The 144,179-nt window shown below is 40.1% G+C and overlaps 6 protein-coding genes across 7 annotated transcripts; 5 read left to right on the top strand and 1 right to left on the bottom strand.

The window, feature by feature from the left end:
- Window positions 1-346: 346 nt before the first annotated feature.
- On the bottom strand, window positions 347-16,767 carry LOC139444833 (pre-mRNA-splicing factor 18-like). Its single transcript, XM_071225811.1, has 10 exons — window positions 16,680-16,767; window positions 15,363-15,461; window positions 12,395-12,475; window positions 11,175-11,288; window positions 9,944-10,090; window positions 8,291-8,359; window positions 7,536-7,676; window positions 5,212-5,283; window positions 3,171-3,326; window positions 347-1,551 (listed from the first exon to the last, which is right to left on the bottom strand). Exons 1-10 carry the CDS (start codon window positions 16,740-16,742, stop codon window positions 1,468-1,470), a joined length of 1,026 nt encoding a protein of 341 aa, XP_071081912.1. The 5' UTR covers window positions 16,743-16,767; the 3' UTR covers window positions 347-1,467.
- Window positions 16,768-16,891: 124 nt separating this feature from the next.
- On the top strand, window positions 16,892-24,322 carry LOC139444832 (uncharacterized). The gene is made up of 5 exons (XM_071225810.1): window positions 16,892-17,100; window positions 18,302-18,482; window positions 20,126-20,335; window positions 21,394-21,614; window positions 23,409-24,322. Exons 1-5 carry the CDS (start codon window positions 16,948-16,950, stop codon window positions 24,099-24,101), a joined length of 1,458 nt encoding a protein of 485 aa, XP_071081911.1. The 5' UTR covers window positions 16,892-16,947; the 3' UTR covers window positions 24,102-24,322.
- Window positions 24,323-31,250: 6,928 nt separating this feature from the next.
- Window positions 31,251-59,837, top strand: LOC139444835 (phospholipid-transporting ATPase ABCA3-like). Its single transcript, XM_071225814.1, has 19 exons — window positions 31,251-31,650; window positions 36,338-36,553; window positions 37,629-37,885; window positions 39,149-39,386; window positions 40,883-41,056; window positions 42,104-42,285; window positions 42,668-42,796; window positions 43,195-43,324; window positions 44,111-44,265; window positions 44,941-45,096; window positions 45,473-45,683; window positions 45,924-46,173; window positions 47,126-47,316; window positions 47,682-48,689; window positions 49,839-50,054; window positions 54,720-55,219; window positions 55,686-55,873; window positions 57,470-57,640; window positions 57,878-59,837. The coding sequence occupies exons 1-19, from the start codon at window positions 31,332-31,334 to the stop codon at window positions 58,338-58,340; spliced, it is 5,154 nt and encodes a 1,717-aa protein (XP_071081915.1). The 5' UTR covers window positions 31,251-31,331; the 3' UTR covers window positions 58,341-59,837.
- Window positions 59,838-68,252: 8,415 nt separating this feature from the next.
- On the top strand, window positions 68,253-95,171 carry LOC139444827 (phospholipid-transporting ATPase ABCA3-like). 2 transcript variants are annotated; one of them, XM_071225805.1, is made up of 19 exons: window positions 68,253-68,810; window positions 72,593-72,832; window positions 73,345-73,595; window positions 81,341-81,578; window positions 82,445-82,618; window positions 82,866-83,047; window positions 83,864-83,992; window positions 84,293-84,422; window positions 86,785-86,939; window positions 87,983-88,138; window positions 88,269-88,479; window positions 88,622-88,871; window positions 89,151-89,296; window positions 89,604-90,614; window positions 90,729-90,947; window positions 91,144-91,652; window positions 92,877-93,064; window positions 93,200-93,370; window positions 93,514-95,171. In XM_071225805.1, exons 1-19 carry the CDS (start codon window positions 68,495-68,497, stop codon window positions 93,965-93,967), a joined length of 5,130 nt encoding a protein of 1,709 aa, XP_071081906.1. In that variant the 5' UTR covers window positions 68,253-68,494; the 3' UTR covers window positions 93,968-95,171. The 2 variants fall into 2 exon arrangements, with proteins under 2 accessions (XP_071081906.1, XP_071081905.1); XM_071225804.1 differs by having other exon boundaries at window positions 89,604-90,947.
- A 3,504-nt stretch (window positions 95,172-98,675) lies between these two features.
- On the top strand, window positions 98,676-116,139 carry LOC139444836 (phospholipid-transporting ATPase ABCA3-like). The gene is made up of 19 exons (XM_071225815.1): window positions 98,676-99,163; window positions 100,768-101,004; window positions 102,535-102,785; window positions 103,537-103,774; window positions 104,331-104,504; window positions 104,745-104,926; window positions 106,143-106,271; window positions 106,699-106,828; window positions 108,250-108,404; window positions 108,786-108,941; window positions 109,032-109,242; window positions 109,504-109,753; window positions 110,165-110,286; window positions 111,060-112,073; window positions 112,273-112,494; window positions 112,845-113,356; window positions 113,911-114,098; window positions 114,263-114,433; window positions 114,520-116,139. Exons 1-19 carry the CDS (start codon window positions 98,860-98,862, stop codon window positions 114,965-114,967), a joined length of 5,094 nt encoding a protein of 1,697 aa, XP_071081916.1. The 5' UTR covers window positions 98,676-98,859; the 3' UTR covers window positions 114,968-116,139.
- Window positions 116,140-122,628: 6,489 nt separating this feature from the next.
- LOC139444837 (phospholipid-transporting ATPase ABCA3-like) lies at window positions 122,629-144,096 on the top strand. The gene is made up of 19 exons (XM_071225816.1): window positions 122,629-122,962; window positions 127,722-127,955; window positions 130,299-130,549; window positions 131,577-131,814; window positions 132,514-132,687; window positions 133,129-133,310; window positions 133,853-133,981; window positions 135,162-135,291; window positions 136,867-137,021; window positions 138,118-138,273; window positions 138,408-138,618; window positions 138,874-139,123; window positions 139,371-139,501; window positions 139,797-140,792; window positions 140,966-141,181; window positions 141,378-141,889; window positions 142,880-143,067; window positions 143,293-143,463; window positions 143,571-144,096. The coding sequence occupies exons 1-19, from the start codon at window positions 122,635-122,637 to the stop codon at window positions 144,019-144,021; spliced, it is 5,103 nt and encodes a 1,700-aa protein (XP_071081917.1). The 5' UTR covers window positions 122,629-122,634; the 3' UTR covers window positions 144,022-144,096.
- Window positions 144,097-144,179: the final 83 nt, after the last annotated feature.

Below are 144,179 nucleotides of genomic sequence, written 5' to 3' on the forward strand. Positions count from 1 at the left end.
ATTCATTCAAGCGGTTGCTCCTTGTCACAGGAGTGGAAGGTAATTATGTTTGGGAAAAGAGGGGGCGCTGATATAAAATATAATAAATGCTTGATGAATGCACATAATTCATTCATTAAAGAATCTAGTTCGCATTTGTAAACAAAACAGCAGTCAAATAATGATGTTGTTTTTTTAAAAACAACAACATGTCATCAAATGACTTATTCATATGTTTTATGTGTCAGCATGATGAGTATGTTTCTGAAGGGGGGTGCACACACCTGCTTCCCCTGTCTGGACCCCGATGAAAATGAAAATTAAAAGATCAACAAGGGTTACAATACAAATACACACGTATGGCAGGGCTGTAAGAACAAAATGGATTTTACATACTAAAACAAGATACAAAATATTTCTAAAAGAATCAAGAGTACCAGATAATGGTCATGTCTAGAGAGGGACCTGCAAAAAGTGGAATCCTTCTAAACTGAACTCACTTGTAACTAATGGTTTACTCTGGAATACACGCTGTTACTGTTGGCAAGCTTCAAGCAGGGACTGCATTCATGGGTCAATAGTCACCACTCTCAAAAACGAGGAGTACCATTATATGATATGAGTACATTACTCCGTTCACAAATTCATTGTGAGACGTGTGTTCAAGTTCTGTTTTCAGGATCATCAATATCGGCACATAAATTGATGTACAAAACAATCTACCAAATTGTGCACATCAGATGTGCTTAAGTGGTAAACCAAAATAAGTTGCTAAAGGGATTTCAATGACTGAACAGATTGGTATTTCTTGTTACATAAAGCATTAAAGTTAATTTGTTTGCTGCTCAGCACAACTCTCAGTAATAAAACAGCTCATGGTATTTGACGGCAACCTGTAAATAACTTTAGCCAGATAACCCTGAGGTTGACATTATGAGCAAAGAAGCATGTCGTCAGGGTACGATGACACACAAGTTAACCAAGTCACTGAGTCTGACCACCCGATCCATTAACTCGCCTCATACCACCGGCATAGACAGGACCTATTCTAACCCAGAATTCCCATTTCAGAAATCATTAAGTAAATGGTGACTTTAAACTGTAAAATTCAGCCAGTTTAGACAAGACTCTATATTGCACGAATTCCAAGTGATGGACTAATAATTTCAGTGTTTTTATTGATAATGAGACTACAACCTTGCACCTCCTAAGAAATAAAAGGATGTTTGAATGGAAATATTTCCTTAATGATACAAAAGATGATGTATATGTATATCATGTTGCCATGGCAACATTTCCATCTCTTCTTTTCCACCCTGGTGAGTTCCATAAATATGTTCATCACACAAATGTCTAAGTTGGCAGACTATCTCACATATTTCATTAGCTTCAAATACAACCCACACCTGCCACTGATCCGTGATACATATCCTCACTGTAATCTGGCCTTTGTAACATGTGCATCTTATTCTCTTATTTGGAATGAGCTCAGACAGGGCACTTGTAGTTGAAACTTCGTGATGGATCTGTGGGAAATATTTTCTGACACTGTGTCATCAGCCTCTTCAAACCCTGAAAACAAAGAAATAGTTTATAAATTTAAAAAAACAAAAAAAAAAACAAAAAAAAAACAATAACAATATATTGACATAGCTCTTCAAGAACCATGCATTCCATACCACGTGACGAAACAATACATTTCATTGAAGACCCCAAATCATGTGACTGACACTGGCCTCGAATAATAACTCGTCACATGATCAGTATTGACCTGTCATGTGATGAATATTGACTCGTCTGCTAGAAAACAAGATGGCGGCTGGTACTAAAATTTTACAGAAAACAAATAGGTTACTGAAAATGAAACAGGGGACAGTTTAAAGGCTTCTTAATCTTAAAAGAGAATTTTGGCATAACAACCAAATGATTACTCCTCACGAGGTCAATATGTGAAAACAGTTACCCTAGGACCCGACCTTTTTGTTGGTCTGACTAGACCTTGGCCTGGTAAGGCTACCTCAGGGGTCAGGTCCTTGTGTACTTGTCTCATATATTGACCTCACCAAGAGTAATTACTTGTATAAAGTTCAACATGTTTAAAGCGCCAGGAAGTTGACCATTCTGATCATTGTTTACAAACAATAGCTGATAACCCTCCAGCTCCCTAAGCTCTGCTCACTGTATTCCGTGAGAGAGGTTTCGGCTCCAATGACCACAATGTGGTAGTAGGCTCATTAGCCATGAGCTCATTAAGCCAATAAACCCTTATTTCCGGGGAATACCCCTGCCTTGTTTCTTGCTTTATACAACAGAGGCAAGTATATTGTAATCTAATGAGAACTGAATCGTGCATGAACTAGAAGTGTAAAGCCACACTCGGACATTGTTTCATACATTGCTTCATACACCCAGGACCATTGACGTCCTGGCCCTATAAGGCCTTGTATTTACAGATTCATTTTCAAAACACAAGATCAGTAGTCAAAATAGATAAAACTGCAAAACAATATTTAAATAAGTGATATAGTTTGTGGTATAAAAACAAATAGAATACATGACAACTATTGAAGCAAATTATTCCAGAACCAGTAAAGCAAGGACCACAATTATTTTTACATAATACTCCCCGCTATACCATTAATGTTACGGGCCTTGAATTGGGACCCAAGCTTGTTACACCATTATTTGTTTTTAGTTAAATCTGTAAAAATTACTGTCCTCATAATTTTACATATATTTATGAAATTTAGGGTCCGTAAACCAAGTCATAAAAATGCAAATGCCAAAGATTTATTATTTCCGTTCTATCCAGATTCAATCTTCAATCTGTCACATTGTCGTCATCAGTTAAGCAGATGAATTTTGTATAAACAAGTATCTGTGGAACATTATTTTTCTTGAGACTGGCTGTAACCGTTCCTGTCCACATGGTCGGGGTCACATGAGTTACTTCCCTTGAAACAGTGCAAAATAACTATGTCCAGTCACAATGCTATTATTAGCTATTATAACCATGTCCTACCCAGTTATTGATCAGCTTGATTAGGTGTAAGCATCTGTACCAAAAAATTGCGTAAAAAGTATAAAGAAGATGAAATACAAAAGTTACCCATCGTCACAGTTGCAATATCCCACTTACAGACAAATCAATAATTACAGTTGCTTAAGTTTGCTTAAAAGAAATATCCTACCTGTATATATTTCCTCTGTGTTTCATCATTCAGCACATGGGCCACGTATCTTGACGAGATTTTCTCTCGACCAGTACGGGCGTGGATACCGACCATAGTGACTCCGATAGGCCAAGGTGCATTTCCTATTGCCATCTCTAGGTATGAGTCATTGGCCTGCAGGGGAAGAAGAGAGTGAGTTGGATTCAACAGTACTTCATATATATCACACGGCTGCTCCAATGTTGGCTAGTTATTTCAGGCGTGACAATTAAGAGAGTAAATGTGATGAAAATATTTGACTCTTTCTTGAAGAAAAAAAGAGAGATCCACTGATTTCAACAGCTGATGGTAAATAAGCTGCACCTGGTTACCTCCCTTGAATGCACGCAAACAGCTTCCCTACCATTTCCAACACATTTTTTCTACTTTTGATCTTTTTTGGCCACCGTATTCCACATGGAAATTGGAGAAAATAGTCTATAGAAACATTTTATAACTGTTCCTTAAGCATTCTAATGATATATGTTTTATAACAAAATTCAACATATGAAGTTTGTATTTACCAGATGAAATTACCCTACTTTTTTGCATGATTTTTTATACATTTTTCCCTTTTCTAAGTCAAGATTACTGTTAATTATTTTCCAAAAGTACAATAATACAAACACAATGAATGTATGTTATTATTTACATCTTTCTTCATGTAAGTTAACACTTCTTTGATAAAAAAATGGGATGAAATATGCAAAAACGGGATAAAATATGCAAAAACAGGCTGAATTTAATTTCTACACAGAGTTATGGGAATTGAATTGCCGCATACACAAGATGCCACCCTGGCTGTTCAACCCTTCACACGCCAGAAGTGTAGTGTACATAAGTGTTTATGTTGTTTTACGCCTCCGTCAACAATACTTAGGCAATATCACAGTGGCCTGCATGGCCAGGCAGAGTGAGTGAGTGAGTTTGGTTTTACGCCGCTTTTAGCAATATTCCAGCAAAATCACGGCGGGGGACACCAGAAGTAGGCTTCTCACATTGTACCCATGTCGGGAATCAAACCTGGGTCTTCGGCGTGGCGAGCAAATGCTTTAACCACTAGGCTACCCCACCACCCCGAGCAGTGACCAGTGATCCACAAGTACAGGACATGAAGACACATAAACAGTTCTGGCTCTTGAGCACCATGAACACAGAGTGCCCATTGTAATCGTCTCCTATGACAAGCGGGGCGGTGAGGTAGCCTAGTGGTTGAAGCGTACACTTGTCACGCTGTAGACCCGGGTTTGATCACAACATGGGTACATTGTGTGAAGCTCATTTCTGGTGTCCACTGCAGTGACATCAAACCAAACTAACTCCTATGACAAGCCAAAGATCGTGTGGACCTATTCAGAATCTCAACAGGGTTTAAGAGGTGGGAGAAAGATTTGATGCCACTATAGTTAGAAACAATAATAATAGAGGCTTTCGAAAGTAACTCTAGTCCACAAGCCCGAGACTAATAACTTATTCTGAGGACAAGTAAACATCTAATGATGTATGTATGTATGTATGTATGTATGTATGTATGTATGTATGTATGTATGTATGTAATGGATGATTGTAGCACTTGGGGGCTATAATTCTGAAACTGTTCTCAATGCTTAAATTTGGCTAAGAAACAAGGACTACCGCCATTTTCAGTCTAAGTCAAAGTCGTTGCCATGGAAACTCGTTTTGGTTTTTTTAATATTCCAAACTATCACCACTAGTTCACCACTAGACCTATCTATGTGCCAAATTTGGTGAAGAAATATGATACGGTTTTCAAGATCTGCTCCGGAAACGAAATGGGACGGACAGATAGAAGGACGGACGGACAGCACCCATTCCTATGTCCCCCTTCCACATCGTGGTGGGGGATAATAAAACTGACAGAAAATGTAAACATTGTAACCATTTTCCTCTCATTCAAGCAGGACAAGCTGTAAACTCTAAGGACTAGTGAAAGTCTTCAAAAAAAAGTTTCAAGCAGCAACCTGAGGTTCTCTCACCACATAAAAAACATTACTCTTACCCCGAGATAATCTTTGTCCATCAGCCTCTGTACAATCAGCACCATGCTGTCCATGATATCCTCATCCACATTCTGGCAAAAACAAAAATACACATATCAACATTATGCTGAACAGCACATTACCATTGCATGAACATTAGATCCATCGACATGTTATAGTCATCGAGTGAGTACATGTTGTTTCATGCATTCAAATTCCTTGTATTAGAATGCCAATGTCATGGCTAAAATAAGTTCCTGGGTACTGACAGACACACCTAGAAATTCTTTTGATTAGGTATATTATACGAAGCCAAAGTACATTATACAAAGCAACATATAATTATACAAAGCCAAAGTATATTATATGAAGCAAAAATATATTATACAAAGCCAACGTACAATTACGCAAACCAAAGCATATTATACGAAGCCAACATATAATTATATGAAGCCAATGTATATTATACATAGCCAAAGTACATTATACAAAGCCGACATGATCATACGAAGCCAATGTATATTATACGAAGCCAAAGTATATTATACAAAGCTAGTCATAAATGTTCTTGGCAAAAGTAATCTGAATAAATACAAAAACACGCTCAATGCACAGTATGCACAGTTTGACGATGGATCAAAAGTGTTCTTGTTGGCACTTCTAAATTCCAAAGAGAACAAGAGTTTGCCACTAACGTGGCTATATCCCCCGCCCCTGTTGCAGAATGTATGACATATGTATTAAATCTATACAAACCCTAACCTTTTTCATCTGAGGTGGAACTTCTCATGGAAATTGTGAAAAAAAGAAGAGTTGTTGCCATGGAAACGTAAAAAATAAAAATTTCTAAAATTTCTTAATAGCAAAGGGCACCAGTTCAGCATGCACCTGTCAGACATGCAAAGTTCCTTGAAAAAATATTGAACGGTTTATGAGTTCTGCTCCTGAAACGAACCCTACCCTCTCAAAACCTAAGTCCATCTTGTTGAACATGGAAACATCAGAAATACAAATTTTCGAAAATATCTAAATAACAAAAGGCACCAGTTCAGCATGTACTTGACTGACCTGCAAAGTTTCATGAAAAAATATTGAACGGTTTCTGAGTTATGCTCCGGAAACGAAATGTGATAGACGGACCGACAGAAGTATGGACGGCGGAAGTACAGACGGACGGACGGACGGAGCCCGTTTCTATATCCCCCGCTAACTTTGTTGGGCGGGGGATAATAAACTATATTTCTATCACAGCTATTTCAATGTGCCCTGTAAAACAATACAAATCAGCGGCTAGTTACATGTGAAGTTATCACACACTGGAACTTTGGTTACCACAAGGCCACATCACACAAGATGTTCTAAGTTTATTGTCATAAGTCATCTTTAAGTATTGGGATTATGATGGCCTTAGCGCTAAGATCATGATGACTTTGTGGGCCAAGACCCTGGATCAGCAATATCGCACACTGGTACCTTGGTCCTCACAAGCCCCCTTAGATGCTCTAGTGGACTAAAACTGTTAGTTTCTACCGCTAAGATAGCTTTGTGGAACAGGATGCTGGATCAACAAAGTAGCACATTGGTACCTTGGTCATCAACAGCCCCCTTAGTTGTTCTTAGTTAACTGTCATAAGTCAGTTTTTAAGTACTGAAGATACTACTACCTTAGCACTTACCATTGGCGCTAATGAACATGGGAATGTTCCTCACAGACCAAAGGGCAGAGTGTCACCCTAGGAAATAGCTTTGCCCCCTTAAGACTGGGCTTAATGGAGTATTTACAGCTCATTCATACACAAGAGCATGGGTATGGCGGGACAAATACAGATTTATTGTCATGACAAATCTGGAATTCAAACCCCACGATTACAGGATTCTGGCTTGACTAAGGGAAGCAACTCTGTGGTTTGTTTGGTGGGTTTTTTTGGTTAACGCCACGCTCAGCAATATTCCAGCTATATGACGGCAGTCTGTAATTAATCGAGTCTGGACCAGACAATCCAGTGATTGATATCATGAGCATCTATCCTCACAATGTGGGATCGATGAGATGCATCAAACAAGTCAGCGAGCCTGATCACCCGATCCCGTTAGTCGCCTTTTACAACAAACATAGTTGCGTTTTACGGCAAGTATGGGTTGCTGAAGATCTATTCTACCCCGTATCTTCACGGGTCAGCAATTCTGTGGAGCTTAATGGGGTGGTGAATGGGCCATGGGTGCACTCTTTTCGGACAGTGTCTGTGTGTGTTTGGCAAAAGTTTACATGAATCATTTTTCAGACTTCAAAAGAGAGGTTTCAGACAACCGTGGGTGTGTGTGTAATAAACCTAAGATTACTTACTTTATTTTTCAGTTTCCTAAAGAGAGGTTTGAGATATCCGACAGTCTGGGTGTGCTGGGCACTGTCCAGCTTCCCTCGGGTCATCCGTTTATCGTCCTCCGGTCGGTTGTTCAACATGCAACCCCACATCTTCATGATGTACTGGAACAGTTGTAACCATGGCAACACATGACTCACTTCCATTAGAAAAGACACGAAGTGCTTCAATCTCCTGTTGTGCATAAATCTTTCATCTGAAACTTCTTCGTCTTTAAGATATTTTTGTAAATGACATTAAAAATAGCAGTAAATACTTTATTTGCACTCATTCAAAGTGATCAAGAACTCTGTCAGTATGATTTGGTTGGTTGGTTTGTTGTTTAACGCCGCACTCAGCAATATTCCAGCTATATGACGGCGGTCTGTAAATAATCGAGTCTGGACCAGACAATCCAGTGATTAATTTCATGAGCAATTGGGATCGATGACATGCATCAACCAAGTCAGCGAGTCTGACCACCTGGTCCTGTTAGTCGCCTCATACCACAAGCATAGCTGCCTTTTATGGCAAACATGGGTTGCTTAAGCCCTATTCTATCCCAGATCTTCATGCAGTGGTCTGCTTAAGTACATTCCTATATTTATTTTCAGCAAGTGCACAGCTTTGCATACAGCAATAGTGAAGGTACTTTGGTCACGTTTCTGTGGAAACACACATATCAATGACCACTTGGGGCCATACTCCAACGTGTTGTGTCAACACTGTTGCATCATACCTTGAAAAACCTCAACATAATCAGCTGGTCGTTGTCCTTATCGCCCTTTCCAAGCTCCTCGCGCATTTTCTGGAGAAACAGTTCAAGAAGAACATCAGTATTGTTCAGTAGCCTATGCCTCAAAGTTGTGACTAATGGAGTCGACAATGTGACTTAAAATTCAGTTTGTCTACTCTAAAACATTCAGAGGTCGCCAAATGACTACCTTGAAAAATCAAGTTGTGGCAACTGAATTTAACTACTACACATCAGTAGACAAAATTTATCAACTACATTGAGATTTGCTACGCCGTTTTCTCAATAGATAGTTTTCTGATTGCAATGGAACTCCTATAAGCGCACTTATTGTCTGTGTTAATGAACATTTCGAAAGATCAATGCAGTGGTGCACGGATTAGGTAACATAAAAATAATTTACTGTGTGCAGTGTCTCAAGTTTACGAACTTCTGACATTAGAAGACAGCCCCGTCTTACTTTAACAAATCATGCAGAATTACTTTTTCCATTTTCAACTAAAAATAGACAATTTCAAAAGTTTTTGATATCTCATTGAACTAACCCTACCACAGGATCCTTTCACTGATCTATAACAGATATCTCATTGGACCAACCCTACCACAGGATCCTCTCACTGATCTATAACAGATATCTCATTGGACCAACCCTACCACAGGATCCTCTCACTGATCTATAACAGATATCTCATTGAATTAACCCAACCACAGGATCCTTTCACTGATCTATAACAGATATCTCATTGGACCAACCCTACCACAGGATCCTTTCACTGATCTATAACAGATATCCCATTGGACTATCCCTACCACAGGATCCTTTCACTGATCTATAACAGACATCTCATTGGATTAACCCAAACACAGGATCCTTTCACTGATCTATAACAGATATCTCATTGGACTATCCCTACCACAGGATCCTTTCACTGATCTATAACAGACATCCCATTGGACTATCCCTACCACAGGATCCTTTCACTGATCTATAACAGATATCTCATTGGACTATCCCTACCACATGATCCTTTCACTGATCTATAACAGATATCTCATTGGATTAACCCTACCACATGATCCTTTCACTGATCTATAACAGATATCTCATTGGACCAACCCTACCACAGGATCCTCTCACTGATCTATAACAGATATCTCATTGGACCAACCCTACCACAGGATCCTCTCACTGATCTATAACAGATATCTCATTGGACCAACCCTACCACAGGATCCTCTCACTGATCTATAACAGATATCTCATTGGACCAACCCTACCACATGATCCTTTCACTGATCTATAACAGATATCTCATTGGATTAACCCTACCACAGGATCCTTTCACTGATCTATAACAGATATCTCATTGGATTAACCCAACCACAGGATCCTTTCACTGATCTATAACAGATATCTCATTGGATTAACCCAACCACAGGATCCTTTCACTGATCTATAACAGATATCTCAGTGGACTAACCCTACCACATGATCCTTTCACTGATCTATAACAGATATCTCAGTGGACTAACCCTACCACATGATCCTTTCACTGATCTATAACAGATATCTCATTGCACTAACCCAACCACAGGACCCCTTTTATGGATCTTTAACCATGATAACAGATATCTCACTGGTATATCTTCATCGGTAGTTCCGTCGTCTTTGATAAACACATCATTAGAACACGGGGATCCATCTGATGACTTGATGATCTCATTTAGGTATGCTTGGTCCACTTGATCCATAGCTGCCTTAAAGTCATTGTCAAATCCTTGACCCTACAACACAAGACGATGGTTAGTAACATGATTAACTCCTTGAGAAATAAACACCAATATTCACAGATTCTGAGGGAATCCAATGCTACAATAAGCATGGGTGATCAAATGGTGATCATGATTTCATGAATACCACAATCTTAATTTAAATTATACCCTTTTTAAACCCTGATTAACTTGAGTACCGTCAAGTCTTGTTAATCCGACACTTGTTAATCCGACAATCGGCTTTATCCGACACTAATGATAGGAACCGATTAAATCAGTGCTATTTAGACCCGTTAATCCGACAGTTTCAAACTCCGACTCCGACTCCGACACACCTTATTTGCATAAAATTACCGAAATCACTCATTAATCTGTCTCGTTAATCCGACACAGTGATCAGCGTATTCCGTGGTCATCTGCCCGCGAGTACACCGCCCGTGTTTTGATGCGAGACATGTTGGCTGCTAGCTGCATATTACAACGGCTGTAGAGATAAACTTGCTTAACAATAAACAATTAATGCTTTAAATAAAGAAAACAGGATTAATCACATGCTTATATTACCTCAATCTCATTATGATCCGATACAATTTCTCACTACTGCTGAGGACATCCCATTACAGGTCACGTCAGAACAACCTTTCGCAAACTTTGACCGACCAATGAAATGACTTACAGGAAGTCAACAATAGCCACTAAGAAAGCAGCTTTCTTAAGCTGTGCTGTAACGACTTCTATATTAGACTATGCTTTTTAAAGTATTTTGAATAAGTCATATAGTCTGTAACCGTTGTTTTGTGTTAAGTTTTAGAGAGTGCATGATTAGAAACATATTCCCCTAACAATGTAACATAACAATATGAATATTTCATTTTTCATTTTTTTATTACGTGTTAGTATCGTTATCTATCATGTAGTTGTCCGACTTTTTCGATCACGAAAGTTGATACTACTTAATTTTGTTTATCCGACAAACTTGTTAATCCGACATAATCATATGCAACCAACATTGTCATATTAACGGGACTTGACTGTATGTGTATTAAAATTACACATTATAATGTTCACAAAAAGAATTTTCAATTTTCAATTGCACCTTTCTGATGTCTGGTTCCTGTGTTTCCAACTTCTTGAGACGGATGTAAGCTTCGAGGTCGGACTCTCCAAACAGTCGAATAGGTTCACTCCTCTCCCGCAGTCGGCGGATCACCTGGAAGAGACATGGTCATACAGGTGACGTGGTGTCATCAGCTTGTCACACAATTACTACAGGGTCATGTGGTGTCATCAGCTTGTCACACAATTACTACAGGGTCATGTGGTGTCATCAGCTTGTCACACAATTACTACATGGTCATGTTGTGTCATCAGCTTGTCACACAATTACTACAGGGTCATGTGGTGTCATCAGCTTGTCACACAATTACTACAGGGTCACACAGTGTCATCAGCTTGTCACACACTTACTACAGGGTCACACAGTGTCATCAGCTTGTCACACAATTACTACAGGGTCACACAGTGTCATCAGCTTGTCACACAATTACTACAGGGTCACACAGTGTCATCAGCTTGTCACACACTTACTACAGGGTCACACAGTGTCATCAGCTTGTCACACAATTACTTCAGGGTCACACAGTGTCATCAGCTTGTCACACAATTACTACACTGTCACACAGTGTCATCAGCTTGTCACACAATTACTTCAGGGTCACACAGTGTCATCAGCTTGTCACACAATTACTACAGGGTCACATACTGACATAGTGTCATCAGCCAGTCATACAGCAATTACAGTCTCTTGCCATCACAAATGATCAAAGGATGATAACAGCAGTATTTGGTACCCTTGGTATATCATGGAGACATCTCAGTTGCTACATCATCAGAAGCGGATCCAGGATGGGTTCACTTTTCATTATACGTAACATTATGAGTAGTCTAGATTTGGTTTGTTTTTTTGGGGTCCATAATAATATTATGGTTTTTCAAACATCCTGAACCCTCCCACCCTGGATCTGCCCTGTTCATGTCCAAATCTCTTGATAATTACACTTATTTATAGAGGATAGTGTGCTTGGTCGTAAAGCAGAAGGGATGTTGTTTGCACCCTTGGTAGCATCATGCCAAAAGATATCAGAAGACAGTACTTGTTAACCTGTCTGATGCTCATCATTACGGGCATTGAGTCCCATTTGTATGCTCCATATCTGACAGCTGGTTGACAAGCTGAAAGATACATATAAAAGCTGTGGGTAGTAGAAGACATTCAGTTAAACCATGTAAACACTGCAGCATGTAAACCATTCTCACTTCTTTCCTAGGCAGTTGATCATACTTCTTGTCTTCCTTCTTTTCCAGCTTCTGATCCGCTGATTCTTGACTCTTCTGTGCCTGAAAAACAACATTATCAATATTATTATTATCAATCTGATATACTTTATATCTAATACTTAACCTGCATCACATATTGCATTCCCTTCTGTTTGTTTGAAAACATGACTGGAAACGTCATCCCTTGAGAAAAGAACTTGTTCTTGAACGCAGTTGAAACTGCTTGCCCAAATACATCCTGCACTCACAGCACCAGACAACATACATGTCAATCTTCTTGTTTTCACCGAAGAGTAAACATCGTCTGTGAACGTTATCCTTTGCTTTTTGTTGTGCAGATTAAACCTTTGTTTCCTTTCAGTACAGATTGGTTTTGTTTATTCACTTGGGTATTCTGACATACATACATCTGTTCCATTTATCGTGTTTATGTGCTTTGTTGTCTAATAAACTGTGTTTGCAGTACATGCTGTGTTTCCCACCATTTTTCAACTTGCTTCGTTCTAAATGCTGTCTTAACATACACTTTGTTGTGTATTGTGTACAGTTTAACATTTTTTCATGTTATTGTGATTCTTACTTTCTACATGTTTTGATTGCTATCTGCAGATTACATTCCTCGCTGTCATGGGTGCCTGAAGCCTAAGTCGGCTAAGGACCCACACGGGTTCTGCCCTGGGTGTATGCTGTTATCCAGGTGTGACGCTTGTTGACCCCTACTTATATCTACCTTTGTTGATTAGGTGTTTCAGAAGACATCCGTAATGCCGTTCCAAGATGGCAGATTCTTCTCCATTTTGGACCTCCCCTCCTGCATCATTGAGCGCTGTTGCTATGGTTGCCAGAGTGCTGCAAGCTCCGCTGACCTCGGGACTCCTCCCATCAGAGATGCTACAGACTATCCACTCCCAGGTGCTGGCTCAGGGGATGTCTGCCCATGCCTCTTCCCACCAAGCCACTTCTGACAGAGTGTGTTCACAGAAAAGCCATTCTGCAGTTCATCAGAAGCATCTGGCACCTGCCTCACTATAAAGTCAACAAGCGCCTGAAACTGCAAATAGGCGCTCTGTGACTGAGTTGCCCGAAACAGAACTTCCCACCTGTTTCTCCAGATATACCGCATTTGACACCCGGTCATCATGACAGGTGGTTGATGCGTGACAGATGCTTCAAACACGACTAGCGCTTGAAGCGCAACAGGCAGTCGGAGCAAAATAGGCGTTCAGCGTTGGACAAGCCTTACCCAACTGAGTGGCGCTCTGTGTCTGAGAGGCGCCCAGTGCATCTCCATCCTCCTTTGCCTGACAGGTCGTATGAGGCTGTATGTGATGCTCGACCACTGGCTTCATCCATCAGGTCTTCCGACCCTCATTGTTCTGCTTCACTACTTCTGCCCAGATTAGGAGGATCTAAAATCTTCACGCCTACTGCCTACAGTCAAACCAAAAACGTGGCACATCAACAACCTGGAAACAGAGGCTGTTTACTGGTAATTCCACACTGGAGACATTTCCTTCGTCACGACGAACTGCTGATTGCCACCGACAGCTCGACAGTTGTGCGGTACATCCGGAAGCAGGGTTCTGCTCATTTGGGCACACTGCTGGCCCAGATCTTTCCCCTGTTTCACCTCATCGACTCATCACCATAGAGGTCAGGGTCAGGCACATTCCAGGGCGCAGGCGTGATTGAGTGAGATGGGTTTAACGCCACTTTTAACAGTATTCCAGTTATATGTGGGAGGAAAGCCCGAAGTGATGCAGGTCTCAGACATTTACCACTTCAGTGAAACCCACGAGCACCTAGAAACATAATTGGGGCGAACCGGGATTCGAACCCACAATCTTAGGTTTCTGGCATGCCCAAGGGACACAACTCTGAACAGCGAATCGCGGCACCATAGACGACAGGGCTACCCGTGCCCTCCCTCCCCAGGGTGCAGGAACGTTCCAGCAAATGCCTCATCAAGGCCAGACAAGCCTTCCCCGATGGAGTGGATGCTACACTGGGACCCCTTCCACTTTCTCTGTCACCTGTTTGCAAGGAATCTCAACCTTTCATCTTCCGAGGGGACACATTCATGATGCATATAACCAACGCATTCCAGCTGGGAAGTATGGTCATTTTAACCTCTCTTTAGCCCTCAGCTGTACTTATGTTATTTGATCATAATACGACTCATGTGATTTACTTAAGGTAAGATCCTTGAAGAGTACACCCAGCACTTGTGGGTCCTGCACCAGTCTCCACCTGCGGGTTGCTGTAGCTGTTGGTGTGCAAGGTATCTCGCCTGATACTTTTACTGTTACTACACTTACCCACACTCGAGGTTTAGAGGACATTCCCTGAAGGTATGCTCTCCCTGTCTTGTCAGATAAAATGCAATGTGTAATGAAGGATTAAGTAAAAGTTATCAATGTCTTATATATTTAATACTTTTCCTGCATTTCATCGCGAATGGGACCACCAAGTCTGGCGCATCCTCCCCACTCATTTCTTCAGTAGACATTGCTGTTTTCTCAACAAGAAGCGTGACATGTATGATGACTGGTATGGTGAGGGCAGGATGTATTTGGGTGAACAGTTTCAACGGTGTTCAGGAACAAGTTCTTTTTTAAAGGGATCACGTTTTCAAACAAACAGAAGGGAATGCAATTTGTTAGCAGGATAAAGTAAAAATAATGTATTTGGATAAACATGTGAACTAGTACTCACTCTTACTTTTTTTGTTTCATTCTTATAGATTTTTACTATTGTAACTTTTGTCTTGCAGGGTCACCTATTATACAGTGATGCACACAATTACAATCAGCTTTTCGTACAAGGGCAATCAAAAACATGAAAATATTAACATTATAGCCTCTATGGCACCTGCATTATTGGAGATGGAAACATACGCTCCCACCCCCCAGCGTCCCAGCTGTGTTCTGCAGCTTGCCCTCCCTACCTGTTCTGCATCTTCAACCTGAGCCTTGTTTCTCTTCCAGTACTCAGCTGTCTGCTGGGCAGCTAGGTCCCCTCGCTTGAAATACTTCTTGTTGGGGGCCTGAAAAATAGGAGTACCTATTATCACTAGGATCACTGGTGATGTCATTGATTGGAAAATTCAGTGCTGACAATATCAAACACGTGAAATGAAACATATTACAATTTATCATGTTTATTGATCATGTTCATCATTGTTGATATATCAAACAATCGATGAAGGATAACATAAAGACTCAGTTATTAAAGGGACAGTATGTTGACTGCTCTGTGTCTGTTAAAATCATGCATGAAATAATTTCCGAGTGTGATGTCAGTAGTATAGACAATACACCTATTTCAACAGCACTGGCTGATTGTAAGATATCTGAGGAGGAGTTTCGTTTAGTGTTGTCAGAACTCACCAAATACAACGCAATGAAGCAGGAGATTCGCTCCAATTCTCATAAGACCAGTGGTATTAGCGAAGACGAGAAAAAAAAAGTTCATAGAACAGGGGAGACAACAAGCGCATCAATTATTCCGTGCAAAAACCAAAGAACTGGTTGGAGATTAAAAACAGATTGTTTCCTGTCGTTGGATCACATTTAAACGAATGCTTACATTAGTAAAAATGTTGAATATCACTTTGTTCAAAATAATGGTATGTGTATGAGAAATAATAGAGAATATTTTCATTACAATTTAGTTTAGATTCATGACGATCCTTGAATCACATCATCATTTTCACATAAAAAAATTCCCTCTGTAGTAGCAGTATAGGTGTATAAATCTGGCTCCAGAGGGGTTGCAGTAAAACCATCATTGTCTATACTACTGATGTCACATGTTCGATTCAATTCTCAACCAAAACAATAGAGAAGCACAGATAAGCCAAGCCTCAGAGTTTGGACTTTTATCGACTCGTGTAGATATATTTGATATCAAAAGACACTGGGGTGAGATTCTCAAAAAGAACAGATCTTAAATTAGTTAAAAACCAGTGGTTGAAAGAAAAGGCAACCTTGCAGGCAACTACATTGACCGACAGGGTTTAGAGGGTGCCAACAATGTCTACGGCTAGTAAATGTGGCTCAATCAGCTCTTATCTCCTGCACTGATTGCTGTGAGGTTATAGTCACGATACACTCTGGCTTGTTTTCCGTATTTCTTACAATATTCTGTGGCATAATAATTCGTATCAAAATAGTCCTATAAATTGTGACATAAAAATAAGAATATTGAGGTGGGGAAATTATCTTCTTATCACAGTTTTAAAGACGGTTTCATTTTCACTTACAAAGACATTACTGTTCTCGATTTGTCGCTTTTTTCTCTCAATTTCAGCTTTCAAGAATTCCATTGCTGACCATACCGTAAACAAATCTATCCATATGACATTTATGAAACCATCCCTGATTGGTTCAAGGGGTCAAATATCAACCAATCACCGGTAGTTTAACACAATGTTTAAGGAAGTATAGCAAAGAGAGTGCCCGGATTATCAATCAGCTTATGTTCCAGAACCGAGAATTGTGAATGCTGTGTTTATTAGTGTGCTGTCGCTGATGTTGGTCAAGGAAACAGTGTATATACTTTGTATTTTCGTACTTGTATCACTCCTCAAGCAATGTCTATCACTCGACGTAACTGTCAGTACCTGCAACTTGTGGAACTTTATGTTCAACTGGGATATAAGAAAACATCGTATCGCAGAACTGGTAATGCAATTCAACCTTATTACCCACCCATCATCGTATAAATATGTGAATTCATTCCTAGTTCATTAATACTGGTCATGGCCCCCTGGTCATATCTATTTTTAAGCCAATACATCACACATGAGATGCAGCCAGTGCCAGTGAAGGGTCTCGGCTAATACACAGGACCTGATACAAGCCTGAGCCGCGATGACGTGCGACAGTAAAGAAATTACCCTACGTCACATAATCAAAACTAGTTTAATGCACCTACATAGCCATGTTTGGATTATTTACGAGTTGGGCCAGAGCAGAAGCGTGTTAATATTAAGTATTTAAATATTAAGCAACCCCAAACAAGTTACGGCTACTCAAGTTTGCCAGCTAAAATTGCGCGTTGAACACACAAATGTATAAACAACAAAGATTTAATAACTTTACAATATTTTAATAGACCAAAGCAAACATCAATCCCTCTCCCCTTGTGCAGTGATGTCATATGCATGGTTCAGAGCAGTAATGCAACACAAGCCCCGCCCATTCTATTATCAGCCAAATAGTTTCAAAGTGGGCATGGCCTAACCTATTTTCGGTTTATAGAAACATAAACGCAAAAAAATACTGCTTGCAGTTTAATTATTACGATTGTGCTGGAATTGGCGGTGTTTTTTATCACTTTTTGAAGTGTTTATCAAAGTCGATCAAATATAACGGTAACACTGTATCATTCGCAGAAGCGCGAGGTCTTACTTTAACTACCCGACGAAGGAGGGCAGTTGAAAAGACCAAGGGCTTCTGCAAATGATAATGCCTTAAAAAATAGCGTTACCGTTATTATAGCTAAAATGGTTAGAATGTGTTATCAAATAAAAATAAACCATATCGGTTTTGAAACATTTAGTGCAATCAACACGAATTTCACTGACCCACTTTTACAAATATGGAAAGGTCATAGAACAAACCAGATGACGTCACTATTGAACGTGAAGTCACCTTTCCCTATCCCTATGACGTCACCTAACAACAGGCGTGATAATAGCCCGTCGTCAAGCAATATGAGGACATTATCAAGTTACAGTGTCCCGCTCATTTAAGATAACATGCGGGCGGTTTAATGATAATTCTATCCATTTTACCTATAATACAAGATATTTACCATCCCAAAATGTGTGATAAGCTCTGATTATTGTCATGTCTTAAAGGATTTGTTTCCTCTTTTCAGATTCGTGAATCCAACTCTGATATTGTTGCGTTTCAAGAAGTACGAAGTGATTTCTATGAAGAACATTCCCAGGTGTTAGAGTTAAAGAAATTGTTACCCGAATACAGATGGGCTGTATGGCGCACAGCCAACACAGTTGCTCAAAGTGATAACTTCATCCAAAACCTTTGGGCAAAGGAAGGTAGGACCCTGCTTTCAAAATAACCCAAACAAATTCTGATTTCGTTGCCCATTTCATTGTCATTTGGACTAAACCATCTTCCTGGGGCAGGGGAGTTAACTGACTGTAAAAGTCCAGTTTCCACCCTTGCCGAGCTAGGCTGAAATTTCTGAGCTAGATTGTTGCACTATCAGTGGCTATGAAGAGTTATGTCCCTTCTATGTCCTTCCTACACACAATCAGATTCCACCTCTCGTATAGCTTACATTTGCTTCAAACAAAATAGAGGCGCCCAGTCTAGACAATAAGAACGATAATCAAATCTGTATTGTTATAGAACGGTGCAAATCATGTGAGCACCTTGATTAAAAACATGAAACATTTTGGAAAATATCTGTTGATGCAAAGTTGGTGGTACACATGATTTGCAAATCCTGCAAGTGACCGAAATCTGCACGGCAGTTTACGAACCAGATGTCGATTTGGTTACACGATTTTGATTGGACTATGTATAGACTCGTTAGTCCGGCTAAAATGTAACTCCATAATTCCCATCTAGTTCGGCAAGGGTGGAAACTGAACTTTTATAGTCAGTTAACTCCCTTGCCTTGGGAAGATCGGACTAAACATGCTAAACCATCTGTTTTATTTTTTTCTTCTGCTGAGTTGTACAGATCATCGAGATAAGATTGTAGTTAGTTCTATACAGTGGCAAGGATGAGTAATTATTAGAATATACAAACTGTGGTATTAATGGTTAATAGAAAGTTGGTACTATGGTATTCACCGTATTAACATGATAAGCGCTTGGATATTAACAGACTGGTCTGCCTATTTAAATCAGTCACAATTAAATTTGATGTCAAAGCAAGAGAGGAAGAGTAAAATATGTATTAAATGTCTGTGAAAGTAAACTTTTCTGCCATGCTATTTCCGGTGCCAACATGCTACTGGTGATGTTTTTGATATTTACAAAATGTCAGAGCTCAATCTCTGCATGAACAATATGCACCCCAGCTGTACTTCTGTAAAAAATGTTTATTATAATAAACAAGAAAATATGGACAGTCATGTACACTTGATTGCTTAATAGAAGATCGATTGTGTATAAAGATTACTTGTAGATTGGCCGAGAAGTTGGCTAAGGGTGCTTTATGTAGGAAGTCGTGATACAGTAGTGCTTTTGCTGCATTAGTTTGTTTTTTACCAATAAGTAAAAATAACATATATACTGGAATACATTATAGAATTACTACCATTCAGAAGTAAAAGGTTTTAGCTGATCTCTTTATATGGACGAAAATGATTACTGATTCGACGTTATAAGCGCCCAGGGTGCTCACAAAATTAGAAATAGGGGGCTCTTATTAGAATATTATTTTGGTGGAAAAAAACAGAGTTGAAGGATAAATTTTGTAGTTTATGCTGACAGCCTGAAATGTTTATATACGACAGATATATTTTTCCAAAATTTAAATGCCCATAATTAAGGGTGCATATAACAAACATGCATATTATACGCGAATAAATAAGTCTTGTGTACATTGATCAATCGGAAGGGGTGCTAATTGGGATTGTTCACTAGCCAATATATTTGCAAAAATCGCTGTGGACGCTTATTAGAGCGGGGTGCTTAAAACTGACATAATGTTTTGTATTTCCAGGGATAGGTGTACTGAGCAAGCGGCCCATCTTGACTATGAACATGCAGAGTCTGCCGAACCACGGAGGTCCCGACACCAACAAGAGAATTGCCCTCCATGTCAGCATCAGCCTGGACAGAAACACGGTCCTCAACCTCGTGGCAGTTCATTTCTCCTACCACCGGCAACAGCAGTGTCAAAACTCGGCAGCTATCCTGGAATACATAAGATGTATGTAGTTTAGTAATTGTTCTTCTCTGTCATCATGGTAGACGCTGGGGTGGCCTAGAGGTTAAAGGGTTTGCTTGTCATGACAAAGGCCTGGCTTCAGTTCCTTACATGGGTACAATGTGTGACGCCCATATCTGGTCTCCCCCACTGTGATATTGCTGGAATATTGCTAAAAGCTGCGTAAAACCCACGCTGGGGTAGCCTAGAGGTTAAAGGGTTTACACATCACGCTGAAGGCCTGGGTTCAATTCTCCACATGGGTACATTGTGTGAAGCCTATTTCTGGTCTCCCCGTGGGATATTGCTGCAATATTGCTAAAAGCTGCATAAACTCTCTGACTCTATCATTATGTCCCGAACTTCCAAGATCCACTTATTATTTGGTCATTTCCAAGGGCAGTATTCGACAGTGATTTTAGCACTACGACTGCCTAGAATTATGACTATAGTAAGATCTCTTTGCCAACTGTGCCCTGATTCACGCTGACAATCTTTATTGGCATTGGATGATCAGGCTCGCTGACTTGGTTGATGCATGTCATTGATCCCGATTGCGTGGATCGATGCTCATGTTGTCAATCACTAGATTGTCTGGTCCAGACTCGACTGTTTACAGACCGCCGTCATATAGCTGAAATATTGCTGAGCACGGCATTAAACAACAAACAAACATTATTGGTCTATCAGCACTGCAGCTGTGAGAAGTTGGCCAAAGACTATAACCTGCATCACTTTAGATTTCCCTTTTATACAAATTTTGAGATTTGATTCAGAGGAGACACCAGACCCGCTAGATAGGCTAACTTTCAAGAGAAATGTGAAAATTAGATGAGGAAAGATTGAAGTTTACATTTTCACATGCTTTCATTGTTTCTGATACATTTTATATTTTTCAAGAGACTAAACAATCCATTCCTAATGATCATATTCATAAATTTCGATGTCTTGCATGTTGACCTCAAAAGTCCTCATTACAAAGAATGTGTGGCTCAGTATATAGGTTGTCATTAGTTCCTACAGATTATGATCATGTGTACAATATAGGAACTATTCTTCAGTGAAACAGATGAAGAATGTCATCATTGTTGGTGACTTCAACACATACATGGACTATGACGCCCCAGTCCGGGTGTTTACCGACAGAGTTGTCTCCCCGTCCAACCCCTGCTACCTTGAGATGAAGACCCCGTCCGACAAGGCTCAGACCGCCAGGGTCCTGATGATGGACACCTGGGTACACAGCTCATCCAAAGGGGAAGGACTCACCTTCAGCAACATGGTGAGGAATGATGCATACCCCAGCTTTCTGTTCATCTTCCTGAGGCAAGGGAGTTAAAGAGGTTGCATACAAAAAACAAAAAATTCAAGAAATGGGTATATTTGGTATCATTTTGTAGGAAAATATGTCCTGAATCAAATTACTCAATAAAAAAACCCAAGTCACCACGGCATTTTTTTAATAAATGGCGCCATCTAGAGGCACCGGATGATAAACTCATTGTGCCAATAAAATGGTCATTTTAAAGTTTGATTATTTAATGAGTGTTTTTAGACATATTACAGTACTGTTATGACACAAAACAGAAAAATGAAAATTCAAGTCAAAACATTTTAAATTTCACCCATCATTTGACTTTAAAAAAAGCACATTTTCCTACAATTTCCTAAAATTGATTCATCAGTCAAAAAAGCATTTTACAAAATCAAGATATTTTTCAAACTGGCTTATTTCTAATGTTTATTCATTGTAAAATAAAATTATAAAATAAAAACAACATGTTACCAGAGGATATTCAAATTATTTTCAATCAACACAGCATACCCCTAAAATAATGAATCGGGGGAGGTAACTCTTGCCCAAATTTACCTTTCTATGAGTTCAAGTACAATTAGCCGTGAGTCATAGGGACGGAACCGCATTACAAATACTCGCCGTTACATGCGCGTCCAGTATGCGCATGAACAATGGTATCCAACGTCTTTAACTGACTGTAAAAATCCAGTTTCGACCCTTGCTGAACTAAGATGGATTATCTAGGCTTGATCCTAAAGGCCACCAGTGGCTGTTACGAGTTACGTCCCTTCTATGTCCCTCCTACTGACCAATCAGATTCCACCTCTCATATCATTTGCATTTGCTTCAAATAAAATGGTGTCATCAAGTGAAGACGAACTGATCAATAATCAAGATCTATTTTGAAATAAAACGGATCTTACTTCACCAGGTTCATCAAATCATGTGAGCGAGCACCTTGATTGAAAACATGAAAAGATTTGGAAAATATCTTTGATGCTAAGTTGTCTGAGCACATGCATTGCAAACCCTGCAATCGGCCGACATCTGCATGGCAGTTTGCGAACCCGATGTAGATTTCATTACATGATTTTGATTGGACTGTGCATAGACTTGGTAGTCAAGGCAAAATGTCACTCCATGATTCCAGCATAGTTGGGCAAGGGTGGAAACTGGACTTTTATAGTCAGTGAACTCCCTTGTCTCGGGAAGATGCTTTCTGCCACACCCTAAAGGGACTTAAGTCGATTATCAAGGAGATTGTTGTTTGGTGTGGTGGTTGTTTTGTGTTATATCATTGAGATTTTTATGTTATATGTTGTGTTATTTCTAAACATTGTTGTGCAAAATAGGGAGAATAGGTGTGATATGTCAGGGGCTTTGTTGTTCAAAACAATTCACAAAAGTTATCAGCACTAATCTCATTAATTAATCCCTATTGCAATACATGAAAGGGTAACAACTTACTAACAAGGTAAATGTTTGTTTAACAATTGAAGTTAGATTGATGAAGTTGGAAGTCGGATCGTAATTAGGCCTAGATATGAAAACTGAAAGAGCATAATTAAAACGGTTTTATGACAAATTTCAGTATTGAGAAACCATATACTTTTAACACACGTCAAAAGAAGTTATAAACTCGTACTACTTAAAAAGTAGAGCAATGATGAATCACTGGATTGTCTGGTCCAGACTCGATTATTTACAGACCGCCGTCATATACCTGGAATATTGCGTAAAACAACAAACAAAATAAGTCTAACTTTACTTCATTTCCAGCCCACGCCAGGATATGAAAGTCGACCAGACCGGATCCTCGTGACCAGGCAGTCATTCAAGGTCAAACTGACACGCCTGTCTGGAAATGGCACAACATACAAAAGCAAATACCAAGGATCCATCAAACTGAAGCGCGTCCGATCTCTGATCCGAAACGCCTTCTATTCATTTCAAGGATACGCTGGTTTCTCCTGTGATCACGACTGTGGGCCCCGAGGAGTGTGTCGATGTGGGATGTGTGTTAAGGGAGACAACTCTGAACGATGTGACCTGCCCAATTGTAAAGAATGCAATAGCTATCTTTTTGGCATTTTTATATCTTATTCATTTGTACTTGCACTTTCAGTTTTATCCTTTTTATACGCCTTACTGAGGGTTTTAGTTGTGTCCTCAAAGTTCAGTCCAGAAACGTTTTTTTCTATCATGGGTTGCACTTGTTGTTTGTTCAACCCTCAACTGTACAGTTTTCAACGTTTGTCAAGTAGGCATCGTTCTCTCCGAATATTTGCACCGATAGTGCGACTACCGCCAATGGTCTTGTTGATTTGTGCCTTGATCTTAATCATATTCCTCTTGTTTATTGGAGACAACTTTTTCAAGACGGGTTTAGAAACTGCAAGTCTTATAATGGATGAAGAATTTTTTCCTTCCGATCATTTGATGTATACAGCCCGGCTTGAATTGAAGCCATGATTTTCACTCATAGTGAGTGAGTTAGTGAGTTGGGTTTAACTCCGCTTTGAACAGTATTTCAGTAATATTGCGCATGTCAGCTTAAGGCTAAAAAAATTAATAGTCTTGGTTCTCAGGCACCGTCCACATCATCATAAAGTGTGTTGCACATTTCGTTTTTATTTCCATTTTCAAAAACAATCTAAAAAATCCTAATACTTTAATGAAAACAATATGATCCAATATAGTATGCAGTAGATTCCCTTTACTTGCACATTTTACATGGTATTTGGTTACATACTAGTTTGAACAAGCAAAAAAAAAAAAACACCTCCCGCTTGCACTATATTTTCAAAAGTCATTGCCTGAGAACCAATTCTTTTATTTTGTTAAGCCTAATGTTCGAGGAAAGCTGAAGTGATGCGGTTCTCACATGTTTACCCGTTTGGTGAAACCCACGGGTATGGTGCTGACAAAACAAGAAACATAATTTGATCGAACTGGGAATCAAACCCAAGATCATAGGTTTCTGGCATGTCCAAGGGATGCAACTTTGTGCAGCAAATTGTGGCACCCTTGATGACCAGGCCACCTGTGCCCTTTGGCACTCTTAATCAATACCGTTTGTGCCTATAGAAGCAAACACCTTACAGACTTATGCATCGTCATGCAATCAGGTTTTCTTTACACATATTCTTATGGAATCTGTGTTTTTACGGTTACAGAAAAATTAAGCCTACAAGAAATTATTTGGTCTTGTTAACAATATGTTTACTTATGTATGGATGGAGACATATGTGTTTATAGAACGGAAAATACTGACCGAGATGCAATTATAGAATATACGGTCAGTGATTGTGCCATGACAAATAGAAGTTTTTCTCACCAATTTTTGAATTGTAAAGCAAGATTAAGGGGATTGTGTTGCGAGAAACGTTGTGCAAAAGACGAGGGGCCTGCTAAAATTTATCAGAACTATGGAGAGTAGTGGTATGTAAATTATGATTAACATTATATAGGTACTGGTATAATTGGGAGGATGGTCATAAAGATATATATTCGAGTGTCTGTGTGTGTGTGTGTGTGTGGGGGGGGGGGGGGGTCGTTACATAAAATGGGGGCACACAATGATACACCCACCCACCCCAAAAGGATAAATGACCAGTCCCTATTTGAGCTGTAACTGATGGGATGCTTTTTATTGTTAAAAGGAGGGGAGACTTGTTCCTGGTGATAGTGCCACCATTAACAAGTATATTTTGGTAAAAGAAGACATTGGCCCTTTTAAGTGTGACAAACAAGACAATTTCAGCCTCCAGCTCAAAATATTCTGTGCAGTTTAGTTATGGGGCACAGTTTACATTAAAAGTTTCTTGTTTCAACAAATTATTTTGATGTTAATATGAGGCATTGTTACATGTTACATCAATGTTATTGTTCTTTATGAAATCAGTAAGTGTTTGAAAAGTGTGCAGCGCTTTAACAAACTTAGGGATGTAGTTGTCCTTGGTTTGAGTATTGATGCAAACATTTGAAGCAAGTAATATATTTGATGTGGCCTAATGGCTATTGTTGTAATAGATTGTTGCAGGTAGTTTTGTTGTTATCAAGAATCAAACTTTGATGTACATGTCCATATTAAAACATGGCTAGGAGCAGATTGTTTATATCAGGGTGCACATGCTGTTGATATGAGTTATACATTGTAGAAAATTATGTTGAACAATCTGTCCATTATATCTATGCGCAAATTCAAAAGGAATAAATACTGTTATCAGTTACTTGTGGTATTCATTTCACCAAAGATTATATATTTATTTCACCAAAGGTTATATATTTACTTCACCAGAAGTGGTGCTCATTTCATTAAACCAAAGATTATATATTTATTTCGCCAGAGTTGGTATTTATTTCACCAGAGGCGGTATTCATTTCGTCAGAGTTGGTAAATTCATTTTACCAGAGTTGGTATTTATTTTACCAGAATGGGTATTCATTTCACCAGAGTTGGTAAATTCATTTCTCCAGAATTTGTTTTTATTTTACCAGAAGTGGTACTCATTTCACCAGAGTTGGTATTTATTTCACCAGAATGGGTATTCATTTCACCAGAGGCGAAATTCATTTCACCAGAGTTGGTTTTTATTTTACCAGATTTGGTATTCATTTCACCAGTATTTTATTTAAGATAGGTATAAGTTTGTCTCCAGTTTCAGAAATGATAATTGTTTGTTGTCCATTAAAATAATGGCTTAGCTCCTCTTATTTCTTGAAGCAGTGACCGAAAAGATAATCATGCATAGTCTCCAACAATAAACCCGTGACGCTTCCCGAAAATGGTAATTAGTCGTCCTTTGACAGTTTGTTTGAAACAATCTGCAAGTGAATGGTGCACGAGACCATGCATCAGTATCATTTTCAACCTGGTTCGAAACTACAGCCATTCATCTTGGCTGGTGCAGCAAAGGGACACAACTCTGCACTGCCAGTCACAGCCTGGTTTCCAGGCTATGCATACCCAGGAAACTATGCTGGGCCTCCGAGAGTAAACGGGCAAAGTCAGATGTGCTACTTGTTGTCTCTGTAATTAGTGTTTGGTACGATGGCCCATAAGGGACATGGAGTCTGTTTTTCAATATTTTGATGTTTCACCTACTTTTATCGTTACCTTTTGCAAATTAACACAATTTGTCATACAAATATGTGATAAATCATGTATAAAAACAACCGAAAACATTGGAAAATTTACTTTCATGTAGCTATTGAGTCGCTGTAATGTGAAGCGAAAATGTCAAAAACTAAAATGGAAATGTCAAAACCCAAAACGAAAATGTCAAAAACAAAAGCGAAAATGTCAAAAACTAAAATAAAAATACTGAAAACTATTTCCACCGCAGTGATAATATTTCCACCGAAATATTATCACCGCGGTGAAAATAGTTTCTGTATTTTTATTTTAGTTTTTGACATTTTCGCTTTTGTTTTTGACATTTTCTTTTTAGTTTTTGACATTTTCGTTTTGGTTTTTTGACATTTTCGTTTCACTTTTCAGCGATTCAATATCTTCTTTACACATGATTTATCACATATTTGTAAGACAAATCGTGTTAATTTGCAAAAGGTAACGATAAAAGTTTAGTGAAATATCAAAATATTGAAAAACAGACTCCATGTCCCTTATGGGCCACCGTAGTTTGGAACACGGGATATTGAAACAGTCACAATCCGGTCGGGATATAAAATAGGTCCGTGAAAAAGTGGGCCGGCCGCTATGACCGATATCCGCGGTCACACGCACATGCCAATCTGTTAGCATGAACGATACATACAATTACTCATCTATAATGAATCATCGGTGATATAGATCAGTTTAAGGTATCATTGTATGTTCTCAAATTTTAATGCGACATCACTTATTACACGTTTTTGAAGAAACAAAAATTCCGAAGTCGAAGGTGAGTGTTGAAATGCGTATACTTTAATTTAATTTAATCCACATGCTCAAGGATGAAGGTCAAAGATCAAGTCAATATTACAGGGCAAACTGTATTGATAAACAACTCGGATGGCAATTGTCAAGATAAAATGAAAATTTCTGCTTCCAAGACACAAACCACAGTTATAAAACAACGGATATTTATAAGGGGTAAACGATCCGACACCCACTGATTAGACTGCATCGGTCGAAAACTGTAACAGGGGTCGTCTCAAATACAGGTGCTGGTAAAGCAAGCAATAGTACTATGACCACGTTAGTGACCATATGGCAATAATTAAATAAGTGGAGTAAGATTGAACACAGTTTTAATTGGCTAGCGCTTTCAACTCGTACCCCGTACGAGTCTAGCTCATCAGGCCATAACTGAATAACAGACATGAAGTAGTAACATATAGTTATGTGACGTCATAACATTTAGAGAACTATGACGTCACAATACCAAGGTTACAATGGACAAATAATTTACGCCTTTACATTTAACTTAGGCGCGTATTAATGATTGTAACTTAAAAGTAGGTATGTTCCCTGATCTGACTGGTTAAAAAGTGTTGTCGAATGAGCATAACATCGCTGAATTTTTGGGGTCTCATCACCGTGTATGTATACATTAATTAATGGAACTATTTTTGAAATCATCAACATGGAGGAACAGATGGAAATTTACCCTGACTTCCACATCGGAGATTTCGATGAAATATTGAGTGAATGGGACGACGAGACGAGATAATTCAAGAATTTGAAGGTAAATATCTATGAAATTACCAATCTCATTAAAATCAGATTTTAGTTCTCGCTATCGCTAAACAAAGATCTGAGGCCATCCCATTACGGGTCACGCCAGAACGACCTTTCATCCAACCAATCAGAGCGTCGCTTACCAGATCATGAAAGTGACGGACGGAAAGTGTTTTCTAATCATGCAACCTCGAAAAAAATTAACAGAGGGTATTCCGAACGACAGTTACGTTTTTTTATTATATCCATACAATCTAGGCCATCTATAAGCCATTCCAGAATGTTCTTGCATAAGTTTAAAAAAAATAATCGAGAATACGTCAAAATATGTTTCGAAGCGTAGTGGCCAATTTGAAACTTGTGTCGTAAAGCTCGAGAAAGCTGCCTTCTGATTGGCTAATGTCGATTTCTTGTCAGTCATTTCATTGGTCGGGAAGATTCCAGTGTAGAATAGGTCTTCATCAACCCATGCTTGTCGTAAAAGGTTACTATGCTTGTCGTAAAAGGAGACTAACGGGATAAGGTGGTCAGGCTCGCTGACTTGGTTGATGCATGTCATCGATCCCAATTGCGTGGATCGATGCTCATGATATCAATCACAGGATTGTCTGTCTGTCGATTATTTACAGACCGCCGTCATATAGCTAGAATATTGCTGAGTGCGGCGTTAGACAACAAATCAATCAATCAATCAATCATTGGTCGGTTAAAGTTCAAGAAAGCTTTGTTTAGCGGTAGCAAAAACTAAGATCTGATTTTAATGAGAACGGAAATTACGAATGAGCTATCCGCAATCTGGTGGTTTTGAACGTAAAAAGTCGGGGGAGAAAGACGTTTCAATTGGCCATAAAATATATGCCACATTATTTATACATAAAAATATTCCTGTTTCGCATAAATTATTTTGAAAATGGAGAGATCAACTTTTGCTTTATTTGTATTTTCGACTTCCTAACAACTACAAACAAAATTCAAATTTGTGCGATATGAAACGTTTAACAATAATGTAACTGAGTGAGTGAGTTGGGTTTAACGCCGCTTTTGACATTATTCCAGTTATATCGCGGCGTGTCAGCTTAATGTTGGAGGAAAGCCCGAAGTGATGCAGGTCTCAGACGTTTACCACTTCGGTGAAAACCACGAGCACGGGTATGGTGCTGACAAACCTAGAAACACAATCGGGGCGAACCAGGATTCGAACCGGGATTCGAACCAACAATTATAGGTTTCTGGCGTGCCAAAGGAACGAAACTCTGCCCAGCGAATCGCGGCGCCTTAGACGACTCGGCCACCCGTGCCCCAACAATAATATAAAGCTTATACTTAATAGAAAGAAAAATATTAATGTCGGGTCATATAAAAGAAAATGGAAAATAACTTTTAAAGTGCGGAACTGAACAGAATTACGTATTTTAGCATAATATAAGTTCGATCGAATAGGGATTCAAGAAACTTTGTATGTGGCCAACTTGTAAAACCCATTCATTATTATGTGCACTGATATTCATTATTGTGTGCACTGATCATGTACACAGTTATAGACTCATCAGTGTTTATCTCAATGTAACCCCATCAACCATATCTCGCTTAACTGCGCCAGGCATGAGTAACAGGTAGACAATCCAACGCATTTGGATACCGTTTAATACGGGTCGACACCTTTTCAAACCCTTTTTCTTGTAATATAGGTACGCCAGTAAGTAAATAATAATATTTATCTGCTCATGCTAAAATCACAAACAAAACTGTAATTTAACAATGGAGAAAACAAGAAGATACGACAAAAATACTTTGCTGTGGTCTTTGTAAAAAATGAAATACTTTTTATAATTAATCTTTAGACTGAATGTTGGGAAATACACCTGTTGGGCCAGGCAACAGATAGCCAGGCAATATATAGTGCCTGACAAAAGAAAGTATACATCCATATTTGATGGTAGCGAAAAGTGAACACACAAGAACTGTTATTCGATGGTGATGTACTTGATACGGGTATCATAGTTATGTTTTGGAACTTGGGTTTGTCGTGTTTCGTGAAGATCCGGGGTCGAATAGTTCTTCAGCAACCCATGCTTGTCGTAAAAGGCGACTATGCGACAATTGTGTGGATCGATGCTAATGATGTCAATCACTGGATTGTCTGTCCCATACTCGATTATTTACAGACCGACGTCATATAGCTGGAATATTGCTGAGTACGGCGTTAAACAACAAACAAACAAACAGTGTTTCGGCGACTGGTTTCATCCTAGTGACGGTTTGATAAGGTTTGTAAGTGTGTGGTCAAATCCTATTTTCAAGTGTATACTCTGTTTTATCCGGCTGTCTATGTGTGGTTACCTGCGATCGTGTAACCAGTTATCGATGCAGGTTGTGTTTGAACAGCGCCGCAGGTGAGGTGTTCTACTTTCAGGTGTATTGAGCAATACTGTGGCGTCTACTTGTCCTGTATATCAACCCTTATCGCAGCTCATACTCCTGACCATGAGTAACAACTGACGGGTGATTTTTTCCTCTACAGTCACGTGTCGACAAAGAAGGAAATATTATCCATAGCGACCTGTCGTCACAGAGTGCGCTTTGGTTGTAATTTTTGTTTTTGTTTACTTTTTATTCAGTTTGAAATTCAAACTAAGAAGACAAATATTTTTTGCTTCTCTGAAATAACTAAAAGCAATTTGACTTCGTAACCTGGCGAAACAATATGTCACATGACTGGTCAAAAGCTTGACTTTGTACATGCAAACCAACCTATTTTCAGTATGAACCAATACACAGCCTTAAAACTGCCAAGTGAAGTGTTGATACCACCCCTAAGTAAACAAGGTGACGATGAGCTAACTTTATCGTTTGTACGAAGGTGAAGGTTATTCACCTCATGTGACTACTGCATTCTGTAATTCGTCATAGGGCACGATTGGTACCTGTATATAATAAGAAAAACAGCTGTTGGTTTAGCTTCACAGAATGTGAACCACATTGGGGGATCAAGACGCCACTTCATCCAAGACGACACCATGGGATTCTGGAGCCAGCTTGTGCTGCTGATGTGGAAAAACTCCCTCCTGCAAAGAAGGAAAAAATGTGTGACGTTGTTTGAGATCTCTATGCCTTTGTTTTTTGCCGTGTTGTTTCTTCTACTGAGATTCAACATTAAGATAACACCAAAGAATGAGGCCACACTCTATGACGACTTCCCTGTGACGACAAACGGGACTGTCTTTGACTTGAAAGGAACGGATTTAGGAAATATTATACTGTACACGCCAAACACAACATTACTCAACAATCTGATGGCTCAAGTGGAGACCGACATGGGTGTAAAACTGGCAAATGGTAAGTCTCAGTTAGGATTCAAAGAATTGCTGCACTTTGAAAATGTCGTTACTCTGAGTTTCTTTACTTCAGACGTTTTTACTAATCTAGTTTCCATGGCAACCACTATTTTGGTGACCACACCCAAACAGGTATTTGGACGGATTGGACGTTTTCATCTGCACATGTAGTTCGCTAACCTTTTGTGTCCAGTAAAGTACGGTTATAATGAACTCAAAGGGACTACTAATTGTAGTTCGTTATAACCGTAGTTCGTTATAAGCATTTATACAGCATAACTGCAGCAGATAGTCGGTACCAAAAAAGTAAGTTCGTTACATCCGTCAGTTCGTTATAAGCATGTTCGCTATAACCGTAGTTTACTATACTTGGTTTAGATGTGTAATAATTCACGATCATTTTATTCATGCTGGTTATTTTTTCTTTAAAACCCACCGTCCACCCCACCCGGAATATCACAAAATACAGAAAATACGCATATGTGTTTCTTAATATCTTATGAAAACAGAATGTAGTGTTGTAAGGGCTGGTTGTATTGGTTAGTTTATGTCGTATTGAGATGTAACATTATAACATAACGATAAATAATCGGCGGGTATTTACCCATTTTCTTAATGAGTAGTCAATAAGGTATTGATCGAAACGCTCTGTCTTGATTCCAACCCTGCCTAGTATATTCTAAAAAACATGTTGTTATTGGTGTTTAATTTTTTGGTTTGGAAGATTATAAATTTTGTTCCCACAATATGATTTAATTACTTTAAGGCTTTATCTTAATTTAAATTCTCCAGGCATACCTAAATTGTAAAAATGGGTCGACAGTATAATATTAATAGAACTTTTAGATTTTGTCCATTTTGTATGGTATTAATAGTAGAATCAGAATACCACTTTTGCTTCAAGTGTCCATTTAAGAGATACATTGTAGTATATTACCAAAGTATTATTGTGTCCATCCAAACCAGCAAAAACTTAAAATGCTATTCTCAAGTCCACCGATAATTTTTGTTTCTATTTTGTATGACATTGTTTACGGATTTAACAAAATATTAGAGGCGGTGGTCGAATAAAATTATGAAAAACAAAACTAACAAACAACATACATTTAAAAAGGTCATCAAATAGTATAGTCGGCAGTTACAAAAACAATAAATTACATGACCAGTTCTACAGCTGTCTACAACATCGACACCGGAACCAGTAAGCAACGTTGACGGTAGCAGTCTTTATCCCGCGAAAAATACTATTTTTGCGAAATAATCTAACTAGTATCTAACTAGGTCGGATTAAAATGTATTTGTCATTTTATTCCACATTTTCTTTTAACTTGAGGGTCTGTGGATCCTTAAAGTTGTAAAAAAACAAATAACAGTGGTCAATGTAATGAGACACTGATCTGATCTGAGATGGCCTAATAGAATCAAGGATGTATAATGCGCACAACATAATGACGTACCTCGTAACAACGCGACATTTTGACGACATGTAAAAATCTGTCAACAATCCACTGTTAACATTTTCCCCCTTTAGATAAATACAATAATATCGGTGACATAACATCCCCTTGCTTAATAATACCTGTAAGGAAATAATCTTATATACATTAATTAATCTTCAGGCAAGATTTCACAACTTCTTTCATACACTTTACCTAGCACATCAATTTCTACCAATACTACCAAATGCTTTTGATAAACAGACATATTTGATGTCAGTATTAGCGTCTAACGGCTCATATTACAATAAGTTCTGTATGTGTCAAGATGGCGTAAAGAACCAAGTGATGCTAACATCAATATCTCAGGGGTTTACACAACAACTGGTATGTTCCTATGTTTTCCGACATTTTGTTAGAAAACGACCACATCAGACTCGCGCTGTCGGTACACCGCAGTAATCGTAGGAAATATTCCCCCGATGGATTATACAAACTATTTGGAGGGAAAATACTTACCTTATGTTTTCGCACCGTTTACATACCACCTTATAACCATCTTGTACATGTCCACAGTATAAACATAGTCCATAACAAAATGTGCAGTTAATATGCTCCCCCCCCCCCCCCCTCCACACACACACACACACACACACACACACACACACACACACACACACACACACACACACACCTGTTTCAAAAGGCATTCTAAAGTTATAACATCTAAATTAAGCAAATACATAATTATCAGATAGTGGAATATCCGATGAAAAGTACCTTTCAACATCAAGTAATTATTCGTTAAACAACAAACAAACAAACAATAAATTCTATTGGGCACAATAATGACGTTTTTATGTTACAAAGCCAATACTGCCTGAAGCAGTCATATACTCGCTGTTTAATAAGAGAAATTAACATATTCACATCACCAAGATCTGTGTTATCTGCAACACTCCCATACCATGTTGGGACAAATATTTCTACTACAACATGCCCATGTTGCTGTTTGACCAGGGTCATCGAGTGGCGTGAGTTTAACATAGGACCGATTGGGTAATCTATGTATTACATCTCATGTTTTATTCTACACCAATATTTGATTGGTTTTAACATAGACATAATACTTGTAGGGGAACTCTTCCACACTCACCATGCGTCATTAAATTGATAGAATATTTCTGCAAAAAAATATTCTGTACACTTTCGATGATATATGCACAATGTTTGGTTCCCCATATTCCTGAGGCATAGCACGGCATTGAGGTGAGATGTGGTGAGGTGAAATGGGGTTTAACGTCGCGGCCAAGATTATTGCACTTATGTATAGCAACGTGCATGCACGTTTGTGTCTTTGTGTGTGTGGCCGCTTGTACTAGTCCGGACTGATGCCGATTTATAGTGCTAGCCCACGGAGATACCATGCCGCAGTTTAACGTGAATACCCCACTCAGACTCCGAGCCAACCAGTCCTTGTTTTAGCCCCTTAATACCGAGCGCAGGACTGGGTAACAACAAGTACCATCTTTTAACGTCTTTTGATATGGCGCGACCGGGGATCGAACCCTGAACCTTCCGCTCTCCGGGCGGACGCTCTACCACTAGACCACGGAGGCGGTCCTTTGAGGTGATCATTATGTCAAATAACCTAAATGCACCTGTGCAAGAATTGAAACCATATGTTTGTTGATAACGGTGCAATGACAATAAATCCTTATTTGCCTTTGCAGTGAGACAATGTGCGTTTCACCATTACAGGCCTGGGGTAGAAACAACACCCGTATATCTACATGCATAGGAGTTTACAACACCCTCCTCTGTCCCCTATAGTACCACTTTTAAAAATGACGAAGTCGACCCATTCTACAAACAAAATGTTTTCGTTTTTAAAATTTACTTTTCCTCGTGTTATCACAAAACATGTCTGTATATTATCTTCCTCTGTGATTGTATAACGGTATCAGCTATATCTGTAACATCATCCGCAAAGAATATTGCCAGACCTAAGGCCCGCCTGCAATTCTGATATAAACTTATGTTGATCACAAATTATATATGTAGTCTCTCATTTAATGGAATGTTAGCAGTCAGTAATTTACCCAACGTATTGATGAGCAATATACCTCTATAGTAGTCACCGCCTCCGTGGTCTAGTGGTAGGGCGTTCGCCCGGAGAGCGGAAGGTCCGGGGTCCAACGTATTGATGAGCAATATACCTCTATAGTAGTCACCGCCTCCGTGGTCTAGTGGTAGGGCGTTCGCCCGGAGAGCGGAAGGTCCGGGGTTCGATTCCCGGCCGCGTCATACCAAAAGACGTTAACGGATGGTAATTGTTGTTACCCTGCCTGTCGCTCGGCTTCAAGAGGCTAAAACAAGGACTGGTCGGCTCGGAGTCAGCATACTGTGCCTGAGTGGGGTATTCATGTTACACTGCAGCATGGTATCTATCTCAGTGTGCTAGCACTATAAATCGACATCAGTCTGGACTAGTACAAGCAGCCACACATGTGGGAGGAAAGCCTGAAGTGATGCAGAACTCTGACAGTTACCACTTCGGTGAAACCCACGAGCACGGGTATGGTGCTGACAAATCTAGAAACATAATAAGGGCGAACCGGGATTCGAATCCACAATCATAGGTTTCTGGCGTTATAAAAATATGTTATTAGTATTTTAATTTTTCTGGTTATACCATTTTCTAAATATATTTATAAGTTCTTTATTAATCTCAAAATCAATATGTAACCTTTTACAGATTTGTATTTCTTGTGTTTCAAGTATTTTAGTTCTGTATCACACAGAGGGGCTGTCTCAATACATTTGATATATTTGATTTCCCACAAGGATGACTCGTCATTTACTTGCAACCGACTGGTATATATTTGAAATATTATTAACATCTACATTTTGAAAATAGATTAAAAGGTCGTACAATATAGGCAAAAAAGGAAAGCAATTAACACATTGTTCACACTGTTTATCAAGTAGCTTCAGATATGTTTATATGAGTATCTTCAAAATATATTTAAAAAAGTTCCAATACAAATTTTTAGGAGATTCGACATTTTGGGTGTCATACATTCTCACAACCCGCTAAAGCGGTCGGCTCTTACCTATTCAACCCCGATGCCCGATGCCCGATACTACAGATAACTGACAGGACCTTTCACTACTAACTACAACTAGTTAAATTTACCCTAAAACAACACAACAACTAACAGTTACTAATAAGAACGTTGCGTTATTCAGTGACGGTGGTGGGGTTTGCCAGTCCGGAAGAGATGCTTCGTCACTACAAGTACCACCCTGACAACATCTCCTACGCTGTAGAGTTCAACGTCGTCTCGACAGCGACGTCGTTGCCGATGTCTCTCCATTATAGCTTGCGGCCCAAAATGGAAGACTGGGAAACAGATTCCGTCACCTCGTTTTCCGGGAGCAACTCCCCCCGCGATGGCGAACCAGGTGAGTCTGAGTGAGTAGAGTGAGCGAGGTTTGACGCCGCTTTAAGCAATATTCCAGCAATATCACGGCGGGAACACCGGCAAATGGGTTTCATGTACCCATGTGGGGAATAGAACCCGGGTTATCGGCGTGACAAGGCAACGCTTTAACCACTAGGCTACCCCACCGCCCCAGGTGAGTCTTGAAGGATTGATTGTGAGGCGGGGGTGGGTAGTCTGGATGGTATTTTTGTTTGTTTTATTGTTGTTTAACGCCGCACTCAACAATATTTCAGCTATATGACGGCGGTCTGTAAATAATCGAGTCTGGAACAGACAATCCATTGATTGATATCATGAGCATCGATCCACGCAATTGAGATCGATGACATGCATCAACCAAGTCAGCGAGCCTGACCACCTGATCCCGTTAGTCTCCTTTTACGACAAGCATAGTCACCTTTTACGGCAAGCATGGGTTGCTGAAGACCTATTCTACCCCGGAATCTTCACGGGTGCAGTTTCTTTGAGAGTTCTGGATCGTGAACAGTAAGCATTCCGATGAAACCAATGAGCACGTTGGGCGATGCTGACAGTCAAGCATCCAAATGGGTGCCAGTGAGTCCATCGAACCCGCGAACAGAGGGTCAAGGTGAGTTGCGGGGTCTTAGACCACTGTGCCACCTCTGTGTCTGCGTCCTACAACACATTACAATATAAAACAGTAGGAATAGAACAGGTTCAGTGTAAATACTGACCAGTTCAAATGTGTAACATTTAACCAGTCAACTTCATCATTGTTTGATGGGTTTGTTCAGACTTTATAAATAAAAACGATGTTCGTTGGAATGAGTGAGTGAGTATGGTTTTACGCCGCTTTTAGCACTATTCCAGCAATATCACGGCGGGGGTCACCAGAAATGGGCTTCACACATTGTACCCATGTCGGGAATCGAACCCGGGTCTTCGGCGTGACGAGCGAACGCCTTGACAACTAGGCTACCCGTCCGCCCCGATGTTCGTTGGATACGCTGGGTGCAAATATTATAACAAACAGATGGACGGACCAATGGTAACGTGTCTGTCTTGTTTCCCAGATTATCGATCAAGAGGGTTCCTCTTTCTGCAAAGAACAATCGACGAAGCCGTCATCAAAGAGTGGAACGCCAGCGCCTCAGATCTGCTCGATAACCTTGACCTTCGCCTCCAGCGCATGCCCTTCCCGCCGTATAGAGAGGACGGGATGGCGACATTGCTGCAGATCTTGTTTCCCGTCCTTCTTATGATGAGTTTCATCCTCATGGCCATCCAGACCACTAAAGGAGTTGTGTATGAAAAGGAAAGAAAACTGAAGGTAACTGAGTAAATGAGTCTTATAAAAAAGAAGCAACTCTCAATTTTAAGATCTCAGTATATGCGTATGGTTTTACGCCGGTTTCAACAATAGTTTAACAATATACCAGGGTCAAAGGTGTAGCGATCTCCTTTTGTGGGTGCTTTCGCGAAAGGCTTGAAGATTTTATTGCTTTGACACTTAAATGTTTGGATTCGAAACCTAGATCATAGATTTCTCAGACGAGGCCAACGGTAGTCCTGTCATTATGTAGACGCCGTACAGCTATAGAAGTGTCAGGAGCAGTTGGTTAAAAGGAAATGGTAAACTGGACGTCTGGGTGGTCACCATTTCAACGTTACTCATGGCGTCAGTGCCAGGCTATGGGCTAGATATAGTCCGGCAGAATGTTGTCATGACCTTGCAAGTTAGGTCCCACAGTTGTTTTTGCATGATTTCATTTGTTCAGACACTACATATGAATAAACTATTGGATGCCACTTTGGCACCCTTGAGGGTTTTGAAAAAAAAAGATTTTTAAAAATTGGCCCAATTTTCATATTTGACTTCATTTTTGTAGACAGAAAGAAACACATTATAATGAACTTTTCAGAGTATATAAATGTTAAATGCACTTGATATACAACATATATGTTTAAAACTTTTGGTCAGACATGTGGTAGAAGTTCTTTTAAGTATTAAAACATAGGGAATTATGATTTTCTAAACCTCTTTTATCCAGACGAAATGTAATCCATACCATGTTACTGTTGACTAGACTAATACAGGCGGACTGGGTTTCTTGTGTACAACTGTTCGACAAGACCGTTTAATCTCCTTACTGGGGAACCAGTTTGTAGCGTCTTTATTCAAATCTCCTTTGAAAATTAGCTTGGGCAAAAGACATGTTCAAATATTAGAAAAACGCAACATGGAAACTTCTAAAATAAACGTTTTTGACAATTTTATCTTAAGTCCCAATTTTTGAACTGTCCGTTCTCATTCATATGAACGCATCTAATAATGTTCTAAAGTTTTGATCTATTCCTATAATGTATAGAGCCTGTTCCGAAAGGGGCCCTTTGTGTGATTGGCGGGAGCTACAGGTATAACAGGCCATACTTGCCTTTTTTGCAAAAAGTTGGTGTCATCACAGATTTTGGCAAATTCATTCATCTAATGTTCATCACGTTTTTGCCCCTTACTGTTTCGCCAGATATTACTTATTGAAGCTGATTATCATGTTTTATTTTTTTATTTTTCTATCTCGTCCTTTAACACCAGGAATCCATGAAGTTGATGGGATTGAGTGCTGCTGCTCACTGGGCGTCTTGGTTTCTGACCATCTTCATTTACATCCTGATCTTCTCGGCCATTTTCACCGTGGCCTGCGGTGTCAACATCAGTGGCAATGGCGCCGTACTGGCAAACTCCGACCCGTCTGTCCTGATTGTGTTTCTTATCTGCTACGGAGTGGCCATTATATCGTTCTGCTTCATGATCAGCGCCTTCACACAGAGAGGTGAGTCTCGAGTCACCAGTATTCTTGCCAAGTACTCCTGTAAATAACCGAGAGCTAATTAAGGCCAACCAGTGGTTAACGACATGACCAGCAATACACACTGGATAGGCATAACCATAGTCACACAATCACGTATTGTTTCCATTTGATATGTGGGAGAGTGAGTGAGTTGGGTTTAACGCCGCTTTTAACAGTATTCCAGTTATATCGTGGCGTGTCAGCTTAATGTGGGAGGAAAGCCCGAAGTGATGCAGGTCTCAGACGTTTAACACTTTGGTGAAACCCACGAGCACGGGTATGGTGCTGACAAACCTAGAAACATAATCGGGGTGAACCGGGATTCCAACCCACAATCATAGGTTTCTGGCGTGCCTAAGGGACGCAACTCTGCACAGCGAATCACGGCGCCTTAAACGTGATGCAGAGTTGTTTACAAGCAAGGTCGAACCAACAAGCATGTGGGTTGACAAACATAACATCAAACATGAAGGGAATCCTTACCCGATACTGCGATCTTAGGATTCTGGCGCCTCCATTGCGGATCCGAAGTGCCTCTTGTGCCCCAGGACAATATTAGTTGTCCACCGATCTCGAGGGGGACAAGAGATGATGTACCCCTAATGTTAGGTTATGTTCCCCAATAGTACATCAACCCATGTCCGAATCGGTAAGAATATGAAAAGAAATGATTATGACTGTTGAAAAAAAAGGGAATTGAGTGCTACAAAATATACATTGCTGCAAGGTGTTTTTCTTGAAAAAGACAAATTCAGGCTCGTGAGTTTAATAAACTAAATCTGTTTTTGTAAATGTAGCTGTTGCTGCAGCGGGGAAAAAACAACTAATCTCTATAAAAAAATCAAGGCCCCACTCCCAGAATATCAAATGGCCGGTGTCTTAGCAGACGACAGAAAAAAACTTAGATTTTCTTCCCTGAGATCAATTTTATTCGGAAAATATCGTAAATATCCGGAGAATAGCCTTTTACATCATTAATTTTAGATACAAAATTGCGGTTGGTATGCTGCAAATGTAAGCCAACAGTTCGGCAATTCGAGAAGGGTACATACAAAATGTTCCTTACCATGTTAGCGGGGTACATTGAAAATGACAGAAGGTCAGCCAATTAGAAACCGGCATTTATGTGTAAGGTAAGATAAAATAAATTTATAAGTGTCATCTCAATACAAAATGTCAATCACATGTGTGTTTTTATATAAAAGGGTATAACAGTCCGGCATTTAATCACTTTGTTTATTAGGGATAAATTGATATTCTGGGAAAGGAGGTGGGGGTTGGGGGGTGGGAGATGCCTGGGATGTTATCAAAAAGGTAGGATAAAATAAGTTTAGAATTGTCATCTAAATACAAAATGTCAATCACATGTGGTTATTTAATGTACAAATAACAAGTCAACGTAATTTGTTTTAAATGTATAAACGTATTTCATGATCATTTCAGTCAGTTATCATAAATCAATTTCCTATTTCTTCCAGCCAATATTGCTTCAGCAGTGTCTGCGATCATCTACTTCATCACGTACTGCCCCTACTTCTACCTTCAAACCATCTACACCGACATGACTCGCCCACAGAAACTGTCGTCATGTCTACTGTTTAACATTGCGATGGGCATGGGCGCTAACGTATTTGGGTTATATGAAGGCACTGGTAAGAAGCGTTTCTATGTATTGTAAGAGAATGAGCGAGTGAGGCATGTTGGTTTACGCTGCAATCCGAAATATTCCTGCAGTATCACGAAAATCTGTAAATAATGGAGTCTTTGTTAAAGTAACGATATGTTTGCCGCATGAGTGAGTGAGTGAGTGAGTGAGTGAGTGAATATGGTTTTACACCGCTTTTTGCAATATTCCAGCAATATCACGGCGGGGGACACCAGAAATGGGCTTCACGCATTGTACCCACGTCGGGAATCGAACCCAGGTCTTCTGCGTGACGAGCAAATGCTTTAACCACTAGGCTACCCGACCGCCCTTGCCGCATGAGGAGCGGTCCACCTAGTCCTGATCCTTATTTCATGAGGTCTTCATTAAAAATGTAATCATTTCTATGTAGATTTTATCACTATTAGGAGCTGATACCGTAAGCATTTGTACACAGAATTGTTGCCACAATTGCAATTTAGAGGATGATATGTCCACCGTGCCGTCGTGAAGTGAAACAGCATGTTTGTTTTGAAAAACCTCGTGATTGTTACAACATTTCGAGAGTAATTCATTTCAGTGAGTTGGGTATTACGCCGCCTTTAGTATTTAAGGGTACCATATTCCTCGATTAACCTCCGGACCTCGAATAAAAGCCAGGGTATCAATTAAACGCCGGACCTCGATTTAACGCCGGGTAGTAGTTATGAACGGAATTCTCCCCATTATCTTTGCGACTACACACCAGGGGTGAGAGTGTCTGAAAGAAATATACGCCCTGGCGTTTAATCGAGGAAATACGGTTTATAAGAGCACTTCGATGTTTAATGAAACCCATGGGTAAAGTGATGACAAACCGAGGATCATAATCGGCTACTGTCGCATGCGACGCAGCTCAACCACAGTCAATCACGGCGACTTAGGTCAGTGTACCACCCATATCCCATCTTTAGAATGAAAAAGACCCTGAAGATTAATGGTTGAATGGAAAAGTATGCTTCCTCATAAAACCGACACATGGGTTCGCCTGTTGATGTTTGTTTCTGTGAACCAGGTGTAGGTGTACACTGGTCGAATTTCAACCAGCCCGTCTCGGAAAGTGATAACTTCTCCCTGCTGGACGCCATTTTGATGTTGCTAGGCGACACGGCAATCCACCTCCTCATCACCTGGTATGTGGACAATGTGTGGCCGGGGGAGTTTGGTGTGCCCAAACCCTTCTATTTCCCCTTCACCGTAAGTACTGTGAATTTCATACAGAAAAGGTATTCAAAATGATCAAAACATGCACAAGAACTATCTGGATGTCTTTCTAAAATATATTAACCGGTTGCAGAAACATGGTTTCGAGTGTCCCTTAAGAAGTGTAAAATGAAATATTAAAAGAGTGACATCCAATTGATAGGCTTGAACTTATTTTCGTTACTGAAATTAGTTAACAGATACCATTGGAAGAAGACTTATTGTAAGAAATATGTGTTTGGCCTGTCCGCAATCGTCTCATGGTCGTCATTGGTGTTCAAACAACTTGCAGGACGTTTGCTTTCCTTATTGTGACGACTGGATGCCCAATTTCCATTTACATCATGTTTCTAAACGTTATTGTCTTGTTTCCTAGGGAACGTACTGGTGTGGCACCAACCAGGTTAAACCAAAAGATGTCGAAGTGACGAACCAAGACACTACATACTTTGAAAAGGAACCAACGGGAATGCAAGCTGGAATCTCCATAAGAAACCTCAGAAAGGTAATGAGTGAGTGAGTGAGTGAGTTGGGTTTAACGCCGTTCTTAACAGTATTTCAGTTATATCGCGGCATGTTACCTAGATGTGGGAGGAAAGCAAAAGTGATGCAGGTCTCAGACGTTTACCACGTCGGTGAAACCCACGAGCACGGGTATGGTGCTGACAAACCTAGAAACATGATAAGGGCGAACCGGGATTTGAACCCACAATTATAGGTTTCTGGCGTGCCCAAGGGACGCAGCTCTACCCGAAAGGTAATGCCAGGCATAGGTGTGTTTCATTCTAATTCATTCGTGACCACTCGTTTCTTTAAAAGAAACGCCATCCAGTTAATACGAGTTAGTCAAGAAGGGTTCGAATCCAATGGGTGGAAATATCACAAATGTCATTACTATTGCAGGTGTTTGGTCGTGGCTCAAGAAAGAAGGTAGCTGTCGACGGGATGAGTCTTAATATGTTCGAGGGTCAGATCTCTGTTCTCCTGGGTCACAACGGTGCTGGAAAAACTACAGCTATGTCTGTTCTTACAGGTACAGTAAAGATTCATGTTCATGAGGTTACGTTGCTTTAGTGTTCTTAAGTTACACAGTATTAATTACGGGTATGTTCAGGATTCATTACGCTTTGTACAGTATATTAGAATTCGCCTGTACTGCTACTCAATGCCAATGATTGGTGTGTTGGTTGATGTTGGTGTCGTGGTGACATCTCTACTCTTTCTCTGTCAGCAACATTGCACGTGTTTCTTAAACTGACCTCTTCCCGAAAAGCAGAGTAGGTTCAGACTAATCGACATACTGAATACATCAGGTTCTACTTGAGATGCTCTGTATCTGATAAATTTTGTTTGTTTGTTTGTTGATTAACGCCGCACTGAGCAATATTCCACCTATATGAGGGCGGTATGTAAATAATCGAGTCTTGACCAGACAATACAGTGACTGATATTATTAGTATCGATCGATCGAGTATTAGTATCGATCTACGCAACTGCGTTACGATGAGATTCATCAACCAAGTCATCGAACCTGACCACCTGATCCCGTTAGTCGCCTCTTACGACAAGCATAGTCGCCTTTTGCGGCAAGCATGGGTTGCTAAAGATCTTCATGGATGTATCTAATACAAATTCAAGATAATTTAGGTTTGCTGTGCCTGGAAAGTCCAGTTTAATGTCTTTATCATTCAGGATTCATCAGACCAAACCATTACCATGTCGTATTTACATTACACGGTAAACACAATCACACGGTGCTTCACGACCTGCATCGTCACGAGAAGAAGAAACAGTGAGATCCTTTGTTTGATTTTTGAAGGTTTCATCCCTGCATCTGGAGGCACGGCCATTGTGAACGGTTACGACATCAACAACGACACCCAGAGTGTCCGGCAGAGTCTCGGTCTCTGTCCTCAACACAACATCCTCTTTGACACTCTCACAGTACAGGAACACATGGAATTCTTTGCCAGCGTAAATATCATCAGACGAAAAGCCTTTCAAATATTCTATCCGCAGCAGTATAGTTTGTCTGAATATATGCGATTCCCTTATTAAGCTTACATGTGAACACAGAGCAGTGCGTGATGAACGTCAACATCGTTTCTTCTCTCTGTGTGATACACTTATAATATTATGAAATTTCACAACTTTTGAGGTACATTGGGGCATGCTCTTTCTACGATGATTTCACACAGCGTCTTGATGTGACGTTGTTTGATCAAGGTTACAGCATCCAAGCCTTCGGAAAGCTTTCAAAAACGTGTAGAGGACATTACCAACTTGGTCAATGGTAAAGATGATGTTGGATGCAATTCCCTATTTTGACTTTTACCATATGTTCCCATGTTTGTTAATAAGAACACTTGACACTTGCCGGTATAACCTAAAGGTTAGTACTACTAAATTCCACAGTTTAAGGTACGAGGAACTCCCAAATTGATGGTCAGAGTGGATTGTCAATTTGGTGAAAATCACGAGCACGGGCTCGTAAAAATATTTACATATAACAGTACATATAAGTGACATCCGTTAAGGGTTACGAGAGACTTAAAATATATCAAAGTATATACAGCATACATATATGTAAAAGGGGTATATAAAACATACTACCGGACACTAGCCATATAGAATATCTTTTCTTTACAGCTTAAGGGATGCCCGAGAAGTGACAGGGAAGCTGAGATCAAGGCAATGATCAGCCAAGTCGGCTTGGATTCCAAAAGAAACACACAGTCGCAACACCTGTCTGGAGGACAGAAGAGAAAGCTGTCCGTAGGCATTGCTCTGATTGGAGGGTCCAAGGTAAGTTGGGTCAGACAATGTCAGTTGAGTTTAACAATATCAGCTCTGACTTCGTGGTATTTACAGCAACAAAAACGTATGTATCTGTCTCGAACGCATACGTTTTGTACTATGTGGCATAACTGTTTGTTTTACTTCACTGTAATCCGTGAAGATCCGGGGTAGGATAGGTCTTCAGCAACCCATGCTTGTCGCAATAGGCGACTATTCTTGTCGTCAGAGTCGACTAACGGGATCGGGTGGTCAGGCTCGCTGACTTGGTTGATGCATGTCATCGTATCCCAATTGCGTGGATCGTGGTGAACAAAAAACTTCACATTTTTACACATCCACTTGGATGTGTTATGTTATATTATTCTCTTTATTTCGTATTCAGATCGTCATCCTGGATGAGCCGACTTCCGGCATGGATCCTGCAGCCAGAAGACAGACATGGGACATCCTCCAGAGGAACAGACAGGGTCGGACCATGCTGCTGACCACTCACTTCATGGACGAAGCTGACCTTCTGGGTGACCGCATCGCCATCATGGCAGAAGGGGTGGTCAAGTGCTGTGGGACATCATACTTCCTGAAGAAGCTGTACGGTAATATATCTTGTTATAGTAGGATTGTATTTAGTAATGAAAACTATAAAATATACCTTGATGCTGGAATTACTTTCAGTCTGCTTCAATGACATTAGGGTTCAAGGCCTCAGTAAGCTTTCAAAACGTTTTATAGCAGACATGTGGACATGTGCTACATATTTATGCTGAAAAGGACTCTGGAATTGTTTCAATTATAATGCATTGTTTAAATGATCTAGGCACCATTTGTATCTCCAGGAGCTGGCTACCACCTAGTGCTGGTGAAGGAACCCACCTGTCAGGTGGCATCAGTGACGGCAGTTGTCCAGCAACACGTCCCTACAGCAGTCATGGAGAGTGAGATCAATGCTGAACTCTCCTACTTGTTGCCTGATGACGAGTCAGCCAACTTTGCTGCTCTCTTCACGGAGATTGAAAGACGAAGTCTGGACCTGGGCATTTCCTCCTTCGGGACGACAGCAACCACGATGGAGGAGGTGTTCTTGAAGTAAGTATATATAAGAGTTTCACCACATGCAAGCATATTTGGTAATAACTGATTGTCATGATGTGTGCGCTTAGTATTTCCATGTTAAATGGCTTTTAGAAGATACTCCTACTGTGTTTTGAAATTCAAATAGTTTAGTTTTCTAGTATTTTTGTGTGAAACTCATGTTAATTATCGAATGGAATTAGTTAAGGTACCGACCATTTCATATTCTGGATTGTGTATGTGTGTGTGTGTGTCGGGGGAGGGGGTGGGGGATGTCAGGGACTTTGTTTGGAGACTTGATATGTTTACAGTGGCAAAACCAAGTATTTATTTTAATAACACCTATGACCCTAAATATTTTTGTTTACAACAAAACACCTTGCCAAAGTGGAATTTTTGTGCCAGACAAATTACTTTTTTTTCAAAAGTCTTGAGCATTGTTACCTGTTGGAACAATTTTCTGGGACAATTTGGGAGCACGGGTGGCCCAGTCGTCTAAGGCGCCGCGATTCGCTGTGCAGAGTTGCGTCCTCTGGGCACGCCAGAAACCTAGGATTGTGGGTTCAAATCCCCGTTCGCCCCGATTATGTTTCTAGGTTTGTCAGCACCATACCCCCTGCTCGTGGGTTTCACCGAAACGGTAAACGTCTGAGACCTGCATCACTTCGGGCTTTCCTCCCACATTAAGCTGACACGCCGCGATATAACTGGAATACTGTTAAAAGCGGCGTTAAACCCAACTCACTCACTGGCACAATTTATTTTTACCCCATAAAATCCAAGCCAGAAAGTTCTCCTTTCATGTAGTAGGGTAGATTAATCTCCCTAAACATTGAACTGATTGAATGTCAATGTTTGATACGACCTCAGAGTTTTACTTCTGTTAATTTGTGAAAGGAACAGAGTCATGAACTCACAATACTAATTATTTGGTAGTCTAAAATAATGAATTGAATTTGGTCAACAGAGTTGACGCGGAGCCGTCCAATTCAGAGACGGAACTGAGGGTAACAGCAAAGGTTAGCAACGTGAAAAGTGAAGGCTTCACTAACGCCGCGATGGTAGATGCTGAAGAAGAATCCAACGAGAATGGATTTGGCCTCTCGGACATGGGTTCCTATGGAGCTGTAGGTCATCGGGATCATCAGAAGCTGCTAGGTACATGATGTTGTGACCTTGATGAATGATAACTGTCAACTACAAGACAGGAAAGGAGTTATATCTATTTTGTGACCACATGTAGTCATTCTGGTCATTCGATCATCTATTATAACATAGGGCCAGAATCGTATTACCGTGGGTTCGAATCCCAGACTTACCACGATTTTGTTTCATGGTTCGTCATCACCATACCCGTGCTCATTGGTTTCACTAGGGTGTATTGCTCCTCCAACATATAGCTGACACGCCGTGAGATAACTGAAATACTGAGAGTGTTCGAAGCGATGTTAAGCCAACTCACCTACTCACATTAACAAACTAAATTGCTGCAGCCATCTACAACATCCTCTCTTCTATTTCAGCTTTTAATCGAGGGTTCAAGAAAGTGAAAGGTGTCCATCTGGAGCTATCCCGATTCAGAGGAATGTTTATGAAGAAAATGATCCTGACTCTAAGGAACAAGGTGATGACTATTATACAACTCTTCATCCCAGTTATCTTTGGAATCGCAGTCTTCGCAGCTCTTACTGCCTCAGGTTCAGGCCGGAAGGACGAGGGACCCATCACTCTAGACATGATGCAGTTTAATAAAACCATTGTTCCATACCAAAACGGTAGCCCACCAATACAGCTAACAACGGGTCTTACCAACAACTTTGTCAGCCTTTTCGAAGGAACCTCCAACAAACCCCAATGGGTTGACTTGGACACATACAAGAATATGTCTCATTACTTTTTATCCGAGGTCGGCGATGTGGGAGTGACTGTTTTTGATGTGAAATATATAATTGCTGCAGAATTTGAATCAAACACTACTGCTCGAGGTCACTACAACGGCCAACCATTCCATGCACCACCGATAATATTGTCATCTATTCTGAATGGGATCCTCAGATATTTCACATCCCCCGGTCATTCTATAACAACAACCAACTTCCCTTTACCCCAGAACCAGTCTGACAGTTCTCGAACAACTCTTGTCGCAGGGGCCGGTACTGGATTTGGGATTGCCTTCTGCTTGATGTTTGGAATGGCTTTCCTGACATCATCCTTCGTCCATTTCCTCATCAAGGAGAGGCAGGTTGGCGCGAAGCATCTTCAGGTCGTCAGTGGAGTGGGACCTTTTGTATTCTGGATGTCCAATTTGGCCTGGGACTTCATCAACTACATCATTCCGTGTCTAGGTCTCCTAATCGTGTTTGCTGCTTTCCAGTCAGAAGCCTATGCCGGGGACGGGAGACTGGGGATCATGTTCCTCATCTTTGTGGTGTACGGCTGGGCCGTACTACCTTTCATGTACGCACTGCAGTATTTATTCAAAGTTCCTGCATCTGGAATGGCCATGATCACCATTCTCAACATCGTTACAGGTATGGCGGAATTTACTTTCGGTCTATAGTTGGTTGGTTTGGTGTCTAAAGCCGCACTCAGCAACATTTCAGCTATGTGACGGCGGTCTGTAAATAATCGAGTCTGGACCAGACAATCCAGTGAATAATATCATGAGCGTCGATCCACGCAATTTTGGATCGATGACATGCATCAACCAAGTCAGCGAGCCTGACCACCCGATCCCGTTAGTCGCCTCTTACTACAAGCATAGTCGCATCTACGGCAAGCATTGGTTGCTGAAGACCTATTCTACCCCGGATCCTCACGGGTCTTCGGACTATAGAATACTACCGAACAGTTAAGGTTGTGAAAGCATATTTTGTACAACAATTTAACCAATTTCAAGAGACACCTTATGTAAAAGTATTCTGGTACTGAGTGAGTGAATGAGTGAAAAAGTTTGGCTTCACGCCGGTTTTAGCAATATTCCAGTAATATAACGGCAGGGGACACCAGAAATGGGCTTCATACATTGTACCCATGTCGGGAATCGAACCCGGGTCTTCGGCGTGACGGGCGAACGCTTTCACCACTAGGCTACCCGACCGCCCCTTCCAATGTCACAGGAAGGAATTGTGTCCCTCACCCGAGCCCGCGCGTGGTGATTAATCTGTTCATATCTTTTTACCAAAGATAGAACCCACTGGATTCACACTCTCTCTCAGGTGGCACCATTATCTGTATCTCCAGGGTTTGTATTTCGGTAAACCTACACTTAGCCCTGGATCCATTCACGAGGTTTTCGCGATCTTAAATTAACTGGCCTTTATTATCATTTTACCGACCAATCAAAGCAAATCAAGGCGGGTAATTTGAGATTGCGAGAACCACGGAAATGGATCCAGTAGGTTTGCCAGAAATGCGAGACCCGTGAAGATTAGGTCTTCAGCAACCCATGCTTGCCGTAAAAGGCGAGTATGCTTTTCGTCAGATGCGACTAACGGGATCGGGTGGTTAGGCTCGCTGACTCGGTTGATGCATGTCATCGTTTACCAATTGTGCGGATCGATGCTCATGATATCAATCACTGAATTGTGTGATACGCCATTACATAACAGTAATACTGTTCAAACCGGCGTTAATCCCAACTCACTCACTCACCCCCTCTCTCTCTCGTTGTGTTGTAGGAATGTTCAGCGTGATGATCACATTCCTCCTGACCATGTTCAGGGCGGGCGCGGTGCTGGGAGTCCTGGACTGGATATTCACAGTCTTGTTACCTCACCACGCCTTCGGCATGACCTTCTTTGAAATGTATATCAACTACAATAACCACGAATTCTGCATCGAACAAAACTACATAGAAGAGTGTGCGTTAGGAGCAGTGATGTCTTGCTGCAAAGGTAATTTCAAATTACTTCAAAACGTCCCGACCAGAGAATTATCTGCCTCGAATATCCGCCCAAACAGATTCCATTGGGCGTGAAAGGCAAAATAGTGCTGGAAATTATATGAAAGGAAACTCCGTGATGACACCAGGTGTTCGCGAACAAAGGTAAGCAGGTCCTGCTCTAGCACCCGCCTCTCACAAGTTGCCGCCATTTTCACTGTCTCCATGAAACGCACTCTTATAGCTAAGAGTTACTGCAAATCTTGATTCCATCCCCGAAAAAAAATTGTCCATTGTTTGAAATCCTTTTCCATGAGGATAAGTAAAGCTATGACGTTCACCACAATAATAACTGACGCCACAAAAACGAGAATTAGAAATGTTTCTTCTAACGTAAGTGTTTCCGACATTTAAAAAACGTGTTACCGTTGTGGTTGTGTGGATGCAAAGAGGATATAGCAACTAAATTCAGCTGCAACATGGGTTACTTCCCTTTGTTTAGAGCACGTGAAGAATAATTCCTGAATAATAACACCGATAAGGTGCCTTGTACTATTAAATCAGGAAGAGTAGCTTCCCTTGCACTATTAAACCAGGAAGAGTAGCTTCCCTTTGACCGTGGACCACAAATGCAAGGGGAGAATGTAAGATTACCAAAATAATGCATTTTATAAATTAATAATAAAATTTGTTGCCTAACGCCGCACAACTCCTGCCTTGCGATGGCGGCCTGCAAACAATCTGGAGTGTGGATCTTTATCGCGTCAGTCGTACCCTATCTGCTCCAGCACGTAACCAAATACCCGAGTCCCATACATGTACAGTACATGTGACCAGTTCGCGCAAATGCCATTGTTCACTTTCGACTCCGTCTCGGCGTCTGTGTTTAGAACTGGAGCTCGAGGTTCATGCACCTGCACTGCTGTTTTCAGTGTCTGTAAAGGAGGACATCACCTGTACGTTTGTTTGTTATGATATGTCCTTCGTTCAAGGTTGTTTGATCAAACAATTACTGTTGCGATGCTCAGTAATACATATAATGGTCATGTTATTTGAAGCCTTGTCAGTGGGAACATAGGAGTCCGTATCTAAAAATAGACGCCCTCATGCATATTCATGACCATCTCCACGGGCTCGCGTGTGGAGATGGTCATGAATATGCATGAGGGCGTCTATTTTTAGATACTGACTCATGTGGTGAAGTTCAAAATTTTCATGTCGGGCTGTCAGACTTTGGATGACAGTTGTTTTCGTTTGTGCACATTCTACCAATAACAACATCAAGGACTGGCTTAAGTCACTCCGAGAGACAGTTTTACCTTCTCTGTTGGTCTATATTGAGGCATTTTTTTTACATTTTAGTTGTGATCCCAATTGTTTGCATTCTTTATGATATTTTGGTCCATATTTGATTAATTTTGTTTTGTTTTTTTTGTTTAACGCCGGATTCAGCAATATTCCAGCTATATGACGGCGGTCTGTAAATAATCGAGGCCGGACCAGAAAATCCAATGGTTGACACCATATGAGCATCGATCCAAGCAATTTGGATACAATGACATGCATCAACCATGACAGCGAGCGAAACCAACAAACAAATCATTCAAAGACGAAAACATCTCAGTTTCATTCAGTAATAACAACGTCTACATCTTAACTTGATACGGGCGTCAGACCATCAGTCTTTAAATGCACACATGTCACAAGATAACTTCTTTGATAGGCATTTAGAAGTCGGAGTACTAAGTAAGGATAAGAATTTATGGATGAACAACTTCTTTATTACAAGTAAGAGCGTCGTTTCGGTGTAGGTTCTAACACCGTTATCAAACAAGTGATATACAGAGTATGGTTGACATACAATATGTATATATACAAGTAGGAGGCAATGATTATACAGTAGAGCCAATATCAGATGTAGTTATACTGGAGTGGAGAAGCCTGTTACGTACACACAAGGGTAGTAACGACAATCATCGGTGAATCAGTGACTAAAACAAGATACTATCCCGCGGATCAGAACAGAACAGAAGTTTAGAACAGAACAGAACAGAAGTTTATTACTCATGAATCACGTATTGTGATATACAGCATACAATATACATATTTATATTTACAGACGTGTATCAGTGTGCATAAACATAAAGTAATTACAAAAATAGTATATACAGCAATTGAATTATTACTTAAAAAGTTGTAAACCATCCTTTAAGTATTTCGCCAGCGTTATAACAAGAGGTTTGTAGGAGCAAACCATAAGCTGGTTAAATTTTTCAATAGTGGGATACTTACAATAATAACTCGGGAGATATTTATTTCTTAATTCATGAAGTGATGGACATTGTAGAAGAAAGTGGAATTCGTCTCCAATATAACTGTTGCATAATGTACAGAACCTGTGATCTTTATTAACATTGAACTATCTTCCCTTTTCAATTGGTAATCGGTGATTAGCTGTTCTAAATTTGACTATCCACTTCGCTAAGTTGTATGGCGATGCTTATCTTTGAACATTGTGTAGTATTTACCCTTGGAAGATAAGTAGCAGTTTCATTCCATTTTTGATAAAAGTTATCTAACAAGATGGCTTTAGTATTTGCCTTTAACCAAGTTAAACTGGGGAAGGACTGGGTGTCCCAAATCCAATTCAAACCAACCTTATACAAAATATCTCTTACTGTTGTTAACCATACAAAATGTATATTATTTGTGGAATTAATATGAAAAAGACGTCGATACATTCTACTGGACAATTTTTCAGAATTTAATATGATCTTTCCCCCAAATGCAATCATTCTGACTTTTATTTGAATTTCTAGAGGATACCTTCCAAGCTCACCGTAAACCATGTTGTCGGGCGTGGATTGCTTTAATCTAAAGATAAATTTGCAAAATTTTAAGTGAACACGATCGGAGGATCCTGTTTCACAACACAAGCTGCGCACATTAATCAATACTTATCGGAGCGTCGCATGTTTGACTAGTCAGGACAAGCTGACCTTACCGACCGATTTATGAACACACCACTGAACTCGTCAAGCTATCGACAAAGCTCCTGTGACTCATCGCGCACTAACTATACACTGGGGTTGTGTTTCAAATACTCAAATCTTGCATGACCGAGTGGTCCACTGAGCCTCACTTTTCTCTCGGGAAATTCATGAAAAAGTACACTTTTCTCACAACCCGGTATCTCGACGTACGGGATTTTAGGTGAGGTGAAATTGGGTTTAACGTCGCGTCCAAGATTATTGCACTTATATAGGGAGGAGCATGCACGTGTGTGTGTGTGTGTGTGTGTGTGTGTGTGTGTGTGTGTGTGTGCTTGTACTAGTCCGGACTGATGCCGATTTATAGTGCTAGCACACTGAGATACCATGCCGCAGTTTAACACGAATACCCCACTCGGACACAGTATACTGACCCTGAGCCGACCTGTCCTTGTTTTAGCCCCTTAATGCCGAGCACCAGACAGGGTAACAACAAGTACCATCTTTTAACGTCTTTTGGTATGACGCGGCCGGAGATCGAACCCCGAACCTTCCGCTCTCCGGGCGGACGCTCTACCACTAGACCACGGAGGCGGTCCGTATGGGATTTTAAGGATGATGGTGATGCATATGTGTGTTTAAAATAACCAGTGTTCGTTTTTTAACGCAGCAGTATAAATTGTTTATCACAGGCTGAAGATAAGCATGATAGTTTCTGTAACTCGGACATAATCCTGAGTGTGCTAAGTTCGAGACAGGAACGAAAGAGATGGTGACGTCACTTCCGAAATGAAGCTATAGAAGTGACTAGAGTTTTACGCCGCTTTGAGCAATATTGCAGGAATAGCACTGCGGGGGACACCAGTAAATAGGCTTCACACAGTGTATCAATGTGGGGGACTAGAACCCGGGTCTTCGGCATGACGAGCCAACGCTTTAACCACTACCGCAATGCCCCTCGAACCTATTGTGGTGAATAGGTCCCTGGTATTTGTCATTATGACTCGACCCGTGAAGATCCGTGGTAGAATAGGACTTCAGCAACCCATGCTTGCTGTAAAAGGCGACTACGCTTGTCGTGAGAGACGACGAACGGGATCGGGTGGTCAGGCTCGCTGACCTGGTTGAAGCATGTCGTATCCCAATTGCGTGGATTCATCCTCAGGTTGTCAGTCACTGGATTGTCTGGTCCAGACTTGATTATAAACTGCCGTCATATAGCTGGGATATTGCTGAGTGCGGCGTTAAACTACAAACCTAACAAAACAAAACCATTATGACTCGCTCGTGTTGTATAACACTGAATAATCGTCAAGATATTGAGTGAGTTGCGTTTAACGCCGCTTTAAACAGTCTTCCAGTTACATCATGGCGTGTTATTTTAATGTGGGAGGAAAGCCCGAACTGATGCAGGTCTTAGAGTTTACCACTTCTGTGAAACCCACGAGCACGGGTATGGTGCTGACAAACCTAGAAACATAATAAGGGCGAACCGGGATTCGAACCCACAATCATAGGTTTATGGCGTGCCCAAAGGACGTAACTCTGCACATCGAATTGCCGCGCATTAGACGACTAGGGCACCCGTACCCCCTCATGAAGAAGGCAAGTGACGTTTTATATTATATTTATGACTTGTAGCTCGGGGAGGTGTCAGATTCAGATACCCTTTTGGTTTTTACTTTCAGATACCTGCGGCAACAACTGTTTGGTATTTTCAGACAATTTTCTTCAGTGGGAATTGCCAGGAATTGGACGCTTCATATTCATGCTGGTCCTACATGGATTCTTTTACATGTCTGTCATTTTAATGATTGACTACCAAATTCCGCAGAAGATTGCGTATTGCAGTGGGCGACACGATGTGCAGGAGGACGGGGAACAGTATATCGAAGGTCTATTTCCGGAAGACAGTGACGTGTCTACTGAGCGCCGACGCATCAATAGCATAGACCCAGCTTCCGGTTCCTCTGATGCTATTGTCCTGAAGAATCTGTACAAGAGATTCGGGGAAGTTGTGGCCGTAGATCATCTGAATATTGGCATAGCCGAGAAGGAGTGTTTTGGTCTGCTGGGTCAGAATGGTGCCGGGAAGACGACAACGTTCAGGATGATGACGGGAGAAGTGATGGTGACGGGTGGAAATGCCTTTCTGTGGAAACATGATGTTAGGAATCAGTCTAAGAAGGTACTTTCGGTCAACATTGTAATAAATACCATGATCAGTCTTTATTATTGACAATTCAGTGTTTACACGGTGTATATTTTGTCCATGTTTAGTTATTTCCAAAGTTACAGCAACGCTAATTGCAGTCAGGTATTGTGAAAAATTATTCTAGCTGTGGTTCTTATAGTCATGACTTATTATCTTGTAATAAGCTCTGGGTGCTTGTTTAAAGCCACGTCTCGTTTAGGGATTTTCAAGGCACATTACTGCGGGACATGAAGCATTGGTTTAACACATTGTTCATTTTCGGGCCAGCGCTTAAACAATTAGGCTACCATAGCAATATCTCAGACACACCAGTGGTTTAAAGCACGATCCTTTAGGACATAGCCAGGATCCATATTCAGATGGTTTGATCTTTAGTTAATTGGTTCGTATGGCAATCATGGGTTCCTTTAAAGCATTGAATCCTTATCCTTGACTACAGGTGCAGGAGAACATGGGCTACTGTCCCCAGTTTGATGCCCTGATTGACCAGATGACAGGACGAGAGACCCTCGCCATGTACGCCCGGCTACGTGGTGTTCCGGAGGGCAGCGTCTCCGACGTGTGCACCAAACTGCTGGACATCATGATGCTGCACAGCTATGCAGACATTCCAACACAGGAATACAGGTATGTAAACTGGCGTTTCCGTTACGTGGCATGTACCGGCTATTGCCCGGAACAAATATGACTTGGTTTGGAAAGTTCCGGTAGACACACGGAGTAGTTTGGTCCGACTGGGCCATATGCTTCAAAGGCATGGCGACCGCATGGAGAAGGTCAGTTTCGTAAAATGTACTCGTCGAAATGAACTGACCGACCAAATACTAGTATATTAATATGTTATATTACCACTCGCTGGAAACACTGACTCCGATATCTCCGCATGGAGAAGGTCAGTTTCGTAAAATCTACTCGTCGAAATGAACTGACCGACCAAATACTAGTATATTACTATGTTATATTACCACTCGCTGGAAACACTGACTCTGATATCTGTCACTGTCCAAACAGAAATGAGTGACTTGGGACTGAGCTGAGATCACCCCAGAGTGTCTGGAGTCTGTGCAGAGTTAAATACCTCAGACGGACCAGGGTCCGATGACTGACTCTGAACCCAAGTCGTTCATATTTTGTAAAAAAACACCGTTAAAAGATGAAAGAGGATAAAGGACATTTTTGTTTTAAACGTTGCGAAAAACTTAAAAATATATATAAATTATCAGACATAATGGCATATATAGGTCCGTGGTATGGCTAATATTAGTGAAAAAGACCAAATGTGTGACCCAAGATAATTTATGTACTACATGTATATTCTTATGTTGTTCATTGATTATATTCATCTCCTATAAAAGACGATTTGGGTCAAAGACTTACAGACATACATGTTTAAATATTTGGAAAAAAACACTTCCCGTAAACCACTAAAATCAGTCCTTTTAACATTTAAATTAACATCATTTGGCATTCAGTTGTTGAATTGAACAAAGTTTTATTCCTAAGCATATGACCACATCTGATAACTATTATAATTACTTGTAAAGGCCCCTTATACCGTGTTCTTTCTATTTTGTTATGATTGATATATAATTGCTCCATAATTGTGCATAATGACCTATGGTTGCTTCAGTTGTACTTGTTGAAATTCTAGTTCACAATGGCCAGTGAAGTCTTGACTCACTAACAATGGCGTGACTTTATTGGAAGCGGTATTCATAACACTAGTGGACATTTCACTGTGTGTATTAGAGACACATTGGTATGTTACTTAGGCGAGGAGCTGAAGGGTGCCCCAGACAGTTGTGGCTGGTACAATTATGCTCAAAAGACACTTAAATGACCTCCTGTGACCGCCGTGTGCCCTCTTAATGCCTCCACTGAGACATATGCTGCCTTCCAGTTTCTGTATCTTACGCCCAAGAATGCCCCATGTTTGGTACAAGAATCGGATGCAGGATTTCTTGCCTGTCCCTGTCACCCGTTAGAGTCTCCTGCACACTGACCATGTCCAGGTTGTGTTTGTGGCAAAGGTCGTCACCGGTCGCGAATTTCCTCGTATTTTCTCGCGGTCATCCTGGCAAATGGCAGTTATATCCCAGGGGATGGAATACATAGAAGACTTTCTTTGACGGAAATATTAATCGGAACTACGAGTACTGATAAGGTTGAGCTTGACAGATAAAGTCAATCTTTAGGCCACTAATGATAGTTTTCATATTCCAGTGGTGGTAACAAGCGTAAGCTGAGCACTGCCATCGCTCTGGTTGGAGACCCGGCCTTCATCATGCTGGATGAGCCGTCCACAGGGATGGACCCCAAGGCCAGGCGGCAGCTCTGGAACGTCCTGTCAAAGGTCCGGGAGTGCGGCAGGACCCTCGTGCTCACGTCTCACAGGTACGACTTGTTTTTGTTAAAGATAAGTTGATCGACACATGGGTAGAACATTTAGTTATGTTTGTATTTGATTTCACAAGTGACTGCGAATGAACTGGCAGCTAACTGCCAATAAGTTGGATCAGATACATTCATTTATAGTACTTTCCCTGAGCAGAGGGTTGTAAAAATATAACTTAAAAAAGCATATCTTATGAGTAGTACCGATATGTTTGACACTGATGATCTCATTTTCAGCATGGAGGAATGTGACGCCCTGTGCACAAAAATCGCCATAATGGTGAATGGAAGGTTTGTCTGCCTGGGAGCGCCTCAGCATCTCAAGAACAAGTTTGGTCAAGGGTACACCCTGATAGCTAGAATGGCCATGCTCCCCGACGGTCAAAACACCGCACCAACCCAACCCCTGGTTGACTTTATCATGTCCATATACCCCCAGACTCAGGTGTTTGACGACCACCAGGGCTACGCCCACTTCCAGGTGCCCGACACCTCCGTGAGTCTGGCCCAGGTGTTCACGTCCATGGAACAGGCCAAGGGGACATATTGTGTTGAGGACTATTCCGTCCATCAGACAACACTGGAGCAAGTGTTTCTCTCATTTACACGACAACAGGTACCACCAAAAGAAAAACCTCCCAAAGGTTTCTGTAGAACAATGTGTTGCTGTTGTTGCGATTGCTGTTTCAGTTGTTGCTGAAGCATTGACGGTTTATTCTCACGGCTTTGATTACAGTTCCTTACCTGTAATATGAATACGTTAAAGAACTTGTCAGTGTGTGATATATGTATTCTGTTCGTATGCTGTGAACTTAACGTGTTTTTATTTTGACATCACCTCTGTTTATAATCATATCTTGTGTGGAACTAGTCTTGGCGCAGGGGATGTGAAGACAACCCCAAATATCACATTTTTTTCATCACACGGCTGCTGAAAAACGAACTTTCAAAGGCATTACCAGAGTAGGTGACTGATATTGATTAGTATTTCAGCTATATCTGAGGTCACAGACATTTAACACTTGGGTTAAACCACGAGCACGGGCTTGGAGACAAACTAAGCACCATACTCCGAGATCAAGATTCGAACCTACAATACACGATCCTAGGTCACATTCCACAAAGCGATCTCCCGCTCTTTAACGTTGATTTACGTTGAGTCATGCCCCGGCATGAATATGGAAGTAAGTTTGCACAGCTAAGAGATGGATTTCAGCTCACGAGGTCGCCGTGCGCTCTTAAAGGCATTTATAACACTCCAAAGGTTATTTAAGATTATCCTTTTGCATCGCATAACTGATCACCTGCACACGGCTTTAACTGCTGTGGTCGCACTGTTTAGCCACAGCGCGAACAATCTTGAGAACTCTTAAACAAACATGTTCATGATAAAATGTTAATGGTAAAAATATTTATGTTCTATTTATTTACTACGTATCTACATATACCCGACTTGATTGTTTAAAATACAGTCAAACACCGTTGTGTCGAAATTGAAGGGACACGTAAATACTTCGCGTTATCAGAGGTTCGGCACAACCGAAAATGATAAATAAAGAAGGGATACGCAAGGACCAATGTTTTAGTGCGAGATAAGCGTAAGTTCAACAGATTAAAGATCGACACAACAGTGTTTTAACTGTATGTGATGTGTGTCTGGTTTGGTTACATTACTAATGTGTATGTATAAATATAGCATTATTGACAGACAGTAAAACAGAACATTTAATAAGGGAAGCAAGTGTTTGCATGTGATTCCAGATTTATCCGGAAGATTATCAGATGTCGTTGTGTCAGTGTTAGGAACATAACGACGTTCATTTTAATGATTGTACATATGTATTATTTTTATGGAATATCATTTTTTTAATGCTGCAGTAAATATGGCACCTACTGTTTTGCTTTTAATAGCGTTAATTTTCCCCATTATCACCTATCAATTCTATTTCATTTTCTGTTTCAATTAGTTATTTTGTACGGCGTTTTTAGCATTATTCCATGAGGGGACACCAAAAATGTATTTTTCGCCATTCAGTGAGTGGTGTGAATTTAAATGTATATTCACCCCGGAATTATTTCAGCCATATTGTGACTAGAAGATTAATTTTCATATTTGATATTATTTTCAGGAGCTGGAATTGAAGGATTATATGATAATAAGATTCCACAGATATTTACATAAAACTAGTAGGATAACACAAACACCTTTGTACTGTAAAACAGCCCCAAATAGAAGTCTTGTATAGATCTCAAGCACACAGTTAGACGCACTACTAAGACAATGGGGACACTGTGTCACAGATGATAATATCAACTTTTGTAAGTCAGTCATAGAGACAACGATGCTATTTGGTGAGAAAAAGCCATTTATTACAATTTTATATGGAAAAAAATTCTCATTTTGATAATTATTTGTAAATATCTCAAAACCAATTCGTGATATCTCAGATTTTCTTGATATACACCGAGTTTCATTCTGGATATGTCGAATTTCTACACTGATTATTTCTATTTCTGATTATACGAATTGAGACGTCGGAAAATAAATTTGATATATGAGAGCTTCAGCTCTGGATATATGAAATCTAATCCGGGGTATGTTATGGAACCTGAAAAGCTTTACTGTTGACATGTCTCGAATTGATTCCTTGATTAATAATCAGTGTTTCCTTTTATCCAGGAACACTGTATCAAGTCATTTTTTCAAAGGATGGTTCGATGTGTTACTGTGTCTGAGAATACTAGCCCATAGGAGAGGGAGGTTTTTCACAGACGGTAAAAACTCAAAGACGCATCCAAAGGACTTGAAGTTCTCATTTCTACGATCCACATACAACATATGATAGTGGTGAGTGAATGAGTTAGATTTGACAACCCTTGTCGGTGTTCAGGCGAGGTTGGGTAGCCTAGTGGTTGAAGCGTTCGCTCGTCACGCTGAGGGACCTTGGTTTGGTTCCCCACATGGGTATAATGTGTAAAGTCCATTTCTAGTGTTACATTACCCGCCGCGACATTGCTAAAAGCGGCGTAAAACCATACTCACTCACTGTGAGTGTTCAGTATTAATATTTTATTCCGCCTGAGACCCGGCGATTACACCAGCAGAATGGCCGTAGTACACTGCAACAAAGTCATAGAATACTATCATATCTTACAATCGGAAGTGTAAATCGATTACCCGAGCTTTATCGATAAGCCAAACATTTTGATATTGACGCGCACTCCATGTGACTTCGACGGAACTGCTTCATAGTATTTACTGGTCATTATATACAGATAATGTGGGGACAGGGTTGGCCCAGTCAGAAATCTATGGTCGTGGGTTCGAATCACGGTTCGCCCCGATTATATTTCCAGGTTTGTAATCACCATACCCGTGCTCGTGATCATGAGACCTCAATCACTTCGGGCTTTCCTCCCTAATTAAGCGGACACACCGTGATATAACTGAAATAAATAATAAATAAATAAATAACTGTTCAAAGCGGCGTAAACCAAATTCACCCACTATACAGATAATGTGTACATATGACGCTCAGAAATCCTTTCCCTCGTTTGTGAGGTCTCTGCTAGCGTCACATGGTACTACTGCATTGGTCCCCCCACACGTTTTTTGTTTGTTTGTTTCTTGTTTACCTTCTGGATGCCGAGTTTTTTTTCTGACACACATTTTCCTAAGATCGGAAAAGTGAAGGTTGTGCGAGAATTGCGCTCACGCGGCACTGGATCTACCTCTAGCTATAAAATTACGCAGAAGTGGAGAATGTTAAATTTCCTATTTGATGGTGTAAATTTAACTTTAAATATCAAAACGGTTTTTAAAAAAGACACTCCTAAGTGTTGTCCGAGAATTTATTCTGCGTTGAAAAACAGTAAATTTCTCCGCTTTTTATCATACACCGATAAAAGTACTGTGCGACAAATTTTGTTTATTAAGAAGCTTTACGGAAACTGTGAGCGAACAAAATACTGCCTAATATATGAACGACATAACTACATATCAAATGGAGTTATATGCGTATGTATAACGACATACATTCAATTCCAAATATAGCATGCCGTAAATGACGAACACACGTACAAAGAAAAGGGGGCATAACTCCGCTTTGCTTAGCTCTACTTTGTTGTAACTCAGGTCACTTGGTGAGAATTAGCTGTGAGAACGGACAAAATATTTTCGTGGTGTTTTGTTCAGGAGGAACCAAACTATTCCAACACAAATATCGATATTGAAACTGTACACGTTTAGTTATAAAATATACCCATAAGAAATGATGAAATCGTACTTCATAAAAAGGAGGTAATAGAGAAATGGATGGCCTTATCTAAGCTATAACTTAGTCCTTACATTCCAACATTCTCCTGATTGTGTAAGTGTAATTTGACTAATGTTGCATCATTATTAATGGAGCACAAGCCTTATCACCAAATGTAATGAAATACCCTAAAAATAACACGATTCCTTTTGACGTCATGGTTGGTTTTATGTCTTTGATAACGTCGGAAAAAGACGACACTGGTATTTTGATTAATATATATCTCCCCTAATTTTCGTTCATGGTATGGAAAATCTCGATGTGTGGAACGGAATTTGACGCTTTTTCGACACAACATAAAATGACTGCTCTCACCAAGTAAATAATGTCTTGAATATGTAAACAATTAGATAGTTTATCGTGTATCTTAATTGGACAAGACACGCACCTGTTTGGCATCAGCTTACGTAATGAAATTCCCAAAAGAATATTTCAAAACAACCAAAATTATATTCAATATTGGACATATATTTGTTCATGATTATGTTATTTTTTCTTACACAATAAAAGATGCAAAGAAAGCTCTTTTGGTATAGAATTATCAGGATAATCGTATACGTTTGAACCAACGGGGTACATGGGATGTTTTTTTACTTTATACATTTTACAATTCCTGGAGAAATAAAGTAAACTGTTTACTATCCTGTGATCACAATATTGAAAAAATGATGTAACCATTGATTATATAATGCAAAACGAGAGGAATAATTTGTAAATTGTTTGTGATTAACGCGCACCTGGCGAATCGTTAGATATCACTGTTCTCTGTATCCAACGACATAAAAGACAAATCCAAGACCAAGACATTTCAGGAATGTGTGCATATATTTTACCGAAAAATATTATCCATTTTGTTAAAGTAATATATTCAGTTTTAGTTATAAAATAAAATGAAACGGCTATTCATGGACGTTGGTTATATGAACTTATAATATTGACTTATTACACATCCCAAGAAATACGTACATGCTACAGTTACATTTACACTTCATCTTGTAACACTTGTCCAAAGGAAAGAAATATCGTAGTCGACACTATAAACCTATCACATTGTTATGTAAACAATGTTCAAACAAACAGGAGATTATCAAAGGTTCGTTCATACATGTTGTGGCCTATATGTACGTATGATTTCATTTTGAACATTGACAAATATCCAAAGTGAAATTAATTGTGTGAATTTTTTAAAAAAGACATGCAAAATATACATCATAACTGAAACTGTAAACGGGTGAAAATCTCAACACCGTAACAATTTCCCACTTGACCTGTACATCAGTAGTTTGTTTGCAGAAATGTATTTTAAAATATTTGATTTCCTTTTCAAGACTATTCACAAGTAGATTACCTTTCTTCAAATGTAAAATGCTAAAAAAATGTACTTTCAAGTTAATATTTGTTTGTTTATAAGCAAATATTTTCTGGATTTACTAAAAACATGGCTGTCCCTCAGCTGGACCAGAATAAAAAATAATACCTAATCTATATCTAAATATTATAAAAATGTAATTAATTTGGTTTTTCAGACTCTCAAATGAACATTAATTACACGTATCCTATCATTATTATCTAAAACCTAATTGAAAAAAAATAAATTAGGAAAAAAAGAAGTCCCTCAAAAGGCACTCAACTTCGTTACAACGTACCAATACTAAAAAAATAACTGTGCTATGGGAGATAACTCTCATACGCTTCCTCATTTGGCAACATGTGTATGAAGATCAACTGCTGGTGATAGATAGATGCCACATTTATGTACAATGTTCAAGCAAATGACATCAAGATATGTCTGTTAAGTACAGTATGTTTTCTAAGCCTCAACTCTGTCACACTGTCTATAGATCTATATCTCATTCTAATTTCCTTCACTTTTCCAAGAGAAATTGGTTAGTAAGACCATGTTAGCAGTGAGTATTTTAATTTCCATAAAAAGCAAATCATGGTGGGATATGAGCCATATATAGTAAGGTTTCTCAACTCTGTTACACTCAACTCTGTAATGCTGTACAGTGTAACGGAGAGGAAAAATATGTGCATCTGCACAATTTCGATAGTTATTGTCAGTACATAGCTTTGTTCTTCAAGAATATTTTATTTTATTTTAACCCTATGCCTGACAAATAATTTTCCCACAGTCTGTTATAAAAACTTTTTTTTTAAAATAGTCACTCAGACTGCTCTGATGTTTCTGATGAACAAGATGCTAGGGCCTGTGCAAAATGTGGATTTGATACTATTGATAGCGCTCTTTCAGACACTGGACTAATTATTGAAGATAGAACTGTTGTCTTTTACATTGATGGGAGTGCCTGACTATTGTGTTTTGGCTGCAGAAAGCAATTTCATTATGCATGTATAAACAACATATTTTCTGACAGTGTTGATGATACGATTGATCTGGAATTTGATCTTTACAATTGTGAAGTTTTGCAACTATATTATAGTGATCTAAAATGGCATTTTAAGCAACTTTGTGCTTATTTATTTCAACGTCTATACAAAGGGTTGAACATTAGTAATTTAGTAGACCCACTTTTGTATGCCATTACTGCAGTAACTGGCTTATAAACCATGAGTACCAAAGTTCTGACAAGTAACACAACACAGTGCATGTATTTTCACATTTCATCTCAAAAGGGATGAAAAGGTTGTTATTTTATGCTACAGAGCAATAACAAAATATATGAGTTACAACTCTGTTACAACAAACTCAACTCTGTTACGTCAGGATTTTTTAAAAAGATGACTTCTTTTGACAACTGACGAAAAACCTTGTTGTTTTTATGAGTTTTAACTTTAGATTAGGATTAATGATAATATATGTTGTGACAAAAGATGAAAAATACTATATTTTGGATACCGTCTTTCATGTAAATGACTTTGTTGTCTAGGCAAACTTTTGAAATATGGAGCGAGCACTTACAAATGTCCAATCATACATTTTATTTAGCCAGTTTCCATTTGTATTAACACTGAATTGTATTCACACTTAAAGCTAATTGCTGAATATGATTTTATATTTCCAAGCAGCATAGTGCTATTACAATTACTTTCCATTTTGTGATCTGTAACGGAGTTGAATGTCCTAGCGAATTAGGCTAATTCATTAATTATTTTCTAATTGATTAAACACATCACTGCACTGCATTGAACTAGAAAGTACTTCTCAAGTATCATATTCTCTAATATCAAGAGAAAAATTATATTAGGGACACTTTAATTTTTGCAAGTTGATATCAGAAAATTTGTCGGTTTTGAGATTTTTACCCAATTTACAGCATGATACAGTGATCGTGTGCACTCTCATTCAAGGACCTCCACCTCAAAGAAATTACCAAATATGTACAACAATGTTGACGTATGACATCACTACCTGTGGCCCACTTTTACAAATTGGCGTGTACACTTTCAACAGTACGCGGGATTGTATGAGGGGACTTTCGTTGATTCTGGGATCGTATAAACATAAATGTGACATGTAAGTAATCAGAAACATTCTGACAATCTATGTACTGTTATTTGTTGTCATAATTTTCATTGAAACAAACGGAAATAGTCAGAAATTCCGATAAATACCGTTGTCTTTGTTCGTGATTTTGCGTCAGTCATGGCGTCAACCAGAACGGTAACTTTGACAACTTCTGTTGAAAATATCAAATCATTGCAATGTATCTATTTGAAATTCCCTAATTCTTCCTACGATTCTCTTCCCATGCATATTCTGAAAATGTTGAGCCAATATCTTGAACAAATAGACGAATGGATAGCTCAAAATAGGAGAATATGCTACACTGTGTAAAATCTGAATTTTGCTTTGTTTACATTTCAACCATTTGCAGTTTTTCGAGCACAGCGTTCGTTTTCACACCTAAATTATTTGGCTTAATTGCATCTAGCCACTTTGTATTGGTGACAAAGACCATTGGTCATTTGATTCTAAAATGTATGAGGAATTCAAGGATGTAGGTATCGCAGATAAGTTTGAAATATACTTGATGTTACAGGCGTCTCATGACCGGTGCAAAGATTGACCGTTTCCAGATTAATCACGAGTGTGTAGATTTTCGGTAACAACCGAACACAGTGGTTAATCCTCTATTTCTCCCATAACAAGGTTTACAGTGGTTTATGTTTTTCACATAATCTAATTTGCTGCCTGGGAGTGGAAAGCTGTGTCGCTATTTTAATCAGAGACCTTAAATTATTCTAATGCGTAAATTTTCAGAACATGGTAAGTAAAGAAAATTCAAATTTATGGGTGACGAAGAAATGACCAACAAGAGGTCCTCTTATAACATTTTACCATAAACCTCATTTCTTTACATTAGCAATGTCTAATTTTAATTGGAATACTTTTTACACAAAAAAATCACATTTGAACAGATCACTAAAATACATAGTTATTATTATGTCTTGTTTTCATGAAGATAAAAAGAACAAAATGTTAATTTCAAATTACCTATTGTCCGTAAGTCTTAACTTCTAATCTGTTAAAATAACAAAAGAATAAAGTTTGGAGGTAACTGTCGCAGTAAAATAACAATGTAAAATTACAAGGGTATTAAAATGCAAATATTTGTAGAACACAGTGGTTAATCCTCTATATCACTTCGGGCTTTCCTCCCACATTAAGCTGACACGCCGCGATATAACTGGATCATGTTAAAGCTGCGTTAAACCAAACTCACTCACTCACTCAACAAAGCGTCATTCACCCGACAGGTATTCGTGACTCTACGGTTGGGATGTTCCATTCAAAAGGCCTGTCCTCATCTGGCCTACACCTCATATCGCCTATACTACTATCAAATCAAATTTATGGATGAGTGCACACCACACTTATACCCTTAACCCGTAAGTAAAATGGACTTCCAATAAGATAACAAAGAATGTAAATGACTTTTGATACTGTTATTTCATTTTGTATATGAGATCATCTTCACAACTCAAATGTTTTCACAACATCAAATATCATAAATACACATGTATTATCACAGCACTGTACATTTATCTTCACAACTCCAATGTTTTCACAACATCAAATATCATAAATACACATGTATTATCATAGCACTGTACATTTATCTTCACAGCTCCAATGTTTTCACAACATCAAATATCATAAATACACATGTATTATCACAGCACTGTACATTTATCTTCACAACTCCAATGTTTTCACAACATCAAATATCATAAATACACATGTATTATCACAGCACTGTACGTTTATCTTCACAACTCCAATGTTTTCACAACATCAAATATCATAAATACACATGTATTATCACAGCACTGTACATTTATCTTCACAACTCCAATGTTTTTACAACATCAAATATCATAAATACACATGTATTATCACAGCACTGTACATTTATCTTCACAACTCCAATGTTTTTACAACATCAAATATCATAAATACACATGTATTATCACAGCACTGTACATTTATCTTCACAACTCCAATGTTTTTACAACATCAAATATCATAAATACACATGTATTATCACAGCACTGTACATTTATCTTCACAACTCCAATGTTTTTACAACATCAAATATCATAAATACACATGTATTATCACAGCACTGTACATTTATATCCATCATTTTCATGTTTTATAACATTAGCACTACATCATTAGTTCAAAGGCCCATGTACTCAGGTCATAATTTAATATGAATGAATGAAGTCATTAATGGGTTAATGAACAGTACCATTCTACACAACAGGGGCTTGGAAGTAACCATTTGTATTTAGCGAAGGCCATATGAGGTGTAGGCAATATAAGGTGTAGGCCAGATGAGGGCAAGCCATTCAAAAGTAGGGATGGCTCGTTTCGCTGGGCTCGCCGTGTACCGTACTCGTTGCTTCTTCTCGCCTCACATGGTTATTGTGTTTATATCCCTTTGTGTGTACAGCCCTATCGACAATTACAGTCCTGTCCCTCGTGTTTTAGTCATTGATGTATAAACTGCCGTTTTTCACTCGGATCCTGTTCACATAAAAAAAATATTGTGTGCATTGATTTTGATAATTAATCAATTCTCCAATGCAGTCATTACGTCATGGCGTCATGGACTGTTTCTTTAGTTCTATATTCAAAGGAATTGGATCAAGCTAATAATACCCAGGTTTGACTTGTTATTCAGGTTTGGGCGTTGTGGTGAAGTGAAGTGGCCCGTCTCACATTCAAGTGGGTGACATAACACATATTTTAATGACTGGTTCAAATGAGACAACAGGGAAGGTAGCTTGCGCACGGAAGGGGAGACAACTGATGGAGAGAGAAATCCGCGGAATGTGTCCTGGCTTTTCCACGTTCGGATCATTTCCCAGAAAGCAGATCACGTTACTGTGTACACCAAACAGCCGTCACTGCTAACCGGATATTTAATGACAACTACCATTGAAATATTCCCCGTGTAAAGTATATATTTGACATACATATTCACTGAGGCGTCCCCGTAGCAATCTCGTCGTATCGCGTAAAACAAGGGATCAAGGTGGACAGAGTGACGGCTTATCAAGCAACATGGCCTTCTTTCGACAGCTCCGGCTGCTTATGTGGAAGAATTTCCTTCTACAACGTAAAAAGATTTGTGTGACAGTCTTTGAAATTGTTTTACCCCTCCTGTTTGGAGTGATATTCTTCAGCATGAGATTTCTGGTAGATATCAGCCATGAACCAGCACGATCATATAACACCAGAGACGTGGCTCGACGAGTGTCGAGCTACTGGAATGGTGATGTGACGGTTCTGTTCACACCTAACAATACCCTCATCACTGGACTTATTACGGGTATTAACGGAACACACCACAACCAAACCTCCCCACCTGATTATTCAGGTAGGTTCATTTCCTCAGTTCCTCAGAAATATAGGTCCTGTGACCACGTGCACTAAAACACAAAGGTGATCATGTGTTATAAGAGTAGTGACGATTAACTGAGCATGGTGATATTGATTTGACCCGTCTTCTATGTGTGTACTCGCCATACGCATGCCGTCTCTTATATACATACAAATACACCGTGATGAAATGTATACAATGCGGGGATGTAGCCGAAAACCACAAAAGAAATAGATATCTGCGTTTCGCAATATTCTTCTTTCAAAGGGATGTTTCTGAAAGTCTAGTGAAGATTCCGAGTTAGAATAGGTCTTCAGCAACCCATACTTGCCGTAAAAGGCGACTATGCTTGTCGTCCCCGACCGCGTCATACCAAAAGACGTTAAAAGATGGTACTTGTTGTTACCCTGTCTGGCGCTCGGCATTAAGGGGCTAAAACAAGGACTGGTGTCGGCTCGGAGTCAGTATACTGTGTCTGAGTGGGGTATTCATGTTACAACTGCGACATGGTATCTCAGTGAGCTAGCACTATAAATCGGCATCAGTCCGGACTAGTACAAGCAGCCACACAAACACACAATACATACATACACGTCGCTATATAAGTGCAATAATCTTGGACGCGACGTTAAACCCCATTTCACCTCACCTCATCTATGCTTGTCGTAAAAGGCGACTAACGGGATCGGGTGGTCAGGCACCTTGACTTGGTTGATACATGTCATCGATCCCAGTTGCGTGGATCGATGCTCATGTTGTCAATCACTGGATTGTCTGGTCCAGACTCGATTATTTTACAGACCGCCGTCATATAGCTGGAATATTGCTGAATGCGGCGTTAAATAACACACAAACAAACAAAAAACAAAGTCTCACTTTTATAACCTATACTGTTGTGAGAAACAATATGCGAGGTATTGATGTCAATATTAGATGGTAAAGGGATAATGTAAAATAAGTAAAGTAACATATCCCCAATGTCAAAACGTAACTATAACGAATTATTATTCATAAATTTTATCATAATTTAAAAGCACAACCTGTGACCTGCTCAGTTACAAATTGACTTGTCCATATCTTGTAAATTGAACGGACCAGCTCTTTGCAAATGATGACAAAGTCGCAGTCAGTTGGACGGTTTAATTTAAATACACGATTTGGGCGGCCTCGCATTGTTATACTACCCGCGTTATATGCCCTGGTGCAGGTTTGGGAGTACACGCACAAACAATCAGAATCCCCTCATCTCTCTGAGTCATAATCATTCGGAAGCATTAAAGATGCCCATATTATCTGCTGACATTTTCAAAGTAAATGTGTTTATCAACCCTACCTTAATAAATATAGTACATAACATAGACAAAAGCTCAACAGTCAATTAGTAACTCAAAGTTACTGCTACAAAATTATTCCATTAAGGTGCCCATAATGTTATCTTACTGAAAACCATAACACATATTTTTCTAATGTATTGAACACGTGTGGAGGCAACTATTATGACTAATATTCACACGTATATATGTATGTGCATGTAGTCAAAGGCACCAGTAACTGTGATCTCGTTTTTCGTGTTGTTGTAACTTAAAACTTTTCTCATATTTAGAAGATATAAGTTTTTTGGTTTTTTTTAACTTTTTTATTTGTCTGAATATAATTCTTGATAAAACATTCAGATTTGTTTAGGAATTCAAATTTAAATTCCGCAATTTCAGTTATTTTATTACCCATTAGAGATGGTCAGCGATGTTTGTGTGACTGTCTGTACATCCTCATTGGTATTGATACAACATCAAGCTGGGGCACCTGTCTCGAAAAGCGATAAGCAGTGTACACAGTTAGAATGTTGATCAGTATGTAAAGCCATGTCGTCCACATCATCACAATTATAATAAGTTGTAAGTTATCAAGAAATATATATGATCACAGTTGCTTTTTATTGTCTGAAAAATATTTGATGTTTCTAGTATCTAGAAATGAATGCGAAACGTCAACTCAATGATTGCCGATTTTATGACGCAGGTATATTTTGACGCAGGTAAAATAAATGGTAGAAATAGCTATTATTTTGAAGGAGGTGGCTCCCGTGCGACCCAATACACATACATTGGTGAGGTATTTTCTTCCGCATTCTCAAGCAAGCGTACATTTTCCGTATGAGGTCATGGTGACTGTGACACAAACACACAATTCCGAAAACGAAACCATTACGTACAGGGAACTCTATTTTCAATATATATTTTTTTTACTGACAATTTCTTAACCAATTTTCTCTGAACACGTATTTCAAATGTAAGCATTACGTCATAGCCATTGTGCGTATGTTAATTGAGTCAACGCCAGAAATAGACCAGTCTCAGGGGCAACATTATGAGCTGATATGCGGTTCAGTGGTTGCAGACTGGAGTGTTTAACTGTCTGTGGATCAGGTCTCTTTCGGTTTGAACGACACACATGGACTTTATAGTTATTAATGTATGAGAATGGCTTTCCACATTCTTCACATACATAACTCTCATTGCCATGTATAGTACGCTTATGTCTCATCAGACCCTTGGCGTAGGTAAATGACTTGTTACACAAATCACAACTGTACGACGGAGACGAGGTGGACTGTCCTTGAGCCAATACAGAAGAAGAAGAATTTTTTTTTAAATTTTTACGTGTCACACACTGTACAACAATGACAGTAAAAATACACAAATAGTGTGTACAGTGTCCGGCCATTATGGCCTACGAGACACGCAGGACGTCACATACATATGAGTTAAAATGAGAAATATCACAGTACATACATATACATAAAAATGAGTGATCACCAGTGCAAGGTCAAAAGTTGAAAGGAGAACATTCTGATACTAAAAAATAAAATACATTGAACTAGATTGGTAGAGACGAAAGACACAGTTGTCTTCGCAGATACATGTGATAAAAAATACACCATCATTACTAGCTGTTTGTTGAGCCATCGTCGTCACGGCAGTTATTTCTTGAGGCCCATGCATCCAAGTTGTGAAATACTTTCTTGCTTGTCATTCTATTTAATAAGAAAAAAATCAACAACAGTTTGTGAGAGAATTACTAAAAAGAATTCTACAATGTTACCAACAATACAGATAAAAAACATATTAACCTTGAGATGTTACTAAGCTGCATTTTCCAAAACGAATAAAGGAAGTGCTATTGAGAGACTTCAATCTCGGTCTTTTCACAGTTGAGAAATGTCAAAAAGAAATGACACAGCCTCAAGATCTGTCTCTTTATATAGCATGTAGTAGGGTCAGTTCAAACCGGTTACAAAGCTCACTGATTCAAATATAACACAGGCAATCTTCTACATTTTCAAACGATTCTAACACATCTTGCAATCATATATAGCCACAGACCCCTTTTGTGATAGCAGCTTGTACAAACAAAGGCCTAAGTGGCGAAGCGTTTTTTAGCGTGGAATCGGGGCACTTGGGGCACAACACCCCTTTTCCTATCATCATTAAATACCATACTATATTGTTTGAAGAGAAACGTTTGGTGTAGTAAATCCACACTCCAGTGTAAATTCATCAACTAAAAGTGAGTTTCTGAACCTCTTCCTCGTCCAATCTGGTTCCTGAATATTTTTGTCCAACTTTAAACACTTTAACCTGGATATCCTTTCAATTATTAAACGGGTCATGCATATGAACATATCTACTTGCCAACATCCAACACCTAACCCATTACTGTTCATTGATTCATGATAAAGCATCGGATGCATTGCATATACATTTCTACCATTCATACAGGCTTGCCTACGTCCAGAGGATTTTCATCGAGAAAAGATATGCTGGACTACTACAGTTACAATTCTAAACAAGTTGCCTTTGCGGTTGAATTTGAAAACGTTGCCATGACAGACACGGTTCTACCCAAGACATTGCGATGTGCCATTCGTCCCAAAGGGGACCAGAATGGGGGTGGTTGGCACACCACAGAGTCCACTCCCTTCGTGGCTTCCAGTAAACCAAGATCCCTTTACCGTCCAGGTAACTTGTTGGTATTATTACATTAGAGCTTTCGCTGTGATAGTCGAATGATAAAAAGGAAAGGACACAGTAAGACAATTTACAACAGATAAGCAGGCAACAATGTTTGTCTTTCCGCGGCAGTTAGCAAACGCCCAGCTGTATCAAAGTCAAGGTACGATGGAACACTGTCATCCGAGTGACCAAGTTTGACAACCTATAAAGAAAAGGTGACCATCGGGGGCAATTGTTGAACACACTGTTGCAATACTATTGGGATATTACTTAATACCATTGCAATAATATTGTTATTGTTTCTATAAGAACTCCGGCATGTGATATAAACTGTTCTTGCATTATATAATGTGATGATTTGCCAAGTTCCGGAATCAGCAGGTTGCCTTGGTTTTTGTTTGGCAGGAAGACCGGTACCTTTGAATTCTGTCTGATATGAACTTGTGAATGCAGTGTGTTAACTGCTAATATAAACGCAAATGGAAACTCCCCTCTGCATGTCAATATATATACTTCAGATTATCGAGACTTTCTGGTTGTCCAGCGTCTTTTGCATGAAGCCATCATCAAACATTTCAACCCAAACTCAACTGCTATACTGAACGAGCTTGAGGTTCAAATGCTGCGAATGCCATTCCCGCCCTTCATCGTTGACACTATGAATGCGCTGCTGCAGTACATGTTTCCTGTCTTACTGATGCTGAGCTTCATCCTGATGGCCATCCAGACAACAAAGGGAGTTGTTTACGAGAAGGAAAGAAAACTGAAAGTAAGTCTTCAGGGTTTTTTTTAATGTCTTTTGGGGTAAACTAGTCGGGGCATCAAATGTGGAATGACCATTTGACCAACAGTTATTTAGTTCCCAATCAGCATTGGCATGTCATACATTGTAAAACAAATGGACGTGTGTGACGCGATCTGATTGGTATCACGCATTTCCAAGTCGGGTTCTAAGTCCTAGCACTTTCTGGACTTTTCACTTACAGTCATGTGCTTTTACTCAGTACTAAATTTGTAAAACGTGCCATTCGTCGTTGCGAAATGGATATTCTATTCATGTTGTATTGAATTTATTACCGGGTTGTCATGGGTGCATTAGCTTTCAGTGTGGCGTTATATTGTTGCACAGCTGCTCGAGTAGAACTGATGAAGCCAATAGGGACAAGTAACTTTTGTTTTTTACTCTGTAGGTTCAAAAATAGAATGTCAGCGAATTACATATACATTAACACCAACGAGTTGGACAACACTTGATGTTTATCTCCCCATTAATATTAAACCGTTTGACAGACAAATATTCATAATCAATCCATGTTCGTAGAATTCTAGGACACCAATGAACTCTTCTGGGGCAAATTGGGACAACTTACACGACTTGGATAGTTTTAACTGGAGAACATATTGGCATTCATCAAATGGCAATAGCAGATCTGTCATTAAAGTTAGCACACAACATATCACAGTTTTACCCGGAGTGCTTAGTTTTCTTGTGGTAAACTTAAGGGAAGCCCGTTTATTATAATCTGAGATAATATATGCAAACGCAGTGTCTGCTAAGTAAGGGGCGTCGGGTAGCCTGGTGGTTAAAGCGTTCGCTCGTCACGCCGAAGACCCAGGTTCGATTCCCGACATGGGTACAATGTGTGAAGACCATTTCTGGTGTCCCCCGTCGCTATTACCCCTTTGATTCAACATGATCTTGTAGAAAACTGTTCATTGTCATGTCACATAAGGCCACAAGGTTGCATTGAAAACTGTTCATTGTCATGTCACATAAGGCGACAAGGTTGGATTGAAAACTGTTCATTGTCATGTCACATAAGGCGACAGGGTTGGATTGGAAACTGTTCATTGTCATGTCACATAAGGCGACAAGGTTGGATTGAAAACTGTTCATTGTCATGTCACATAAGGCCACAAGGTTGCATTGGAAACTGTTCATTGTCATGTCACATAAGGCCACAAGGTTGCATTGGAAACTGTTCATTGTCATGTCACATAAGGCCACAAGGTTGCATTGGAAACTGTTCATTGTCATGTCACATAAGGCCACAAGGTTGCATTGAAAACTGTTCATTGTCATGTCACATAAGGCCACAAGGTTGCATTGAAAACCGTTCATTGTCATGTCACATAAGGCCACAAGGTTGCATTGGAAACTGTTCATTGTCATGTCACATAAGGCCACAAGGTTGCATTGAAAACTGTTCATTGTCATGTCACATAAGGCCACAAGGTTGCATTGGAAACTGTTCATTGTCATGTCACATAAGGCCACAAGGTTGCATTGGAAACTGTTCATTGTCATGTCACATAAGGCCACAAGGTTGCATTGGAAACTGTTCATTGTCATGTCACATAAGGCCACAAGGTTGCATTGAAAACTGTTCATTGTCATGTCACATAAGGCCACAAGGTTGCATTGGAAACTGTTCATTGTCATGTCACATAAGGCCACAAGGTTGCATTGGAAACTGTTCATTGTCATGTCACATAAGGCCACAAGGTTGCATTGGAAACTGTTCATTGTCATGTCACATAAGGCCACAAGGTTGCATTGGAAACTGTTCATTGTCATGTCACATAAGGCCACAAGGTTGCATTGGAAACTGTTCATTGTCATGTCACATAAGGCCACAAGGTTGCATTGGAAACTGTTCATTGTCATGTCACATAAGGCCACAAGGTTGCATTGGAAACTGTTCATTGTCATGTCACATAAGGCCACAAGGTTGCATTGGAAACTGTTCATTGTCATGTCACATAAGGCCACAAGGTTGCATTGAAAACTGTTCATTGTCATGTCACATAAGGCCACAAGGTTGCATTGAAAACTGTTCATTGTCATGTCACATAAGGCCACAAGGTTGCATTGAAAACTGTTCATTGTCATGTCACATAAGGCCACAAGGTTGCATTGGAAACTGTTCATTGTCATGTCACATAAGGCCACAAGGTTGCATTGAAAACTGTTCATTGTCATGTCACATAAGGCCACAAGGTTGCATTGGAAACTGTTCATTGTCATGTCACATAAGGCCACAAGGTTGCATTGGAAACTGTTCATTGTCATGTCACATAAGGCCACAAGGTTGCATTGGAAACTGTTCATTGTCATGTCACATAAGGCCACAAGGTTGCATTGGAAACTGTTCATTGTCATGTCACATAAGGCCACAAGGTTGCATTGGAAACTGTTCATTGTCATGTCACATAAGGCCACAAGGTTGCATTGGAAACTGTTCATTGTCATGTCACATAAGGCCACAAGGTTGCATTGAAAACTGTTCATTGTCATGTCACATAAGGCCACAAGGTTGCATTGGAAACTGTTCATTGTCATGTCACATAAGGCCACAAGGTTGCATTGGAAACTGTTCATTGTCATGTCACATAAGGCCACAAGGTTGCATTGGAAACTGTTCATTGTCATGTCACATAAGGCCACAAGGTTGCATTGGAAACTGTTCATTGTCATGTCACATAAGGCCACAAGGTTGCATTGAAAACTGTTCATTGTCATGTCACATAAGGCCACAAGGTTGCATTGAAAACTGTTCATTGTCATGTCACATAAGGCCACAAGGTTGCATTGAAAACTGTTCATTGTCATGCCACATAAGGTCACAAGGTTGCATTGAAAACTGTTCATTGTCATGCCACATAAGGCCACAAGGTTGCATTGGAAACTGTTCATTGTCATGTCACATAAGGCCACAAGGTTGCATTGAAAACTGTTCATTGTCATGTCACATAAGGCCACAAGGTTGCATTGGAAACTGTTCATTGTCATGTCACATAAGGCCACAAGGTTGCATTGGAAACTGTTCATTGTCATGCCACATAAGGCCATAAGGTTGCATTGAAAACTGTTCATTGTCATGTCACATAAGGCGACAAGGTTGCATTGGAAACTGTTCATCGCATGTCACATAAGGCCATAAGGTTGCATTGAAAACTGTTCATCGCATGTCACATAAGGCCACAAGGTTGCATTGGAAACTGTTCATCGCATGTCACATAAGGCCATAAGGTTGCATTGAAAACTGTTCATTGTCATGCCACATAAGGCCACAAGGTTGCATTGAAAACTGTTCATTGTCATGCCACATAAGGTCACAAGGTTGCATTGAAAACTGTTCATTGTCATGCCACATAAGGCCACAAGGTTGCATTGAAAACTGTTCATCGCATGTCACATAAGGCCACAAGGTTGCATTGAAAACTGTTCATCGCATGTCACATAAGGCCACAAGGTTGCATTGAAAACTGTTCATTGTCATGCCACATAAGGCGACAAGGTTGCATTGAAAACTGTTCATCGCATGTCACATAAGGCCACAAGGTTGCATTGAAAACTGTTCATTGTCATGTCACATAGGCCACAAGGTTGCATTGAAAACTGTTCATCGCATGTCACAGAAGGCCATAAGGTTGCATTGAAAACTGTTCATTGTCATGTCACATAAGGCCACAAGGTTGCATTGGAAACTGTTCATTGTCATGTCACATAAGGCCACAAGGTTGCATTGAAAACTGTTCATCGCATGTCACATAAGGCCATAAGGTTGTATTGAAAACTGTTCATCGCATGTCACATAAGGTGACAAGGTTGCATTGAAAACTGTTCATCGCATGTCACATAAGGTGACAAGGTTGCATTGGAAACTGTTCATCGCATGTCACATAAGGCCATAAGGTTGCATTGAAAACTGTTCATCGCATGTCACATAAGGCCACAAGGTTGCATTGAAAACTGTTCATTGCATGTCACATAAGGCGACAAGGTTGCATTGGAAACTGTTCATCGCATGTCACATAAGGCCATAAGGTTGCATTGAAAACTGTTCATCGCATGTCACATAAGGCCACAAGGTTGCATTGAAAACTGTTCATTGCATGTCACATAAGGCCACAAGGTTGCATTGAAAACTGTTCATCGCATGTCACATAAGGCCACAAGGTTGCATTGAAAACTGTTCATTGCATGTCACATAAGGCCACAAGGTTGCATTGAAAACTGTTCATTGTCATGTCACATAAGGCCACAAGGTTGCATTGAAAACTGTTCATCGCATGTCACATAAGGCCACAAGGTTGCATTGGAAACTGTTCATTGTCATGCCACATAAGGCCACAAGGTTGCATTGAAAACTGTTCATTGTCATGCCACATAAGGCCACAAGGTTGCATTGAAAACTGTTCATAGTCATGCCACATAGGTCACAAGGTTGCATTGAAAACTGTTCATAGTCATGCCACATAAGGCCACAAGGTTGCATTGAAAACTGTTCATCGCATGTCACATAAGGCCACAAGGTTGCATTGAAAACTGTTCATTGCATGTCGCATAAGGCCACAAGGTTGCATTGAAAACTGTTCATCGCATGTCACATAAGGCCACAAGGTTGCATTGAAAACTGTTCATTGTCATGCCACATAAGGCGACAAGGTTGCATTGAAAACTGTTCATCGCATGTCACATAAGGCCACAAGGTTGCATTGAAAACTGTTCATTGTCATGTCACATAGGCCACAAGGTTGCATTGAAAACTGTTCATCGCATGTCACAGAAGGCCATAAGGTTGCATTGAAAACTGTTCATTGTCATGTCACATAAGGCCACAAGGTTGCATTGGAAACTGTTCATTGTCATGTCACATAAGGCCACAAGGTTGCATTGAAAACTGTTCATCGCATGTCACATAAGGCCATAAGGTTGTATTGAACACTGTTCATCGCATGTCACATAAGGTGACAAGGTTGCATTGAAAACTGTTCATCGCATGTCACATAAGGTGACAAGGTTGCATTGGAAACTGTTCATCGCATGTCACATAAGGCCATAAGGTTGCATTGAAAACTGTTCATCGCATGTCACATAAGGCCACAAGGTTGCATTGAAAACTGTTCATTGCATGTCACATAAGGCGACAAGGTTGCATTGGAAACTGTTCATCGCATGTCACATAAGGCCATAAGGTTGCATTGAAAACTGTTCATCGCATGTCACATAAGGCCACAAGGTTGCATTGAAAACTGTTCATTGCATGTCACATAAGGCCACAAGGTTGCATTGAAAACTGTTCATCGCATGTCACATAAGGCCACAAGGTTGCATTGAAAACTGTTCATTGCATGTCACATAAGGCCACAAGGTTGCATTGAAAACTGTTCATTGTCATGTCACATAAGGCCACAAGGTTGCATTGAAAACTGTTCATCGCATGTCACATAAGGCCACAAGGTTGCATTGGAAACTGTTCATTGTCATGCCACATAAGGCCACAAGGTTGCATTGAAAACTGTTCATTGTCATGCCACATAAGGCCACAAGGTTGCATTGAAAACTGTTCATAGTCATGCCACATAGGTCACAAGGTTGCATTGAAAACTGTTCATAGTCATGCCACATAAGGCCACAAGGTTGCATTGAAAACTGTTCATCGCATGTCACATAAGGCCACAAGGTTGCATTGAAAACTGTTCATTGCATGTCACATAAGGCCACAAGGTTGCATTGAAAACTGTTCATCGCATGTCACATAAGGCCACAAGGTTGCATTGAAAACTGTTCATTGCATGTCACATAAGGCCACAAGGTTGCATTGAAAACTGTTCATTGTCATGTCACATAAGGCCACAAGGTTGCATTGAAAACTGTTCATCGCATGTCACATAAGGCCACAAGGTTGCATTGAAAACTGTTCATTGTCATGCCACATAAGGCCACAAGGTTGCATTGGAAACTGTTCATTGCATGTCACATAAGGCCACAAGGTTGCATTGAAAACTGTTCATTGCATGTCACATAAGGCGACAAGGTTGCATTGAAAACTGTTCATCGCATGTCACAGAAGGCCATAAGGTTGCATTGAAAACTGTTCATCGCATGTCACAAAAGGCCATAAGGTTGCATTGAAAACTGTTCATCGCATGTCACAATAGGCCATAAGGTTGCATTGAAAACTGTTCATCGCATGTCACAGAAGGCCATAAGGTTGCATTGAAAACTGTTCATCGCATGTCACAAAAGGCCATAAGGTTGCATTGAAAACTGTTCATCGCATGTCACAAAAGGCCATAAGGTTGCATTGAAAACTGTTCATTGTCATGTCACATAGGTCACAAGGTTGCATTGGAAACTGTTCATCGCATGTCACATAGGTCACAAGGTCACAAGGTCACAAGGTCACAAGGTCACAAGGTTAGGCAGTGGCAACCGGGCAGCAATCACGGCTCTGTATCTCCTCGGCACTGACTGGATAAGTGTACGAATTCTGTCGTGCGGAATTCTGCGCCATTCTGCTTGTAAAGCGTTGGTCAGATGTGGGAGTGTCTGCGGCGTATTCTGAAGTTACGCCCAGAGGTGTTCGATTCGGTTAAGATCTGGAGATCTTGACGGCCAGGGCAAGTAGTTGATGTTATCATTATGAAGTTAGTCTACCGTGACACGAGCTGTGTGCGGTGGAGCGTTGTCCTTTTAAGCAGCTCCCTCTGGCGGTTAAGAAGTTGAGGTTGAAGAATTTGATTGATGTAGGGATTTGCTGTCAGATTTCCCTGAACCACAACCAAGTCAGATCTCATGGTGTAGGATGACACTACCGCCACCGAAATTATTGAATTCACGTACACAATGTGGGTCAAAACGGTCATTTCGACGACGGTAAACACGTTGTCTTCCATCTCGCTGATGAAGAAGAAATCGTGATTCATTGCTAAATCACACTCGTCTCCAGTTTCTCAAATTCCAATTCTGTAAGGTATGGCACCAACACAAGAGTCGCTGTCGATGGACCTGTTGGAAAGCAGGGACGATAACTGGTCTTCTGGGTCGGATTCCAGTTTCGCGAAGATGGTTCCTGACAGCCTGGTCCGATATACCAGGGGTGGTAACTCTTGGTCGGTCGTTTCTTGGACGGTCTGCAGTGGAATTGATCTCAGTGTATTGGTCACATAGGCGGCAAATGGTGCTGTGGTGGACGTTGAAGTGGCGTGCAACAGGAGACTGCGATTCCCCTCTTTCTCATACGTCCTATGGCGATGTTCCGATCGGTAGCGCTGAGTCTCGGCAAATTTCGAACTTGAAAAATGCTGACAATTAAATGACAAATTATTGGCTTATCCTTGCCTTTTTATGACCACTACCACGCGTTACGAATGCCGTAACTTGCACGTGCATTTTGCTTTACCGTTTTCCTCCATGACTTTTTTGAACAAGTGTGAAAACAATGCCGTTTAAAACAATGCAAATCGACAATGGCTGCGTTTTGACGTACTGTTTGTCGAATATCAAGCCACCAACATTTTCCAATAACATACATCCAATTTATATACCGGATGTGTAGTCAGGTTCATCGAATTACATACTACTTGTGCGTTTCATCTTTTGAAGAGTATATGTGGGGAACTGAACCCGGATCTTTGGTGTATCAATTTAATGCTTTTACCATTAGGCTAGCCTATCGCCCCTTATGAGTTAAGATTTGATCGCTTATATTTCTTCCTCCGCAGGAGTCCATGAAACTGATGGGTCTGAGTGCTTCAGCTCACTGGACGTCTTTGTTTCTGACCAGCTTTATATATGTGTTGGTAATCATGGTGCTGTATACTCTGTTGTGTGGAGTAAATGCAAGCGGAAAGGGAGCTGCTCTGGCCAAATCAGATCCCTCCCTGTTCTTTGTGTTCCTCCTCTGTTACGGCGTCTCCATCATCTCCTACTGCTTCATGATCAGCGTCTTCACTCAAAGGGGTAAATATGCATCATTACGTGACTTTAAGACCTGACATTGACGTACAATATGATATGACCCTGACCATCCATATTTTTTTTAATGTAATATCTTCGAGATTGTATTGTGGTGTGACGATTGTATTCAAGTTTTTTCAGTTTTGTATTTGTCATTCACAGAACGGTGTTCTCACAATTAACCTATCGCCGTCAGTTAATGTACCAGACTACCTCGGGTATCCCCATCCGAAAATAGTGCCGTCAATTATTTTTAGCCAGCCAATCAAAACGCGATGACACAACTTTCCACTCTCAACCAGCCAATCAGATTGGGTGAAAAAAATAAACCACTGCGAATAAACCACTGCAGGCGATTGATTATGGGAGAAATCTTCTTTAATACTGTAAAACCGACGTTTCGGTATAGATCCTCATACGGTTGTCAAGCAATACTGAATGAGGAACATGGTACAGAAAATATATAGTTGTGCAGGATTCACAGTAACAACAAATGCATACATGAGTGGGATAACATGAATAAGTAATAACAACAGAAGGATTATACTGTAACAACATGATGGACATAAAATTGGTTGTCATCCGTCAACTTCTAAGTAATGCTTATTAAACGAGATATCACCAGTGTGATTAAACCCCCGGATATGTATGATGTCATATTAATGGAATAATACACATGTGGCAAATATGTCCTCTGATTGTTGATGGCTAGTTGTACAACATATAGAACCAAGCAGAGTGTTTTGATACGTTCTTTTGAAATCATACATGCATCCAATGTTTCAATAGTTTTTTTAAATATTTTTAGAAAATGGTCAAAGTAGAAGTTGTCATGCGTACTCATGTTCCATGCTTTCTTTACATTTCAGCAAACATCGGAGCGGCAATCAGCGGGATCGTGTTCTTCATATCCTACTGCCCGTACTTCTACCTGCTGATCATATACCAGAACATGTCGAGGTCAGCTAAACTGGCTTCCTGTCTCCTGTTCAATGTGGGAATGGCGTTTGGTGCAAATGTCATATCACTCTACGAAGGAGCTGGTGTGTCTCTTTGAACTTTCCAAACGCATGTGTAATAAGGATAAGCACTGATGAATGTCAATGCATCCATTATAAATTGCAAAATTCTTTATAAATTCGAAATTCTCTGAACCTCAGGGAAAATATTGTTGTTTATTTGGCTTAACTGCAGCCTGATATATTACATCTGAAAAGTATATTCAGCGTTTCTATAAGGATACATATTTTGACATTTTGATATTTACAATTTTGTCTTCATGTTATGTAGGCTCGGGTGTGCAGTGGTCTAATTTTCATGAGCCCGCTACTGTGGATGACAACTTCTCCCTGCTGGACGCCATTTTGATGTTGCTAGGCGACACGGCAATCCATCTCCTCATCACCTGGTATATGGACAATGTTTGGCCAGGGGAATTTGGTGTGCCGAAACCATTCTATTTCCCCTTCACCGTAAGTAATTGTTGTAGCTTGTATACCAGTTCATTGTGACTCGTGAATATCCGGGGGCAGAATAGGCCTTCAGCAACCCATGCTTGCCGTAAAAGGAGACTATGCTTGTCGTAAGAGGCGACTAACGGGATCGGGTGATCAGGCTCGCTGAATTGGTTGATACATGTCATCGTATCCCAATTGCGTGGGACCCGTGAAGATTCCGGGGTAGAATAGGTCTTCAGCAACCCATACTTGCCGTAAAAGGCAACTATGCTTGTCGTAAAAGGCGACTAACGGGATCGGGTGGTCAGGCTCGCTGACTTGGTTGATACATGTCATCGATCCCAATCGCGTGGATCGATGCTCATGATGTCAATCACTGGATTATCTGGTCCAGACTCGATTATTTACAGACCACCGTCATATAGCTGGAATATTGCTGAGTTTGGTGTTAAACAACAAACAAACAATGTTTTCGGTTGATCAGACTGTCACCTTATTTTACAAAGTAACAGTGAATAACCATCTCTGGAATATCTAAGGACAGGGTGAAGTGGAGAAGTGCCAATACAAGCAGGGGTAAAGGTTTGTAAAAAGGGGACGGCCTGTACTCAAAATACAAAACGACAAATGTTTACTTGCTTGTTTTATATATGTCAACGTGATTAATACGCTCCCAACGTGGGGAAGTTCACCCCTGCAAAACATGACTTTCTCATATCATATTAAACGTCTTTCTAATAGTTCTTTATGCAAAATGAAAATGTTTAAATAAGTTTTGTATGTTTAATTTTGCATATTGGGCTGTAATGGTTTTGGACTTTGTAATGCCAGGCCTCTTACTGGTGTGGAACTAAGCAGAGAAATGCCGATTATTCAAGTAATCAACACTTGGATGAGAAACACTTTGAGAAGGAACCAAGTGGCATGAAAACTGGAATATCCATCCTAAATCTCAAAAAGGTGAGAACATTGAATGGTCATAATTATATGCTTGTTTTGGCATTATGCATTGGACTACAATAAACTTTTCTCAAATCTAAAACTATAATTGATAATATGTTTATTGGTAAACCACATTGTACACACCATCTTTGACCTATTATTAATCATCTCAACGTGGAATGTCTTCAAAAGCAGAATATTTTATACTCATTCTCCATCAGTTTACCTTATAAAACATAGCTACGTTTTCTGAATTAAGATATCATTTTAAAAAAACAGCCAATGAACAATTCATCCAAATGTGTTCTTGCCACAAAGGTTTTCGGCTCTGGATCTAAGAAGAAGGTAGCTGTGGATGGGATGAGTCTCAACATGTTCGAGGGTCAGATCTCTGTTCTGCTGGGTCACAACGGTGCAGGAAAAACTACAACCATGTCTGTCCTTACAGGTACATACACTCACTGGTTCGCGACGGGTGCCACCGGTAGGATAGGTTACGCGAACACTTGCTATCATCACAACTTGATAGTGATTCATAAACACATGCTTATGATATACTAAGAATCGTACAATCGAATCTGCAGAGATTATTTATGAATATGAAAAGTGTTTTACTTTAAAATAAGCATCCATCACTTTAAATGTACTTGCACATAAAAAGCGGAAAGCATCATTGAGTTTTGATCACGTGGTTACAATCCAGGCAAGAATCGACAGCCTGGTGACTGCAAACGGTTATGTTTTGCAGTGACCTTGGTCACTAGCCCTTTGAAATACTACATCTGCACGTATTTTACTTCAGTTTGTGATGGCAATGTACGTTCGCTGCACGCACTGCTAAATCCAGTTGCTTGCGGTCACCGATCCTCAGTCGATTGTAACCACGTGATCAAAACTCAGCGCAAAGAAAGTGGTCATTTCTTGAAAAGCGCACTTTGCAATTTTTGTCATTACTCTAAACAATATCCCTTATCGGCGGAATGGCTTATAAGTATACTAGCCACATAAAGAAACTGTGCACGGAGAAAATATATTCTGGATTGAAATACAACACAGCAAGAGCAAAATGATGCAGACGCTGTAGCAGCTGAATGATCGGACCATAAGAAAATGTCAACGGGACCTGAACAACATCTGTTACGATGACGTCAGAAGATCAAAATGGCGTAGGGGGTCATATGACAAAGTCACAAAGTCAATAACGGGTATGACCACCCTGTGCGTGAATCACAGCGGTGCATCGGCGACGCATGGAGTCCACCAAATGGGCATGGAAGGCCTGGGGAATGGCCTGCCATATCCTCCTCAAATCCTGTGCCTCAAGTCACGGACGTTATCTGGAGGATGTGGAAGACGACGCAGACGGCGCTCCATTTCATCCCACACATGCTGTATTGGGGAGAGATCTGGAGAAACTGCAGGCCATGGCAGTAACATGACATCGTTATGGTGAAGGAAATCCATTGCGACCCTAGCCGTGTGAGGACGAGCGTTGTCCTGTTTAAATGTCAATCCCGGGCCATGACGTTGCAGGAAAGGAATGACCACAGGCCTCAGAATCTGATCTCTGTAGCCAACACCGGTGAGATTGCCCTGAACAACCACCAAAGGGGTTCGGTGCCGTGCTGTTATCCCACCCCAAATCATCACAGAGCCACCTCCAAAACGATTCCTCTCCACAATACAGTTGCGTGCATAACGTTCTCCCAAACGCCGGTAGACACGTTGGCACCCGTCACTGTGGGAAATTTTGAACCTCGATTCATCTGTAAAGACAACATTTCTCCACCATATTCGAGGTTGGCGAACATGATTTCGACACCATCTTAGACGGTTGACTCGATGACGGTGTGTCAGGATGGGACGTATGGCAGGGCGTCGTGGTCGAATCCCGTACTGACGTAAACGATTCCTGACAGTGTTGGGATGGATACGGCGCAGTCCAGGAATTGTCTGGGACGTCGTTACTGCCGTTTGGAACCTGTGTCGGAGATGTGTAACTCGATCTGTCCATCTGTCCTGTCTTGGCGTCGTTACTCGAGGACGTCCTGAACGTGGGTGGTCGGCAACGTCATTTGTGTTCTGATAACGCCTCACCAATGCAGATATCGTGTTACGATGGCATTGGAAATGTGTTGCCACCTGTTGTAGCCTCATTCCCGCTCGGATCATTCCAATGGCTTCATGACGCTGTGCAGCTGTCAATCTTGGCATGATTTGCTTGTGATATGCTTGTGTCTGCGCCTGAGAAGTTTTGAATTTTTGAATGACCACAGATCATGCTTTCCAAAGTGACAGCGAATTTTGAGTTGCACATGCTGTGTACAGCTGCACAGGATGCACGTGCAGTAACACATCGCACGTCCATAGGCCCCCATCAATGACGTCATATCGCATGGCACGTGCATGAGCGTTTGAATGTCTCCAATGATTGCTGTGTTCAAACCTATATTTCATATATGGACGGTGTGCCCTTATATCTATATTTTCTCCGTGCACAGTTTCTTAATGTGGCTAGTATATTAGTACACAAGCACCTATCTTTGTTAATTAATCATCGCAATATTTCGTGATTTTAAGTGGTGAGGACTATAGGACTTTATCATTAGGAGGCTACAGGTAAAATGTGTCTTGTAACTGCCGACCGACTCGAAGTGCGAGCATCATCAAATGTGACGTGACAAGCAGGTGGTATCATGATATACGAACAATGCCGACCAGTCGTGTATAGATTTATACAAGACGGCAACTGGATGTCTTATGTCTTGATCTGGTAACAGTGATGATAACTTTTGTGAATCCATTCAAAGGTTTCATCCCTTCATCTGGAGGCACCGCCATTGTGAACGGTTACGACATCAACAACGACATCCAGAGTGTCCGGCAGAGTCTAGGTCTCTGTCCTCAACACAACATCCTGTTTGATAGCTTGACTGTCCAGGAGCATCTGGAGTTCTTTGCCTGTGTAAGTTTCGTTTTTCTTATTTCATCTCCATGATCAGAATGCTGGACTATATTTGTGAACACTGATTAAGCACTTGTTAAGTGTTATATATCATTATATATGTGCCCAGCAATAGTCGTTATATGTGATGGCGAGATGTGATAGTGGCCAAGTGATAGATGCTTGATCATCTATGTTGATATTTCCCATGTGGACAGTGCACATCACCGGAAATATACCACTCCTTTTTGTGTGGATAGTCCTTACATACACGCATGGTTGATAACATGGCCAGTTATATAACACTGAACTCAGTTTATTTAGGTGTTCTTTACCGTTTTGCATATTTGTACTAGTTGTACTATTTTGTTGGAATAAGATCTCGATGATCACAAACACTGGTTTCATATTTTGCCCCTGAGTCTGTCATACCAATGTTGCAAAACCAAATCAAGTAATATTCTGTATATATCTCTATATCAACGAAACAAGGTGTACCTGATATTTTTCTTTTGCAAACACTCGATCGTTTTCCGTTATGTTTTTGTAGATGAATTCATTTCATGACAGGACACTCTAGAAGGAAAACAAAAGTGAGCGAGTGGGATTTAAATCCGATTTGAACAGCATTTCAGTATATTTCAGTAGAAGAATGTCTGTAGAAACTCAAGACGTTTTCCAATTGGTAAAACCCACGAGTACAACAAAACAAAGCAATAAAATGTAGAATGTCGTGTTGTAGTTGAAGGGTTGTCCGAGTTATGCTGTTCAATCTGAAGTTATCACCATGATGAATGAAGTTGGCTTGAGATGTACCTTATATTTGCAAACACTTGCATATTACACCCGAATCATCTTCCCAAACATGTTTCTTTAGCTTTGGTGAGAAAAACTAGAAGTGAGTGAGTAGGGTTAAATCCGATTTGAATAGGATTGCTGTTGTATTAAGGCTTATCAGCTTCTTAAAGAAGAATGATCTTGTGTTTACCCATTAAAAAACTGTTGGCATGAGTATGTTACTTACAATTCAAGAAAGGAAAGCAATACAAGTTCTGCTTTTGCAGTTGAAAGGTTGTCCGAGCAAAAATGTTCAATCTGATGTCACCGCCATGATGAATGAGGTTGGCTTGAGTCTGAAGAGATTCACCCAGTCTCAGCATCTATCTGGAGGACAGAAGAGGAAGCTTTCTGTTGGCATTGCTCTGATTGGAGGATCGAAGGTAGTCCATTACTAGCTAATCAATATATTTTATCCTGATGAAAAACAATACAGTTATCAATGTCGCTATTTGCATTTGTGTCATATCATTAGTATGGTACAAATGATGCTGAAGAAAAGCATGATCTTAGATCGTTATCCTGGATGAGCCGACTTCCGGTATGGATCCTGCAGCAAGGAGACAGACATGGGACATCCTTCAGAAGAACAGACACGGCCGGACCATGCTGCTGACCACTCACTTCATGGACGAGGCTGACCTTCTGGGTGACCGCATCGCCATCATGGCAGAAGGGGTGGTCAAGTGCTGTGGGACATCGTACTTCCTGAAGAAACTCTATGGTACTACTGAATTTTTATGCTTGTAAATTATGTATATATGTTCATGTCGAATCCTAAGTTGCCTGAAACGATTTCACGTTACCTATTGTCTGTTATAGTTCTGTCTTCTCATAACGTCTCTGGCTACATATCTGTATTCCAGGCGCTGGCTACCACCTGGTGATGGTGAAGGAACCCACCTGTCGGGTGGCGTCAGTGACCGCTGTTGTCCAGCGATACGTCCCTACAGCAGTCATGGAGAGTGAGATCAATGCTGAACTTTCCTACCTGTTGCCCGATGACCAGTCAGCCAACTTTGCTGCTCTCTTCACGAAGATTGAAACCCAGAGGGAGAAGCTTGGCATATCCAGTTTTGGCGCAAGTGCAACCACTATGGAGGAAGTGTTTCTCAAGTAGGAAGTGTCATCTACTAGTATTTTAAAACATATATGGAGTTTGTGAAAGGAACAGGTACAATATGTCATCAATAAAGTGTTGTTCAAGTCACGATAAATAAATTAGTCTTTTATGTCATGTCATTTTAAGACATTTTGTACCGCTGATATTGCTCAATTTGGCATACTGGTGATATGATTACAGGTATGTCATGACGGACACCAACAACACATACCAGCACAAACATATCTGACAGTATCAATCTAAACATATTGAACATTGTATCTGTTTGATAGAGCTGGCGAGGAGGAGCAAAAGGAGGATGGAGATGTCAATAAAGACTATCCAACAGGATCAAGAAACAATTTGATATCTAACGGAACAAATGGTTGGAGCAATGGCAATTATGAAATGAGAGAAGCGGAAACGGCAGATCTATTAGGTCAATAACAGTTCAATAAAGCATGTGGTCATTTTATAGTTTCCCTGTCTAAACATTTACATCTGCATTCTTCAACTGAAATAATAACCACCCCACCACCACTAACAATTCGCAGTTACGACCTACAAGTTGCCTAAGTCAACAAGTGGTTTGTTGAGCATTATTATGAAATAATTATCTATAAAGCAACAAATAATTCATATCCTCATAATATTTATTAAATTTCAGTCAATATGATACATATGGAACAGAGAGTATGCTTATATTTATTGATTATATTTTTAAATGAGTCATTTATTTATTTCAGCATTCAATCGGGGTTTCACTAAAACCAGAGGAATATTGTTGGAGTTGTCTCGCTTCAGAGGAATGTTTGTAAAGAAGGCTCTTCACACATGGAGGAACAGGACCATCACCATTGTCCAGCTTCTGTTGCCAGTACTTTTCGCTATTGCTGCTCTGGCAATCAGCAAGGTAGACCCAGGGGAAGTAGTCGAGGTTCCGTTAACTCTAGACTTGGCACCATTCAAAGGCACCTACGTCCCATATCTTTACGGCACAAACCAAAGGGGTCCAGAACAACTACCACAGCAACTTGCACAGGCATACCGTGATCAGTTTGCAGGATCTGAAAACAAACCTGATATGATAGATCTGTCGACATATAATGTTACAAGCTATTTCTTATCAAGAGCAAAAGAGCTTGGTATCGGTGGCTACAACAAGAAAGTGATCATTGGTGCACAGTTCAAATCTAGCAAAGAAGCAATTGGTATTTTTAATGGACAACCTTACCACGGCCAGCCAATAGCTTTGTCTTTCATGATGAACGCAATCCTCAAACATTTTACATCTCAGGATCATTCAATTACCACTATCAACAACCCTCTTCCTCGTGATGATAAAGAGACATCAGACAGAACACTTTCATCTGTAGCTGCACTCGGCTTTTCTGTGGCGTTTTGTCTTATTTTTGGCATGGCCTTCCTTACTTCATCTTTCGTTTATTTCCTCATCAAGGAGAGGCAGGTGGGCGCCAAACATCTTCAGACTGTCAGTGGAGTTGGACCATTTGTCTTCTGGTTGTCCACCCTGGCCTGGGACTACATCAACTACCTGATTCCATCCCTGTTGCTGCTGATTGTGTTTGCAGGATTCCAGTCGCCAGCATATACAGAAGATGGGAGATTAGGCATCGTGTTCCTCATCCTGCTTGTGTATGGTTTGGCAGTTCTGCCCTTCATGTATGCTCTCCAGTATATGTTCAAGTCCGCTCCTACTGGGATGGTTGTCATCATCATCTTGAACATTATCACAGGTGCGGCATTTAAGAACGTACTTACAATGAGAAAAGATAGTGTCCATAAATGTATGAGTGAGAGTAATGGTGTTCCATTTAATCATTTTATGTTTTCTTTCTTCTTTCCAATAGGTCTTGCAACTCTTTTAACAGTATATATGCTGACCACCCTACGAAAGACATCTGAGGCTAAAGTCGCAGACTGGATATTTCTACTAGTTTTCCCTCACTACAATTTCGGGAAGTCCTACATGGATATGTACAGCAACTATCAATCCCTTGACAGTTGTATTAAGCAAAACTACACATCACTTTGTGCAACAACAACAGGGAGAAATCAATGCTGTAAAGGTTGGTTTTCCATATTTACTTTTATATAGACATATATGTGAGTCATAAACAGCGAATCCGTTTTTGGCAATATAGCATGGATGCCTAAAGTTCGTGGAGGTAATATAAATCTTCCTTTTGACGACTTGACATTTGACACATTTTCATTTTATCAGGTATATGATTTGTTCATTTTCGTATTGCTTGATTTTTGCAGATTCATGTGGAGATAACTGTCCATTCACTGAAAACTTCCTGGATTGGGACTCCCCAGGAGTCGGACGCTATGTTGTCTTTATGCTCTTCCAGGCAGTGGTTTATATGTCTGTGACACTGTTCATTGAGTATCAGATACCACAGAGAATCTGGTATGCCTTCAGACCACAGGAAACAGAAATACCACAGCCCAGTGCATCGTCCTTCAGTCCAATGCAACACGTTCCTGAGGATGGAGATGTTCTTAGTGAGAGGCAACGCATTGATGAATTACCTATTGGAATCGGGAACTCAGATGCACTAGTCCTGAAGGACGTTTACAAACGATACGGGAACTTCGTTGCTGTTGATCATTTGAGTGTGGGCATACCAGAGAAGGAGTGTTTTGGTCTCCTTGGTCAAAACGGTGCAGGAAAGACAACCACTTTTAAAATGATAACTGGCGATGTGATGCTGACACATGGAAATGTTTTCTTGCGGTCCTTTAACATCAAGAATCACACGCAAAAGGTAATTGAAGTCTTTTATCAGGATTAGCGGAATGAATGAGTGTAATATGTTTTCCGCCACAATCGGCTATATTAAAAGGGAATCAAGTCTTCGCCAGGCAGCTCATCAGCAAGGGGCCATATCGTTGATGGGCATGTCACATGATCACCCAGATGGTATGGTGCATGCATCCAATTCTCAGTCTGAAGGTCTTACGTGAATAGTATGCTTCTTAACCCCTGGTGCAGTGACTTAAAACGGTGGAAAAGTTAAATATTAACTTTATTTGTTCATATCGTTATGTCTGTTGAAACTATCGATATTGTAAATCAGCACTGATTTTGACATGCCATCAATATGTTGCAAGGCCATGGACAGTAGCGATGAATCTATAACGTGATTTATTTCTTCACCCTTAGAAGTTATTGTCATATGTCGATTCCAAAATTCAAACAGTATGTTAATCAAGAAATCTGTACGTAAAAGAACTTAGTGTGAAACCAACAAACAGACACAAAATGGTATAAATTAATAATAGCATTACAATATTAAGTAGGTTTACAAATCAAAACAAATTATTGCACACAACAATTACAATATGGCAGTAGACAATAGGGTGGTGGTACAATATTCAATGGCAATACATAATATGATGGCAGTGATCAGTATCAAATACAAACAAAAATACAGTGGTGATAGCGAGAGTCAGACTAATATATATACACTCAGCGGCAACAGCGGTCAAGCTTCCAGGAGTGGCCGATGCATGGATTCAGGGGTAATGAGTGAAAAGTGTGAGATATACCTAAATACGCTCTTGTCCCATAATTACCAACCTAGCCAGCTTATGGAAGTTTCTACTCAGTACCCTCACCAGTCAAGCGACACTGGCACATTCCACGTGTTTCTGTAACATAATATCACTGTCTGCGGTATACCGGACCGGATGTGTACACACCACGCTAGCATCTAAACATAACTTCCTGATTACTCTTAGTAGTACTAAATTCTTGACGACTTATAACTGCCCAGATACAGTGCAATGAGCGTCTACTGAATCATTTCAAGAAAACAATGTAATATAGTTTCAATCATTGTTCAACAATAAAACAATCTGCCATAAAATATTCTAAAGTATTGCATCACTTAAAAACATTTTATTCTACTCATTAAATTAATGTCTCTGTTACACATTAACCCTGTGTCGAGTTCATTTATTCAATTACCTTCACTACTTTACTTCAGGTGCAGGAGAACATGGGCTACTGTCCCCAGTTTGATGCTCTGATTGACCAGATGACAGGACGAGAGACTCTCACCATGTACGCCAGACTCAAGGGGGTGCCGGAGAGCTGCATCAAAGGCGTCTGTGACAACCTGCTGGATATCATGATGCTGAGGCAGTATTCAGACAAACCAACATCGGAGTACAGGTGAAGGGCTTTACAGTTTTGTATTAATTCTTTGAATTGCTAAAAAATGTATTCCAGCTTGTATTTACGTGTTAACTTGTTCAACAGTACGTATGCATTTCTTTCATATTAGATGTATGTTAATTATATCTACAGTGGTGGTAACAAGCGTAAGTTGAGCACCGCCATCGCTCTGGTTGGAGACCCGGCCTTCATCATGCTGGATGAGCCGTCCACAGGGATGGACCCCAAGGCCAGGCGGCAGCTCTGGAACGTCCTGTCAAAGGTCCGAGAGTGCGGCAGGACCCTCGTGCTCACGTCTCACAGGTTAGTACAATGTTGATCTTTAATCTAATAAATCATTCTTTGCACGATAATTCATAAACGTTCAATTTTTGAAATTGCAGAAAATAACTGAAAATGACAATAAATAATACTAAATAGCTCTGAATAATATCTGACCTTTTCAGCATGGAAGAATGTGACGCTCTTTGTACAAGAATTGCCATCATGGTGAATGGAAGATTCGTGTGTCTTGGAACACCACAACATTTGAAGACCAAATTCGGCCAGGGCTACACACTGATAGCTAGAATGAAAACAGTTGAAACTCAACCAGGAGTATCAGATGAAAGGGCTCCTGCCCCAACAGAACCGCTGGTGAACTTCATCATATCATCCTATCCCAACACCCACGTGTTCGACGACCACCAGGGCTATGTTCACTTCCAAGTTCCTTACAACGCCGTCAGTCTCGCCCAGGTCTTCACCGTAATGGAACAATCCAAGGCGCAGTTCTCTGTCGAGGACTATTCAGTTCACCAAACTACCCTTGAACAAGTGTTCCTCTCATTTACACGATGGCAGATTCCACCAAAGGAGGATAAAACAGGCCTTTGCAAAAGAATATGTTGCTGCTGTTGAGGGATTTTGAGTAATAGTACTTATGAGGAATAACATCACAGTTGAAAAATGTTATCGTTACTATCATTACAACACATCCGGTGTAGAGACTTGGTCATGTGATGCCTAAGTACTCAAGATCTGGTCCATGTCATGTAAATAATCATAATCCAAGCTTTAGGGTTTCTGATGCAGAAATGTTTTCCCTGGTATAGCTATTGACCATCACTTGTCATCATTCTATATATGCCGCCTTTAAAATGTCGTTAAACGATGGCATCAAATGTCAGGATAACAATTGTTCATAGATTTTGAGGCCAGAATCTCTTTTATGATAAATGTGATTAACGTCTAAATATATAATAATACTAATATGCTAATATTCTATATACTAATACATTTCTAACATATTCTCTTAACACACGAATATGTCTCTGTATGTTTAGGCAGCGAGTCGAAGGGATGATCCCTTTTTAGTTACTATTAAGAAGCAGTATGCAAAAACAACAAATACTGATTAATGTTGACATTGACAGTTAAGAATAAGATCAGATTTAGCAGAAAGAATTGAAAAATGTTAAATAGATCATCTGAAAACAAAGATCTGAAAGTAAACAGGGAAAATATACTATTTTCAAACTTTAATGTTAAATGACGTCATCCCTCTCACAGCATCACAAAATAACATTGTCAACAACTGTTCTTCAATAAGAAACCATTTATACATTCTAGTAAACTTATACGTAAACGTACACTTATACAAAGTTAACTTCAGCTCCTTTCCCACAGTATAACTGTTCTTATATTATGTTGTCATTCATGGACATTCCATGTTGACGATTCTTACACAGAACACTATGACATATTTTATTGTTTATTTTTTAACCTCCTTTTGATTTTTAATGGTTTTACCAGCTTCGCGAACAGCGTTTATCATAATATTAGTTTGCATGATTTGCTTATTAATTGCTGGTCATAAAAAAAACCGTTCACATACGCCTGTTGACATCAGCTTTGTCTCGTGTGAATTTTGAATGCTTTACTTGTTCCACCAGCAATCTTTATCACAGTGTTGGAAAGTCCACACACTCATAAATGCTGCTTGTTGCAAAATTATTATCTTGAAATACGTTAGGTTCACATGCAAAACAATAATTTAGATGTGTGAAGGAACATGCTCAATAAAAGAATTTTTGCAGTACTGTTTTGGAAGGATGTTTTCTTTTATGATTGTTTATCGTGATATGCCCACCTGTGCTATCGATGCATCACGATAATTAGGTTGTTATCTTAGTGGAACAGGTTTCATGAATTACACTCTTGGACAGTGTCTGCTCTTCCTCTGAGAACGAGGGACGGTCGGGTAGCCTGGTGGTTAAAGCGTTCGCTCGTACAATGTGTGAAGCCCATTTCTGGTGTCCCCCGCCGTGATATTGCTGGAATATTGCTAAAAGCGGCGTAAAACCATACTCACTCACTCCTCTGAGAACAACAGGATGCCTGTGAAGAATCAGGGTTAGAACTGATCCCCAGTGGAGCTTGTTGCAAATGGACAACACTGGATTGCGCAATGAGCCTTTAGTTGTGGGCGTAGTGTTTAGCTTAATCACGCCCACTGACCTTGCAATGTTGTTCTTGGTATCATATGCAAAATTGATGTTTGGAGACTGAGTGATTATCTCCCTTACCCGAATAGCTCTATCGCGCGCTACTTATACAATGTATCGTGTGTTATTCAAGCAGCCAGCGAGAAAGAATTCAAGGAGGAATTCAGTTTAAGCATTTAACGCGCACTCAATCTTTGTGTACACTGCTATTGCAACTCACTGTTAAACACGATTAAATACCAGGCTTCTACAAAGTATGACTTTGTTCAATAAACAACAGATGTAAAACAACGGGTTTGATATGAGAACTTTGTAATTAGTTGTCTTCATACTCAGTTGTATGGTGCTTGCCGTGCAAGTAGTTTCTTGTACGTAATGTATTATTGATACGTCAGTTTACGGTTTTACATGGTTCATTGTTTTGACTTTTCTTATTTTAATTTTCTGGCAGAGATTATACACCCGTATATGTTCTTTCTTCTGGATACATAGGAAATAAACAGGTTGATCTGTAGTCTGCAATTATTGTCCTCACAAATAGTACGATATAGTCACGATGTTGGGTTGACCATAGTAACATTCTTCTAAATATACTTCAAATCTTAGCCGAAAGTAATCATAACACAAACCCAGTTAACACAACGGAACCGTACACAAGAGTAATGAGTGAGTGAGTGAGTTGGGTTTAATGCCGCTTTGAATAGTATCACGTCGTGTCAGCTTAATGCTGGAAGAAAGCCCGAAGCACCACTTTGGTGAAACCAACGAGCACGAATATGGTACTGACAAACCTAGGATAATAATCGGGGCGAACGGGGATTCGAACACACTCTCACAGGTTTCTGGAGTGCCCAAGTGGCACAACCCTGCATAGCGATTGGCAGCACCTTAGGCGACTGGGCCAATCGTTCCCACGTACACAACTGTAAAAGACTAACATACAACAAATACGTTTTAGATGAGATACGTATTGCATAACATTCAACGAAGAAACAGTGGCAATATTACACCGCTACAAACTACAAATATATACACAGCAAGTTTATTATATCACTTTCATTTTAAAATAAGTATATTATAATTATATGGAAACAATATGAAAATTGAGCAAAACTATGGTAATGTTGTACCCACCAGGAATGTGTTTATTTTTGTAGATGTGACAACATAACTGGGAATTTGTTTCTAGATAACTGTTGGTAAAAATATTAAGAATTGTTCCTTTTAACAGAGTGTACCAAATTCTATATCCTAATTGAGGATTATTTGTAGAAGTGATTCTCTTTCTTGATTGTATTTTGTACAAGAGGGTGCATAGTATTGCTCATCTTCTGAGACATCACTTGTTTCACAGAGAGGTTGTTCCAGTGAGGTTGGTGTTTTTGTATATCTACCAGTTTCAATTTTTAGATTGTGATGACTTAAACGAAGAGACATATGAGCTTTGTTTTTACAATATGTAATATGATAATCAATTTTTATAGATGACTTGTCCAACAGTTCTTAATTTTCTGTTGGATATAAGATAATCCCTTAATGAATGCTTGAACATATTTTGACATTTGGGCTGAAGTTTGGATTTGGATTCATTACATTTATTTGTGTTTACTATTTCAAAACATTGTTTTATTTAACCCAGCCAACATTTTGACCAGACGGATTGATATTTGCTTCCAAAGAATGTTTAAGAATGATATTTGTTGTATTATCTATATGGGACTTCAAAAATAGGAATAATCAATTATTTTATATATTATGAGTACCAATAGTGGGTACATACCAAGTTCTGCCTGACAGGCCCAGTTATATGTTTTCTTGTCTACTTCTAGTAATGATTTTTACAACTGAAGCTGAAGTCTTCTGGAATGGGTATCAATATTGTTTAACATTGCAAAGTCTACACCAAAAACTTCATAATTGTATAAGTAACCTTCCACTAAATAAACACGACAAAACCCCTTCCATATTCACAAGGGGCGGTCGGGTAGCTTAGTGGTTAAAGCGTTCGCTCGTGACGCCGAAGACCCGGGTTCGTTTCCCGACATGGGTACAATGTGTGAAGCCCATTTCTGGTGTCCCCCGCCGTGATATTGCTGGAATATTGCTAAAAGCGGCGTAAAACCATACTCACTCACTCACCCATATTCATAAGAGACGTCGACGAGCAGAAAAGCTACATGTAATAGCGGAGTGGATTGTCTGATTCCGACTACATTATGAACATATATAGATAAAAGTCCGTGATGCAAATTAAGACCCGTGAAGATCGGGGTCAGAGGTGGTCAAGCATGCCTCTGTTAACTGGTCAGTATTCTTGTCGTAAGAGGCGACTAACGGACCCCCGGTGGCCAGGCACGCTAACTTACTTGATGCATTTCATCGTGCACAGATTGCATGCATCAATGCTCATGATATCAATCACTGGTCCAGACTTGATTATTTACACTCTGCCGTCATATAAATGGAATATTGTTGAATGTTGCATTAAGGAACAAACAAAGGATTATAAAAAGTAATTGTAAAAAAAACCTTATTAATTTTAATCAATTGATGATTTAATGGAGTTGCTAGGTTCGTCACAATACATGTCTTAAAACCACATTAAAATTATCGGAGAAAATTTAAATAGTGACATACGAATATCAATCCCTTTTAAATTTTACCGTACACTGTGTACGTATTCTCTTGTTTGGTGATAAATCCATAAGAAGGCAAAAATGGGTATCGATGATTGACAGGCAACAGTATGGTAATGAGTTGCTGTTTGGAGATTCACACTTGAAAATTCCACAACAGTTAGTATAGCCTATTTTTAGAAGAGGTTCAAGATAGTGGGGCGTATGTTTATGCATTGTGGAGTTATGTCCCTTTTGTAATTGTATACACCTCTCGGCTGTCACATGCAATACGTTTCAGCGATTATATACATCTGTCATCTTATGGACACTTTTTATCATCGTTATTTAAGGACTCAATTTCAAGAGGTCAGAGTTCATAGTATCCTTTGTGAAAGTAGGTCAAAACATCGTCACAGTCAACAGTTTCTTACAATACATCAGGTGACACAACACTCGTGACATTTGTTCCGGGTACAGAAAGCTTCCTGATGCGCAGTCGCGTTTCCCACGTGGTATGAACCTGTTCAGGAAGTGGAATGTGTATACACTATTAGACAGCGTAATCTGTGCTATCTAATCACATGATCATTAGTATGACTCTTACGAATACGCTTGTGACAGTGTACTTCACCTGAGTAGCGTGTCTGTTTACCACATCGCCGACCAGGTAACGGCGACTTCATTCAACATGGCCTTCCTTCGCCAGCTCCGGCTGCTTTTGTGGAAGAATTCCCTTCTACAACGCAAAAAGATTTGTGTGACTGTTTTTGAGATTCTTCTACCTCTCCTTTTTGCGGGAATATTTTTCAGCATGAGATTTCTAGTTCCTATAGAGCACGAACAGGCAACTATCTACCCACCGTCGGTCGTGGCCCGAGGCTTCGACGATTTTTATGAAGGAACACAGATATTGTACTGGCCTAACAATACACTCATCAATGGCTTGATGACTGACGTGAATGCTACTGTAAACAACAACACACATTATCAAAGTAAGTACAGCCTGAAGTATTACCATGCTATTTCAACTGACTAAATTGGAACTATGTAATAAAAAATGAAAAATGCATGACTTTTGTCCTGATGGTGGATTATTGATTAATGTATAAAACTGCAGACACAGTGGAATGCTATACGCAGGGATTAAATGTTAAGGAGACATTTAAGTATTCGAGTATTAAAAAAGAAACTTAAGCTGAAGGGAAAAAATACACCAGTGAGCATGTGACATTACCGATAGAAGGACGATATACCGTTAAGATTTACCTTCCTTGATTGTAATACTCAAATGTTCTAACACAGGGCAGTGCACTAATCAAGGGATTTGTGTATCGGCTTTGTAAAATCGAGAAGCCATGACCCGTATTTCTTGTCGTCCATGGAATGTCTTTTTCCTGACGAGCAGTATATAGAAAATCTCACCCGAGTGTCTTTTGAGATTTTATTTATCATCCAACATAATTCTTTCAACTTTTTCAATTTGTAGACAGTAATTACCAGTGTCTTCAGTGTAGAAAGCACTGCAAACAGCTTCAGTAGCAGAGCCATTAGGGATGACATTTGATTGTGACGTCATGGTAACCAGTGACGTCACAATGGTCTGCAAAGCATTGTGATGTAATTTCATTGCAGCGATATCCACAGTGTAGATATCGCTTGATCTCATCCAAGCGATATCTCCTGTGGGAGCCAGTTTTGGATGATAAATCTTAAACTCCAGTTTATTTGGTTACATTCCTCAGTTGCTTAGGTACTTTAGAACATGAACGTGTTTTTATTATCAATAATGTTACAAGTAATTAGCAAAATGCCAAAAGGTATAACCAAATTTGTGGTTTAGTCGTAGAGCGTCTGGCCCGTGAGCGGAGGGTTGATGAATCGACCCTCTGGCATCATACCAAAAGACGTTAAAAGATGGTACTTGTTGTTACCCTGTCTGGCGCTCGGCATAAAGGGGCTTAAACAAGGACTGGTAGGCTGTGTCCGAGTGGGATATTCATGTTAAACTGCGGCATGGTATCTCAGTGACAAGCACTATAAATCGGCATTAGTCCGGACTAGTACAAGTAGCCACTCACACAGGTGGTAGCATACCTAGCCCCGGGGGGCACGGGTGGCCCAGTCGTCTGAGGCGCCGCGATTCGCAGAGTTGCGTCCCCTGGGCACATCAGAAACATATGATTGTGGGTTCAAATCCCGGTTCACCCCGATTATGTTTCTAGGTTTGTCAGCACCATACCCGTGCTCGTGTGTTTCGTCGAAGTGGTAAACGTATGATGCCTACATCACTTCGGGCTTTCCTCACACATTGAGCTGACACGCCGCGATATAACTGGAATACTGTTAAAAGCGGCGTTAAACCCAACTCACTCACTCACTCACCAATCTCCGTGGTGTCTTTCGATCCACTGTGTCATACTGAAGGGTGTTTTACGCCACAGGCAGTAGTATTCAAGCTATATCACCGTCAGTGTTTGAATCTGGGCCAGACATGAGCATGAGACTAACTGGGGACCTATTCTCCAGGAATCCCCATGGGCTTCATTCAACCATATACATATGTTACATAAACATTAAGGTGACGGTCTTGTTTCAGATACACATTCGTTCAAAGGGTTTTCCGCCAGAAAAGACATGTTGGAATACTTCAGCATGAATTCTAACAATATTCCCTTTGCTGTTGAGTTTGAGAACGTTGCAAAGACAGACACAGTTTTGCCCAGGGAAGTGCTGCTCGCTATACGCCCCGAATCGTATGATTACGAAAACTGGCACACAAGAGATACCTTCCCTTTCATGGATTCAGGAACACCACGATTCGCCGGCGGTCCTGGTAAGTAGTTCGTCAAAATCTGTATTATTTGGTAAATTTAATTATTGCTGATGCAAAACTACTTATGAATTGGAGCTTTAGTTCTACATTCAATCACCAAGTGAATACTCATGGTTCAGGACATGGATGTGGCACGACCCAGACATTGAACGGCAATACTACTGTCACACACAAAAGGTGACACAATGCCATAGGGCTACAAAACAACAACGCATCAACAAAATATTTTTGCCACGACACAAACAATGAGCAAAAAAAAAGAGCACACGACATGACACGTCAAAGGGGAGGTGAAATGGGGATTTACGACGCGTTCAAGATTATTGAAATAATACAGCATCGTTCATGCTGTGTGTTTAGCTGCTTGTGCTAGTCCGAACGTATGCCGCTTTTATAGTGTTAGTCCGCTGTGATATGAAGTGGCAGTTTATAACATGAATACCCCACTTAAACATTGTATTCTGACTCCGAGACGGCCAGTTTATATTTTATCCTCTGAATTCCCAGCCCCAGGCGCGGGTAACAACAAATACATTTTAACGTCTTTGGCATGACGAGGCAAGGAGATCGAAACAGCGACTTCCCGTTTGTGAACAATCCGGGGAAATAATGTGTAAAAATATTATACCTTTGGTAAAACATATTGTATTACTTTGTAAATGTAATTTTTGATTATGTACATTTAACTATGATATTAATTATTAATTGGAGCTTCAACTACGTGAATCTTCGAGGCACAGGATATGGATGTTGCATAACCCAGACATTTAACGGCAATACTACCGCCTCGCAAAACACGTGACACAAATCCACTACATCATTGTTCCAAACACATCTACGACGATGAACATTACACGTAACACGGCACATAACACTTATAACATCGTGATTCACATCAAAGGTGAGGAGAGGCGGGTTTTATCGAAATGGCGTTCAAGATTAATGCATTTATATAGCGACGTGCATGTTTAACGCCGCAGACCAGACAACCAAGTAATTGAAATCATGAGCATCGATCCACGCAGTTGGGGGAATACGATGACATACATCAACCAAGTCAGCGATCCTGAACCCCCGATCCCCTTAGTCGCCTTTTGCGACAAACATGGGTTCCTGAAGACTTGCCTCCACACAACCTTCGCAATTAAAAGCAACAAAGCCATTTCCATTATCTTAATAATTCAAAAGAGTACAAACTACGACCATAAGCACTATTAATTAGTAATGATCATACGTGTTCGCCAAAGGTTGAGCGTATCCTGCCCCGGTGGCATCCATCACAAACACATGCAAAGGCAAGTCAAATGTTCACTTGAACACACGAACATACACATTGTGGCTACGGATGCGTCAAGTCCTCCATATGTTAACCATGAAACACTTTGAAAGCCCTATCTAGGCCTTGAATGCTGTTCCGTAAACAAGTTTTGACGGTCTTTAAAATCATACCCAGTTGAAAATGCTGTTTTTGAAACATACCACATCCCAGATATTTCCTCCATGTATCAAAATGCATGTTCCTATTTTCAGACTACACGAACTTCATGACTGTCCAGCGTCTTCTATATGAAGCTATCATAAAACAACTCACCCCAAACTCGACTTATGCAATCAAGCAGCTGAATGTTGAGATGATGCAAATGCCATTCCCACCCTATATCAATGACACCATGATTCAGCTGCTGCAGTACATGTTTCCGGTGTTACTGATGCTGAGCTTTATCCTGATGGCCATCCAGACAACGAAGGGAGTTGTTTACGAGAAGGAAAGAAAACTGAAAGTAAGCTTCTATAACATTAATCTGACATATATAGATACATAGATAGATATATAGATAGAGCCTGAGTGAGTTAAACGTCGCATCGGCATTATTTCAGCCATAGATAGATAGATAGATAGATAGATAGATAGATAGATAGATAGATCCTGAGTGAGTTAAACGTCGCATCGGCATTATTTCTGCCATAGATAGATAGATTGATGGATGGTTTCGCATTGAATAAAACTAAAAGAAACCTAAGGAAAAGAATATATGGATGTCAACTGCTTTATTATGAGGAACACAATGTTTCGGAGTATATGCTTACTCCTTAATCAGGTGAAAATAATGATGGAGTAAGCATATACTCCGAAACGTTGTGTTCCTCATAATATAGAAGTTGACATCCATATATTCTCTTCCTTATGTGAATCACGTCTAAATGCCTTTCAAAGACCTAAAAGAAACCTAAGTTCAAGAACGATTTACTTCACGAGGAAAACGTCACGTGAGTCAAAAATATTATAACTGGGTGTGTTGGGGTCCAACGCCCCTTGATCAACAATTATAATCGGGAGAATCAAAGATTCATACCCAGTGGATCCTTTTACTTTTTCAAATGTCAAGACTTGACTTCATCCGTCTATGTCACTGCATGCATCCACGAAACTGATGGACCAACACAATGAAGTAACACAATGATCGTGGATCTTTCACCAGTTTATCCAATTTCGAATATTAAAACTTGACCACATCATCTATGTCTCCACAGGAGTCCATGAAGCTGATGGGTCTGAGTGCTGCAGCACACTGGACGTCTTGGTTTCTGACCATCATTATATATGTGGTAATTGTCATGGCCCTGTACGCTCTGTTGTGTGGCATTAATGTCAGTGGAAATGGAGCCGCTCTGGCCAAATCAGATCCCTCTCTGTTCTTCGTGTTCCTCCTCTGTTACGGCGTCTCCATCATCTCCTACTGCTTCATGATCAGCGTCTTCACTCAAAGAGGTAAATGTGCTTCAGTAGTTATTGGTTGTACGTTACGTTCAAAGTACAGGATCTTAGCGTTGGAATTACGTATGTGTGAAGATCATTGTTTTACACAAATCAATTGTTGTAAATATAAATAGTGAAGGGATATCTTGTTTTGTCCGTTTGTTGTTTCACGCCGCAATCCAGCTATATGATGGCGGTATCAGAATAATCGTGTCTTTACCAGGCAATCCAATGATTGACATCATGAGCATGATCTACGCAATTGGGATTATTACATAAGATGACATGCATCAACCAAGGCAGCGATGACTGCAAACCCGTTACGGCAATCATGGGTTGTTGAGGACCAGTTCTAACCGGGATATTCATGGGCCGGATATCTTGATATAAAGATATAAATGTAACCTGAAAAGGCTCCTTCTAACTTAGAAAACTCTTAACAAATAATTTGACTGGTATGATTGTCACAAGAGGGCGTTTCAATTTGCTGCAAGGCATTGACATGAACGTTTTGAATGAAAGCGGAAATGTAATAAAATACTAAATCTTTTTCTTCCTTATAATTCAGCAAATATTGGAGCGGCAATCAGCGGGATCGTGTTTTTCATATCCTACTGCCCGTACTTCTACCTGCAGATCATATACCAGACAATGTCCAGGCCAGCTAAACTGGCTTCCTGTCTCCTGTTCAATGTGGGAATGGCGTTTGGTGCAAATGTCATATCACTCTACGAAGGAGCTGGTAGTTATATTCCGATCTGGTTGAATATTTAAGAGACACTATCTAATATCTCACACTGTTACACGTACAAAAATATAAATATGTCATCGATGTGAATCTTAATTGAAAAGGTCTTATATCTGTCAGATAGTTTAACATACCATACATATAATATCTGACAGGGGCACATTCTGTGATCTGTCAAATTACTGTCATACCATGTTTTAAACCATTTTGACATATGGATTTCATTTCCTGCAGGTTCTGGCGCGCAGTGGTCTAATTTTCACGAACCTGCCACTATAGATGACAACCTCTCCTTGCTGGACACCATGTTGATGTTGCTAGGCGACACGGCAATCCACCTCCTCATCACCTGGTATATGGACAATGTGTGGCCAGGGGAGTTTGGTGTACCGAAACCACTCTATTTCCCTTTCACTGTAAGTACATGAAGCATTTTAAGCAGCATACATCACTGTAGATATGACCTACTTTATACTACTTTGAATCAATTCAAACAACCTGAGGCATGGTCACGATAAATATAAAACGCCAGATAATCAGTCTCGATTATCTTCCACTGGGCGTAAACGGGTAACTAGCGTCGAATTAACACCGGGTGTTCACGAAAAGGGTCAGATTGTCCTGCCATACCGGTTACACCCGCCACTCGCACATCTGGTTTGTTTGTTGCGTGATGTCGCACACCAGTACTCCTGAAGTACGAGTACCAGTACAAACAACTAGCCCAACCGAAATCAATAGCGCTATGAGCAACTCTACCAAGTTTCATGCAATAGTTGTAATTTCGGGGATTGGACATCTTCCCGAGGCAAGGGAGGTAACTGACTATAAAAGTCCAGTTTCCACCCTTGCCTAACTAGGCTGGTATTATGGAGTTACATTTTGGCTGGACTAACGAGTCTGTGCATAGTCCAATCAAAATCGCGCAACGAAATCGAAATCCGGTTCGTTAACTGTTGTCAACAGATATTTTCCAAACCTTTTCATGTTTTTAATCAAGGTGCTCGCGTGATTTGATGTACTACGCGATTTTTATAACGACATAGATCTTCGAACGATCAGATCGTCTTGACTGGGCGCCGCCATTTTGGTTGAAACAAATGCAAGTGATGGAATCGGATTGGTCCATAGGAGAGGCTTAGAAGGAACATAACCGGTAATAGTCACTGGTGGCGCTACGATCGAGCCCAGGAATTCCAGCCTAGTTCGGCAAGGGTGGAAACTGGACTTTTAAAGTTAGTTAACTCTCTTGCCTCAGAAAGATGGGTATTGGAAGGTTCTGTGGTTTATATGTATATCCACCAGGAGATGTAAATCCACCAGGAAATATGACCATCTTATTACATATGTGAAAGCACTATCACAATATTGAGTGATCATACCTGAACACTGAGTTGAGAGACACCATTTGGTATCTGTAATACAGTAAACTACGGTTATAACGAACTCAAAGAGACTACTAATTTTAGTTCGTAATAACCGTAGTTCGTTATAAGCATATATACAGATTATATTCAACAAATGGCCTGACTAAAAAATAAGTTCGTTATATCGGTCAATTCGTTATAAGAGTGTTCGTTATAAACGTAGTATATTGTATATTCAAATGACAAACATTATTTGTTGAACCAGAGAACATACTGGTGTGGAACAAAGCAGATAAAAGATGATTATTCGACTGTTGGACATTGGGATGAGAAGCACTTTGAGAAGGAACCAAGTGGATTGACCACTGGAATATCTATCAATAACCTAAAAAAGGTATAAAAAGGACAATGAAAGGTCTTACGGATTCATTCGTTCTTGTGATATTAATATTACTATTTTCAAGTCTGAACATGTATTCGGTGTACACCGGAAACACATTCATCATATACCACCTCACCTATCCTATGTGGGCGATGGTGTAGTAGTTAAAGCGTTGCTCGTAACGCCGAAGACCCAGATTCCTTTCCCTACATGGGCACGATGTGTGAAGCCTATTTCTGGTGTTCCCCGTCGCCGTATTGCTGCAATGGTGTTGAAGCGGCATAAAAACATACTCACTCACTCACTCACACACTGACTATTTTTCATGTGTTTTACCATTGCTAAGTAACCACCAACCATCATGTTGATTGATATGCACAGGCTCTGTTACTTTTATGTCTTCAACTGTTTTACATTTACATGATATATTTCCTGGAAGGTTTTCGGCTCCGGGTCTAAGCAAAAGGTAGCTGTGGACGGGATGAGTCTCAACATGTTCGAGGGTCAGATCTCTGTTCTCCTGGGTCACAACGGCGCTGGAAAAACTACAACCATGTCTGTTCTGACAGGTACATTAAAGAAACTTGTTCACTGTGCTATGTAGCAAAAGTGTTCTTAAGTTACACTGTGGTATATGAAATACATACAACACTGTCCTGTTGCTAGCAACTGATTCATCACACACTCAATTGAGGTGGGGTTTTTTGTACATTAAGGTATTTTGTGGTATAACGGGCTGACCCTTTCATATTTAGGATTCTTTTAGGATTCAAGGATATATTGTCATAAAGGCCAAAAGACCAAAAGTACATACATGTTGAAGGCCACATGACTCACAGTGTGGGTATGATCATATGGAACAATGCAGACCATTAGCAGCAGACAGAGTAAGATAAGATTGGTTTGTTCGTTGTTTAACGCCGCACTTAGCAATATAAAAGCTATATGACGGCTGTCTGTAAATAATCTAGACCAGACAATCCAGTGATATCATGAGCATCAATCCACGCCTTTGGAATACGATGACATACATCAACCAAGTCAGCAATCTTGACCCTTTACGACAAGCATAGTCGCCTTTTACAGCAAGCATGGGTTGCTGAAGACCTATTCCACCCCGGATCTCCACCGATATTGAGTATATTAAGCTCACTGGTGATTTCTTATTTGAAATATATGATAAGCATATGTTGCAATGTTCAAATTCATCTCATGTCACGATTTAAAAATATGTTAGAGCGTTCATTGGTTTACAAATATTTACTTATTCAGAGGACAACTGAGGATTCCGCGCCCTTTATTTTTAAGCATATTACATGATGGACTCAATCATCTAAATTATCAGAAAAGTATTTCTTACGTATTTCAGGACACCAAGTATATTATTACCAATTCTAAGTTTTAATAATGCAGTTCTATACTTAGAAATATTATTATAGTTCTCACGTCGAAAACGTGATTTAATTTGTGTATAAAATCATAAAGAGGGGTTCGAGACCATTGAGGAGTGCCAATCTTGAACATTACCATCTCTAACTCGTTGTTAAATAGTTTGTCTTGTTTAAGTTCTTGTAGCTGTGTGCCTGTTATCCGTGTTTGTGATTGTACTTGTATTTTATATTGAGTTCAGTGGGATTTGTTTTGAAAACATATCAGTTGTTTCAGGTAAAAATGGAACATTAATTTTGCTGTCAAGACAATATGTCTTGAAATTTCAGACAATACTTAACATTTCTTGTGACCTCGTTTGAATTTAAAATCTTATAAAATCGTGCTTATGTCGTCTTTGATTTGACGCTGGTATGGATAATTTATATTGCGTGAAATGTACACAACACCTGTCCATATTGTCTGACGGGAAGGTTAAATATAGTATCATTTGGTAATCACTCCAAACCATTACCATTCCGTTTTCGTATTAGGCATCACGTGGTGCATCCTCATTTCTTAACTGGAATAACAAACAAAGTGACACTTTTATAATTTAAAGGTTTTATACCCGCTTCTGGAGGCACCGCCATTGTGAACGGTTACGACATTAACAACGACATCCAGAGTGTCCGGCAGAGTCTTGGTCTCTGTCCTCAACACAACATCCTGTTTGACAGTCTGACCGTTCAGGAACATCTCGAGTTCTTTGCCTGTGTAAGTTTAAACTGTTTTCTGCCGAGGTACGTGTATGACATTTGAGGTATTTTTTTAAAATACAAGGTCCGTTATATTCAGTACTATTTATATGACAATTGAACATGTACCGTATTCATTCTCGTGGAAAGATAACTGATGAATGTTGAAAGTTACCTTTTTTGGTTGGTTGAATATTCCAAACTTGGTGTATTTTTAAGTGCTGTTTAGACATGGTAAAATTATATTGGCAGAATGTCAGCACAGTGCATTTACTTTGATCCTTAGAATGGATATACATTATGATTGAACGAACGAGATTTTGTTGGTAGAAGAGGTATTATTGTGTAAACGAGACATCCAAGTCAACAGTCAACATTTATTGCAAAATCTGTGTTATAGTTGAAAGGTTGTCCAAGTACCGATGTTAAAACCGAAGTTAACACCATCATCAATGAAGTTGGCCTGAGTTTAAAGAAACGCACCCAGTCTCAGCATCTATCTGGAGGGCAGAAGAGGAAGCTTTCAGTAGGCATTGCTCTGATTGGAGGCTCGAAGGTATGTCATTAAAAGCACACGCAAAGCTTCCTGTGTAAACACATTTGTCTTTGTACCAAATTATTTATTGTGTATGATATATGATTATAGATTGTGATCCTAGACGAGCCTACTTCCGGCATGGATCCTGCAGCCAGAAGACAGACATGGGACATCTTCCAGAGGAACAAACAGGGCCGGACCATGCTGCTGACCACTCACTTCATGGACGAGGCTGACGTTCTCGGCGACCGCATCGCCATCATGGCAGAAGGGGTGGTCAAGTGCTGTGGGACATCGTACTTCCTGAAGAAACTCTATGGCATGTGTTGTTCCAAAAAACTTTCCACATTATTCATGACAGCTCATACAAAATGTAACCTGACCTACCTGCAACATGTATCAGTATTGGGAAAAAACACCGTACGTACAGTTGTTATAACGTTATGTCGAGTTACGTTTGTGATAGAACATAGAACTATTTTACTTATGACGTGTTTGTAATATACTACCACGTGTTTTCCGAGAGCTGCAGAAAAACAAACTTTCTAAGGTGTCATTTGAGGACATTTCGTTGTTTCAGGAGCTGGATACCACCTGGTGCTGGTGAAGGAACCCACCTGTCAGGTGGCATCAGTGACGGCAGTTGTCCAGCAACACGTCAGTACAGCAGTCATGGAGAGTGAGATCAATGCTGAACTCTCCTACCTGCTGCCTGATGACCAGTCAGCCAACTTTGTTGCTCTCTTCACGGAGATTGAAAGTCGGGCAAAGGAACTGGGTATTACCAGTTTCGGTACATCTGCCACAACCATGGAAGAGGTGTTTCTAAAGTAAGTGACCAAGTGAATTTTGTTTTAGGCCGCAGTCAGCTTTTGTCCGCCTATTTTGTTATGTTAGTACTTAAATAATTGTGTCGGTCAGACCTGTTGTTGTCAGGACGATCAACGTTCAACCGAGTAGGGTAAAACTCAATAAACTAAATAACACATTGCAAATATCCTACCATCATTATTAACTATGGGCATATTGTTGGGAGGGGGGGGGGGGGGGGATAAAGGATCACCTGTCATATTATTTTTGCTCCTCACTGTAATGGATAAGAATATTTATTTCATACATAACAGCAGAGGTTATGTGTCTTAAAAACTTATATTTTACATACAAAGACATGTATATATACAAGCTTTAATTTAAATTTACCCAGTATGGGCAATATTTCACGGAATTTTCCTCTTTGATAGGGCTGGTGAAGAGGAGCAAGTTGAAGAGCAAGCTTATGACAACGACTCAGTGGGATCCACAGACAACTTGTTATGTAACGGCGGCTACAATCTTCAAGCTACAGGGTTGGCGGGAATTTTAGGTATATAAATATTCACTGTCGCATATCAATATTCCAGCTATATGACGGCGGTCTGTAAATAATCGAGTCCGGAACAGACAATCCGGTGATGAATATCATGAGCATAGATCCACGCAATTGGGATCAATGAAATGCATCACCCAAGTCAGCGAGCCTGACCACCCGATCCCGTTAGTCGCCTCTTACCAATATCAAGGGGAGGACCATTTGATATTCGAGGGAGGTGGGGGGGGGGGGGGGGGGGGGGGGTCAAATGGGGTTGGGGATGATTGGAAGGGGGCTGGGATTTCATATCGAGATTAGATATATTTTCATCTGCAGCTACAAAATCAGTTATTCTTTTTATCTTTGAGCATAAAGGTTTTTTCAACAAATACACCTGGGAACAATGTGGCAGGCATTGTGGAATTTTTGAATCCATGGTTCATACAATTTATGACTTTGCGACTATACGAGACTTTGCAATGAAGGTAAATTTTACTTTAAAAAATATCCCTTCATAGATAATGGATCTAGCTTTAATTCGTGTTTTATTGTTTTTCTAATGAAGAGAATGATTTACAGCTGATTGAAAGAGGATTACGTGGGATGAAAATTCAATTATGAAAACCAAATGCATAGGTAAATGACGCAGTAACTTACATGTTGTGATCAATAATACATATAATGCACATTTCAGAACATTTCCATCACCCTATGAACATTCTATTAAATAGTTGTCTCCCCTGAATACGAAAATAATCACTCGCATGTAATAATTTTTGTTGTTCCAGAATTCAATGAGGGGTTCATCAAAACCAAAGGTGTAATGTTGGAGCTGTCTCGCTTCAGAGGAATGTTTGTAAAGAAGGCTCTTCACACATGGAGGAATAGCACCATCACCATTGTCCAGCTTCTGTTGCCTGTCATATGTACTATTGTTGCTCTGGTTGTCGGCCAGATAAACTTTGGAAGAGAGGTTGACGTTCCACTGACTCTGGACTTGAAACCATTCAAAGGAACATTTGTCCCATATCTTGATGGTCCAACGACAGGAGACCTGGGATCGCTGCCACAGGAGTATGCCAAGGCATACAGTGATCAATTCAGGGGAACTGTGAACAAAGTCGAGAAAGTTGATCTGTCAAAGTATCACAATGTAACAAATTATTTCTTAGCAAGAACAAGAGACCTTGGTATCGGTAGATACAACAAGAAAATGATCATCGGAGCACAGTTTAAATCTAGCAAAGACGTAATTGGGTTTTTTAATGGCCAGCCTTACCATGGCCAACCTATAGCTTTGTCTTTCATGATGAATGCAATACTCAAACATTTTACATCTCAGGATCATTCCATTACCACAATCAACAACCCACTGCCTTTTGATGCAAAGAGGTCATCAGATGACATAGAGGGACTTGCAACTACACTTGGCTTTTCTATTGCTTTTTGTCTCCTGTTTGGCATGGCGTTCCTTACTTCATCCTTCGTGTACTTCCTCATCAAGGAGAGACTGGTGGGCGCCAAACATCTTCAGATTGTTAGTGGAGTTGGACCATTTGTCTTCTGGTTGTCCAACTTTGTCTGGGACTACATCAACTACCTGATTCCATCCCTGTTGCTGCTGGTTGTGTTTGCAGGATTCCAGTCGCCAGCTTATACAGAAGATGGGAGATTAGGCATCGTGTTCCTCGTCCTGCTTGTGTATGGTTTGGCAGTTCTGCCCTTCATGTATGCTCTTCAGAATATGTTCAAGTCCCCTCCAACCGGGATGGTTGTCATCATCATCTTGAATATCATCACAGGTAAACATGTTTTTACATGCTACATAAACCGTAAAGAAATGTTGCCCTTACAAACTGTGTAGTTCATTAGCACTAGGCTTTAAGTATGATCATATGTTGCTTCAAAGAAACCAAACGTCTCGACTGTATCAAACGGTCCTTTTTTAGATCTGTGGCTTTTATGATTATTGATGTTTCTTTCATTTATGTTTTTCAACAGGCTTGGCAACACTTTTGACAGTATTCATGTTGACCATAGTGGAAAAGAAAGCAGAAGCTGATACTGCAGACTGGGTGTTTCTACTGATATTTCCCCACTACAACTTTGGCAAGTCCTACATGGACATGTACAGCAACTATTTGTACCTGGATAGTTGCACCAAGCAAAACTACACTTTCCTTTGTGTGACGTCGCCAAGTAATCCATGTTGCATACACAACGGTGGGTTAATATAGTCATTCCATATTTGATATGCAAGATTTAGAAAGTGAGTTACAATTTACTGCTGCTTTGGCATTTCTTCTCCTTTAAAAGATGAGGATAATTTGATGAGTGAGGTGCTTGCTAGGCAGCAATAATGATAAAAGTGTGATGAAGAAAGGGCTTAATACAGAATATCGGAAAGAGCCAATAATGTTTTACCTATTCACAAGCTATAATTTCTATCAGGCCCTAGAGATAGAGGCCTACATTTTGTAACTAACACTGGGGGAAAACAAGCATAGGTTTAAAATGTCAGAGTGTACTGTCTGCGCAATATGGAACATACAGAATAGTTGTTGTTTTTGCAGGAACGTGTGGTGACAATTGCTATGAATTTACTGAAAATTTCCTGGCTTGGGACTCTCCGGGAGTCGGACGCTATGTTGTCTTCATGCTGTTCCAGGCTGTGGTGTATATGTCTGTGACACTGTTCATTGAGTATCAGATACCACAGAGAATCTGGTATGCCTTCAGACCACAGGAAACGGAAGAACCACAGCCCAGTGCATCGCTCTTCAGTCCAATGCAACACGTTCCAGAGGATGGAGATGTTCTCAGTGAAAGGCAACGCATTGATGAATTACCCATTGGAATCGGGAACTCAGATGCACTAGTCCTGAAGGACGTTTACAAACGATACGGGAACTTCGTTGCTGTTGATCATTTGAGTGTGGGCATACCAGAGAAGGAGTGTTTTGGCCTCCTTGGACAAAACGGTGCAGGAAAGACAACAACTTTTAAAATGATAACTGGCGATGTAATGCTGACACGTGGAAATGTTTTCTTGCAGTCTTATGACATCAAGAATCATACACAAAAGGTAACAATGTTCTCAGCGTTTTGCATGCCATTGTGACGTTAATGACACCACTTATAAATCTGCCACTGACGTTGTACTATTTACACGCACTAAACTCGTTATTGATGTTTACAAACAGACAAGGGATGGAGGAATGATTTAAGATAATAACTAGAATCTCCCCCTCATGTCTACCAAGCTCAGATATATCAAGACTCGTTGATACATTGTAACATATGACAACTCAATGTCGATATGTTTGATCTCGTTTGACACGAGGATGAGATTCTATGTTCATACTGCAGTATATACCATTAGCGAATTGTGCTTTATTACGCTGTCAGCATCAGACCAGCTATATCACCGATGCCTGTAATCAAAATTGCTAATCCACTCATTAAAATGTTTTCTTGCGGCGGCATTTTGAAAGTATTCAAGAATAGAACTCAAAAGTTTGCACACTTCATAAGATAAATTTTTAGTATACATGATGGTATACTTCTGACTAAATTATATGTTCACTTTTTACATTCAGGCAAAGTCTCTGCTACATATGTTTCTCTTATTGATGACAGGTGCAGGAGAACATGGGCTACTGTCCCCAGTTTGATGCTCTGATTGACCAGATGACAGGACGAGAGACTCTCACCATGTACGCCAGACTCAAGGGAGTGCCGGAGAGCTGCATCAAAGGCGTCTGTGACAACCTGCTGGATATCATGATGCTCAGGCAGTATTCAGACAAACCAACATCGGAGTACAGGTTGAGCATTCAAACACATAATGTATATATCCAATCATCATTTGAGTCTTGTGAACAAACACTTCTGAACACTTTGTAATAATTTATACTCAAGCCAAACATGTTGAAATTCTTTGATTTCTAAACTTGCTACCTTATGATATAACAAACGTTGTTTGATACAGTGGAGGCAACAAGCGTAAGCTGAGCACCGCCATCGCTCTGGTTGGAGACCCGGCCTTCATCATGCTGGATGAGCCGTCCACAGGGATGGACCCCAAGGCCAGGCGGCAGCTCTGGAACGTCCTGTCAAAGGTCCGGGAACGTGGTAGGACCCTCGTGCTCACGTCTCACAGGTTAGTGAAAAGGGTTTTAATTGATGTAAAGTTGCTGTAGACCTTTATGGTTACCCTGCAATTAACATGGATTCTTGACCTTTCAGCATGGAAGAATGTGACGCTCTGTGTACAAGAATTGCCATCATGGTGAATGGAAGATTTGTGTGTCTTGGAACACCACAACATTTGAAGACCAAATTCGGCCAGGGCTACACGCTGATAGCTAGGATGAAAACAGTTGAAACAGGAGTTTTAGAAGAAAGGGCTCCCGCTTTAACTGAACCGCTGGTGAGCTTCATCACAGCAACCTTTCCTGAAACCAAGGTGTTTGACGACCACCAGGGCTATGTTCACTTCCAAGTTCCTTACAGCGCCGTCAGTCTCGCCCAGGTCTTCACACTGATGGAACAATCCAAGGCGCAGTTCTCTGTCGAGGACTATTCAGTTCACCAAACTACCCTTGAACAAGTGTTCCTCTCATTTACACGTTCACAAGTTCCACCAAAGGAGGATAAAACAAGCCGTTGCAAAAGACTATGCTGCTGCTGTTAAAATATAATTATAGAGTATGGGGAATAACATCACAGTTGAGAAGTATTATCTGTTATATTATTACAACACATCCGGTGTAGAGACTTGGTCATGTGATGCCTAAGTACTCTAGATCATAGCTAAAATGTTTTCTCGTCCAGACATTGATTGACATATCAACATTCTATGGATGCCGCCTATAAATTCCAATGTAGTTAAACGAAGGAATTAAATGTCAAGGTTTAAGTTCTTTTTTCACATTTGCATCAAAATGTATTCCCTCATACATACATTACAGACATTCTGTCAGCATATGAATATGCCTCTTTGTATGTCGACATGACATGACATGTATGAGACAAAAGGGATGGTTACTTCTTTTAAGTTACTATAGTTATGAACTATTTAGATTCAATCTGTAATTATCACATATTCTAATTAAAGTTTCCAATGACAATCAAACATAAGTTAAGTATCTAGAAGAAAGAAATGAAAAATATCAGATAATGCCATAAGAAAACAAACATTTGAAAGTAAACAGGGAAGTTTTATATTAAATGACTGTATCCCTCTCACAGCATCACAATATCACATTATTAATAAATGTTCTTGAATAAAAACCAATTTAGAAATTATATATAGAAATTACAAGAAATGTAATCATGCAAAACTGTACAAGTCAACCACATTGTTGCCTCCACTTCAGCTCCTGTTCTACACTGTAAATGTTCTTACTTAATGTTGAACCGCCTCCGTGGTCTAGAGGTAGAGCGTCCGCCCGGAGAGCGGAAGGTCCGGGGTTCGATCCCCGGCCGCGTCATACCAAAAGACGTTAAAAGATGGTACTTGTTGTTACCCTGTCTGGCGCTCGGCATTAAGGGGCTAAAACAAGGACTGGTCGGCTCGGAGTCAGTATACTGTGTCTGAGTGAGGTATGCATGTTAAACTGCGGCATGGTATCTCAGTATGCTTGCACTATAAATCGGCATCAGTCCGGACTAGTACAAGCAGCCACACAAACGCGTACATGCACGTCGCTATATAAGTGCAATAATCTTGGACGCGACGTTAAACCCAATTTCACCTCACTTAATGTTGAGAAATAACTGTGTATGTCATGCTGGTGAGTCCAAAATGGGCAATATTCTTAAATATGTTACAATAATATAGTTTGATACAAATAATGCTTTTTCAAAAACAACTTTTCTCAAAGTATTTATGAATCGATCTATAATAAAAGTGTTGTTCGACTCTCGTTTTCGTTGATCACCTGTTCTCAAGGTTTGGGTACCCGTGAAGATCCTGGGTAAAATAGGTTTTCAGCAACCCATGCTTGCCGTAAAAGGCGACTTTGCTTGTCGTTAGAAGCGACTAACGGGATCGGGTGGTCAGGCTCGCTTACTTGGTTGATGCATGTCATCGTATCCCAATTGCGTGGATCGATGATCATAATGTCAATCACTGGATTGTCTGATCCAGATTCGATTATTTACAGACCGCCGTCATATAGCTGGAACATTGCTGAGTGTGGCGCTAAACAACAAACAATCAACCCTATCCTCAAGGTTTGGGACAAAGTTTCGGGGGACGAGAAATATCTTTAAAAAATATATAATGCGGCTACCAGCACACAGTCCATCGATCTCACTTGGCAGATCTGTCGATGCCGGTGTCCCGGCATAAACTCTCCCCCGTAGAAATTCTCCCCCCTGAGATTTTATACCGGTACAGATTCTCCCCCGGAAATAAAATCTACCCCGGGCGGATATATTTCGCGCCCCCCTCAGTGTAAAGTCTCCCCCCTGATTATTCTGTTTGTTGCAATGTCTTTAAGTACTATGTTCTTTAAATAATTATCTTTAATGTAAGGAGGGTTACTTTAAAAAATAGATTATGAAATATGGTCATAATGAATTGATATTTCAGCATATTTTATTTGGTAACTGTACCTTCCATCCTAAAATAATTATAAGACATAATCATACCAAACAAATTTGAATGAAATGACTTAATGTAACAAATACATGTACGGTTACTGTTTTAACTGAATTCAGAAATCTTTTTAATCCTCGCAAACATTCGGTTTTAACACTAACTACGTAAAAACTGTCAACATATCCACACGCGCCTCCAACTCAGGCTGTCCGTTTTACTCTGATTTAAGATCTAAAATATATATATATATATATATAATCCCTTCACCTCGATGCAGCATAAATCGTCCCTGAACCAAACAGTTCTCCATCGGCAGTTAAACCCTGAACGTGCACGAGCACATGTTCTCATGTGGTGTTACTTTTCATGTATTGTTACTGTAAGGTGATTTCAATTCAATGCTTTATTTCGTACAAATGTAGGCTATCGGACCATGGTAAATGATCTAATACATTATACTTATCAGTCTTGTTATAACGCTGCGCCGAACTTGCGTAATACAATAATATAAGTTCACTACCATTCATTGCATGGTAGATAAAAGTAGGTAAATTCCTCAAAACAGTTTCAGTTGAGGTAGACATGAGTATATTATTTTTTCAAGTGATGGATGGACATAATATTTCTGGAGTAAGTATTTTACCAGAGATAATACACATCGCAGATCAGCAGAAATTGGTACTGTTCCCGACATAGCCCAGATTGAAAACCTTGCATTATCTTTGTTCTCTCGGTACAGGTATACACCCATCTGTCTCAATAGATAGCTGATGTGAGCAACAATGGAAATGTGCAATAGCATATCTGAATTTACTTGTTGTTATTGATATAAGGCTAAATAAAAATTGATTTTTGAACAATGAATAATAAAAAGATCTGAGAACTACCCCACATCTCAGTATGCCAGATCTGTTGGTGGGTGACATTTAATCTACAAATAAATTCTGCTCTGAACGATTCGTGACTGTTAACTTTATGGTTTTCCCAAATAAATATATATTTTATTTATTAAGAAGGGACTTTATCTTTGATGTCAAGTTGATTTTTTCTATTGTTAAATGACTGATATAACATTTCATTGGGTAAACATTGTTTTGGATATCGTGAACCTGGCGTTTATAACAATTCACAATAATATTTAATACAACTTTTAAACGCCACTATATAAAGTGGATATCTACCCCATTCTCATCACATATCAAGCTGTAGGGCATGTGGGTGTAACTGGACACCAGGTCCCTAGTTCTGTTCTATATCTCTTGCTAGATATCAATAAATTCTCCAAAAAGAAACGGGCTTAAAATGCACCTTTGTCGGACTCCGAGATTACTTAATATTTTAGTACTCGGATGGGATGAAATAGCCTTGATCATCCCATCCGCCGACTCGTTAAGCAATAATCACTACACCTATGTACATATCCTGTTTAATTAGCTTCGTGTCCCATTGGCTTCCACCTATGAGTTCTCTGTCCATCATGTTGTTTCAGTTTTATCCTTCTGTTGTCATCACTTACTGGTGTTATCCAACTCAGGGATGCAATTGTTGTACCTGTTAATCCTTAACTGTGAATTCTCAACTACTACATATACATATACTTCATATACCTAGGTTGCCAGTTATATCTGTACAATTTTCCTCATTCAGTCTTGCTTGACAAAGGTATAAGGATATATACCGAAACGTCGCCTTTACAGTATTAAAGAAGTTGTTATCCATAAATTGTGTCTACTTTGTCATCCGTCAACTTCTAAGTAATGCCTACCAAACAAAACGTCAAATCATCTTTCGTGAAACACCATTATTTTTAAGCACAATCCAATAGAGCCGACCGCTTTTGAGAAATCAACAAATAAAGTATACTTTTCTTTGAAAGGTATCTCTGGATGATAGCCTATAAAGTAAACATAATGTCAACGCAAGAGTATCCACAACGCCTCCCGCCTGACACTCTGACATTTTGACTCCAAGACTGTAATCTAATAATATGAGTATTTAGCTTACTAAAAACACTCAATATTGTTATACCTCTGCAATTTCAACTGGCAACCTGGTTTCCCCCTTTTTATGGAAAATGTAACCAACTGTCCAAGAATTTGGAAACATAGTTGATTCAAACATACTGTTAATCAGGAATGTGAAAAAAGAACAATAATGTCACACGAATGCTTAAACATTTCTGCAATTAGCTTATCATCACCCGCTGATTTTTCTAGTTTTAAGACGTCATAACCACTTGTTCAATAGGAAAGTCTAAGATGGATTGTGTTACATCATCCCGACTTATATTATCAATCAATTTCATTAAAATCATATCTTAGTTCGCACTAGCGCAAAACAAAGACCTGAGGACATCCCTTTAGGGGTCACGTCAGAACAACCTTTCATCCGACTAATCAGAGCGTCGCTTACCAGATCATGAAAATGTCACTCGGAATGTGATTTCTAATCTAATCGGAATGTAGTTTCTAAACCTCGAAAACTTTAACACGGGGTATTCCGAACGAAAGTTACGGGCTTAACGACTACAATCGAATCAAGACCATCTATTAGCTATTCCAGAATGTTCTTTTGTTCAGGTTTCAAATTTTTAATCGAGAATTATATGTTTGGAAGCGTAGTCGCCTGATTTTAATGAGATTGTATTATCAATACGATGTTCTTCGTCGGATTCAGAATCAAGTAAAATCAAAGTACTCATAACACTGCTTCATACAAATACTAAGTTTATGTTTGACAGTACCTATTGATAAGCGTTTCAATGAACCAAAAATCTTTACTATCTACAAGTTATTCAATATCTTACATTGAATAATATCCTGATAAATCTTCCTCTTCTCACGAAGTATTTGTCTGTTTAACAGAATATAACCAGCTAATGATTGTTTATTTTGATGTAATCTAAATGCCTTCAATGATATTAATTTCTCGCAACGGTAATAGTAACATTCCTTATCAAACCTAGGTTGCTTAAAGGAACACTAAATCTACTGTCAGTTTCTTTTAATACAGTCTGCAGTAGAATGCTTTATATAGGTAAATAACTGCATCATACAGGGAATTCAAATATATTACTTCAGAACACTTATCAAGTATGGATACAGAGGTGAGGTGAGGTGAAATGGGGTTTAACGTCGCGTCCAAGATTATTGCACTTATATAGTGACGTGCATGTACGCGTTTGTAAGGCTGCTTGTACTAGTCCGGACTGATGCCGATTTATAGTGCTAGCTCACTGAGATACCATGCCGCAGTTTAACATGAATACCCCCCTCGGACACAGTATACTGACTCCGAGCCGACCAGTCCTTGTTTTAGCCCTTTAATGCCGAGCGCCAGACAGGGTAACAACAAGTACCATCTTTTCACGTCTTTTGGTATGACGCGGCCGGGGATCGAACCCCGGACCTTCCGCTCTCCGGGCGGACGCTCTACCACTAGACCACGGAGGCGGTCTGGATACAGAGTCTACTAAGAGTAAAAAGTCTTCCAATGTCCTTGTCCTCGCTCCACACAACACGGTAACTGTCACCTGGTTCCCGTGCATCACGTCAGTACCTCAGCGTCCATTAAATATGAATACATTCAAAGTATTGCAAGTATTTAGTAATGGTTCCAATACTTGTTCACCACTTTATCACAGGAGGACCGTTTAACATTCATACTGTCACATAATGCTGAAAGATCTTGTATTTTAAGTCGATGGGCATCATCATCATCATCATCATCATCATCATCATCATCAACCACACCAGCAATGATCCTGTTCGCCCGTTGAAATCTCCACTAAGTAGGATATGAAGACCCCCAAACTTTTGTATTATATCTAGCAGTGTTTCAAGCAATGTATACCCTGAAAAGAAAACGTAATAGTGATTTTAGATTTATATTTTATAGATCATATGAATAATCAAGAGATGGTAATCGATTGTTCAAAACTGGCACACATCACTGTCATTGACCCAGGTTCCATATGGCACACATGGAACAGTTGATTTTCAGGTTCTCTATGTCTTGATACTATGTCTTGGCACTATTGACGCCGTTGGGGTTGGTGGTGGTGTCTCTGTGTCACGGGCAGGCGGAAGGTGGATTCTGTACCTGGGCATGGGTAGGCGTTTTTCGTTGCGGATTCTTTTCTTTCACCAACTGTCCACTTTTACAATATCCTCTTCTATTGCTGAGTCGAAGGTTCTGTTGCACCTATCTCTGTGTTTAGTAAGGTCATAAGCAAGTTATTTTCAATAACATCTATTCGTTCAACAATTATAGCGTGAAGGCGAGGCGTAGTATTTGCTGAAAATATATATGTCATTCATTCAATATGTATCTCATTCATACACCTGTTTAATTTCATGATATCCGCTTCGATGTTCTCATTCCTCTGGAGGGGCGGTCGGCTACAATGTATGAAGCCCATTTCTGGTGTGTCCTGCCGTGATATTGATGAAAATTGCTAACAGCGGCGTAAAATCACACTCACTCACTCATTTCTCTGGACAGATCATCTTTCATCGTTCGAAGTTCGATTAAAATATCATCTTTCCCTGAAATGACATGTTGGATTTGGGATTGGCTTGTAGTTCTCGGTCCCGGGCTAAGCTCTATGTCCCTCGATAACAAGAACTGACAATGTGTGTGGGGCACAACTGCTCCCAGACTCAACTACAGCACAGGTTGTACAACAATCCGAAATATTCCGAAATTACAATTCCATGGTTGGACTGATTTTTTTATTCGTGCAAAGTTTGGTCAGGAAATATTGAACGGGTCTTTATGTTATGCTCCGGAAACGCGACGGACAGAAAGATGCGCAAACATCACCCATTCCCATGTACCAAATTTGTGGCGGGTGATAAGGATGCGTGTAATTGGGTAGTGGCGGTATTCAGAAGAAAATGTTCACAGCGTTAGTCACTATCAATGTTTATCAATACACACAAAAATAACCCATCAACGATTCATATGTAGCACATAAGAAAATATTACAAAAACACATATCTGAGATTACCCCGTTCAAAGTTTCCAGTCATCCAAGGCGCCGCAATTCGCTTAAGCGCCAGAAGTCTATCCTCCACATGAAGTCTTAGGTGATGCAATTCGCTCTGTAGAGTTGCGTCTCTTAGGCAAACATGAAATCTATGATCGTGGGTTCGAATCCCAGTTTGCAGCAATGTTGTTTCTTGGTTTTACAGCGCCATACCCATCTTCATTGGTTTCACAAAAGTGGTAAACGTCCGAGACCTGCATCACTAGGGGCTTTCCCCCGACATAAAGCTGACACGCCGTGATATAACTGGAATACTGTTCAAAGCAGCGATAAGCCTAACTCACTCACTCATGTTCCAATACTATCCAACAACTACAAATGCCGTGACCGCATTCCCGGCCAGGTCGTTATCAGCAGAGGAGAGATTAGCGTGTCTACAGTTCGGCAACACGCTATGAGCCGCTATCACACTGCAAATAGATTGCGAAGGCGTTGTGACATGTGATTAATATGCATTTCGCAAGAGGTACATCGGTCGATCATATACACCAGTGAGCAATACACTGACCTCGACAAACAACAGAAATGACCATCCTCGTGGTGTATTGGATGCATATATCCAACATACATATCCACTGAACCGTCTTCATAGCCACGTTGCTAGGCGACCTTGCAATCTCGCCATCTCACATAAAACACGGGATCAAGGTGTGACATGTTTACATTAACGTAAGGTGGACAGAGGGACGGCTTATCGAGCAACATGGCCTTCTTTCGACAGCTCCGGCTGCTTATGTGGAAGAATTTCCTTCTTAAACGTAGAAAGATTTGTGTGACAGTCTTTGAAATTCTTTTACCTCTTCTGGTTGGAGTGATATTTTTCAGTATGAGATTTCTGGTAAAGATCGAACAAAAGACAGCCACGGTATATTCCCCTGATGAAGTGCTTCGACGATTGTCGTACTTTAGCAACAATGAGGTTCTGTTCACACCTAACAATTCCCTCATCAATGGACTTATTGCGGGTATTAACGAAACAATGAAACATAAACCGGGTAAGTTAATTTCCCATATTTGCATTATGTTCAAACGTGACCTGTATCAGAATTCATGATTCATCGTCAACGGGATGTTTAGCGTTGATAAAGCTACCAACTTGACAGTGACACTTCCGCTATCTCTGACGAAAATATTCCAGTTAATAGGCTTGGGGTAAGTAAACCATTTTGATTATTGTAGAATGATGTTTTTGTAACTTGTGAAATAAGTCAAGAGTTTTATGCTGAAAGCATCGCATGCTTTATTTACCTTTACTCTACAGTATGCATGACGGACCGGAACATCTACTTGATCGGGATATGAGACCCCAAAGCATGTGCGGACTATCATTTGGGTATGGCTGCATTCGCCAGGATGTCATCAGCAGCGCTTCTGCCATTGTCATCCTTTAAGAGATGAAAGCAAAAGAAGATAAGGCACTCTCCCTGCAGTGTTTGTATGGCGTTGTTAAGAGGCGGCTTTATTAAACACTTGAACTTCAGAGACCTGAAGCTACATCTGTGGCAAAACCACTGACGTCATGTAGCAGCGACCAGTACCAGAACGACTATAGAAACAGTTACAAATGTATTTACAACTTGGACGAATAGGTTTAATGGAAAGCCACAAACCCTATCGAGTCGTTGGATCTTTTGGAGATTTCCAACAGCTTTTATTGCTTAGACCAAGCAGGATCACACGTTTCAGTTGCTGTTTGTTAATAGGCAAGACAGAAGCAGATGATAATATTTGTACTGCCAGCTCAATGTCTACGACCTTCACCCAATGGACGTTGGCTGCTTTGGGCCCTTTACTGCAACATACGCCAACTGTACATTCATGAACATGCTTCCCGAGAAGTAGACAACAGCGTATCTGCCGTTTGGGCTGCGGAACCATTGCAGCTGTATTGACTCCATCCAAGCTCCAGGCATCATTCACAATGTATTTCATGTTCTTTTTTTAAAAGAATGCCGTAAGCAAGTCGCACTTTGTACCTGCACAAATCTTCAAGACCACTGCAGCAAAATGCCTTGCCAAACGAGAACCTTGACGATATCTTCGACAATCAAGCTACGATAGCTTCTGTCACAAACGTCATCGCTCAATCGTCATCCCCAGCTGTATCACATTTCCTCTCCAGGATGGAGGAGACCAGTTCCTGCACCCAAAACCCCCAAACGCAAAGTCATGAGTTTCATTGTTGGCTACCATGTCTTTACAGACAATGACATCCTGGGGAAAGAACATCAGACAATATTCCCACCTACAAAGACTTTATCAGCCTATTTAGCCGTTGTGAAGAAATCATCAGTCGAACCATCTACATCTGGTATTTCTTGCCAACAGCAAACAATCACTGATGCTTCAGACGAGATACTGATTCTGATTTTGAAATATGCGACGAAGTTTACTGCCAGTGCAAGTTATTTTAGCCTCTTGAAGTCACGCAATGAATGTCACTCATTTTCGTGTCATGGGCGCGCAGTTCACACTCCAGTCAACATTGGGTTCATTTGTAGTGTACCCCAATCACAACAATTTATAAGTTTGGTGCCTGAAACAAATTTTAATGCCGACCTACAAGAATTATGTTGAGAACTGTGCACCAAACACGACTGTTCATTCACGAAACGTAAACTTCCGCGATACTCGACGTACCTCACCTGCTTTCGAAAACTTGATTGGCTGGTAGTTTAGCGGAATACGAGGCACTCGAGGTCACGCCTTTTATCGGGGTTCTTTTCCTGTCGGTAGATAGCTTAATTCTATTGTTGAAGGCATCACTTACCGGTATGAAGACCAATTTAAGTTATGAATATTTCATCTCTCGAAATATCAGCACTGTTAACTTACGAAAATAGGCTGTGAGAGGATAAATGACAGAAAAAATAATGATAACTAATAAAAATAAATAAAAATATCGTGTTATGTTTGCATTCACGGATTGATCCGTCGTCTAAGTGTGAACACAAAACCACTTGCCAAGAGTTCAGAAGTTATAACCAACAGTCTTCACCAGCCAAGAGTTAGACCTAAATAAAATCTTCTTCTTAAAATAAAATGCTCTCACGGGGAATGTAAATGACGTATCTTGTAAGGAACACACAAACACGGGGAAGATATGAATTTGAAATTTAAAAATTGAAAATCGATAGAAATGCCATCGGTAAATCTCCGTCCCAATTAACCTCTTTAATTTGTGAGTGAGTGAGTTGGGTTTAACGCGGCTTTTAACATTATTTCAGTTATATCACGGCGTGTCAGGTTAAAGCCCGAAGTGATGCAGGCCTCAGACGTTTACCACTTCGGTGAAACCACGGGTATGGTGCTGACAAACCTAGAAACATACTGATCGGGGCGAACCGGGATTCGAACCCACGATCATAGGTTTCTGGTGTGCCCAAGGGACGCAACTCTGCACAGCGAATCGCTGCGCCTTGGACGACTGGGCCACCCGTACCCCCTCTTTAAATCGTGTGTGACATCTAAGACATCTAGGACAACAAGACTTGATAGATAAGCCTTGTGCATAGCTACTTTTTGTTTGGGGTACCTTTTCACAAATCCCTATCATATTTTGTATTGACACTCCCTATCAATATTAATACCAAGCATATTGTTACACGCGTTTCTTAGTCATAAAAAGTAACACACCCGTTTGTATGTGGAATATTGCGTAACCTATTTCCCTATTTGACTAGCTCTGTTGCAGTATTGTGAAACTCGCATACCATCACTGATAAATACACTCCGATTACACACGGTCGGCCGTATTAGAGGACCTATGAAAGGTCCTGTGTCAACATTTGGCAAGACTATCGTACGTTGCCCCCAACCCTATTAATCAGCTGTTGAGTAAACACTAACTCTACGTGAAGAGTACGCCCGGTAGTCTTTCACAACATTTCAACAAGTTGAAGTGAGTTGTTCAATTCAGCGAGGGAGTTGGGTTTAACGCCGCTTTGACAGGAGTTGTATCGCGGCGAGGTTTGTTTTAACACTTTACCAACGAGCACGGGAACAGTGCTTACGAACCAAAGATCCTTATCTGGAATTCGACCATAGAATCCATACACATTGACGCCAGTCTGTACACCGAAATGTAGTGTCAGAGACTTGGTAACCCCTGCCGTCCCAGTTTGATTCAATATCTTCTTTAATATGATAATAGGAATTAATTAGTAGTCACACTGTCAATCTGAAGCAGAAAACACTTGGCTCACAATCCGACTGCGGTAGATAGGAATTCCCCATAGAGTGTGAACAGGACCCCATGGGGTCACCATCCCCTACACAACTGAGAGGCGATTTTCCAGCATCTATTGATATTGAAACCATATGCTTCAAGACGAATACAACTTTTACCGTACACAATAGATAAACATTGATCGGACCGGACCAGATACGCATCCTTTCTCAGACAACAAAAAGTAACGGTGATCATAAATTTGTGTATTCAACTATCACCATAATCAATAGGTAAATATTGATCGGACTGGCCCAGTCACTGGAACTGTGATCATATATATATATGTGTGTGTGTTCGTGCGCGTGTGTGTGTCTGTGTGTGTGTATCTGTGTGTGCGTGCGTTCGTGCGTGTGTCTGTCTGTCTGTGTATCTCTCTCTCTGTGTGTATCTGTGTGTGCGTGCGTTCGTGTGTCTGTCTGTGTATCTGTGTGTGTATCTGTGTGTGCGTGCGTGCGTGTGTGTCTGTGTGTGTATCTGTTTGTGCGTGTCTGTGTGTGTGCGTGTCTGTGTGTGCGCGTGTCTGTGTGTGTATCTGTGTGTGAGTGCGTGCGTGTGTCTGCCTGTCTGTGTCTGTCTATGTATCTGTGTGTGCATGTGTGTGTCTGTCTGTGTGTGCGTGTGCGTGTGTGTGTGTCTGCCTGTGTGTGTGTGTGTGTGTGTGTGTGTGTGTGTGTGTGTGTGTGTGCGTGCGCGTGTGTGTGTGTGTGTAAAATCTCTGTATATTTATCCGAATAGTGGTGTACAAAAAGTGCCTTTCAAACTGCTTACATTGCTGTTCATCACTTATCGGAAGGCAAAATCGACCTTGTCTAAAGAAGAAACTTTATGTTATATTGACAAATCCAGGATTTTTTCTACTTTTAGACAAATTAAATTTTGATTTATCACAACATGATGAACAAGATGATGACAATGAGTTTATGATGTGTGGATATTTGACATTGTATAAATAGTTGTTTCTACACGTATGGAATGTATTCAGATTTTTTTTTGCAAATGCTCTCAGTAAACTAACATTCAAACCAACTTAATAAAGAAACGAAATAATCATTATGTCTGCTTCAAAGTGAATCTATCATGTTTCTTGTTGACTATTGATTGTTTGTCTACGTTATATAATCAAAACATCCTTTCATGCATGAAATGAGGCGGTGGTGTAATTACAAATATAGCCGCACACATTATTCTTGTGGCGCTCAAAAGAGCAAGGCACTTGAAATATCATATGCATCTGAAGATGTGTTGTTCAGAGAGACCAGGGAATTCTGATTCTGGGATATCGAATGATACCTAAAACGCATATTTAGTATGTACACAACAATATAGAAACAATAGAAAACTGAACAAATTGAATGAAAAAGTGTATCATATGTGTTAAAGTTAAACTCTGTGTAATAATGTCTGAAGAGAAAATTAATTCATCAAATAAAGGTGAGCTATTGAAAACCTCTGTGTTTGGTACTCTTTTTCCAGACTCCATCGTGATTATTGCTTGTCCATCTTATCTTTAATTGGGATATTATTTTCATATTTTTTTCACATTTTTACCATTCATACAGGCATACCTACGTTCAAAGGGTTTTCATCGAGAAAAGACTTGCTGGACTACTTCAGTGTTAATTCAAACAGGTTTGCTGTTGAATTTGAAAACGTTGCAATCACAGAGATGATCCTGCCCAAGAAAGTGCGACTTGCCATTCGACCTAAAGGGAACGTTTATGGTGGGGGTTGGCACACTAGAGAGACCACACCCTTCGTGGCTACTAGTGGACCAAGAGACGATTCCACTCCAGGTAACGCTTTCGATTAAAAATGTTAGTGAGTGAGTATGGTTTTTACGCCGCTTTTTTGCAATATTCCAGCAATATCATGGCTGGGGACACCAGAAATGGGCTTCACACATTGTACCCATGTGTGGAATCGAATCCGGGTCTTCGGCATGACGAGCGAACGCTTTAACCACTAGGCTACCCGAACGCCTCAGAACATCAGAACAGCTTGTCATCTAACCTTCAAGTATTAGCTGATGTCCATAACACACGATGGAAATGGCAAAGTAAGATAATGCACCACAGGTCATGCAGCAAGTATAACGTCATCCATGGTATACTTTCAGCACAGCCAAAAGGCATGACAGGGCTCCTGTGCAAGGCGTCACAAATAACTAGATACTATTTGTTTCATTTCCAAAACAACAGAACGTAATCATCAGTGAAAGAGTAAAAAGTAATGTTTGTCTGTCTTTTGGTTTACTCTGTCAAATGGTGATGAACCAAGTGTTTGCGAAAACGTAGTGATTCATAAACACATGCTTATGATACAGTCGGAATCGTACAATGAACAATGTTTTTCAGCAGAAATGCCAAATGGTTATGGGAGTGATTTAGTCGGTTTTGTTTATTTGCTACAAAGAAACTGCAAAAGTATATATTTAACTTTATCAGTACCACAGGTGTCCATGATGAAATAAATATATAAATCACCTTGATGCATGAAACCGCACAGAACAAAGCGCAGCAATGTGAAACAGATTTACATCAGGTACTGCGTGACACAACAGCAGATGTGCCCCAAGACACAGCCCAGAACAGGTTGCCAAAGACCGAGAATAAAACATGATGCAAATCTAAACAACATGGCAGAACCTATAACAACATGACAAAACCCAGAGCAATATGACAAAACCCAGAACATGACACAACACCATATGTGCAACACTGTGGTACAAAAAGGATAATGTGTGACACAACGTAATAATGTTTGCCACAACCCAACAGCACAGGATGCGCAGCAATGTGGCACAACACAGGATAAGATAATAACACAATATAACACAATATAACACAAACCTATATAACAGCACAGGATACCACAACACTAGATAAGATAACACTGATTGACATAACGCAAGCTAACACAATAATATGTGAACTTCATGCAAGCCTGTTTAACAACACAAGATATCCATCAGTGTGTGACAAAACACACGATCACGACAAGAAAACGGTTAACGAGCTTAGGACAACATGTCACAGCGAAGAAACACATGACTCAACCTAGAACACCATGACACAACCCATAATAACAGCTTAGAACAAAATGCCACAGTCAAGAGCAATATGGCACAACCTAGAACAACATTTTACACCCCCCGATCAACATGTCACATCCCAGAACAACATGACACAACGCAGAACACAATAACACAATCCAGAAAAAAACATGATACAACACAGAACACAATGACACAACCCATAAAAACAGCTTAGGACAAAATGCCACAGCCAAGAGCAACATGTCACATCCCAGAACAACATGATACAACGCAATACACAATAACACAATCCAGAAAAAACATGATACAACAACATGTCACATCCCAGAACAACATGATACAACAAAGAACACAATGACACAATCCAGAACAACATGATACAACAAAGAACACAATGACACAATCCAGAACAACATGATACAGCCTAGAAAAACAAAATACAACCCAAAATGACAGCTTTGGACAAAATGCCACAGCCAAGAACAACATGGCACAAACCTAGACCAACATCATAAATTTCAGAAGAACATAACGCAACCGTGAACATAATACGGCTCGGAGCGACATGATATACTAACAACAACATGACACAATCAAGAACATGACACAGAGCAGAACAACTTGCCAAAGACCGAGAATAAAACATGATGCAAATCTAAACAACATGACAGAACCTATAACAACATGAGACAAACCAGAGAGCGACATAAAACTGCCCAAAACAATATTCCAGCAATTCAAGCAATATTCCAGCAATATCTTGGCGGGGGACACTAAAATGGATGGGCTTCACAAATTTTACCCATGAGGGGAATTGAACCCGAGCCATTGGCGTGACGACCGAACGCTTTAACCATTAGGCTACCCCACTGCCCCTCATCCTTGAGAATTCAATTCCAATATAAGTATGGAAAGGATAAACACTACTAAATATGAATGACACAAACCAGAGCAACATAGAACTGCCCAAAACAACATCATACAACACAGAACAACTTGACACAACCCAGAACAACATGATAAATGTAATGTAATGTCGTAAGAACGTATCAACTTATGTTCCTCTTTTTAACTGTTTCAGACTATGAATACTTTGTGGCTCTCCAGCGCATGTTTCATGAAGCCATCATCAAACATTTCAACCCGAACTCAACTACTATTCTGCAAGACCTGAAGGTTCAAATGCTGCGAATGCCATACCCGGCCTACATCGTTGACACTATGAGTGCGATGCTGCAGTACGTGTTTCCGGTGTTGCTGATGCTGAGCTTCATCCTGATGGCCATCCAGACAACTAAGGGAGTTGTTTACGAGAAGGAAAAGAAACTGAAAGTAAGTCTTCAGGTTTTGTAATGACTCAAATGGCTGTTATTTTCCTCGCGGTTTCAAATATGGAGTGCACCTTGGCATCGCCTGTCAATCATGTATTTAGAATCAGACCAAACTAATCAACAGCGACATATCAGCACACAAAGTAACATGAATACATGTGTGTGCCACAAACCTTTTTAAGAATGATGGCAGGAGGTCCTGTCCACAGCGCACAGGTAACAAATCAGGTGAATTTAAGCAACGTGGAGGTCTCGGAGAGAAGTTGGATGGGTGACAGCGTTCAGCAGTTTGACTCGTTTCTAGGGCTTCGGTCCTGACCCACACTCATGCACATCTAACGTATGTGGTGTCTCCTCGAGTATGTGATTATTTTTTGTGATTACATATTCATTAACACTAATGAAACTGAAAATGCACGATGTCTACCTCCTGAATATGTATTTAAAAGTAATATGGGACTTCCGTTGCAGCCTGGTTGATCCGGCCGCCATTATACATTTAGAATACATGACATTTTCAGAATGATAATTAGGGTAAATATCAGATTCCAACCTGCGATCGTAGTATTCTGGCACACAAAAGGCTCAACGCAAAACAAGAATGAAAGTAAACTTAAACTGGGCTATTTGACTGACCTAGGGTCATAATTGGAGCAAATATTGCCTTTGAACCCACTTTCAGCGGATCCTGCTACTGTAAAAGGATGGAACTCTGCAGAGCAAATTACTTAGACCGATGGGCAGCAACACAAACCTCGATAATCCCAAGGACTGTGGTGAGACAGAAAGGATATCACTCACACACGATCATTTACAACTTTGTCCTTCATGGGAGTAGAGTTTTACGCCGCTTTTAGCAAACTTCAAGCCATATCACGACAGAGGGATACAATGAGGTTCACATATTGTACAAATGTGGGGAATTGAATCTTGATGTTCTGTGTATCAAGTTAGCGCTTCAACCGTCTTACCAGCCTACCGCCCCCTTGAACGTTGAAACTTGACTACATCCATTTCTTACTCCCCAGGAGTCCATGAAGCTGATGGGTCTGAGTGCTGCAGCTCACTGGACGTCTTGGTTCGTGACCAGCTTTATATATGTGTTGGTCGTGGTGGCCCTGTACGTTCTGCTGTGTGGAGTAAATACAAGTGGAAATGGAGCTGCTCTGGCCAAATCAGATCCCTCCCTGTTCTTTGTGTTCCTCCTCTGTTACGGCGTCTCCATCATCTCCTACTGCTTCATGATCAGCGTCTTCACTCAAAGGGGTAAATATGGATTATTTTAGACCTATTGTTGAAATACAATATGACAATAGTATTATTGTTTAGTCTCATATTGTTTCCAACATACTAATTTAATATCTATAAAATTTATCAGTGAGTGGCAATTGTATTAACGTCGGGTATTTTTCCGTCTCGCATTTATCACAATTTACCTAACGCCGTTTGTTGATTGAACCACTTGATTGAACAATCAGCTGTGATATGGAATCTGTAATTTGATTTGACAACCTCAAACCTGTACCTTTAAGGCGATTATCGAACTCGTTTTTCAAATCAACTTTCAGGACAACAGCAATTTAGAATTATGTGTTACCCTCACAAAGCATTTGGCCATCAAATACATTATAAGACATTTCAAGTAACTGAAGGACATGAAAGGTGGGAGGAAGATATTTTTCCAAAAATATCTTGATAAACAGATAACAATTTATTGAAATGCATTTGCTGATATCACTCAAAGTGACGGCAACACCAATATCCACGTTAATGGATCTTGTCTTATTGAAATAACACACATATGGGCTTATGGATGATTGGTTAATGATCCCCTGATTGTTGATAATAGGATCTTTGTATTTAAAGGTCTTTCAAAAAGGTCCTCTGAAACAATCCATTGCATATTTTTCGATATTTCAGGTAATTTAGAACATCATCACCTTATGGCCTTCTTAATATTTGCAGCAAACATCGGAGCAGCAGTCAGCGGGATCGTGTTCTTCATATCCTACTGCCCGTACTTCTACCTGCAGATCATATACCAGAACATGTCCAGGCCGGCTAAACTGGCTTCCTGTCTCCTGTTCAATGTGGGAATGGCGTTTGGTGCAAAGGTCATATCACTCTATGAAGGAGCTGGTATGTTTCTTTCATCCTTGAGTGAGTAAGTGAGTGAGCAGGGTTTTAGGCCTCATTTAGCAATATTCCAGCAATATCTTGGCGGGGGACACTAAAATGGATGGGCTTCACACATTGTACCCATCTGGGGAAGTGAACCCGAGCCATTGGCGTGACGACCGAACGCTTTAACCACTAGGCTACCCCACTGCCCCTCATCCTTGAGAATTCAATTCCAATATAAGTATGGAAAGGATAAACACTACTAAATATGAATGTACTGGATATAGGTTCTCATCCCCTTTAAAATGCAAATGGGGTTTAAAATTTGGTAAATTTGAAAATTGCTGCTGAACTTCAACGTAAATACTTTTTTTCTTTGGCCCAAACAGTACACCTGAAAAATGCTTTCAATGTCCCAATTCCCATAAATATTTCCATGTGTCTATCTTGAATATATAGGCTCGGGTGTGCAGTGGTCTAATTTTCATGAGCCCGCTACTGTGGATGACAACTTCTCCCTGCTGGATGCCATTTTGATGTTGCTAGGCGACACGGCAATCCACCTCCTCATCACCTGGTATATGGACAATGTCTGGCCAGGAGAGTTTGGTGTGCCGAAACCATTCTATTTCCCCTTCACCGTAAGTAATTGTATACAACACACGTACTGAAGAGATTCAAAGTTCACACCCTATTTTAGTGCAAAAATGAGAAAGTAATTGCGTTATTACGTATTTAATTATTTTTTATGTTTTGAACTTTTTGTAATGCTTTTGAACTGATTAATTAATTCTGATTAATTAAGATCTCTTATTAATTCATGTGAAGGTTTTGCATATTTTGTAATGAGTGAGTGAGTTAGGTTTAAAGCCGCTTTAAACGGTACTCCAGTTATATCACGGCGTGTCAGCTTAATGTGGGAGGAAAGCCTCAGACGTTTACCACTTCGGTTAACCCACGAGCATGGGTATGGTGCTGACAAACCTAGAAGCATAATAGGGGCGAACCAGGATTCGAACCCACAATCATAGGTTTCTGGCGTGCCCAAGGGACGCAACTCGGCACAGCGAATCGCAGCGCCTTAGACGACTGGGCCACCCATGCCCCCTATTTTGTAATGCTTTTGAACTGATTTATATCTCAACAATTCATGTGAAGTCACAACACTAATCTTTAATACCAGGGCTCTTACTGGTGTGGAACTAAACAGACTAATGCTGATTGTTCGAGTACTCAGCACTTGGATGAGAAGCACTTTGAGAGGGAACCAAGTGGTTTGATGAATGGAATATCGATCCAAAATCTTAAAAAGGTAAGAAAATTGAATGCTTGTGAGAACAACCTGGTTTATTGATTTTGAAATATTATATCAACATAAATTATCTCAAACCTGTGAAATCAGCACAAATGATATGAACATGTTAACCATAAAGATACTATAATTGATAATATACTCTCAGAAAAAAAAGAAACGCATGGCTGAAAAATTCAACCCTTGATGGGTGTATGATACGGAAAGATTCCTACTGTAAAAGATGAAATTTCACATAATTAGAGCAACAAGCAACACACGGATGTCGTGCAGTTGGTCAGTGGTGACGTCAAGTTCAATATACGTGCTTGCATAACCGTATTAGTCTCTGAATTTGGGCCTTGGGAATCCTAAAGTGTTGCAGACTGTGGTTGACCCTGTCGTAGACGTCGGCCGAGTTCATCCCAAAGATGCTCAAAGAATGTACATTTACGTTTTTATTGGAAGGAAGGCTCCCGTGTGCGGCCTGACGTTATCATTTTCGGAAAATATTACATTTGACGTCAATTACAGGAAGGAAGCGTCGATCCAAAATTCGTCCAATGGCGCGGATTCCAGATCTGAACGTTTGTACACCAAAGAACGCGTTGAAGGCGGTGGTGTCGTTGACATACGGAGTCCAAATGAGGTCTCTTGGCTCTCAATCCAACCTTGGCGAAGGCGATTCCGTACAGTCTAGGCGGACATCCTTCTTGGTCCTTGCACATTAGCAGCTGTGTGTTCGGCCATGACAGTCCAATCACATAAATAAAGCACCCGGATGTACCAATCTCGGGCGGGTGAAGTGACTTGTGGTCGGCCGGAACGTGGACGGTCTCTGGTTGACCAAAAATGTTGAAATCGTACAATGAGACGTGAAATTGTTGTCTGGTTGACGTTTAGACGACGGGCAACTGATGTCTGAGACTCCCCAGGTTGAAGTGGGCCTTTGGCGATTTTGCGCGTTGCAGAGACAAGTCAAATGGCACAATTTATAATACCAAATACTCATATCCGCATATGTACATGATCCATGGCGTACTTCAACAATTTTAAAGCCATTTTGGTGAAAGAAACAATATTCATTATAGTGCAATCGGTTATGCGTTTCTGGGGGGAGTGTATACATCCATTGGTAACACACGTTCTACACACCCTCTCTGACGTTTTGTTAATTATCAAAGTGCGATGTCTTTCGAAGGTTTTCGGCTCCGGGTCTAAGCAAAAGGTAGCTGTGGACGGGATGAGTCTCAACATGTTCGAGGGTCAGATCTCTGTTCTCCTGGGTCACAACGGCGCTGGAAAAACTACAACTATGTCTGTCCTTACAGGTACATACAGTCACTGGTTTTATACATATTCATACGTTTGTGCGTGTGTGTATTGTGTGTGTGCGTGCGTGCGTGCGTGCGTGCGTGCGTGTGTATATGATTTATCACGAGCGCTTTTTCATATGGTTAATATAAATCGTTTTTTGCCGAGTATTTCGACTATAAACGGTATAATCATGATATTTCCCAAATTAAACCACACGAGTGGTTCTGTCTCTTTATCATTTCGAACTTTTTCCCATTTAGAAATTTTTGAAACATTACAGAAAATTAGGTGTTGCGGTGCATATGTCCTTGAGCTATGTAATACAAATAACATCCGTTCTCCATGTTCCGGAAACAATATGTTGTAGCGTAATCAAATAAATAATTATGTTTGTATCTCACTATATCTGTGGTATAGTTTCACAGTTTTAGTCAGTTAAACAAAGTCGCGCTCTCAGTTTCGGGGGGCGGTCGGGTAGCCTAGTGGTTAAAGCGTTCGCTCGTCACGCCGAAGACCCGGGTTCGATTCCCGACATGGGTACATTGTGTGAAGCCCATTTGTGGTGTCCCCCGCCGTGATATTGCTGGAATATTGCTAAAAGCGGCGTAAAACCATACTCACTCACTCTCAGTTTCGGAACGTCACACGTGCGGAGGGTTCACAGTGGTTCATTTTAGTAATTGTTACTGTTACATTCCATGAACATCCGGGGGACTGGGGGGCATGTCAAGATTATTGATAGTTTTCGGCAGTCGCATCGCCAAACAATGGGTAATTTGCGAGTGCTGATTGTAGTCTCCTTGCAATTTTATCATTATGCGTGGACCATTAGTTTCAGGAACAAATCAAGCTTAGGTGTCAGACTGCGGTGTTCATGTGTTGGATGGAATGCTTCCTGAAATTATTTTGGATATTTGTTTGTGCTGACGGGGATTTAGGTTGCCGTAATTAGTCACAGAAAGGTCTTTCTTTTAATCTGTTTTGTCCATGTTTGGTCATTCATCTATTGTCCACACTGCGTACGCGCAGTATGATTTGCACGTCTTTTCCAGGTAGCATAGTTTGCTAAATTTGTTATGAGATAAAACATTGGTCAGAGAAATGACAAAACATTGTGTTGGTAACATTTACACCACTTAATATGAAGCAGCTATTTTTTTCCGTTACAAATACTTGTATATTGTCAGGAGGAGTGTATACCACACATACTTTAAACCTTCCCCTTCGTGGTGGAGTATGAGTTACATATGTCACCTGCGGAGCTTTTACGAACGTTCGAGCTGAAAGGCTTGTACCACGAGACCGGAAGTCCGTAGGAAAACACGGGCATTCAGTTCGTTAATCCCGTACGCTAGTGACACATCTAACCTCATTATAAGGTCGCAAGTTGCAGGATTTCTTTCTGCTTAAATAATTGCCTGTAACAATTAGATTTATCTTGCAACCACAATTGGACTCGAAGTGCGAAGAGCGCCGTATGTGACAAGCAAGTGACGTCATATCAATATAGAGTTGTATAAGGCAGCAACTGGCCAATCAGACAATGCTTTTCTTACAAATTAATTATAATTTTTGTGTGACCGTTCAAGGTTTCATCCCTGCATCTGGAGGCACCGCCATTGTGAACGGTTATAACATCAGCAACGACATCCAGAGTGTCCGGCAGAGTCTAGGTCTTTGTCCTCAACACAACATCCTGTTTGACAGTTTGACTGTCCAGGAACATCTGGAGTTCTTTGCAAGTGTAAGTTTGGTTTTTCTACATACGACTACATGATCAGAATTCTGAACAATATGTGTCAATATTATGTAGTTGACAAATTGATTTAAGCAATTGGGATACGGTAACATGCATCAGCCAAGACCACCCAATCTCATTTGTTCCCTCATTCGACAAGCATGGGTTGCAGAAGACCAATTCTAACGCGGATCTTCACGGAAGAATTAATGAGGTACTATGCTATAGGGAGGCCAAAAGATACTGGGTCGATCATTTATGTATGTTTATGCTGATCATCTTCTGATATCGCTCAGAACAAAATATTTCCAAGGTTTACCCCAAAACATCAATACACTAATCAAGCTCCTCCGTTTTGATGAAATATCTAACAAGCAACAAAAGAATACTATCCTATACATTAATTATGGTTAACGACTTCCCAACCGTCTTTGTACAAATGATGTTTAATTATTCTTGAGGTTATTTGCCTTTATTAATCAAATGCCTTAATCTCTTCTTGTTGTGTTGTGATGCGATTTATTTTTCACAAAATTGTACACGTGGACATCTCTGTGCATATACGTCTGCATGTTTGTACTTGTACATGTACAAAATTGTATATATATAATGTTATTGTATGTATATGGGCCTATGGTCTGAATACAATAAATGATGATGATGGCCAACTCAAGTCACCGGAAATATTTATTCTAGCTATTGATTGTTTTGATATTAATCTTATGGCTGATCAAGAGGTCAGTCACACCGTTGGGGGGAAAGGGACATGTTGCCCGTATTTATCTTCATTCGGTTGTTTTACTTAACCGTATATAATTTTGTTAGATTATGTGGGGCATCTCGAATTTGAGATGTACCTTATATTTGCAAACACTTGCATATTACACCCGAATCATCTTCCCAAACATGTTTCTTTAGCTTTGGTGAGAAAAACTAGAAGTGAGTGAGTAGGGTTAAATCCGATTTGAATAGGATTGTTGTATTATGGCTTATCAGCTTCTTAAGGAAGAATGATCTTGTGTTTACCCATTAAAAAACTGTTGGCATGAGTATGGTACTTACAATTCAAGAAAGGAAAGCAATACAAGTTCTGTTTTTGCAGTTGAAAGGTTGTCCGAGCAAAAATGTTCAATCTGATGTCACCGCCATGATGAATGAGGTTGGCTTGAGTCTAAAGAGATTCACCCAGTCTCAGCATCTATCTGGAGGACAGAAGAGGAAGCTTTCTGTTGGCATTGCTTTGATTGAAGGATCGAAGGTATGAGGTCAATATATATCATTTCATACAATACTGAACAAATGTGGTATATTAAACACTTTATCACTATATACAATGATATATTTATGATAAAAACACTATAGAACTATGTCTGATCAGAAAACACATTGCAGATCGTGATCTTAGACGAGCCTACCTCTGGCATGGATCCCGCGGCCAGGAGACAGACATGGGACATCCTTCAGAGGAACAGACAGGGCCGGACCATGCTGCTGACCACTCACTTCATGGACGAGGCTGACCTTCTGGGTGACCGCATCGCCATCATGGCAGAAGGGGTGGTCAAGTGCTGTGGGACATCGTACTTCTTGAAGAAACTCTATGGCATGTGTTGTTACCAATACATTTATGATTGAAGATGTCATTTTCCACATTGTTCATAACAGCTGATAGAAAATGTAACCTGGCCTACCTGCAACATGTGTCAGTACTTGGAAAAAAGCACCTTTTATACGTGATAGAATTATTTTACTCTTGAAAATACTTTTGACATGTTTTTTATATATAGTATGTGTTTCCCCAGAGCTGCAGAAAAGCAAAAATTTTAAAGTGTCATTTGGGGACATTTCAACATTTCAGGTGCTGGCTACCACCTGGTGATGGTGAAGGAACCCACCTGTCAGGTGGCATCAGTGACGGCAGTTGTCCAACGCTACGTCCCTACAGCAGTCATTGAAAGTGAGATCAATGCTGAACTCTCCTACCTGCTGCCTGATGACCAGTCAGCCAATTTTGCTGCCCTCTTCACGGAGATTGAAACCCAGAGGGGGGAGCTTGGCATATCCAGTTTTGGCACAAGTGCAACCACTATGGAGGAAGTGTTCCTCAAGTGAGTTGTGTTTCTCATTTCAAAACCTATATTGAGTTCGTGGAAGGTACAAGTATAATCAATAAAGTATCAGTTTACAACGACAAAGTACCGTTAGTTTTCTGATGCCCTGTCATTTTAGGACAATGTTTAAATTTAATTGCAACAATTTCAAAAATAATTAGGAATACAATAGTGTCAGGTTTACTCTACTAAGTACTCATATGCAGGCGATATGGTTTTCTTCAAATTTGTATTTGTTGGATAGAGCTGGAGAGAAGGAGCAAAAGGAGGATGGAGATGAAGATTACCCAACAGGATCAAGAAACAATTTGATATCTAACGGAACAAATGGTCGGAGCAATGAAATGAGAGAGATGGTAACGGCTGATATATTAGGTAAATACTTGTTCAACACAGCAAAAATCAGTTTTACGTAAACTGTTTATGTTAATATGATAATGTAAGTGTGATATTGTGAATTTTATCTGCATTTAACAACTGAAGTGGAACATACCACTCTATTTCTATCGAGGCATAGATTAGGGCTGCCAGTTGCCTGAGTCAATTGACAAGTGGTTTGTTTATCTGTAAAGCTATGTATAGTCCTTAGAGAGCATTATTATCATTACATTATCGTCATCAACATGTTCATAAAATCAGTTTTGTTAATACATTTATGTATTTATTTCAGCATTCAATAAGGATTTCACTAAAACCAGAGGAATAATGTTAGAGCTGTCTCGCTTTAGAGGATTGTTTGTAAAGAAGGCTCTTCACACATGGAGGAACAGGACCATCACCATTGTCCAGCTTCTGTTACCAGTACTTTTTACTATTGCTGCTTTGATTATCAGCGAGGCAGATCACGGAGAGGTAGTCGAGGTTCCGTTATCTCTAGACTTGACACCATTCAAAGGCACCTACGTCCCATATGAAGGGGGTCCAGAACAACTACCACAGCAACTTGCACAGGCATACCGTGATCAGTTTGCAGGAACTGAAAACAAACCTGAGATGATAGATCTATCGACATATAATGTGACAAGCTATTTCTTATCAAGAGCAAACGAGCTTAGTATTGGTGCATACAACAAGAAAATGATCATCGGAGCACAGTTCAAATCTAGCAAAGAAGCAATGAGTATTTTTAATGGACAACCTTACCATAGCCAACCCATAGCTTTGTCTTTCATGATGAATGCAATACTCAAACATTTTACATCTCAGGATCATTCCATTACCACAATCAACAACCCTCTTCCCCTTGAAGCCGCAGGCAATTCAATTCAAACAATTTCCTCAGTATCTGCACTTGGCTTTTCTGTGGCCTATTGTATTGTCTTTGGCATGGCCTTCCTGGCTTCATCCTTCGTGTATTTCCTCATCAAGGAGAGATTGGTGGGCGCCAAACATCTTCAGACTGTCAGTGGAGTTGGACCATTTGTCTTCTGGTTGTCCAACCTGGCCTGGGACTACATCAACTACCTGATTCCATCCCTGTTGCTGCTGATTGTGTTTGCAGGATTCCAGTCGCCAGCTTATACAGAAGATGGGAGATTAGGCATCGTGTTCCTCATCCTGCTTGTGTATGGTTTGGCAGTTCTGCCCTTCATGTATGCTCTTCAGAATATGTTCAAGTCCCCTCCTACCGGGGTGGTTGTCATCATCATCTTAAATATTATCACAGGTGCGGTATTTAAAAATGTACTAAAATTAAAATACGAAAATTGCCATATAGTTTTCAGCTGTACTGCATAAAGCAATTACTGGTCGTAAATTGACAGGTTCTAAATAAAGCCATGGTATTGGTGAATGAGAGTAATTGCTTTTATTTCAGTTGATTAATATTTCTCCCAACAGGACTTGCCACTCTTTTATCGGTATATATGCTGACCGTCTACAGGAAGACATCTGAGGCGAAAGCCGCAGATTGGGTGTTTCTCTTTATTTTTCCTCACTACAACTTTGGCAAGTCATTCATGGATATGCACACCAACTACATGTTCCTCGATGGATGTACAAAGCAAAACTACACCTATATGTGTGCTATATCACAGAGAGATCCTTGCTGTAAAGGTTGGTTTCCATAACTTTTATATATATAGATAAAGTCGTATATGATTCTGTAAAAGCTGAGTGTTTAGCTGTTTGTTTGCAACCGTCAGCATATGTCCACGGACAAGGTATACCTCTTTCACTTCTATACTTGACAGATTTTATTATTATGTAAATGACATCAGAGTTAAATGTTTTTTTCATTGTTTGATAACAGACACTTGTGGGGACTACTGCTTTGAATTTACTAAAAACTTCCTGGATTGGGACTCTCCGGGTGTCGGACGCTACGTTGTCTTCATGCTTCTCCAGGCTATGGTGTATATGTCTGTGACACTGTTCATTGAATATAAGATACCACAGAGAATTTGGTATGCCTTCAGACCACAGGAAACAGAAATACCACAACCCGGCGCACCGTCTTTCAGTGCAATGCAACACGTTCCAGAGGATGGAGATGTTCTCCGTGAGAGGCAACGCATTGATGAATTTGCCATTGGAGCTGGGAACTCAGATGCACTGGTCCTGAAGGACGTTTACAAACGATACGGGAACTTCGTTGCTGTTGATCATCTGAGTGTTGGCATACCAGAGAAGGAGTGTTTCGGTCTCCTTGGACAAAACGGTGCAGGAAAGACAACTACTTTTAAAATGATGACTGGCGATGTGATGCTGACACGTGGAAATGTTTTCTTGCAGTCTTTCGACATCAAGAATCACACCCCAAAGGTAATACACGTCTTTTTATCAGGTAATACAGATTGGAATATGTATAGTCTGCTGTACGCCACAGTCGGCTTTACTTACATATATACGAGTCTTACATACTCAAGTGGGGGTGCAGTGCAGACATGGCAGTCGGGGTGTCGACCAAGGCACCACAATTCACAGAGATTCGTCGATTAGGAGAGAAACTCACCCATAACTCGGCCAGTGTTTAGGTTAATGAAGCCGAAACAATGTCAGATGGAAAATAATTAGCTAAAGATTTTGATGTTAAATAAATGTGTGTTGAAGCTTCTTTTTTCTAAATATTCATAATAGCAGCACATCTGTTCACTTTAAGCGGTATTTGACAGAAACAGATAGAAATAGTGTAGCTGTACATGTTGTCGATAGCACAGGTGGAAGAGCACTGTCGCGTGTATATTCGTGAATTGATTACAAGATTCGCCCTAATTATGATCCTTGATTTTTACCTGCTTGTAGGTTTCCTCACAGTGGTAAACGTCTCAAAACTCGCTCGCTGACTCTCATATTCACTCACTCACTCATTCACTACAGGTACAAGAAAGGTATTGACAAAGTTTCATGAGTACCTTCACGTGGAAGATAATCATAATGTGTTTTCATGCGTTCGGAATTTATTGAGTATTAGATGTTTCATTTTAACATAATGAAATGAGGTTTCAGTGTTAACATTTCTGGGCATCGAATATTTAATAAAAGAGCGTGACACAACCAAAAGCAATATCTGTTGTACGATTCCGACTACATCATAAGCATGTGCTTATGAATGACTGTCGAATAATAATGGTACAAGGAGTTCGCGTAAAGGTTATCATACCCTTGCCCACTGATGCCACTCTTCACAAACACATGCCAGGGCATGTCAAGTGCTCACAAGAACAAACACTGCTCTGATCCATATATCTTTCTGTTACATTTTAGATCCATGTGGTGATGTCTTATTTAATTTCATATACCTCTTGATAACAGATGCAGGAAAACATGGGCTACTGTCCCCAGTTTGATGCTCTGATTGATCAGATGACTGGACGAGAGACTCTTACAATGTACGCCAGACTCAAGGGAGTGCCGGAAAACTACGTCAAAGGCGCATGTGACAACCTGCTGGATATCATGATGCTCAGGCAATATTCAGACAAGCCAACATCGGAATACAGGTTGAGTTCATTCAAACACATGATGAATATACCGAATCACCACTTTGCATTTTGTACCAGTACTTCCGGACACATTGTTGTGTTTATGAGATCTTACATAGGACATGTTACATATTGAAGTACTCTGGTTTCTAATGTTGCAGCCCTATTATGTAAACATAAAATGGTTGATGATGTATCGTGTATATTCAGAACAAAATTTATGTACTTTCGTCTATTTCACAGTGGAGGTAACAAACGTAAGCTGAGCACTGCCATCGCTCTGGTTGGAGACCCGGCCTTCATCATGCTGGATGAGCCGTCCACAGGGATGGACCCCAAGGCCAGGAGGCAGCTCTGGAACGTCCTGTCAAAGGTCCGGGAGTGCGGCAGGACCCTCGTGCTCACGTCTCACAGGTTTGTAAAAACGATGCTTCAAACCAATTTAATGTAAAAAATCTGCTACAAAATTTATTGTATCCTATAAATTATCCTACAACTAAGACGGATTCATGACTTTTCAGCATGGAAGAATGTGACGCTCTGTGTACGAGAATTGCCATCATGGTGAATGGGAGATTTATGTGTCTTGGAACACCACAACATTTGAAGACCAAATTCGGCCAGGGCTACACTCTGATAGCTCGGATGAAAACAGTTGAATCTCAACCAGGAGTATCAGATGAAAGAGCTCCTGCCCCAACAGAACCGCTGGTGACCTTCATCACATCATCCTATCCCAACACCCACGTGTTCGACGACCATCAGGGCTATGTTCACTTCCAGGTTCCTTACAGCGCGGTCAGTCTCGCCCAGGTCTTCACACTGATGGAACAATCCAAGGCGAGGTTCTCTGTCGAGGACTATTCAGTTCACCAAACAACCCTTGAACAAGTGTTCCTCTCATTTACACGTTCGCAAGTTCCACCAAAGGAGGATAAAACAAACATTTTAAAGAGAATATGCTGCTGCTAGCTGTTATGATAATGAATTTCACATACACATTGACTTAGAAAAATTAAATAATTAATGTTCAAAAATAATTGTCAGTGTCCGGTAAATGTATATACACGCTCTATGATATTTATTGATAAAGCGTTTTTATTAAGGTGTTTTATTCATAAGAAATGACA

The sequence above is a fragment of the Haliotis cracherodii genome, unplaced genomic scaffold (assembly GCF_022045235.1).
Source record: "Haliotis cracherodii isolate W230 unplaced genomic scaffold, xgHalCrac1.p SCAF_6, whole genome shotgun sequence".
Lineage (NCBI taxonomy): Eukaryota > Metazoa > Mollusca > Gastropoda > Lepetellida > Haliotidae > Haliotis > Haliotis cracherodii.

Excerpts from the sequence above, each read along its gene's own strand:
- LOC139444837 (XM_071225816.1), top strand. The coding sequence starts at position 122,635 with ATGGCCTTCTTTCGACAGCTCCGGCTGCTTATGTGGAAGAATTTCCTT. Across the intron at positions 132,688-133,128 it reads ATCACTCTATGAAGGAGCTG|GCTCGGGTGTGCAGTGGTCT; the intron begins GTATGTTTCTTT and ends TTGAATATATAG. Across the intron at positions 140,793-140,965 it reads CATCTTAAATATTATCACAG|GACTTGCCACTCTTTTATCG; the intron begins GTGCGGTATTTA and ends TTCTCCCAACAG.
- LOC139444832 (XM_071225810.1), top strand. The coding sequence starts at position 16,948 with ATGTTGGTCAAGGAAACAGTGTATATACTTTGTATTTTCGTACTTGTA. Across the intron at positions 17,101-18,301 it reads AACATCGTATCGCAGAACTG|ATTCGTGAATCCAACTCTGA; the intron begins GTAATGCAATTC and ends TCCTCTTTTCAG. Across the intron at positions 20,336-21,393 it reads TATCCTGGAATACATAAGAT|TGAAACAGATGAAGAATGTC; the intron begins GTATGTAGTTTA and ends ACTATTCTTCAG.
- LOC139444833 (XM_071225811.1), bottom strand. The coding sequence starts at position 16,742 with ATGGAATTCTTGAAAGCTGAAATTGAGAGAAAAAAGCGACAAATCGAG. Across the intron at positions 10,091-11,174 it reads AGGAACCAGACATCAGAAAG|GGTCAAGGATTTGACAATGA; the intron begins GTGCAATTGAAA and ends CTTGTGTTGTAG. Across the intron at positions 5,284-7,535 it reads TTAGGAAACTGAAAAATAAA|AATGTGGATGAGGATATCAT; the intron begins GTAAGTAATCTT and ends TGTTTTTGCCAG.
- LOC139444835 (XM_071225814.1), top strand. The coding sequence starts at position 31,332 with ATGGGATTCTGGAGCCAGCTTGTGCTGCTGATGTGGAAAAACTCCCTC. Across the intron at positions 55,220-55,685 it reads TTAGGAATCAGTCTAAGAAG|GTGCAGGAGAACATGGGCTA; the intron begins GTACTTTCGGTC and ends CCTTGACTACAG. Across the intron at positions 55,874-57,469 it reads ATTCCAACACAGGAATACAG|TGGTGGTAACAAGCGTAAGC; the intron begins GTATGTAAACTG and ends TTCATATTCCAG.
- LOC139444836 (XM_071225815.1), top strand. The coding sequence starts at position 98,860 with ATGGCCTTCCTTCGCCAGCTCCGGCTGCTTTTGTGGAAGAATTCCCTT. Across the intron at positions 104,927-106,142 it reads CACTCTATTTCCCTTTCACT|AGAACATACTGGTGTGGAAC; the intron begins GTAAGTACATGA and ends TTGTTGAACCAG. Across the intron at positions 109,243-109,503 it reads CTTCCTGAAGAAACTCTATG|GAGCTGGATACCACCTGGTG; the intron begins GCATGTGTTGTT and ends TCGTTGTTTCAG.
- LOC139444827 (XM_071225804.1), top strand. The coding sequence starts at position 68,495 with ATGGCCTTCTTTCGACAGCTCCGGCTGCTTATGTGGAAGAATTTCCTT. Across the intron at positions 83,993-84,292 it reads CCATCCTAAATCTCAAAAAG|GTTTTCGGCTCTGGATCTAA; the intron begins GTGAGAACATTG and ends CTTGCCACAAAG. Across the intron at positions 88,872-89,150 it reads ATGGAGGAAGTGTTTCTCAA|AGCTGGCGAGGAGGAGCAAA; the intron begins GTAGGAAGTGTC and ends TCTGTTTGATAG.